The sequence below is a fragment of the Cyanistes caeruleus genome, chromosome 7 (assembly GCF_971803275.1).
Source record: "Cyanistes caeruleus chromosome 7, bCyaCae1.hap1.1, whole genome shotgun sequence".
NCBI lineage: Eukaryota > Metazoa > Chordata > Aves > Passeriformes > Paridae > Cyanistes > Cyanistes caeruleus.
This window is the reverse complement of record NC_141707.1, coordinates 12,360,372-12,504,550: the sequence shown is the minus strand read 5'-3', so window position 1 is coordinate 12,504,550 and position 144,179 is coordinate 12,360,372. Positions and strand designations below refer to the sequence as shown.

At 39.2% G+C, this 144,179-nt stretch overlaps 1 protein-coding gene and 2 long non-coding RNA genes across 4 annotated transcripts; 1 reads left to right on the top strand and 2 right to left on the bottom strand.

The window, feature by feature from the left end:
• Positions 1 to 14,985: 14,985 nt before the first annotated feature.
• Positions 14,986 to 22,756, bottom strand: LOC147652194 (maestro heat-like repeat-containing protein family member 7). 2 transcript variants are annotated; one of them, XM_086898258.1, is made up of 15 exons: positions 20,043 to 22,756; positions 19,757 to 19,821; positions 19,503 to 19,652; positions 19,019 to 19,167; positions 18,642 to 18,789; positions 18,229 to 18,416; positions 18,009 to 18,146; positions 17,627 to 17,741; positions 17,317 to 17,454; positions 16,886 to 17,062; positions 16,600 to 16,755; positions 16,340 to 16,441; positions 15,940 to 16,042; positions 15,625 to 15,681; positions 14,986 to 15,348 (listed from the first exon to the last, which is right to left on the bottom strand). In XM_086898258.1, exons 1-15 carry the CDS (start codon positions 20,158 to 20,160, stop codon positions 15,245 to 15,247), a joined length of 1,908 nt encoding a protein of 635 aa, XP_086754384.1. In that variant the 5' UTR covers positions 20,161 to 22,756; the 3' UTR covers positions 14,986 to 15,244. The 2 variants fall into 2 exon arrangements, with proteins under 2 accessions (XP_086754384.1, XP_086754385.1); XM_086898259.1 differs by lacking the exons at positions 15,625 to 15,681; positions 15,940 to 16,042.
• Positions 22,757 to 44,248: 21,492 nt separating this feature from the next.
• LOC111931943 (uncharacterized) lies at positions 44,249 to 101,083 on the bottom strand. The gene is made up of 6 exons (XR_015289398.1): positions 100,891 to 101,083; positions 100,296 to 100,357; positions 94,321 to 94,457; positions 78,251 to 78,424; positions 47,709 to 47,822; positions 44,249 to 46,084 (listed from the first exon to the last, which is right to left on the bottom strand). It is a non-coding gene; the product is annotated as an uncharacterized LOC111931943 (long non-coding RNA).
• On the top strand, positions 100,937 to 134,561 carry LOC147652193 (uncharacterized). The gene is made up of 2 exons (XR_015289397.1): positions 100,937 to 101,042; positions 130,946 to 134,561. It is a non-coding gene; the product is annotated as an uncharacterized LOC147652193 (long non-coding RNA).
• Positions 134,562 to 144,179: the final 9,618 nt, after the last annotated feature.

Here is a 144,179-nt window from a genome sequence, read left to right as displayed (position 1 = left end):
TTGTCTAGGCTTTCTTTGGTTTTCATTGATTAGGTGGGTGCAGAAGCAGAACTTCTTTGTCACATCACTGGAAGCTGTCTGGATGGCTGCAAAGTGTATCATAAATCAATTCTGCTCAGAGGACGGCTTGCAACAAAGTCAATAGCAGAGCAGGAAAGCACACATGCTATCAGAAGAGCCAGAGAGAAAGAAGGAAGGAAAAAGCCTGGTACTCACTTAAAAAAAAAATAAAAATAACTGAGCTGCAGCCAGCTTTTGTCAAACACATGCTACAAGGCCACATTGCTTGTTTGCTTCCACATCCTTTGATTTTTGATGCCCTGCCAGTTAACACACCATCATGATGAAGATTCAGACTAAAGCAAGGATCTCCTGTGAGCAGCTGAAAAGCAGAGGGTGTTAGTTCACCCTTCAAATATAAATTTCTAATTTCACCCTAGTGCAGACTACCCAAAGCCTTGGAGGGTTTGTAACTACATCTTCTACTTTTGTGAAATATTTGTTTCTCAATTCTACTGGAGCCCTCTTTTTTCACTGAATATTTATGTATTGATATGCCATAATTATTCCTGCAATATTAGTTTATGTATTAAAGCTGGAATAAATTTTATTTATGCAAAACTTACTTGGGTGATACCACTATGCATCCTATTATTGTTTCTGGTCCTCCCACCTGTCACACCTGTTATTCTTCTACCCAGAGTGTCCTGATCCTGCTAAACCATCCTGTCACCCTTTACATATGATATATATTATGATGGGGAGGAAGAAAAGAAAAATTTTCACAAATTCTTGAGGTTCTGTTAAAGTCATTGTCAACAATCATTTGTCCGTATTAAAGCAAGTAATATTAAACAGTGTGATGTCAGAGTTCAGATAAAGTCTTAATTTAAACACCAATAATTATCTTCCAGATAGAGTCCTGAAATCATTAGTGTAATTTGCCAGAGTGTGTGAAACCAGTTACGGAAGTTCTCTGGGTTTAACACAGATTTAAATTTTCTTATAGTTTGTTTTCATGATGAATATCAATACTCTGAGTCTCCCAGTTTCAAGTTGCTTATTTTTTGATTTTGTTTTCTAATAGTAAGGTTGGTTTTCAAAGGAAGCTTAGTGCTTTTTTGCTGGTCTCTTTGTTCAAAAGTTTAAAGATTTTAAGCAATTCCTTTGAGAGTCATTAGTCTTAACTTAAGACAAATACGAAAGTTAATTAAAAGTTTTGTTCATTGACAGATAAAATAAAACTTACAGTTATTCACTCTGGAAGATAATGAGCAAGATTAGCTACCAGCTAATAAGTAAAGACTGTGACAAAAACATAATTTAACTTTTCATCACTGCGGTCAGAAATTGTACATTTCTGGGTTTGTTTTGATCTTTGTCTTTGCTTATTAGCTGTTATCTCTCCATAGTCATTTCCACACCTCCCTACTTGATTACCAAGTCCAAATAAACTTCTGAGAGCAGCTAAAAAACAACAGGAGTTCATATCACTAATGATGCTTTTCTTTAGAAGCAAAAATGGAGATGAGGCCTGTGAAGGTGTAACCTTCCCCTCCTGCTGCAGTCAAAGAAAGAGAATTTGCTTTTCATTTTCTGCAGAGTTTTTCCCATCTCCCAAAATAGCCTGAAGGGAATTTAATTTTTTTGCCTAACAAGCAGTGCACTTTGCAGATTGATTTTCTTTTTTTATTTATTTTTATTATTATTATTGTTTCTGATTTTTTTTTTTCTTTTTTTGGCCTGGCAGTTCTACCATTTTTGCCTTTAAGAATTAACCCTGGAATTTGATGACTGCTCCAAAGATGTTCTAACCAACAGGTTGTACAAAACAATCTCTCTCAGCACTTTGAGTTCTAGGACAAACAAGGAAGGGAGAGACAGAAACTGCTGCTTTTTTTTCTGTGTAACTGCAGTATTGCCTTCCTGAGAGCAGGAGTTCAGTTTCTTATTAGAATAGACCCTGGGAAACCAGGGAGAATCTTTGCTTTCCCCTGCACTCCACACCTCAGCAGCAGATTCTGCCATCCACTCTGTCTCAGTTGAGCAGTATCCAGCAGAGTCCATTCTTTTCCAAACACTTTTCTTCCTCATCTTATTGCTAATGTGTGATGAAGGCAGCATGAATTTTGAATGCAGCAATTGCCACTCAATAGATAGGTTTAAATGATCTAAATGCCACTTAAATCCACAGAGGGAAACTTTTTTTTCATACTGGTGGAAAAAAAAAAACATTGAAATTAAGTGGAAATGCTTTTTATAGAATTTTGTCTCTTGAACTGCTGTTGTGGTTTGACTCTCACTATTTCTCTTACTACAACTTGAGATAAAATCCCTTAAAGCTAAAGGTGTCTTTTTTAATTGTTTCAGCTAAAAATGCGTGTCCCACACACCATCCTGTGCCTGATGCTGACCAATGAAGAGAGTCACACAGAAATACACAGACATCTAGTATGGACCAAAAAGTTCCCGGACTTTGTTTTAAATATGTAGCTCAAACCATAGCCTGGAGTATCAAGAGATTTGCTAAGCTACAGAAATGAGTTACTTTCTACAAATCCATAATTCTTTCTGAACTTATGTTGACTTAAGATACATCATCTAAGAGCTAGTTTTCCTCATCAATCTGTTTCTGAATGCACGTTATGATGTGCAGGGTGTTTTGAATGGTGCCTTTGAACAGAATGACAGGTTTTGCGAGTGTTGAGGAGTCACTGTACATTTATCACATCCCATGAAGGGTCAGGATAACTTATTGAGCCTCATGACTACTGCTACACAGTGAGGAATCTTGCAGAGGTTTACCAAAAAATGTATAATGTGGTTGTCATTTCATACAGAAAAAAAACAACAACTTTTCTAAACCCTTTGCTTGCATAGTGAGGGTCCTGGAAGAAGGAAACTCCTTGAGCTCATGAGAGAGACAAACCCTCTGCTGTACTTCTGCGAGGTGACTGAGGTGCACTGGAGACAGCCAGGCTTCAGCCACTCTGATTTGCTTTAATGCACAGGGAAGGTGCACCCCAACCAATTACCAACCCAAATGTGTACTCAGGACAGTCTCTTTCCTGCACAGTGATTCACAACACAACCCATAATGTTCATATTTAGAGACAGTAATGTTTTAGTGGGGGGTAAAAACACCTTCTATCATAACAGGCAACAGAGAGGAGCTTCAATCCAATTAGAGAAAATGGACCACAGTGAGTCAACATTCAATAGCTCATGATTTAGAAAAGTATTCACCTTGAAACAGTCAATATGTGCATTACACATGGATATTTAACCAAATACCTCACCCATAGTTTAATTAACTGTGCAAACAATTAGCAGTGTTCTAGTGCAAAGACTGAAAATTCTCTGCACAGCTAAAGCGAAATTCTCCAGAAGTGAACTCTGATATAGCTGGTTTCACAGACTGTGAAGAGAATCCTAGCAGATATCCAGGGAATCCTGCTTTTATGACACCAGCTTATTGATCTGTGAAAATTTTCCAGAGGAATGGAAGCATAACAAGCTGTAATAACAACCAATGCTCAGTGGCTGGTGAAGCACAGATCCTTCAGTTGCATGCTGACCAACAATTACAGAATTGTAATCCCACTCATTTCCTGGAAGGCAAATGTAGTCCAAATTAAAGATATGAGTCTTCTGTGCATCACACTAGGTAACAGCTCTGCAGCCATCTCTGCAAGAAGTGAAACATCTCTTTCACTGTTCTCTGAAAATTACAATATCGATTTTTATTTTCTAATTAACTTTAGGAGGTGAGTAGCTGTATTTTGTTACCTTTCCAGTCCCTGCCCCTGACTTCCCAAGCAGAGAAGAGGGCTGTGCAAGGTGAAGGCTTCCCAAGACCTGGTGGATCCGCAGGGAGAGAGCACAGTGCTCTTTTGGGGCTCCTCTTGCTGGAGCACCACAGCTTTGCCTTTTCCCCACACCATCCACCTGCACACGGTGCTGTCCCCTGGGCTGGAGGGCAGGGAGCTGATCTTCCTCCAGGAGCTATCCAGGGATGATCCCAGACAACTCTCTGGAGAGCTCATGCATATTTGAGACTACTGTCACCAATAAACACTGTTCTGAAAACATTTTTAATGACTGGGTCTACAATGATGTGACACACTCATGAACAAAACACTGGAAAAATGCCATGGGGCCGCAGACTTACTCAGAAAACGCTGGGGGAAAGAGAGAAAGCACAGAAATATTGATCAGATGGCAAAATTTTTGTGCTTTTGTTCTATTATGAAATGCTCTGAGTGCAGCAAGTTTCCAGTCAGATCAGCAGATCTTAAGCAAACATGGAAATATTATCTTGCACCAGCAGTTTTAAATTATTATTTTCATTTGAGTTTTCTTAATTATTTTCCTGGGAAGGTACATACAGTAAGTATAAGCCTGCTGTCCTTCAGCTTTAGTGAACTTTGTGGTCCATAGTCCACTTAGTCTTCAGAATCTGTGTGCCAGAGGTTAAAAGCTCTGATCCCACACCCTTTTGAAAAATTGATTTGGTAAAGCTTGTCACTTTTAGGGATGGACTCGCTGCCACAAGTGTAAGGATGCCTTCTGATTTCATTACATCTGTTCCTATTTAAATCTGTGGTCAGACTGGATGAGCAGAATTCAAGCTGTGAAATGCCAGGGGGAGTTGGGAGTTGGGAAGAGCATCCAAGTGGACAGTGATGGTTCTCCTATGAGATAAATGCTGCATACCAGGGGGTTCAAATACTGCTGGTGAAGACCACAGGAAGGGAAAAATTAAAAAGTGTAAATAAAAATAATCTCAGTCATTGTAAAACCCAGGTATTTATTTTCATAGCATCTGATCTATAGGAAAAGCAATAGACTCTTTACCAAGATGCAACAGCAAGCCTGGCTTAGCCTTCTTAACCTTTCCCAATTGGTTTATGAAAGAAAGAAGCATCTGTCTGTCTCCTGTGGACCTGTGGAGGAGGCACATCAAGTGCTGATATAGATACAGTGCAGGGCAAGAACAGAAGAAGGAGGAGGTTTCCAAAGTCAGCCACTGGGACATGCAGTACCCTCTTTTCTCTGCCTGACCATGAATAAATCTTTTTAAAAAGAATAGCACTTCCTCCTGGAAATCACAAGATGCAGAAATAAATTTCTAATTCCCCAGAAATATACTTATGAACCTGCTCGGAAGCACCTGTAATAGATAAGTTACAAGGTCCTAAAAAATGGCCTTTAAGTTCATCTTAGCAAAGCATGTAAAGAGGGGTGCTGAGCCAGGGGCACCCTGAGCCACTGGGGACCAGTGCTGTCCTAACACCACTGCTGAATTCCCCTCTCCTGCCTTTCACTTCTGAAAACAAAAGGGTGGCATTTCGTCATTGCTTCTTGCAATAAAGTGAAGATGGTCAACATCTGAGAAAAAAATGGAAGCAATGAGCTACTTAGTGCCATGAAAAGAAGAGATAAGGGGCTTTTCTTCCTCTAAGAATGTTAAGATCTCCTTTCAGAAGCAAAATAGGAAAACCCCAGAGATACTGCACACCGTGCTGTGAGTTTGACCTTGGTACTGTGGCTGGGGACAGTTATACAACCTGAATGGCCCAAATTACTCCTTCCCAAGTGGGAGTGGTTCTGAAACTGCTGGTAAACTGAACCTCATTTTGTGGCTGTATTTTAGGATTGTTATTTACACACAAACCAATTTATCTTTGAAAAGAAGTCTCTCCCACTAAAACTCTGAAGTATACGGACTAATTATTTACATCCTTTTTATGACCAGAAAAAGATCCATTTATTTAATGTTACAGTTCATTAATTGACTTTCATTTCTTCATAACAGCCAATTGAATTTTTTGGTGACTGTTTCATCTGGTTTTACTTATGGTGATCAGTAAAATGATACACACTCTGAAAAAGTAATGGATGCACTGCCCTTGAAGGTACATCAGTACAAAAGGTACTCTGTGACTCTGTGTTGGGAGACATTCAATCTTAAAACTATTACAAAAATATTAACACTTCATGACACTTCTCAAATAATTTCTTTCAGTTCCTGTAACTGATTGACAATGTTGCAAAATAAAATGCACAGAAAATAATGGTTAGGAGATATAAATTAGTTTATAAATTTATTAATCAAATAGCATTGTTGGGATGCACAGGCTTCATGCCTGTCTAAGACTGTCACTTTGTTGGGAAGAGCTGCCATTCCCTCCGTGCCCGCTTATTGCTCGGGCACAGTCCGTGTCTCTGAAAACTGCACTCTGCTATTCAGACTGAGAGAGATTCTAAGTAACTGGGGAAAGAATTTAACAAACATAAGACTTTGCTGACCTCTCTGCTGCCAAATGGGATCCTCCCACTGCTGTTGCATCAGTGGCACAAATTAAGAGGGTCTGTGCACTTCTTGGATAGTCCTCTGAACGCTGACGGTGCAGAGCTGCTCTTATGTAGGGTGCTGCATCACAGGAATTTGTTACAGATTCTCATAGAAGTCTGGGGATCCTGAATTTTGAAAGAAAGTGCTAAGGACATAGGAGAGGTCACAGACGTTGAGATCCAGCCTAAAGCATAGTTTAGGAAGGTGGTTTTCTCTGCCAGGTTAAATCACCTGAGCAGATTCCCCTATACACTTGCTTGTAATGATGTGCCTCAGCACAAGAGAACCATAAATGCACAACCTTGAGATGTCTCTTTTGTTTACCAGTTTTCTTGCTTTCTTTGCACAGACTTTTCAGGCTACTATAAATCAAGTAGATTAGCTGGTCTCCTTATGGGAGTCCTATCTTTAAAATAAATAAAACTTGTTTCCCTTTTTCCATTTCCAAAGGTACAGAAAAACGTTGAAACCATTATTACCAACAGCAATCACACATTGAGGGTGTTCTCAAAGGTGAGGTGGGCTCTTATCAAGCCACCTTTCTTTCTGAGGATTATTTTAGGGGTTGCTCAGAATGGATTCCTGGTGTCACAGAGGAAGGACCTGAAGCTGTTTCCTAGGGACCATCGCTGCAGGATTAACAGGATTCTGCAGGCAAGAATGGGAGCACACCACATGCATTACCGACAGTGCTCGAGCAAGAGAGAAAGGAGAGAAAAGGAAGACAGCTGGGGGAGAGGGAAGACTGGATTCAATGTACTTAACAGTTTCATATGGAAAAAAACTCCATTTACTGAGTTTGAGGAGTAGAAAGTTCAAATTCAGAGTTTGATAGCCATTACTACTTTTTAGCTTGGGTGCCTTGAGTATTACTTGGTGCTGGTGTTATTTGCTGTGATGTCTCAGAGGGTGATGAGGATAAGAGCTCAGCACATCTCAAGAAAAACAGTTTTTTCTGGCCACCTGCTCAACCACCAACTGTTCACACTTTTTTTTTTCCACTTTTTTAAGCAAATGTGCCAACGGATATCAAAACATATTTATCAGAACAGTAAAATAATAAACTATAACAAGGTGTCAGATTAAATAGGAAATGTAGTGGAAAGATATATTAAAAGGGTTTGAAAAACACTCCTCTTGCTTCTGTCCTTGAAAGGTAAGTTAATCCCTCCAGTATTATTTTCTAGTTCAGCAGCTCCCTGCAGCTTCCTGGGTTTTATAGCCATAGAAACCCAAAGCAAAGGCTCCCTCCTCCTGCCACCTTGAGACTTTTGCTCCTGGTCCTCCTCTTTCCTCTGCAGCTTTAATTTCCTCACATCCCCCAACACCTTTCCATGCTGGGCAGCAGAAGAACTGCTCCCTTCCCTCCACAGCAACCACACAGAGCAGGCCTTTCCCTTCTGCTGCCACCCCATCTCAGAAGTCAGCTTAAAGGGCACAAACTGGAACCAACAGACCTAAAAGCACATCCGTTCTGCCACTCTGTACTAAAGGGAGACAGCTTCATTTGTGCACACCTACAGACTGGAGATACCTAAAATGGAATTTTCTGTGCTATAGAAAGAATTTCTTTCCTGCTATTTTCACCATGTAAACTCAAAATGAAAATCAGAAAATGCAGCTTCTAACCTGACAGAAATTCCAGTTTTTACCTACTTAAAATAATTCAGAATATGCTACAGCATATTTTCTGCGTGGAATAAATCAGCACATTGGGTATTTGAAATACACATTGATTTTTTAATTAAAATATACATGATTTCAAAGGAAGACTCAAGCATCCTGTTTTAAAAATGCCTTTCCTTTTGTTTTAATCAATTTCTCTTACAGCTTTCCTTATAAGAGTGCCAATAATTGAAATTCAGCTCAGGAAAGAAACAAAACAGAACGCTTTCAACAAGCAACAATTCCAGTTGTTTATTATGTTAAAAGCAAAAAAACCATAATAAACTCTGCATCTAATACTCATGAGGAAATAGCTAAATTTATATGGTAGATTTAGATATTCAAAATCAGTGTGTAGCTGTTTTCTCAGAATTCCTAAAAATTAGTCCTCCTTTAACAGGACAGCTGGAATCATTAGGTCTGTTCCTTCTCTTTTCTCTCTTCCCCCCACTATTTTTAGCAATTTGTTTTATTTTCAAGGTGAAAGACTTCCTTTTATTCAAGGCATCTTTCTCTACTGAGGACTCCCAGGATTAAATTAAGAAACTGCATGTTTAATGTAGTGCCATAGAGTGTAACATTCCTATCTTGATATCTTCTCAAAGACTCATGGGGTAGGAAAAATGGTCTTACAAATTTTCAGCAGGGAAATGTAATTTCTTGTACAGGCTTCAAAGAATATCTACATGTGACAGAATCTTGTAAACTTCTTAGATTTCTGAGTGCTAGAGGAGGGTCCCCTGTGCTGCATTCCCTGGCAAAGACCACCAGCAATCCCCAAACTGTCTCATGCTGGGGCAGTGGAAACCTTTAGGTGATGGTACAGTCTGAAGCTCAGCAATTTTCCAGTTCTAAGTATAGAAAACCGAGCCTGAGGCTGTACTCCACCTGACACCAGTCCAGTGATGGCTTCAATTATTTCTTTTTGGAGATGTGCTAGCAGAGAATCTCCAGGTGTGTTAAAAACTCCCCTCTCTGGGTGAAAGTGCAATCTGTGTCTGCACCACTCAGCTAAAACATTCCAGGGCTATGGAAACAAACACATTCCTCTTGGGATCATATAGGGCATGGTCAGCAATAGCACCAACATCCCTGGTTTAAAAATGGAGCCTGGGAGGAGTTGCTGAGTATCATTCATTCATTCTTCCTTCTGGTGATGGTTTTCCCTCATGCTGATGTAAATCAAAATGCCCTTGCAGTCGTATGTCATTATCACCGCTGCTTCCTCCAGCCTAGCAAGTTGGTCACACGGATGTTTCCTAATCTGCTGTGGAGTTTAGAGTTTACTGTAATCAAGTCAAAGTAAATTTGGTTAACAAAGATCTGTTTATTAAATTCCTAAGTCAATCTGTCTGATTTTGAGCCTGGCAGCTAAAGAGCTGAATGAGAGGACAAAATACAATATCCAGAGGAGGTAAAAAAAATGTCAGGCAGTTAAAGATGAAGGACCTTAAACTCTGCATTTAGCAAAGGGGTAGATACCTGTGTCAGAGGTGGATGCTGCCACGTCTGCCAAAATTATTCTTTCCTTTCTTCAGGAAATTATGGATGTTTGCAAGCAAATAATTGCAAACATTAATTACTTACATCCTCACAGCACATTTCTGATGATACAAGTATGGTTTCTTGAGTGTATTATCAAGGTGAATCATTGTACGCAATAGAGAAGGAGGCCAAAAAGAAGGAAAGAAAAAAGGTGTTCTGAAACATCTCAGATCCCAGCAGAAGCCAAATGTCTGTAATCCCTGAATTCCCTCTCAATGACAACCATGGTGATTTGTTTGAAGAGAGGTGGCAAAACACTACACTGAACTTGGGAAGAATTCCGTGCAGTAACTACAGTAACAGTCCAGCTGCTGCTTTTACAAGAAAAATGGTCTAATTATTTATAATTGTGCAAATTCTATCATGGTCCTTTTCTTTCTGGCATTCATCCACCCCGCTATCCGTCATATAAAGCTGCTCAGAATTAAAATCCGTATCCCTTCAGCACCTCAGCAAAGTGTCACTGGCCAGGGCTCTTGTTCTGATGGATGACACCAGTGACAGCTGCCAGAAAACACACTTAAATTGCTCACAGATACCTTGAAGGTAGTATGCAGCAATACATATTACCTAAAAAGAACCAAATATATCTTTCTGCTCATCGCTTTTGTACTTGTACGTTCTATTCTTTAATACCAACCCTTAAATCCAATTTCTCTGGAGTTAGTTATTCAGACATCACTGGTATGATTAATAAAAACAGAAGTGGAATTGACAATGGCTAGATTAAAATGCCGAGCCCAACCATCAGAAGCTCGGAATTGGAGGAGATGTATTGACAGAAGTGTGCCAAGGGTTTGGGAACTGTTGCTTTTAATGCCATTATTTCAGTATCATACATGTACAGGCAGAACATTCACCTCCTAAACCTTACTACTGAAACAAGCCTACAACTTTATAATTTTATTTTATTTTATTTTATTTTATTTTATTTTATTTTATTTTATTTATTTTATTTCATTTCATTTCATTTCATTTCACTTCATTTCATTTTTTTCTAAACTGTGAGCTGATTGTGGATGGGTCATTTTCTCTTTTCTTCTATTGTTTTTGGCTAGCCAACTGTATGTACTTCATTTATAGTGAGGCAGATTTTTCCTGATTTTTAAAGCAGGCACAGCCTGCAGAGAGCTTAAATTGATCTGTGAGACTTTCCAGACGTGACCCATCAGTGGACTTTGGAAATACAGCTTCCAGTCTCCTGGGAATTTGTATTTTTCATTTAGCTTTGGTCAAAATGAGACCAACTCCTTTATTTTTTTATTACATTCAGCTAATTTTGAATTTAATTAATCTGATCAGATTCTTTTAATATAGAACCTATTCTGTCAAAACATTTCTAATCAGCTTTAATGGAAATGACAAAATCTGTTTTTCTCAAAATTTATGGTTATCATCAACAACCTTCAGCTCTGTACAAGCTTTATAGTCCTGACAGACCCAAAATCCATGGGAGAAAACAGAGGAAACAGTAGAAACACAGGAGAGAAGTCAGTGAGATCAACCTGCAGGTCAGCTGAAGAGGCCCCAGATGAGCACAGGTCTCCCAGCCCCTGGTCTGGGGCCAGAGCTGTCTCTAATAAGCAGTGTAGACATCCCCTTTATTAATATCAACAATATTTACCTACTTAAAGCTGTGACCACAGTTAAAGAGTCACACTGAGGCTCCCTTGAAAATCCAGGTTGTTATTTTATAATTAGCATAGCATATAGACACACTGGACAAGGCAGTCTCAGCAACAGATTTAATTCAGCAGCTAAGCCTTGGCAGGCAGGGTACATCTTAAACACTCTAAAGCTGTTGATTTAGTTCCTGTTAGCTTTAGCATGGAAGAAGCTGACCACAAGTTTGTTTCACAGTATGGCTGAACCCCCAGGTTCTTCTCATTCTTGGAGATAAATACATTTGCTATTTTTAGTTTTCCTTTTTAATATATTTTTTTAATCAATATGTAAGTAAACCATAAGTAATGTATCCAGTCAGTACAACATAAGGATCATATGATAAACTATTATATCTCCTAAGGTCTCTAACAAAAATAAGGAGGTACAAAATTTAAACAACCACAGAGCAATCAGGATATGCAGTGACACAAAAATAATACCATTAAAATAAAATTAATTTGGACTGGATATGCCTGACATGAACATGCCATACTAGAAGACAAAAAACTCTGCTCTCCTCTTCCTTTTTTATCATTACAGTGGCTGGCTCACACTTTGGGAAAGACCCAAGACTATTTCACCTTTCTGTCTTTTAGAATTAGAGGAGAGGGTTTTGGCGGCAAATTAATATCCATCAGTGATTTTTTGAAAAGTTTATTAAGAGATTAAATATTATGAAATGATGGGAGAGCAATTTTGAAGTAAAAATAACTCAGATTGGTTTGATAGCAAAGCAGTAAAGTATTTGTTTAAATGGTAAAGAAATAACTGTTGGTTTGAAACGTGGACTCAGTCTGTTTGCAACATTTATGTATTATATCACCTATTCATAAAATACTTATCAAAATATGCATGAAATGTTTTGGAAGAAGCTTCCTTTTTATTAATTTTATAGCTTGACTTCCATTGTTTGAAGATGAAATTGTGTTCTTTGAGGATAGCTTAGTTTAACTTTTATTTCCTTTCTAGACAAGAACTCAGCTTAACATTTGTTTTTATTTCCTTTCCATCCAATATTCATACACATAGAGAATGTTTCTCAATGGAAACATGGAGCACTGGCATTTACACCAGTGTGAGCTCAGGGGTGTTAAAGCAGCAAAGACAAAGCTGCCTAAGCAAGTTCCAGGTGAGCAAACAGAATAATTTATTGTAATATACTTAATTATTTTCCTTAAATTACATGGTAGGCTAAAAAAGCTTCTTTATTCTTCTAATAGATTTGTTGATGATTGAACACTACTAAAAATGGCTAGGTTTAAATTTGGATTCTACTCAAATAAGTGAGATATTAAAAAACCCAGATAAGAAAGGCTGCAGCATTTTATGTTTGATGAACTCGTCAGCTATGTAATAGGATGAGGCAGCATAAAAAAAGAAAAAAAAAAAAAGTTACAGAAAGTACGTTTTCATGTTTAAAATAGTGGAAAAACAAGGACCAATATGTATGTCCTAAACACCTGCAACACCTAAACACCTACCACTGGCTGTTTCCTTTATTTGTTTGTGGACTATTTTGAAGTTCCCTTGTAAAACAATCTGTTCAGTTCTCATTTTACATTATGGCAGACTAGAATAAACTTGTGACCCATCTTGGTATGGGTATTGCTGATACAGATTTTCAATTTCTGTTTTTTATGCTCACTTAGAATTGTATTGACAAAGTAAAGGTTTCTGGCCAAGTATCGATTGGATTTGGAGGCATGAGAGATGACTATTAAAAACAGTGAAATTTTTTTTTGTCAGAAGTGCCTCAAAAGCTTTAAAGTTAAATTTACATTCAAAGTAAACATGAACTGGAAGTATGAAATTAATCATCAAATAAATCAACTTTAGGTAATATATTAAACTTTATAAACTACTAATCAAAAGATCAAGGTGAAATCTTGGCCTCTTTTTTCCCCCAGTGACAAAGTTCACTGAGGTCTGTGGAGGATTTCTGTCTTACATGCAGATGAAACTAAAACTCCTCTCCAAAGCTCTGTTGGAAAGACAATTAAATGCACTAGACAGTGATCTAATAGCATATTTGACACGTAAGAACCTGCTTAAAGAAATGTTTATATTCCTGGATATGACGTAAGAAAACTAAGCTCCCTGCCTATGGAATTTGATTATAGAAGCCTGAAATATAGTTTAAGAAGCTGGAAGAGAAGCAATCTTTGTTTTTTCTTTATTAATGCTATTTCTATTTGTAGATTAAAATCAAGTGCTCTGTCTCTGAAGCCCAGAGCTGGGTCATGCTCTGCTAGACATTGCTGCGTGGAGATACCTGCAGTAGTTCTGGAAGTGGATATGATCAGGCTGGCTGGTGCTGATGCAATGCTGCCTCTAGCCTTCCTACCTAATCCAAGAAAAAATAGAGTATTTAACCTGGGATGTACACAGCTTCTGGCACCACAGCACTTGGTCTGCTTGGTGACAGAGGGATTTCCTGAAGAAAGTTCTATTTCTGTTGGTGAGCTTTCCATAGTAAGGGCTTCTAAGATGAGATTTAGTTATCTTTGTAAAGGTGACACAGAAACAGACAGAAAGATTCCAGTATCGATGTGGAGTGCCCCTGCCCCAGGAAACGGGGATTCTACCTAGACAGGCAGCATGGGGCAAGGGGTGAGACTTAAAGAAGATTCTGCCCCTCCACCCTGCAGGGCTTGCCCCTGCAAGCCCGGGAAAAGACACTCTACCCCATTTTGTCAGATAATGAATGGCCCCAAAATGTTCTTTTCCCGTCCCCTCATTGGTTTAAATTGTACTGCAGTGTCCCCGCCTTTGTTATTCCCATTGGTCGTTCTCCTTGACCCACCCCTTTGCAGTCCCCTGCTTCTCTCGCTATTGGATCCCGACCCTAAACTCCACCCCCACCCTGGCCTATAAAGCCCATGACTCTACCCCCCCTCCTTGTCTCGGTCTCTGACTCAATAAAGGATCCTGGGTTTTGCTAAACCAAGACCCCTGCTGTTGTCATCCTTTCCTGTTGGTCGTCAGTGGCTGCCTGAGGTCTGAGACTCCAGGGCCCGGGGGAGTTGTGGTGCCCCTCACTGCGGTGGAACCTAACATATCTAGGCCTGCCCCTTCTCCTAAATGCAGATTGTGGATTCCCAAGCTTTTACTAATCAAGGTGTTTACCAAGAGACTTCACAGCGTTCCTGGCCAGTTTATGACTTACTGCAGATCATCTGAAAGCAACTTCAAAGGTACAGAAGGTAAATTAAAGGTCTGCTTAGAAATCTCAGACAGGAGCCTTAGGGAAACAACAATCTGCTCTAACACTTTGCGAACGCCGTTTACATAATTCTTGAAATCCATATACATTGTGTGTGTGATGTATATATAACAAACCAGCAACATGCAAAGGACCATTACCCGGGATTGCAGACCACTTAACCACCAGACCTAGCCTTGAGCTCTCTATTAGTTTCAGTCAACAAACACAAATCCCAACCCTGGGGAACTACCTCCTGCAATACAGAGGGCTGATGGAATGGGCTGGAATGGAATCCCTCAGGGCTGGGATCAGAGCATACTCAGGTTGGCTCTTCTAAAAGCCAGGGTCCTTGTCCCCTGCAGCGTGCTCAGAATGCCCTTGAACTGCACGATACTGTGCTGCTGCACCTGCAGGACAGGGACCTTTGCAGCCTCAGCTCGTTCCTCTGTGTCCGTGCACAAAACACAGCGCGGAAGAGAACGGCAGCGGGGCCCTGCGTGTCCCAGGGCTCAGGTTTTGTGCTACTTCAGCTCCACAGAGACGTGGGTAAAGTGAAGAAATCAAACTGTTTAATAGGGGAAGGCAAAGCGAAGGGGTGAGCTGGGAGGGAAAAAAGGGGATGGGCAGGGCCCAAGGGCTGGAGGGAGGGAGCTGCCAACAGGGAGAGAGATGCAGGAGGTCCTGGAGCTTCCAACAGGTTCAGCTAGGACCAGCATCAGCTGGAGCTGGAGCTGGAGCTGGTCCCCTCTGCTCTGCAGGTGGTCCCATCTTCAGTGGGATCTGGAGGTCGCTGAGGGACACCGGTTCTATTGATCCAGCAGACGAAGTTGAGCAGATCTTCTGTCAAAGGTCTGCTGGACAACCTGGCTCATTAAGGAGGGGCTCTCATCTTCCCGGAGGGCTTGAAGGGCTGGGAGAGAGAGGAACAGAGCCACGGTCAGAGGCCGGGTTGTGGGAGTCCAAGGAAAGCCTCCTGGCCAGCTCTTGCCATGGCAGGAGGGAGCGGGAGCCAAGGGCATCGGCCGCAAGGTGCTGGCCACGGCTCCGCCGTGTCCCTGCGAGCTGTCCGTGCACCGCCCTCGGGCCCTCGGCCGCACGGGGAGCCGAGCCCCCCGCAGCCCGGGCAGGGATTGGAGCTCCGTGCCCGGCATCTGCAGCTGCCACGCGGCTGCCCTCCCTCACTCACCCTCGCTGAGCACCTGGAGCTCCTCCTTCTGCCCCATCATGAGCACCCCGGCGACCCCTGCCAACACAGAGCGTGTCGCGGCACCGGGCGGCACGGCTGCCCCGCACGGGCGCTGCCAGCCCTCGGCCACGCGGCCTCGTCCCCCGGCCGGGCTCAGCCCGGTACCCGCCGCATCCCGGCGCCCGAGGGCTCGGCTGCGGGAGGGCGGCGGCAGCCCCGAGGGCAGGCGGGGCCGCAGCGGCCCGGGCCCGGCTCCCGCCGCCGGGGCAGCGGGCGGGCAGAGGGGCAGGGAGGGACGGCGGGCCCGAGGCTCACCGATGAACCTGACGGCCGCCTCTCGCAGGCACCTCTGCGGGCTCTGCAGGCACGGCAGGGCCCAGCGCACGTGTTCGGCCGCTCGGCTCTCGTCCTCCAGCAGCTGCGGAGAGCGCCAGCAGGGAAGGCTCGGCGCGGGCTCTGCCCCTCGGCCGGGCCCTCCCCGCGTCCAGCACCGGCCTGCCCGGCCCGCACAGCCCCGAGGCCGGGCCGGGACTCCGTGGGCACCCGGCTCGGCGCCGGAGGAGCCCGGGGTCCAGGGAAGGGAGCGGTGTGTGGGGCGCAGGCCGGCGCCCCTGGCTGTAGCGCCGAGCAGGGGGCCGGCTGCCACCCCAGACACTGAGCACCGGGGACAGGGGGCTTCTCCAGGCCGTGGCTGGGGCTTCCAGGCCATCCTTACCAGGCACTCGGCGAACTTCATCCGCTGCTCCTTCGTCAGCAGCTCCTCGAGATCGCTCCTCCTCAGGAACCGTGCCGCACAAAGCAGTGTTTGGCGAGATGCCTGGAGAGCAGCAGAGAGCCGCAGGTGGCACCAGGGCCCGGGACCCGCGTCCCTGTGCCAAGGCCAGGGGGAGGCTGGAGGCCGCGAGGTGCCAGGGCTGGAGGCAGCCGAGCCCCCTGCCAGGGATGCAGCAGCAGCAGCGTCACACAAAAGCTCACCTTCGCCACGCGCCAGTTCTCGTCATGCCAGCGCAAGAAGAGAGGGAGCAGGCTCTGGCTGACGATTCTCGTGAGAGGCTTTTTCCCCTCTTCCATGACCTGCTCCATCACCTTGCCAAAGAGCTGAATGGCAAGCAGCTGCACGTGGCTGTTGTCCTGGAGGAAAGGAGAAGACCTCAGCAGCAGCAGCTACTCCGGGCCTGCCGGGCCAAAGGCCCAGAACTGCGCACAGCACAAAGTTTGTGGACAGCGTCCAGTGCCCGTGGCTGGGGGCACGGAGCCTTACGTTCTCAAAGTGTGGCAGGAGTGGCTCAGACAGCTTTTGGGCGGCGGCACTGGGTATCTTGAGGTCTTTCTCTTGGAGCATATGCAGGAGCACCGAGAGGGTCATCGCGACCATGTCTCCGTCGGGGTCAGCCAGCTGCTCCACCAGGTGTTGGTACAGGCCGCGTATTCCTGCGCTCTGTGTGCAAGACAAGGCTGTGCTGTGAAGCCGCGAACCGCTGCAGCACCAAGAGCGCCCCGGCCCTGCAGCTCCACCCAGCTGCTGCGGGGCCCAGAGGCCAAAGGCCTGTCCGAGGTAGTCGGGCAGCTGAAGCGGGAGGCAGGAGAGCTGGGAGCAGCTGCCTCAGCTCCTGAAGCCCAGCCAAGCCCGAGGGGCTGCGTTCCACAGCCCCACGCTGCCAGCGCGGCTTCAGCCACTGCCCCCTGTCTCACCATCGAGGGCTCCTTGCTGAGCACCACGAGGCCTCTGAGCTCCAGGCGCAGCCTGTCCCTGCACTCGCTTGGCAGGTGCCTGGACATGACCATCATGGCGCTTTCACCGTGTTTGCTCAAGTCCAGACACTCCAGGACCTGAAAGGCACAGGGCAGTGACAGGGGACGTGGCCGGCAGGAGCCCGGAAGCGCACAGGGCCGGGCACAGGCAGCAGCACCGAGCGTGGGCACCGTCCCAGGCGGCTGCAGCTGCGAGAGGCCAGAGAGCTGGGAGGCAGCTCGGCGAGGCAGCGCTGGCCCTCAGGCTCACCTCCACAAAGAATGCCAGGGCAGGCAGATCCCAGCGTGGCTTCCTCCCAATGAGCAGGCTGAGCAGGTGCAAGGCAATGCGGGAACACAAGGGGGTCAAGCCACGGCGCATCTCCCTGGCAGGGGGAAAAAGGCAGCAAGGCCATGAGCCGGGTGGACAAACCTTTCCCAGGACTGAGTCACAGAGGAACGATCTTTTCCCAGCACCCCGTGAGGGGACACGGGCCCTTTGGGAGGCGGCTGCTCTTGGGCACCCTCATCTCCCAGCCTTTTCCAGTCTGCTTGGCCGTCCCTCGGTGACAAGGCTCTCTTGCCCACAACCACGGGGACTGTGCAGGCACAGGGCACAAATGCTGGCAGTGGCGGGGAGAAGGGGGACTCACCTGGCCAGCAGACCCGCTGCATAGTGCTGGGTGTCGGCACAGAGCAGCGTGTCCCAGACCCGCTTGCGCTCCAGAGCCACCAGCTCCTTCTGCCCGCGCAGTTGGCAGAGCAGAGCCTTCATGGTCTGCACTGCAAACCTGTGTGCCGAGCAAAGGCCAGGTCACGCTGGGAGCCCTGGCCCTGGCCACAAGGGCATGGGAGGGACAGGACAACTGAGACCTGCTGGGGTTGGTGGGAAGGCGGTGTTCCTCCTGGCACACTCTCCAGAAGTTCTCAACGTCCTCTGGTATCTGCTGTGTGGTGCTGAAAATTTGGAAGAGCAGAGCCACGAAGAGATGAGCGGAATGAAGGATGATTGCCTCGTGCCACTCGGACTCATGAGCAATCACCCACAGCACCACAGTTGCCTGCAAAAGACAAAGCGCCCTGAGGCAGCGCTCACTGCCGAGGTGTCCCTGTGCAGGGAGCGAGGGGAGAGGCAGGGGGAGCGCCCGGCCTGCTGCCCCTGAGCCTGCCCCCAGCCCAGCTTTGAGCCCAGTGCCTGAGGCAGGGAGCTGCAGGGCAGGGAGAGCATGGGGAGCTGCTGGAAGGGTGTCCTGGAGGGCGAGCAAAGGCCAGCTCCAGAAACTCACAGCCAGCGAAAAGACGGCCTTGTTGTCCACAACGGAGAAGAGCATGCAGTGTAGTGGCCTGCTCTCCATCACAGAGAGCAGTTCTGGAAGCACCTTCTCCGCTGCGGGTTCTGATGAGCCGATGGCTCTCCACATCAGTGCGGCAGCTCTGTGGGACAAGAGCTGTGCATCAGTACCGTGCCCTGTGCAGTACTGTGACAGAGTCCTGGTGCCCTGAGGACCAGGCAGGGAGCGTGGCAGCAGGCTGAGGAAACAGAGGGGCCCGAGGGGCCCGGAGCTCTCTGCGTGTCCAGCAGCGCCCGCTGGACAGGCTGTACAGGGCGATGGGGCGTGCAGGCCGGTGAGCCCCGAGCTCACGAGGCACTTGTGTCCCGTACCCGTCGCACGATGGGGCACAGCGCAGGAGGCTCATCACTACATGGGCAGGGTGTTCTTCAGCCAGCGTCAGAATCTCTCTTTGCAGCCTGGCATCCACAGAGACACAGGACACGAGTCTCTGGTGAATGTCCCTCACCATGGCTGGCACCTGGAGGAGACATGGGCAAGATTTGGAGTGCTGGAAGCAACTTTCCCAGCTTCCCCCGAGAAGGGCTTGCCTTCCCGCTGCACTGCGCTGCCTTCAAAGTCTGAGGGAGGCCCAGTGGATGTGGCTTGAGGGGCCACACGATCCTGGGAGGCCTTCAGCCCTGGCCCCAGGCTGGGTACCTGCTGCGGAGAAGAAACACCCTTCTCCTGGAGAAAATCCACACCTGGTGGAGACCACATCTTGTCTTGCAGATGCTGTGTGTGTGGGGGGGTGTTTGTGGTGGCCATACCCTCAGTCAGGGCCATGTCGGCCTTCAGCCTGCTCTCAGCCATTACCTGGGCAGGGTTGGCTGCGCGCTCAGCGGACGCTGTGCTGGCATCAGGCTTTGCCTGTAGCTTGGTCAGCCTGGAGTCGGGCTGGGCTGAGCCCTTGGTCGGAGCGGCGCTGCTCTTCCTACGCCGAATGCGCAGGAACCCCCGCAACACCTGCAGCAGAAGGAAGGGCGGGAAGAGAGGGACGCTGCATGCAACGCTGCAAGCGCAGAGCTCGGCCGAGCAGGCCCGGCCCGGGTGGGGATGGCCGCAGGTACCTGCAGTGCTCTGCGGAAGCGGCCACGGGTGGGTTCCTGCTCCTGTGTCCGGCCCTTCCCTGCATCTGGCAAAGAGCAAGCGCAGCCAGAGCTGAGGGGCTGCGGGAGAGGCCGGAGAACACAGCCCAGCCCTGCGCTCCGCGGGCAGGGACAGCCCCCGGACACCCAGGGGACAGAGCACGGCCGGCCCCTGTTCAGTCCTGTCTGTGGGCATCTCCTCAGGGGCTGGGCTATGGGGCCAAGCTGGCTGCAGGCCCCAGCCCTGCGGCCCAACCCTGCCACTCACCATCCTGCAGCGGCTGCAGCTGCTCCGGCTCTTCAGGCTGCTGTGCTGGGGCTGCTGCTGGGCCGTTCTTCTTCTTGCCCCGAAGCACCTTGAACAGGCTGAACCCTCTGCCCGCCATCCTGCTGTCTGGCCTCGAGGGCACCTTCCAGACAGATGCCTCGGGCAAGTCAAGCAGTGCCGCAGTCGTGCCTTCAAGGCACCTGCGACACAGAAGCCTCAGGAGAGCTGCAGGACAGCAAGTCCTGCACTCTGGTCCCGAGGGCTCCTGCCACAATGACAGGACGCTCCTCGTGAACGACTGAGGCCACCAAGTGCCACGGCCTGGCTACGAGGGCACCGGCCGCAGGGATGGGAGATGCCTCGGAAAGCTCCGAGGCACCAAGGCCCGCGTTCTGGCCGCAAGGCCAGCCACAGGAGTAACGCCTCGGAAAGGCTCCGGGTCAGCAACGAACGAGCTGGCTGTGCGAGGGCTCCGCACAGCTCCGCTCTCTCCCGTCCTGTCCCGTCGCGAGCTCCGAGCGCTCTGGCGTGGCCGCGTCGCCGCCAGCAGCTGTGTGAGCGCGTGTCACAAAGGGTTGCTTGGACACCCCGTCCCACTGCGTTCCACGGTGACCGTGCTGCCCCGTGTCACCAAGGGCCCTTGGAAACGCTGCCACGTGCCCTGGGGCTGCCCCCACCCCACCCAAAGTGCCCCGGGTTGGAAGGAATCCACTGCCCCAAGTGTATTAGACAACCCGGGACACACCAAGAGCGCCCGAGTGCTCAGGGAAGGACTCTGCACGGTGCCTGGCCCACACGGCCCTGCTCGGGGCTGGCCCTGGAGCAGAGCCTTTTTACAACCCTGCAAGCTCCTTTGCTTTTAGGCACACCCAAAGCTCACTGTTAGGCCATGATGGCCTCTGGTTCTGCCCTCTTCCTGTGTCTGTGTAGGAACGGAGCATTGCTGTGCTTGGAGGAAGCTCTTTGTGAAAATTTCCAACCCTGCAAGCTCCTTTGCCCTCCGTCAGTGGTCGCCATGGAATCCCTCACGACTGGGATCAGAGCATACTCAGCTTGGCTCTTCTAAAAGCCAGGGTCCTTGTCCCCTGCAGCGTGCTCAGAATGCCCTTGAACTGCACGATACTGTGCTGCTGCACCTGCAGGACAGGGACCTTTGCAGCCTCAGCTCGTTCCTCTGTGTCCGTGCACAAAACACAGCGCGGAAGAGAACGGCAGTGGGGCCCTGTGTCCCAGGGCTCAGGTTTTGTGCTACTTCAGCTCCACAGAGACGTGGGTAAAGTGAAGAAATCAAACTGTTTAATAGGGGAAGGCAAAGCGAAGGGGTGAGCTGGGAGGGAAAAAAGGGGATGGGCAGGGCCCAAGGGCTGGAGGGAGGGAGCTGCCAACAGGGAGAGAGATGCAGGAGGTCCTGGAGCTTCCAACAGGTTCAGCTAGGACCAGCATCAGCTGGAGCTGGAGCTGGAGCTGGAGCTGGTCCCCTCTGCTCTGCAGGTGGTCCCATCTTCAGTGGGATCTGGAGGTCGCTGAGGGACACCGGTTCTACTGATCCAGCAGACGAAGTTGAGCAGATCTTCTGTCAAAGGTCTGCTAGATAAAGTTATTATAAACAGGCAAAAAGGAAAATGAGGCTGGTGACTTTTAAAAATGGTGAGCCTGTTTATTAAAGACCTAGAGCAACTGGGGATGAGAGCTCAGGATAAGTCAGAGTGACAGTAACTGTGTGCTACACAGGGTGCTTCTTTGGACACAAGTTCTGCAGAAGCGCCCAGGTGCTGGGCACGTGGGGGTTTTAAGGTCTCTTAAAGCTGCTGGACTGGTGTGCTTTCAGTCCTCTCCCTGATTAGTCTTTTTGCTGTGTGCTGGTGATGTATTGTGATACATTCCTGAGCAATGATTCTGGAATTCTCTGATCTTGCTGGCTCGTTCTCCAGTCACAGTCCAAAGTGCTGTCATCACGAGGTAAACTTCTAGCAGGTTCCTCCTGTTGGTTTATTAAATTCTCACCATCCCCCTCTAGTGGTTACCTACAATCATGTAACTACATTGAATTTAAGAATTTATTGCATCATGACTTATTAAATTAATTATGTATAACAACTCATTGTAGTAATTAACACTGTATAACAGCTCATCATATCAATTAACAATTCATAACCCCACCTATGAAAGTCAACTTTTTATTGCCAAACTCTTCTGTCGTGTCACTGTTTTGTGATGCTTTTTTGAAACACTATTATGCTCACACACTGCAACTATGTAGGAATGATTTGGTTAAAGGAAAATAACTTTCTGAAGCTTCTTTAGCCTTAAAGGTGTTCTGATTTCTAGTTCATCTGAAGAAATATGTTGACTCAATAACATTTTTCAACCTTTTCCTCCTGAATACATTAAAATTTATTTTAAAAATTAAAAAACATATACATATTTTGCTGAATAACTTTTTGTATTATATTGACTTAGTTTCAGTATAATATTGGGAATTTTAATAATTTAAATTCCAAGTTATATGAAACCATCAGTGAAATTTGGTAATATGAAGAAATTATAAGGCACTGATGTTTATTTTTCTTCTGCTACTGAAGCAATTTACTGAGTATGCAAAGAGCACCAAACTATTGAGTTATCACTTGGTATTTTTAATGGCAAGAAAGTGCACAAATGAAGAACTTACTCTGGAATGGTTTCTTTGCACCAAGGAACTCTACAAATCTCAATGGCCTTGAGGACCATAAGAATTCAGCACAAGACCAGCATCACAAACACAACATTTTTACTCCTGGCTATTCCTCCTCTCCAACAGAACTGGAAGATAAGGTATAACACCATAACAACATATTTCCACAATGTGATTGTCAAAAACCAGGTATTTTCAGGGGGCTCACAGGTTTCAGTCTTCCTCCTGGTAGAGTCTGATCCTTGAGCTCCCAGTTGTTATTGGAGAACTTCTATCTTGAGTTCTTTGCTGCACTTGTTTGCAAACAAATCACAAACTTAATCTTTTGTTTTAACACACATTTAAACACATTTTAAACAGTTAAGCTTTCTTAATTTTTACAGAAAATGGGCTGCCTCAGTCTAATTGCTTTAGTCTGTTTGTGGAATTATTTGCAATTCTAATTCTAGCATTGCTTGCAGCTTGGGGAAGGTGTGCATTGATAAACTGTTTTGATCCCTGTGTGAAACAGAAGTTAATCCTCTGGAGGGTAATGGAGTGAGAATTTTTCCTAAAAATCTTATAAATGGACATATAAAATTTCATCTTTACATAGTATAACCCCCTGAGCAGTTCTCTGTTGAAATATTAACTTCTTTACAACATGAAAGAGATTATACCCGTGTCCTTACTCTTCCTGATTTTGTGAGGTTCCTGCCAGCACCTGTAAAGTCAGTCAGAGTGGGTACATGGAATGGTGTTCCTATTCTGTGTACAGGCTCTTAGTGGAGCTGGGCCTTCATGAAAGGAGCCCTTTGAGGAATTTAATCATGTTTAATTTGGCTTAATAAACTTCTACAAAAGTTTTTTGCAGCAGTACCCTTATGGAGATATCTTGGTGACTTCTCTGCTCATTTTGACTCCAAGGCAAATGAACTTCAATGACTTTACTGAGCAAACAAATTCTGCAATTTTTTTCAAAGCATAAGTCTTACCACTTTGACTTCACATTGTGTTATGAGTTGAAAGAGTGCACAGAAACAGTGTGCAAGTGATATCACCTCCTGAGATGTTTAACAAACTGCATGGTCAGCAGCTCTAAGATCCCACTTTGTGCATAATTAACATTAGTAGAGGTTAATTACAGCTACCCATACAGCAATCAAGCAGAGGGTAAAACTATCTGAGCAGTTTAATTATTAAAAAAATTATGTTCTATAGTCAGTGTGATAATCTCCGTGCAATAGAGTTTATACCTTTTTAGGAACACATTCTGAAATTTGACCTATATTGCAAGATTTATGTGCAGGGAATTTTATAAAATTGGATGTAAAGGATGTTGTAAAATCAGGTAGATAGGCTGCAAATATTCATAACCACTGATAGGAACACAAGCAGCTGCACAAATAATGCAAGGAAGAACAGGTCAATGATGAACCTTTATAATCTGAAAAGAAAATTTATCTAAATTTGGTTGTGATGATGCAGGGGTTTTCACTTCACAGTTACTGATCTCCAAAGTGCAGTTGCAGTGCTTTATCTGTTAACCCCCTTCACCCCACATTCTTCAGCCCAAGCTAGAAGACTTTCACTATCTTATTGTTTTTTTCCTGTCACAAAACTTGGCTCTAAACTTTCCAATGAATGGAAAAAAATAGATAGTGCTGTGTTCCTTTTTAAATGCTTTTGAAACCCTTTATACATGGAGCAGGTAAATGTTGCTCTGGTAAGCTATTAGAGTATCTTCAAAATGAATTTAATGATCTCTCTTCACAGAGAATGAAAAAAAAAACAAGTATGAGAAAAAGGAGAGGAAGGAATCTGTCTTGCTTACCAGCCTTGAAAGCTGGTAAGACTAGATTGGCTTCTTAGTGCATATAATTTTTAAATGGTTTTAATTGTCACCTGAAATTTCCAGTCAGTCTGTAAAATTACCTGGTTCATCTAAAAGCAGGCATGCAAGGTGCTCCCAGGGATTTATCACCAAATGAAGTAATTCTGTATTGCTATTGAAAGACTTCTTACACTAAAAAGGTGAAATTATTACAGCCCCTCCAATTTGCCGTTGTACCTGTCTTGTCACTAACCTCAAACCCTGCATTTTGAGAATGTTACTGGATACAGAAAAAATGAGCTTGAAATTCTCTGAGAAAAAGGAGATAACCTTTCAGATGTGCTCAGTCAGAGAACCAACTCTAACATTTGGATGTATCTTGTGAATTTTGGCTTCTGAAGTAATTGAACCAGAGAACAAAAAACTTCAGAAATAGCTTTGCAAAATACTGGAATACTGGAAATTCTCTGCAGCATACTGATGGAAACACAAAATATGAATATTCAATCCATGTTTACATAGGTTTAATTAAACAGAACATAAATTACACATTTAACAGCAGCATATGATGGCTCCATGGCTGCTGGAGGGTGTGTGCAGTGCCCTTGTATTGACCACATGTGGTAAAACTTGGCAGAAATGGCCACACTGGGGAAGGCTGTTAAAGAAGTGACTCACAGAATTCCTAAGGAAATACTATTTATTGATTTGTCTCTGTCCAATAGATTACTTCTTTGAAGACATGAAATTTTTTCTAAGAATTCAGAATTTACTTTCCTGACAGTGGGATTTACTACAAAATAATCAGCATGCTTCTGCTTTTTTTTGTGTTTTAAAAGTGATGGTTAATGGCATACTTAGGTAATACTGCCTCCCTCATCTGGCCTGATTTCTAAACTTTGTGAACATATTTATAAAAAAAAGAATTTAGCTTTTTTCTTCCCCTTATAAAGGCCAGTAGCTGCCTTGAATATGTGTAAGCAGGTTAGATGTAGGTATTGCCAAGAGAGCCAGTGAATGCTGCTGGCTCCAGCTTTATGGGTGCTTGTTGCTCATGGAAAAAGGTCTGCATTTATCCTTCCATACATAGAATTAAAAGACATTTCACAGGAAGAATGAGTTAGGCTGACATCCAGATAACAGGGAAGTCAGCTTATGGTAGAAGAACCTAAACTTGTGTGATGCAGAGATCTTCCTGTTGGTTGAATAAAACATAACTTTGCACAGGGAAATAATTGGTATGTATGCTACCAAAATCATAAAAAAACCAAAAACAAAACAAAAACAAGAAACAAAAAAAACTAAAGCTAATCTAAATTACTGAAATGAAATATTTTTGTTCAAGTCTCAGAGATAAAGTATTTTTATTCTGCAGGATAGGTGGGAGAATGTTTAACAATTATCATTGAAAGGAAGCACAGACTATTTTTTTCCTCCATAAGAGCAAAAAATGGAACAGTAGAACATTATGGAATCTCATTTTTTCCATGATGGGAAACAAAATGGGGTTTTGTTCTCCAACCAACATCTTTTATTTTTCCTGCATTCTTCTAATCCATTGGAGCTTGCTTGCGCAAAAGAGCAGATTTATTGTACAGAATTTGGAATTTAAGATGTAATTAACTGACAAAATTACCACACTGCATAGGGCACAGAAGCAACTTACAAAACTGTTAAAATTGCTAAGAAAATTCCTAGCATAAACAAAGCATACTTGTAAGTTCCTTTTTGTGCCATCAAGATAATGGAGGGATGTGATTTACAATGTATCATTCATTATTTTGGTTTCTATATTTTACTTATTATTTGTATCTGTTACATTCAAATAACAGGTCTGCTTCCCTGTCTTACTGCTTGTTATGTTCTTTCCTTAGAAAATACTAAAAAACCTTATTTCAAAGGATAACTTTCCACTGTGAGTAATGTTTCTTGCTGCCACTTTCCAATTTAATTATCACTCGCTAATAAAAAAAGTAAACCAGTAAAAAGTCAAACAACAAAACAGTAAAAACCCACACTCCAGAGAAAGCTTTCACAGAAAAAGACTAGAGAAGTAAAAGAGCTCCATAACATTTGCTGGAACCTTTAATGTTGATTCTGGCTAAGTGGAAGGAATCTGGATAACAAGGTAAACTGAGGCAACCTGAAATCTTAAAGTAAATTAAGGAATCTGGGGTTAGAAGGCTACAAATAATTTCTAATAAAAATCAAGAAGGAACTGCAGCACTGATTATTTTTGCAAGGAAATGCAGAACTGTGTGTATTTTCAAAATAAAGAAAAAGTGTGTCAAATTGTCTTCAAACACACTTTAGCTGTGACTTTACACTGTCTTGCCTGAGGTTTTCCAGCGTGGAAAAGAACACATTGTGGGTTTAGGCTTGGATAGCTCCAGCCCTTTCACAATGGGTCTTAAAGGCACTGTTGGCTTAGATACCTGCTTGGCTTAGGGCCCTAATGAGTTAATTAAGCAATTCATAGTGGCTGCACTTCAGAAAAGGACAAAAGCAGGTATTAAACCTTAGCTCATTTTTAGATGCTCTGAAGAAATTAAGGTCAAATGCAGTGGTTAAAATCTTCAGTGAAGAGCCACGGGGAATGCAAGGTCAATGAGTTCCCTGGATGTGCTCACGTTTCCTTGAGGGTCACCCCAGGGCCTGGAGAGGCAGCTCCTGCCAAGGCCCTGCAGCTCCAGCTGGGGATGAGCTGGCAGGACAGCCCAAAACCATTTGCTCAGGTAAATAACGGTGCCCAGGGAAGCCAGCATTTAGATGGGAAGAGGCAGAGCATGGAGCATGACACTCCCCAGAGCACTGGGGGCACGTTCACCAGGGCAGATTTATAATGAGACAGATGGACACGTGATACACAGGACATGGCATGGATTCATGCTCAACTCTCATCAATTCATAGCTTACCTAATTTTTGGGTAAGCAAATAGCCATCGCTTAATTTTAGCATCTCTAGCGACTGATATTTATTTATTTCCCTCTTCCACCTCCCCATCCATGCCCCTTTTACTGTTTTCTAGTATGTATTTTTTATAATACTGTATTTTAAGAAAGTAGTTCTCTCTTACCAAACACACACACAGAAGGCAAACCCTATGGGCAAAGTGGTAATAAAATTAAAATGAATCTAAATAGAACTTAATTCTCTGAAATCAGTTTTGCTCCACTGCATTTAGCAGTCTGAAATAAAAGAAACCATGGTTTATAATTAAAAAGGAGATCTAATGGAAATTGAAAAACAACCTCAATTTCCACCAAAAGGGAGGAAAACCAGTTTCAGATATGAAAATTTGTCTTTCATTTGTATCATTAAATAGAAAACATTTAATAGGATGTTTTGTGGAATGATCAAAGTTATTTAGGACATAAATAATGCATAAAAGTCATGCATGATGTGCTATGAAGAATACGATAACCTGCTTATCAGTATGTAGCTGTCTAAATGAGCAATATTGTCAAACATTCTGATGGACCATGACATTCAGAAGTGAACCTACACAACTAAAAACTAATGGAATTTTATAAGAAGGAGTTTTTGGGGACAAAAGGCATTTCTAGGATTACAGAATGCACCCAGGATGCAAAGCTGGAGGTCAGGAAACACCACAGATGACATATGGGAACTGACAGGAAAGTGAAATGGTTATGAACTGTTTGGGATTCCTTAACAATACATTCTACTTGTGTTTCAGGGACTCTGCTGCAAAGCTTTTCATTCTTCTGTCTCCTAAAAGCCCCAGCAGCTGTACCATGGTGCTTGCTCTGAATAGGTGTATTAGATACAGCTAACAAATCTCTGAGCAATGGGATGGAGAGAAGCAGGGAGGCAGCAGAGAGAGATGAGATTTCAGGAAAGGGGAAAGCTATATTGAAAAAAAAATTGTCAAACAAATTGCATCAGTGTTTTCACCAGGGCTGCAGAAACCCGTGGATTTTCTCCTGGCACAGTGACAAGATGCCATCCAGAGGGAGCAGAGCAGCTCAGTGCTCAGAGAACAAATCCTGTCAGAAGGACTGAAACGGTTCATTACAGTTTAAACTATGCTAAACTTTCTTTTCCCATCATACTGATAATGTTTGCTGCTTCACCTGTCTTAGACAAACTGGTAAGATTCCCTCCCTACTGGAAAACTCGTATGAAACATCCCATTACTGCAGACTGGATACCGTAACACTGCCCAAATTCTGTGAACTATCATAACGACCATGATCTCGGACCCTTAAATGGATTCTAAGTAGCTCAGTAAAAATCTTAATTTTTTTCCTGTGTGCATTTTTTATTGTTTTTGTACACCCATTTTGTGTTTTCCTGGTTCTTTCCTGTTCAAAAATTTGTTAAAAAAAAAAAAAAAAGACCAAAACCCAAAACAAGCTAAACAAAACAATAAACTAGTACTTTATGCTTCTTGAAAACAATATTGACCTTTGTTTGGTATTTTATCCAGAACATCATTCCTTTATGAAGTCATGACAGATGAAGAGCTATTAATTTCCAGATGGGATGCAGGACACCTTTTGCAGATGGAGCCTGACTCTGTAGCAGAAAAAGCCAGAAGTTTTAGATAAACTGATATATTCCAGTGACAGGGTTTAAAAGCCAGCTCTTAGGTTTTTTACTTCTTTTCATTGACAGCCATAGTGGTCTAAGCCCATTACTGACTTGGCTATGATATTTGATAGCTTTCATTCCAAAAGAGTTCCAAAGAAACAAAAATTCTCTGCATTTAGCAACACAAAATGAAAATACTAATTTCAAATTTCAGAGCTGCTTCTCCCCCTACCCCTCCCAAATTTGCTATATGCCCTCCAGAGTAGGAGTCAAGTGACTTATGAACGTCTAATATTTGCAAATTACGCTTTTAGGAACCAGCAAAATAAATCTTACAGCAAAAATTATGAAACAGCAAGATTGTATAGCTTATTTCTGTGCCTCTTCACAGCCCCACAGGAGGTCACTGAGATCACACCCCACAGCTTCAGAATCATCTCCCTTCATTTGCATTTTATCTCATTTTCTTTCCTCTGTCTTGGTACTTATCATAATTACCTTGAAATGATTTTTGACAGCTACTGTGAATACAAGGAGTATGGGCAATACAGTGGCTTTTACAGGCCCAAAATCTCAGAGGCTGCCACCATGAAAAATACTGTACCAAGTAAGAGAGAGGAAACCCTCCAGTTTGCAGCAGAGAACCTCAAGCTAGGTGTTTTATCTTTCAGCAATTTTTCTTGGCTTTACCCCTGGCTTTCTGGATGTGCTCATTTGTCACCCTCATTATTTATAGCCATGCAGTTTGATGCACAGTACAGAATTACAGTTCAGATTTGCCTGCTAGAAAAAGTTAAAGCCTGTGGTCCATGATATCTTCCTGAGGAAACAGCAGAATTAAATCAGTGAAAAGTGATGCAATGCTTTTAATAACATTTAATTGGTAATTGGATGTTCTAGGAGTAAACAACTGTTAAATAATATTGATGAAAGGTCTGTCAAAAGAACACATTGTCTGATAAGCATCTATGTGGGCAAATATTTCAACTGCTCCAGTCTAGTCAGACACGCTGTGTCTGAGTAATTCCTGAACCTGGTCTTTTAAATTGAGCTGGGCTCGTTTCCAGACAAGAGCAAATCTATCCTCTGGGTTGCACAGCTAAAGACCTCAGTGCAGAGCTGTGATCGCTGTTCCTTATGTAATTTCCCATTCTTTCAAATCCTGACGTTTTATGTTACAACACTGTTTTTGTTGCTGTTGCTTTAATCCCCCAGACATGGCTATATTTAGAAAGCAGTAGAATAACTAAACTACTGTACAGGGCTTTGCTTTGTTGTTACAGATTAGGATTTCAGTTCTCCAAAGCTTCATATGTGGGATACGTCTTTGCAGAATTTCAGAGTTACTCTTCAAATGTTTCTAGGACTTAGTCACAGATAAACTTTAGCTGAAATGTTCTTAGTCTGCTGGAAAAATTAATTCACTATGATCTGTGCCTTTAATGGAGAAGAAAAAGAGTGAACACTTTTCATAGATTTTTATGATGATCCCATATGTATGTGCAGTGTCCTTTTATATGAAGAGTTTGCACTCATGTTTACAGTGATAGCATCTTTGAAGTACTAAGACCAAAACTTTCTATCTCTCCTTCAAGGTTACTAATCACTAATAAACAGAACTCTCCAACCTCACTTGTTAATGGTTTTATGCAGGGAAGGTCAAATACAATTTTTGGTCACCTAATGGTATGTGAAAGCTAAAGGAGCTGCCTTTACATTTTTCACTGTTGCAGAAACTGCTTTGAAAATCTGATATTGTAAGACATGAACCAGTGAGAATGTGATAATACCCATGTGGGTTTTTTTTCACCTAATCCAAAATATTATTTGAGTAAACACAGATATATATATAACATTTAAAAATACTTCTGGTAGCACTTTTTGGTGTTTTTTAGTACAAAAGAAGCATTAACATACTCTATAGGCAGTAATTTCAGTACGTGTTTTTCTTGATAAAATTACTAAAACTAGCAAGTACAAAAATCTGGACTAAATATGTTAGTATGCTTAAGGATATGTACCCTTCAAAAGTTTTGCAGGATCCCAGTGGTTAGGGTGTCTCCACTAGAAGTGACTCAGATTTTTAATGATCTGTACGTCTTGGACTTACAGGAAGAATTAATGTACTACCCAAAGATGCATGCAATTTTAATATTTCCTTTATCACAGAGATGTAACTCTTTGCATTGTATTAACATGCCAGTAAGAGAGCATCCAGCTGGGATGCAAAATAATCTTTTCTTCTCTTTATTTCTAAAATTGGAATTAATCCCTGTATTAGATACTGACAGAATTTATTTTGGGGATTAAATTTGCTCAAAGCCTTTGTTCATAGGAAATGCAGCTTGTGATACAGAGATGACACTAAGCATTATCATAAGCTAATAAAAAGACAGAGATAATAAGGACCAAATCAGTAGAAACAAATTTCAAAGGTAAAATTCCCTCTGCCTGCAAATTTTCTTTTTCTCTCCCCTTTTCCCTTGTACCCTTCCTGCTCTACTTTTGGATTCAAACTCATTTCTTCACCACGTTATTTTAAGGAGTCGATGAAAACCTGATAACCCCCCTTTCCTAAGGAGGCAGAAGACCTAATTGCTTTTCATTCACTATCTTGGCTGATGGGTGAGAAACCAAAACCCAATTCATCCAGTAATTGCTGCGTTCATGAAAAACAGCATCAAAGCCTCGATGCATTTTACTGTTGTGTCTTGGGAAGGCTCATGTCTCATTCTTATGCTGATATGGCTCATAATACAGTCCTCTGACTCTTCTATTTGCTCTTGCAATTACAAGGGTTCTTATTCCATTGTGCATATTCCTCTGAACTAAGATTAGCTTAACTGAACTTCCTTTGAAAACCTGGCTACCCATCAAATGCATCAGGCCTAATGCATTCTGCAGCCACGCAAAATCAATGAACAGCACAATTTTCTGCTTCCTGCAATGATCAATAGGATTCACATAATAGGTGGAAAATTTTTAATCATGACAGCCCAGCATCTAGCTGGCATAAATCTTCCCTGCATTATAACCTCTCCATTTCCCACTAGTGCAAATTTGCAGGTATTGAATAATATTTATGTAGCAGATACATTATGAAAAGCAATACAATTAGAACTTCACACTTCAGTGATGATAGGTTGAGATCCCAGAGGCCTATTTCCTAGACAATGTACTGGCTTCCATGTTCCAAATGCAAAATCCTTTTTTACTCCTGAAATTATGATTTTTGCTGAAGCTATACTTCCCTGGATCAAGTCTGACACGGCTCACAAAAATGTTGGTTCAGGTTCACCATCGCTAAGTACATTTGAATAAGAAAATAATCTGCCACCAAAGAAGCAGTTCCTGTCTCTGACATAGCTTGCTTTTCCTCCTCTGTCCTGGCTCAACTCATGGAGCTGCAAAAATCTCATCCTCTGAAAAGTCACCGGGGAAGAGGAAAATCAACTGGTACTGTCCTCACTGACAGTGTGACCTGAGGCACATGTGATTTTTGCAGGCTACAGTCAGCTACCACAGGTACAGAAATAGAGGGAAAGGAGTTGACTCTCCTCTGCATTATTTTTTTTTAATCGGTCTACAAATAGATACAGAACTACAATGTTCTAGTTAAATTGTCTTTGAGTCATGTGCATATTTACTGTTTTCTCAGGAAAAGTACAAAGGAAACTTTCTCTGTCAAAAGAAGACTTAGGTGCTGAGAAAAAGTTTCTTAACTTTAAATGTCAGGACCACCCCTATGTTAGCATATGCCAGTGCCTTTTTCTGCTCTTTGTGTCTCCATATCTCAGGCTTTGCTCTTAACTGAAAATCAGGAGTATTTGTGGCACAAATGCTTAAAAGGGCAAAACAGCAGCTGAACTCTTCTGCAAGTCACCCTGAGGCATAACCCACCCTTCTGCCTGGTTCTGCACCTTGTGGGTCCTGCTGTCAGAGAGCTAGCAAATTACCTGGTACAGACTATAGTTAGATAAATCTTTACAGTCATGTTCTAGGAATGGATTTAATTTTCATCATCTGCCATTATGTTGTAATCACAGCCCTATACATTTTCTTTGTCCTTGCCAGAGTGTTATAAGAATATCTTTATGACTCCTTATGCACAGTGAATCAGAATAATGATTCCTTTTGATCTTAGCACAGAGCAAGTTTCACTGGGTACAAACAGAAATGCCAGCCAAATGTGAACTGCTCAAAACTTACACTGGTAAATAATATTCCAAGTCAAAACACTGCTCATTTGCATGACATTTGCTTCTATCATAAAAATGAGAAGTTGGCAGGGGACAGCACAGTTTTAGACTATTCTTATAAATCACAATTTATATTATCTATAAATATAAATTTATATCTTAAGAAGAATCATAAAAATACAACTGAGAAAAGCAAAGGGTCTGTGATAAGCACTACACTATCACAGTATCACAGCTGGAAATGGGGACATATTTGCAGAGGTTTAGGAGCAAAGATTGTCTCCTTCTCCCTAATTTTTGCAAGATTTTTCTGAAGGACAAAGTATTAACTTGCAACTTAGAGTGAAGACACATGAATATAATTACTTAATATAGATAGGGGATTATAGAGTGAGTAGGCCAAATATCTACAGATAGCAAAAGGCTTTTTTAATATTAATGTGGGGAACAAAGAGGCAGAAACTCAGTGAATGTTTGTTGATGCACTCTGCTGTTACTTCTAAATTGTCAGTTGCAATTTGTAATGAAAAATGAAAAGCCTCAGACCCTCTTTAATCAGAACATTGAATTAAAACCATACAACCTCAAAGTGTCTCCTGTAAGTGAATTCACTTCTTGGCCAACAGTCTGTATTTGCAACTGGTAATTTTCTCTTCAACATTGCTCTCTGTTGGGATATAGCATGGGAAACAGAACCTGACTGAGCCACATCTCTGAACTAGGCACAGATGAAGGCTACACAGCCACAGGAATCCACAACCAATTAAATATGCAGTTTAAAGCCAATATAACAGAGGAATGTTGGATTCCTGCACACTGTACTGACTGCTTGCCGGTAGATACCATTTATATTGTAGTGTGTATAAATATATATGGTATTTAGTCCCTCTTCCATTCTCTGCTTTTCTCCAAAAGCTCTTTTCTGCAAGTCAGGCTAACTTTTAGCATGAAAAATGAAATATCCACAGTACTAACCAGAAGAAACACATCTGGCTGCCAATGCAAAGATTCTCGTGACCTCTCCCTGCAGACATTTAGACTAGTGTAGCAGTCAGGCATTTTCTGCTGTCATTAAACGACTGACTCTGCTTGATCTTAAACTTGGCAAATTAATGACTCTAGACAGGCCCCAGATGATAAAATCTACACATCTGTTGACAGCAGCAAGAATTTTCTATAATACTAACTAATAAGTTACACAAGAAATGGGAAAGTTTAGCAGCATTTAAGTTAAAAGTGTTAAGCTCTGCCTGTTGTTAGTTTTTCTATGTAGATATAGCTCCAAGTACTAATATTACTTAGAAATGTCCTTTGTAACAATGTCCAGTTTCAACTTCACATCCCATTACTACTTAGCTGACTAAATTATTCATTTATGCATGAACATACACAAATACACAGACTAATTCTTACTAGGGCTACAAACATACTAAAAACAATGTACGTTTGTCTTCTTCCTGTTTAATTTGCTGTGTAAGCTTTGCAAGGCACTAATATCCTCTTAACAGCAAGAAAAAAAAATTACAGTGTTATTTAAAAAAAAAACAAAACAAGATTAATATGTTGAAATACATTGCTAACATCATTTCTCCACTCCACGCTCCAAATAATCAAAATATTTCACCCTCTTTTATGTTGCACATTAATTGAGGTTCCATCAGAGCTGGAGAGTCACAGTCTAGACAATATAAAACACCACCCAGAAATGACAGTGCCTGCTGGAAAGGCTTGATGTTCTGGTAGTACTTTTTGTCATTATAACTAATTATGTAGGACCAAATAAGCCTGCGATATTAGCTCAGCACTCAGGGGTTCCTAGAAATGGATGCTCCCTGTGATGCTGTGGATATTAGAAAATGCAGTTTCACAGTTTTGTTGTCAGCAGGGTCAGGTGGTCTATTAAATACTGTCAAGGAGGAGGAAGGACAGGAAAAGAAGAGCAAGTTTGGGTGATACAGCTTGGCTCTCACTGGCACTTTCTACTGCTCTTTCAGTTTTACTATAGTTTACTCCTAGGTAATGATACATGAACAGAAAGAAATTTCAGTGTACAGCCAGCTAGCACAGTGAGATGTTTACAGCCAGTTTCAATATACTGGGGACAGGGGAAGTTCTTTCAGGGAGGAGAAAATTTCCTGTGAATACTATTTTACATTAACTTAAAAAAACCAAAACAGTAGTTTAAAAAAAAGAAATATCTTTGGGGAAAAAATTAAAATGAGCCCTTTTCTATTTATATTTTTCAGATTTCTATGAATCTTTGAATTCAAATTAAATTGTTCTCTAGGAATTCTATTTTTTTTTTTTTTATAAAAACCATGTTGTTTTCCCAGAAACCTTATTTTCTTTATTGAAAATGTTTTTTGAAGGAAAACTCATTCTTGTCAGTAACACAAAAACATATGAGACTATGCTGAGTACTGAGAAATATATAATGGCTTTCTCTTTCTTATATGTTTTGCCTTTGACAGAAGTTCAGCAGCACTTTCAGTAGTTTCCAGGAAAGTAATGGGTTTCTGTGCTATTGGTACAGCCAGAAGTGCTATGTTGTTACCGGTGATACTTTCCATGAAATGTTAAAAACTACGCTCACTCTTATTAAGCGTGAGCTTCACTAATAATCTGGAAGAATATATATTCTCCTGATGACATATCTAAGGTAGCAGCAATTGTACTGAGTGTTAAATCCCCACATTTCCTTGATTAAAGGTGTTGCCAGCTTCCCAGTTTCATTTTCCTGTAGATGGAACGGGGCTTTCACTGGCTTCATGAACTCTGGAAAAGCAAGAAGCTATGGAAACAAGTCCACAGCTACATCTGGGTTCCATTTAGTGCAAAACACAAAGATATTTGCATCTGTAAACCACATCATTGTGCTGTACAAGTTACCAGCAGTAAAGACCCTGGTACTTCATTTTTCATGGCCACTTGTGGGGAGGAAGAGATGGTTGCTGTCAAAAGTGAGAAATCATCTAAATCTGCAATGAGCTCTGCAGACACAGGTAGGCTCTGTACAACCAGTGGTTCACACTGGTTCAGGGTATTTTGAATCAAGCAGGCAAACCAATCTGCTCCAAGTGTAAGAATGTGTGTACCACACTTCTGACAAGACTAAGGCAATATGTCTTCATTCCTCTGTTAACTACAGATTAGTGACAGACTTACCATTAGTTCAATTCCAGTTTGGTTTTGTCCCTCTGGAGCTTACATCCACACACTGTTCTCTTTTGTACATCTGAAATTGTGTTCTCCTTGCTGAGCACACCCTTTGCCTGGCACCTGCCTTGGCTCCACAAGCCACTCACCAGTGTTTCCAGGAATTCATGGTGAGGCTGAAAGGAGCCCTGTTCATGTGCCTCGCCTGACCGCTGGAATAAACAAGCCAAGGTTCAGCCTGCCAAGCACAGCCAGGAGATGATTGTTCTGCTCTGGCATTTTACATTTTCATACACTAGGAAAGCATCTATAAATAGCCTTTGAGAAACATAAACGTTTTAGCATAATGGGATTCATGTTTAATATGGGCAATGACTTCCCTTCCCTTAGGATCGCAATTAAAATGTTTAGACAAAATTAAACTGCTTCTTGGGAAGATACAATGATGCGGAGCACAATATTTAAACAAGCTCCCAGTGCCCTACAGAAAATGGCTCTTTGCAATCAAGCTCCAAAAGAGAAGACAACATAGCTGTTTATTATTGCTCCATATGCTGATGAAATACAAGTACTTGAGCACCAGTATCACAGAAGGTTATAGAAAAGAGGGATTTCTAGAGAAAATGATGTTATTTGTTTCTGAAAAACAAATTGGTAGTTGTCTGAGGCAAGTTTGGGATATGCTTTCATTATTAACTAGCATCATGTGATTAGTCAACTCCAGCTTTGGCAAGACAGATTTTCATGCACAGAGCAGTTTGATAGAAATTGCTGTCTGCCTATTATTTGAACAAAAAAACCCAGTTTTTAATCACAGTATTTTCTATCCTTGTAAGATCCTTGGCTCTGGCTGTAAAGCTCTTGCACAGAGCTCAGGCAGGGAGAAAAGATAATTGTACAATGCTTTTATGAAGCCCCGGTTAAGCCAGGAGCTAATCAGGGATTGTTTAGCCCTTGGCACAAACTGGGATAATCTCTGTGCAGCTCTCACCTGTGCCCTTTTCCAATCCTTGACAGTAGTTTGTTAGAGCATATCCAAACGTAGGTAATATTTTGGGAAAACAGCTTGGAGTTTTTTCCTCTTTGTTATCCCTGCATTTAGGAAGGTTAGGAAAGGATGTTAACCACATGGGTTTCTTCAGAACCCTTTTATCCCAGGAGATGCTGGTGACTAGGAAGAAGCACAAAGCCTCCGATTCCACCAGATATTCAAAACAAAATTGATCTATGTTGGACCATCTTAAAAGGTTCACAGCTTCCAAGCCTTATCTGGAAGTATATGCAACATAGTCACAAAAGATACCCACTACTCAACTTTTACTATTTAATTAGTTTAAGGCTTGCAATTCTGGTCACTCTACACTTTTGCTTTAGTGCTAGAATAATTAAATTTTTTATATTTCACTAAAATTATTAGGCCTAAGTGGGTGACAATACATAAATTGCTGAGAACATAATCATGCTAAGGATTTAGATTTGTCTATACTACTGCCAAGACCTAATGAGGAGAGGAAACACACAGCAAATGGAAACATTTCTGGTTTACCAGAGCGTTTTAATCTAAGCCCCACACTGAAAATCTGTAGTCTTTGTATTGCAGATGAAGGATTTCAGGACCTGTTGATTTCTTCTTAGTGTTGCCATGCTGTCAAAATCTATACTGCCCTGGAGATATATACTAAACACCCAACTGAAATCTGTAATTCTATAGTGCTTTTCTGTTTCCACTTCCTTTCCTAATTTTGATTTCACTAATTTCATGCTGTGTGTGCAACCTGTCATCATGTATCTGTGGTTTCTGTCATTACATATCCTTCTTTAATTAATGCGTATGGCCATGGTGAGATACATTCCCAATGCCAACTTCTGACTGACTGCCACGTGCCTTGACCTTGTTGACCTCAGCTACATTTCCTTCCCAGCTTTTAGGTGCCAGAACGCTCACAAGACGCTGGAGCCTTGGAAGCACGGTGCCATGTGTTCACAATTTTAGCTATCTTGGTTGCACCAGAGCTGGAAAGCGGTATTTCCCTCTTGCGCGCGTCAGCTGTCGGATCCTCGCAGAGCTCTGGTGAAGCCGTGCTGAGTGCAAGGCTGGTGCAGCTTGAACCCCGAGATTAAACACAGCCTCGCTGTGCTGCTGCTCGCAGAGCTCCATCGATCCCCCAGCCCCCTCTCCGCCCGCCCTGCGGTGCAATCAGCATCAATAAGATCAGTGCAAACAGAGCCTCTGTCAAGCTGGGCTGCCTCCCCTCTGCTAGGGATATTCTGCTTGTTAGAGCTCGTCGTGAGGCTTCACTTCTGATTTCTGCTGGCACCCTGCCCTCCTGGCCAGAGGGGAGCCCCTGCCCTGCCATCTAGGAAGGGCTCAGCGCTCCCCAAGTGCTCGGTCTGGCACATCAAACCTCCTCATGGCCCAGCACTAAATCCTCAGCAGGGCAGGGTTTTGAACCGGGATATTATGGACACACTTTTATCTTACTTTGTTTTAGCTTTACCTAAATTTCTGGTTTGAACTGGCCTTTAAAATATTTGTTAGAATATAGCACAACTTAACTGTTACTAAAAAACTGCCCCAAACCTCCAGCAAGATCTAACTACTTAAGCTCTATGGCTTTTAAGTGACTCAAGAAATCTGTTCTTCCTAGTACATAAAAATGAAAATTTCATAGAATCCATGTAGGTAAAAGGCAAGAAAAAATTACTAAAACTAACATGACAAGAAATGGCTAACTAAAAGTACTGAAGAATCATTAAAAATTAAAACCTCAATTTTGAAATGAGGAAATATCTGTATAATACATTCACTTTCTGTAATATTTTAGGCTTTGTCCAAGTACACAATGAATCTGTCTTCCTCAATATTTTCCTGAAAAATCTTTAAAAACTTCTTAATCCAGACAAGGATTTTTAAAATTCTGATTGCATTTTCCATGAATAAATGCAAATCAAAATACAACAATTAATTTCGAGGCTAAAAACTATTAAAATGACACAAGTGCTTTTGCTTCCAATCAAAGTGTTTAAAATATTACACAGTTTCAATTATTCTTCAGTCTTCATTAAAAGAAAAGAAGGAATTCTTCATGCATAACAGCCACAGCCTAAATTGTGGATCCTACACCTATTATGTTAAAAATAAGGAGGGCTTCAGAAAGGACTATTGCTAAAATAAGAAATACTACAAAGTTCTTACAGAAAATACTGGACTAATTTTTGAACGAGTCATGACAATCTGCTGAAGACCTAAAACACATTTTGTTTTCATAACAGCACCTAGATACCATCCTGATACTTAAACAGTCAAGGCACATATTTGGATGAAGAACAGTCACGGTTGCATAGGGTATATTAGTGTATTCTGAGAAAGTAAAAATTTCTTTTTCTTCAGTCTTATGTTCTTCAAGAGTGAGTCTCCTTCCAATAGCTTGATTTCAACAGAAAAGGAACTTTCTCTGGCTTGTTGGGTTTCCCCAGCCCCCAGAAGGAAAGTAAGTCTACCTCTTTTTGAGTCATTAAATCATAGTTTGAACTTTTTCTAATGGCCGTGCCACAGCTGAAAACTGATTAGGTTATTTACCTCTTGCAAAAAATTAGACCAAAATCATTTCAGCCCTTAAAAACTGATGTGCTAATCTACATCCCATAACCATATTATCTATTGTCCTGAACATATATAGGGAACCTAAAAACTGTCTTCAGATGGTCAGCAGAAATATCTCCTATTGGAGAGGAATAAATTAATGCAGATGGTGAACTCTGTGCCCTTGCTTCAGCAAAAAGCAGCAGCGATGGAACCAATCTACTCCTGTAGCCATGAATCATTTCAAAATTCAAACTGCTTTTGCTAGGTAAGAGCAAAGAAACAACTCTGATGCTAGGGAAAGGTCTGAGCTGAGAATCAGGAGTTTCTTCTGCTTCCTCCACACTTGTCCAGAGTCAAACTGACACAAGGTACAGTCTGAACCTGTCCCAGCCTCCAGATGCAGAGGGAATGAAATAAAACCACATAAGATGTAACATGGGTCATAAATACAGTCCTCTCATAAAATTTTAACAAGTGCAGAATAATACCACTAGAGGAGACTGAAGACAAAAAATTAAGCTATGTATAGAAGGGTTGACAACAGACTACAGGGAAAAAAAATGTCAGAGGTGTTAAAAATCAGACAGGAAAACCCTTCCAATATGCAAATGTTATGAAATTTAATTATTATTTCTTAAAGGCAGAATTGATTTCATTTTATTGTTAAAGCATTACTTGTGCTGTTTACTCAATACATAAACATTGGTCTGCTTGCACTGGCATAGAAATCTTAAACATAAAAGCTTTGATCTCTCAGTGATTGAACTTAATATTACATCTACTCAACTGTAAAGGCAGCCTGCCCAGAGCTTTTTTAGTTGTTTTCAGTCAGAGAATATTTTGGGCCAAAATGAGTAATGCATATTTAGAAGACTGGAATTTTAGTTCACAAAAAAAATGCTTAAAACTACAAAACATAGTAAGTGTAATTTTCAGGCAAGTGGTGACAGTGTGCTTTCTTCACATTCTTCAGAGAGAAATTTCTTTGTTTAGATCAGCCAGAATTTATTATTTGGGCATTGCTCTGAATACTGCATTTCCCCATCACACCTGAAGCTGATAACCTGACTGGCCCTCTGTTTCAGCTGATGAACTTCAAGCAGTGCTTCGCTTCTTAAGGTTTTATCTAGCTCAAATTAAAACTGGGAAGATTAATATACTTTACAGAGGAGCAGGGGAACGTAGGTGGGAAAGCCATCACGGAAATATGCAGGAAGAATATTCTTGCTTATTTTATTGTTTCCTGAGGGTTGCTACTCTCCTCCCTTCCACTCCATCAGTACATAAATTATGCTTGTGCTTCCTTACACCCATTGAATACCGAATCTCCCACCACTTTCCTTCTTATGAAGATCATGAGTTAGAGGAGCAATAATAGCCACATTCTAGGGCTACAATAGCAACATTTAGAGGTATTTGTCTTTTCCGTTTTCTGACAGATCCATTACCACTTCATTAGCCTTTAGTGGGTAGAGACATTCAGTAAACAAATGAATGTAACTCCATTTAAGAGCTAGTGAGCTAAATACAGCTCTCCTGCTCAGCCTGCTAATTACATGGAGTGTTGTGAGTGCACACAGAATCAGAGCCATCCTTTTGCTGTGATTTTAGAACATCTCATCTTAAAATTCCTGAAAGCCAAGGCACAAAATTAGCTTTCTTTGTCAGTGTCTGTGGCTACAAAGATGTGAAACGGAAAGCTAATCCAGCAGCATTTGTGCTACTCCATCTTGCTTCAGTCTAGAAAATATAGAGAATATGTATTCTAAATTCAAAAGTTCATTATCTTCCTCTTCCACTCTATTCCCTTGTTAAGGTGACAGACTGCTCCAAGTACAAAAGCACAGTAGTTGAAAGGCCAACCTCTTCTAATTTAAGCTTAAAAACATTTTAAAAATACATATAGGAGGAGTGGCACATGAAAGCCCAGTCTTGATATGTGTGATACAAGTTATTCTGGAATGAAATAGCCCAGTATAAAATCCATCATACCCATCAACAGGATACAGCATTATTTGTCCTTCTCCACATCCTTTTGTCTACCCTACATTCAGGTTCCTGTACAGAAACCGGGGAGCCAGTCATGTTCTAATACTTGGACAGTAACCTTTTAAGGATAATTACATTAAATTAAGTTCATCTACACAATGGGGCTTTACTTGGGCTAGAATGGGGGTAAAAATGACCTTTACCTTTTCCACCTAGTGCACAAGTCAGGAGAAGCACAATTTCCATAGCAGAAATCCAATGCCAAGCCCATATTGCTAATAACCATATACCTTTCTTTTTTTCTTTTTTTTTTGAGTGTTTTGCTTACCAGTACAAAGTTTCTGTGCCACACTGGGGCAATAAGCAGGCTGCTTCTCCAAGTTTTAACAAGGAGACAGGCTCACAGACTGTTATCCCCTAAGTCATTGAGAGTAAGGTAGTTACTATCCAGAGCTAATCTGACTCAAAATTCATTAAATGAAAAGAAATTGTGAGCACTTTTTAAACACAACTGTTTTTACTTGGGGTGAAGTTGGAGGCAAAAAATGATGATTCAACATGAGGAACCTAAGCTTTTTACTCATTTCAGAAGACTGAATAATGTTGTTGGTGCAGACGCTGGCCACAGTTTGACAAAGTATGATGTAAATGTCAGAGATACACATTTTGGGAAGATATGTTATTGCAGGGTCCTGTTGTAAAGATGCTTTTAAGAAGCTGTTGTCTCTTTTCCTAATTGATCACAGGAAGTGCATCTCCTGGAGAAGCAGTGAGAGCTGGGATCAATGACAGGCTAGTTTAATGCAGCTCTTAACAACAACCTGCAGAGATTAGGAGGCTGTCAGAAAGATAACACCGGAGATTTATAGATTGTTTTCTGAAGCCATTCTCTGCTCTCATGGGTGCTCTGTTATGTTTCTCTATGCTTGGATATGTAATATGTACTCCCCATATAGATCCAAGCTGTAGTTCTCATTTATGGAGAAAATAGCCTTGCACCTTTATGTGCTGCTCGACTCCCAATGCCCTGGCAGAGCAGGAAGTGTCTGGAAGCCAAGCCAGTTAAGTAGTTAGAATGGCTCAGGGAAATCTGAGTTATAGCTGCAGTTTCTTCTGTCACTTGAGTAGGGCATAATGGGCCTAATTCAGCTCCTGTAACACCACTAAATCAATGAAGCAGCATTATCAACAAATGAGCCCCCTGTGTGCTGAGTCGGGGCTCAGGTGCTGCGGTGTTTGGGTTTGAAGGTCCAGCTGCTGAAAGGCACTGAAGTCCTCAGGGAGGGCTCCACTCCTTCAGGGCAAGGAGAGTGTCTCTTTTCTCACATCCATAGCTTGGGAAGAAGTAAGACTTAAGTATGCCAAGCAGAAGGGGAAATAAAAGATGCTTGGCTAACACAAGAGGGGAGCAGCACTATTAATTTTCATGGAGTTAGGCTGCCCTGAATCAGCTGAGGATCTGGTCCCCTTCCCTCTGTGTGAATAAGCCAATGCCAGCATTGCACTGAGCTTTCCCAGCCCCTTTGACTTCTATATAGCAGACTTTCAGAGACATTTATATGTTTATGGGATTTGCCTATTGTAGCTTTAAAGACACTGCATTTTTTACCTATTATGAGTGAGACAGGACTATTCATTGTAATTATTCCTGAAGATCATTTCACTTGTCAGTAGCTGGAAGAGTGCAAAGTAAAAATGAATTACCTGAACCTCACTCTTTGAACAAAGGGCACTATGGTCCAGGCAGAGGAGAAATTCTGGATGTGCAGAGAAAGGTTACTCCCACATCAGGATATAAATCATAGAGATAAAACCAGTTAACCACTCCTTTATGGAATATTAGGAAGACTTTCCTATGACTTTTGGTTTGTTTTATTATTGTAAATCAGGAGTAGAGAGACCTTAAAGACAGAGCTATAATGTATTGGGCAGTCTCAGCTCACATATTAATCTACACTTTTCCAACTCCTCAGAGGACCTGCCATCATTTTCATAAATAGATGACAAGGACAAAGATGGACAAAGCTAATTAATTTTGTTTCTCATGAGCTCAGTGCAGTGTACAAGGTGATGACTTAAAATGAAACCTCAGGAGCTAAAGATACATAGCAGCTAAAGTAGGCTGATGTGATTTCTTAAAAACCTGAGGACCTGCTACCAACTTCTACATGATATGTGGATTCTGTTTCGATTAGAGAGTAAAGGAAAAGGGAAAAGATACTTAAGCAATATTTTTCTATTTTTTATTTAAATCAGAAGTATTGAGTTGAATTAAAACACATTTTTAGTGAAACTAGCACTGAAAAGCAACTAGAGGAAGATAGTGAGTCACTAACACTCATAACTTACAGTAAATAAGGAGTCTCATTATGTGGAATAAATGACTAAAAGACAGTTGTTTCCTCATACTGACAGATTAGTTTTCAGGCTTGCACCTTACAAAGGTGGCATTTTGATCTGTGAAATGAACAGCACTACCAAGCACTGAAAGATCTAAATCCATGAAGCTAGCTATAGCTTAAAATACAAGTTGTGTGTATCGTAATGTACTTGAAAGAAAATGTAATGGTTCCTGGGAAGATGAAGGTTGTCACCCCAGCATCCCCACTTTCTCCTCCTTCCCCCCACTCCATGGGCTGAGCTGTTGCCATGGGATAAGGAATATCCCTTTGGTCAGCTGTCCCAGCTATTTGTGTATCCCCACACAGCTCCTTGTGCAGCACCAGCCTCCTCAGTGGCCAGAGGGGGTGAAAAGCAGAAGAGCCTTTGACTCTGCAAACCTTGCACAGCAATAACCAAAGCCGTGTTACTGACTCTGTTTCCAGCACTGATCCAAATCACAGCCTCATAGCAGCTACTGTAGAGAAAAGGAGCTCAGACCAAAACCAGTCATGGTGCATGACCACACCAAGATGTCCAAACACACAAATGTCTAACAGATGTTGAATACAAGTCCTACACAGCTTGGGCACTAACTGAGAACAACTAGGAGATCAGATGCTACAATAATAAATATAAAACTAATAGTACCAATGCATTAGATAACATCAAACATTGGACAGATGTCCACTTCTTTCAGTCTGGTAAGAGGATGGAAGAGAATATGGAACATAGGCAATTAAAAAAAAAAAAAAAACAAACACCCAATCCTCCGACCAAAGAAAACCAGCAAAACAAAAAACCAAAGCCAAACAAAAAACCACAATCATATAATAACTAAGCCTGTTTCCTGGGCATAAACAGTTGGATTTAAAAAGATGAGAATAGTCAGTTTAGCTGAATATAGACCATTAAGTCTTTGATAAAACCCATGTGGCAGACAGATCTGAAACAGGTGTTTTTTTCCCTCAGCCTTAGTTATATATTGAAAGCAAAGATTAGGCAAGACTTCTCTATAGCAGCTGGAGAAATGCAGTGAAGAAAGTCTATATCTGCACTATATTCATATGAATTTTGTGTGAAAGAATTCTCCAAGGATAGATAAAAAAAGGAATTGTGATTGTGAGAGCATCTGCCCAGGAAGAGACCCTTCAGAACTGAATTAAAGCAGCAAGAAATACTGTGTTGGAAATTTAAGTGGGAATTTCAATATTAAATACAGTTTTAGTTTAAGACTAAGAATATTATGAATGTTACAGACAATGGAGAGTGCATGAGATCAAATCATCCACAAGTTCAAAAACTACTTTTTATAGTGAATTCAAATTAACAACAATATTGAGGGGTTGTTAAAGCTCATTGTATGCAATAAAAGAAATATATGGACCTGCATAAATTGAAGGAGTTCATGTAAATTCCGCATGACTTACAGAAGTATAAAGACAAAGAAAGACGCACTTCTAATGCATTAGTTTATTGGAATCCCTTCCCCAGTGAATGCCATCAACCAGAAGCTTGATCACCCCCATTGAGCCGGTTTCACCTGGCCTGTGGTATCTGTCAGCAATGACTCTCTCACTTACCCAGTGTTTATAAGCCAGTGTAAAACTACTTCTGTCCTGGAGACATCAGCAAGGCCCCTCCTAAGGCTTGTCCTCCTCCCACCAAAGCTGGCTGCAGAATCAGGCCTATATTCCATCAAAACATGAAAACAGAAAGCCATTGTTGTTTTGCTTTAAGTTTGTGTGACTCAACTGGGCTGTCTACAATAAGAAGTGCTTATAACAGGCAGCTAAGATGCCATTGCAGAACAAGAAATATGTTTGGCCATTTGATGGCAGTGTTAAATTGTGCATTGCAATGTCTTTGTTAGGTTCAGGTTTTGCTCTTAGGGCCATACCCATCTCCTGCATCTCTCCTTCTAGGGCTTGGAATTCACAGCTCAAACCTCCTTTTTTGATATATAGATGTCATGAAAAAAAACCCCAAAAACCTAAAGGCAAAAAACCTGTGAAGATTAGGCACAGTATGGATTAATTTACCTGTAAGAATGTGTTGGAAGTATTGCTACTTAATATTTGAAGATATCTTGGTGTTTTGGATGACTTGAAGTCCCTACTACAACATTCTGGATCAGTCTATCAAATAAAAAACCAACACTTAAGTAATTTGTAGTCAGAGAAGTCCATATAAGAAATCCCCTCAATATCAAAGGAAGCTTTTTTCTTCACATCTCCAACATTACACATATCAACCTGTAGGGATAACTCCAGTAAGACAAGGAATATTTGCATTTCCCTCTTGTACAGCTCCAAGATACCAACAACCAGGACTCAGGACCAATTGCTGTCTTTGAACGCATCATGTCACATAAATTATCATTCATTCACTTCTAGCCAGTCTCTAACTACATTTACAGCTCAGCACAATATTCAGATGAGGGAATTATTAAGTTGCATGTTCTAATTTTTATTTGGTTGATTTCTGCATGTTTATAACAGGCAGCATTTTTTCAGATTTATTAAGTGCACAGAATTACTAGATTAAGTGATGCAGGGAGAGGTTTGCATACGGCCTGCAACATCTAAGAGGGAAGTTATCACATTCACTTGGCTCTCACTCTGCATCAGGACTCCCAGCCTTTCCCCAGCATGCAGGTGAATGCACAAGCACGTGAAGCAGCAGGGACAAGTTTTATCCCATGCTTTTCTTTGGTCATAATTGATCCAAGCAACCAAAATTACTCTACAAACATCCTGAAGGTTAGAGGGTACTCACTTTGTGAAACTTTCCCCAACATTCTCACTTGTCTGTAACTAAGTGGCATTAAATCCATTGGTTCTTATCTAGGGAAAGCCAGGAATAGTAAAAACAGGCCTCTCTCACTTGTCAGTCTGGACAATGAATGCAATAAACAAGAGCCTAACCATGAAAAGGTATCTCTGAAGGACACAATTTTGAATTGACAAATTCTATCTGTGGTGAGTTGACCTTGGCTGGCTGCCAGACCTCCCCTCCAGCTGATCTCTCACTCCTGCCTCCCTAGGAACAACAGGATTAACAAAAGCCCGTGAGAATAAATAGCGACAGGGAAATTAGCTATTAGTTACCATCAGGGCTAAACACACTCAATTTAAAGAAAATTAGTTCCACTTATTAACAATTAAAATAGAGCTAGATAGGAAAAAAATGAAACAGAAGATATGAAACATTCCTGTCTTTCCAAGCTCAGTCCCACTCCCTCATTTCCATCTTGTTTCCCTCCCCAAGTGGTGCAATGGTGTTGGGATGAGGGGAAGAACCCAGCAGTACCTCTCTGCAGCTCCTTGCTCCTCAGGATTTTCTCCTGTGAAGGTTTGGCTTCTCCTGATGGGATGTGGCTCCCTCAGGAAGCAGCTGCCTGCTGTGTTACAGGGACCCCACAGCCTGGGGGGAAGGAAAAGAAAGTGAGGAAACCTGTACTACAGCTTCTTCTCAAGCCTTTGTGATCACACTGCTTTTTCAAATTATTATTACTATTATTTTACTTTTTTCAGCTTCCCCTCTAGAGCTAGAGCTCAAGGCTTTTTGCCCCTCTTTAAATACACCCCAGCACCCCCTCACAACCTGATTTCTGCCCCAAACACCACAACAGATGCAGCTCAGTAGCACAGGCACCAACCTGAGCTGGGGCTCCAAAAAACTTGCTATGTGCCCAGGAAGCTCTGAAGTAACCCAGGCCAGTGCTAGCAGTGAGTGCACTCACCTGGTGATAATTGCAGCCCTCATGAAAGGACAGCCACAACTCACAGGTGATGTGATTTTTCAGTTTAAACTCTCTTGAAGGGAGGAAAAGATCTGAAAGGTCCTAGTTCAGCTCTCCCTGGTTGCACAGTGCTAATTTGTTAGTGAGGAGAAGATGGCTTTCAAACTCAGTGTCCTTAATACCTTGTACTTATTGCCTCAAGCAACAAGTCATTGCCTGCTACCATGAAACATGGGTAGGAGGAATAAAACAATCAGTTTTCTCATTTTGAGTTTTTGCTGAAATAAACCTCTGAATCCATCATGTTTCTGAATATTTGCTGCTTCCTACTGTCCACCTTAAGTGACCTAGAAAATCCAGCTGGTGGGACCTTTCTAGTTGATAAGCTGCCTTCAGTTTTAGAGCTTCCTTTTTTTCTGGAGCATCAAATATAACCAGATAGGACACTGACCTCAAGCAGTTGTGATGAACATGGGAAGACACTGCAATCATATTAGCAGCTCCTAAATTATTCAGAGCTTTTTCTGGTAAAACGGTGCTGCAGGACAATGAAAGCAAAGAAAAATTCCCAGCAGATTAGATTTTTTTCCCTGTTGCTGTCTGTAATTATTTCTATCGGATAAGTTATTTGCTATGCAAGCTTACCTTCAAAAGCATGTTTGTTTAAAAGAGAAAGAGGAAGAAATCTTTTGTAGGGCCTGCACATGATTAAATGGCTTTAACAAAGCATAATGAATAATAATGACAAAGACCTGTCAATTGGAATTTTAAGCATTTTGGCTCTTGAATTGGAAGAGCCAATGGTATCAAGATGACTACATGTAGAAAATAAGTGGGTATTTTCCAGTGCTGCCTATCAGTGAATATTACAGATGAGCTGTTACTAGTTTGCATATTTCTGCAAATAGCATTTCTTCTGTAATTTTAATGTAATCACAGCACAGGGAAAAACAGTGTGGAGCTACTGTCCTTATCAATGTATTCTGATATCTGCGAGCAGGGCTCTGGGAGCTTGCACAACCCAAGAGAATGACTGGGGGTTTTTTTTGTGGTTTCTTTTTTTAAGAGGGACCTTGGTCAAAAGTAGCCAGACAAAAGTACAGGTGAGTCCCAGCATTACTACAGGAAGGGTGACTCAAGGAGGGGTTATTTGGGTGATGGATGGTGATTTTTGTCACATTCTGTCCTCAAAGCTCTATTCAGGAAGGCAAATATTTCCATAAAAGTGTACAGAATGAAACACGTTTTAATTTCCCCTTTGTATTATTATCAGTTATGTGGTAACCAGGATTTGATATAAGGTGTGCATTAAGATAATCACTTCTTTAAACTACTCAATGGCAAACACTGGTTTCTGGAAAACGTCTTTTTGCATGGAAACTTTGTTTCCTTCCAGAAATGAATCTGGGGACAACTGATTTTTTTCATCTCTATTTTATTTTTCTATATGCAGTTGCCTAAGGTAATACAGCCCTCCTAAATATGTGGTTTAATTTTTCCTCATTTCACTGGCACAGATAGGGCAATATAGGTGAAATGAATTTGAGAAGGAGTTTCCCAAGTTGTGCTTATACCTTTCATCACTATCAGCTTCAAAATGAAACAAAATATGAACTTATTCAAATATTTAGCTATTCTACTGTAGCAGACAGGAGCTGAGGAAAGGACAATAAATGTCATAAAACCTTAGTTTTCCATCCAGATTTCCTTGACAAGTATCCTTTTCTATCGTACAGCCTCTGTTAGGAAGGCCCATGGAGAGGAATGGCCAGGCATCCATCACTTTATCACTCTGATGACATTCGTTAACAATGTCACCTTTCCTTTAAACCCAGAGTTTGCTCTAAGAAATCTATTTTTTGACAATATACCATGTGGCCAAGGCAATTTTTAACATCTATTACTCCTGTGTATTGTGTTTGAAATTGATAGTGCTGAATGTGTTACATTTCTACTATCAGATACTCATTGTGGGAGATAGAAATGCTGTGAAGGCCACTAACATCTCATTGAAGAAAAAGAACAGGAATCTGATGGCTTTCCATTGAGGGACAGCTGCTCAAAGGAAGGTTAAGTAAGCACGATATGTTGGATACTGCTTTTTCCCCCCTGGAGAAATGTGTACCAAAGCACTTCAGAGCTCTCCATCAGATCAGTGTTCTGGTGTCAGCGCTGTAAACAATTTCAATAGGATTCTGGCTGGGAGAAGTGGGGAGAGAACAGAAAAGAAAAGGAGGAAAACAAAAGGCGGGGATCTTTCAGAGAAAGTGACAATTATTTTTTTTTTTTTGTTCAGAATAATGAACACGCATGCATGTTCCTTTTGAATACAAATATTTAGTTCTGTATAGACAGCTTTCACTAATAACAAAGAGCAGTGAAGCAACTGAATACATGCCAAGATTCTGCCCTGTATTTTAATAAATTGGAGCAAATTCCCTGAATTCAAGCAATAATCCTGTGCTGACTTAGTTTATCTTCTGGTGTGGAAAATCGGCCCTACTTCAGCATGTACATCAGTTGTGGCAGGAGCCAAATCAATCAGACAGTCAAGGTGGATCTACTTAGATCTCCATCTAGAAGTGAGCTGCCCAGAGCAGTCTTAAGTCATTGACTCAATAGCCTGGTGGGTGTTATTAACAAAGTCCTCTCTTTGTAATCAGGGGACACTTGGCTGCCTGAGGTCACAGTGTCCCCCTGTGACTCCCTCATCTCCTGCCTCAGCCCAAAGCCTGTGGCAGGACCCCCCACTGCTGAACTGCTCTACACAGAAATAGCCAACTCCTTCCAGTCATTCCCTTTTCACAGGGAAAACCTGCAGACTGAGAACCAGCCAACTGGGAATATCCTTCACATAGCCTGATTAATGTTTCTACAACCTTCTTAGGAGAGAAGTACTATTTTATTAAATTCTCACTCTACTAATACCAGAAGATTTTTTAAGTTAAGCACTGGTCTATGCAGCTGAGTATATTTATTGCATACAAGAAGAAAATTTTCTTCTTTTCCAAATGTATTTTTTTAGCTTCTTAGGCTTTTTTTAATGGAAAAACTTTTTAAGACAGAACAAGGGAGAGAAAAAACACTAAACCCCCTGAAATTCCACCTTAAATGCCAGTTTAACTCCATATTCTACCTTTGGGTTTGAGGTGCCTCAGTATATAATGAGGTACCACAATGTTATATGTCATACAAACCTATGATACAGGAAAATTAAAAATAGTACTCAATATTTGATTTTCATTTTCTCTTATCAACAGCTTTGTTCTAAGGTAAAAGTAAATGCCTTCTGAAATCTGGCTACTTAATTCTGTCTTCCATTTTTGTTTCTAAGATACAAATAAAGCAGCTGAAATAGATCTGAAATACACACTGAGAATGAGTGGCGATGAGCATCCTGTGGTACAAAGTGAAATCTTGTTTCTTGTGAGTTGATAGGGTGTCACAGACTTCCCCTGGATCACAGAGTGCAATGGATTTTTCCTTAAGACAGCCCTGACAGCTTCATGTAACTGAACTAATTCCAAGTGATGTTGATTTAATTCATTGAGATGAGAGTCTGATAACTGCCTTCAGTCTCGTGTAGAAAACAACGTGCACTCCTGCTGCTCTACACAAATGTTAACAACAACATGCTGGAACACAAGCTCAACAAATCATTTAAGCATTTACTTTAGCCTGCCCCACTGCAGCAAAACACTTAAGCACATGCCTAAAGGTATAGACATGCTCAAGTGCCTTTCTGATTAATGATGAACTGGAGCCCAAGTGTCTAATTTCAAGGCTAACATTGTGTCTTATTGCTAGATTGGAAGAATTACTCATTCCAGTACTATCCAGGGAGATTAAGATCGCTTTCTGCTTCCTTTTCTCCATGGATGCTGCTGGTACAGTGGATGAGCTGAGCCCATGGGCTGGAGGAGCTCTGAAATATTGACACACAATCAGACTTGCCAGTGAGTGATGTCCTGAGTAACTCAACAGGCAACCAGGATGGTCCCCCCCAACATGAAATTTTGCAAACTTTTGCTTCATCGTTTGAATGAATGAATCCTAAAAATCAGCTTTCAGTAAGTGGTGGAGGGGAAAGTGCTTTAAAATCCTGTCAAAAGGTCACCTATGTGCAGGAATGGCATATGTTCATTTTAAAAAGAGAGAAATACAGAAAGAAACATGACAATCAGACCTGAGCTGAGGAAAAACCCAACCAAACAACCCACCCAGAAAAAACTAAACCAACCAAACAAAAAAAAAAACAAAACCCAACCAAAATGACAAGGGAATAAAACAAAGGATAAGAGCTTTGTCTTTACTGTGAAACCTCATTTCACTCACCAGACAGTGAAAACAAGGTCAGTGTCTCAGTTTAAAGAATGCAACCCCCCCATTGCCAAGGTACCAGAGACAATGTCAGACTTAATTGACAGATTACTGTCTAATCAATGATTTCTCTGATTAGTGACCCACTGACAATACGACCAAATCAATGTGTTTATTCCAGGCATTAGTTCTGATGCTCTAAAAGAGTGAAAACCAGGTAAAAATTACAACATTAAGCAACTTGGATCCCCTGCATACTAATTACACCTGTCATTCAACTTGCTTATTTACAGGGTTTGAAAGGTTTAGTTGACAACAGAAGGGCTAATAAACAGAATCCAAGTCATGTTTAATTATATCAGTTTTATTTTCTTAATTAATCAGTCCACTGCTCTGCACTCTAATATCATAATGTTGTCTTTTTTTATAACAGGCTACAAAAGATTTCTTTATTTCTCTTTACTTATTTTTTGGCCCATATCTATTGTGGCATTCTTTTTGTTGAATTCACGCTCATAGACATGAGGCCAGTGTATTAAATCTTCGAAAACTGCTGTTTAGGTGGAGAACAAAAACACCCTGAAAGCTGAATGGAATAACAAAAGGACAAGAGAGTCTGTACTCTAATTAATTTTAGATGAAAAGGGAAAATTAGAAAAGACAATTAGGGATTTAAAACCTGGAGTTATCTGGGCAGGAACTGTGTAACTGTGCTGTTGATGATAAAAGTCCATATACCAGTGCTTGATTACAACCAGAGATTATATTAAAAAAAAAAAAGTAAATTATGACTTAATCTATGCCAAGAGTAGATAGATATGCAATATCCTCCTGATAGCTAAGATGAATGTGGAAGGGGGAAACTGAATAATACTGATTTCAATTTTAATTCACATTTCAAATGCAAACTGTTTTAATTATGTCTAATTGAAATGATTTATTGCCTTAAGTAGCATGGAAAAGGACATGAACAGAAATTCAACTTCTTAATCTTTGTGCCGCACGTTGTTCCTGTTCTCCATTTGTTTATTGTGTTGAATGAGAAATGGGAGACATGTCTGTGTCATGCCTTTGCATATTCAGCTTTTTGAGCTGAGTTGAATCATGATGCAAAGAGAGGATATAGTTTCCATAGTGGAGACCCATTGATGTGAAAAGGTGAACCATCTAAAGATGCACTGACAGCGCTCTTTAAAATAAACACAGCTTAAATTCCCAAGCTCAAAGCAGGTGTGTGAGCTGAAAATACCTCAAAAAAAACTCAGAAGATATTCTGTAAAAAAAGTTTCCTTTTTTAACTGACAAAACTTTGTGTTGGAGTGGGTTATTTATTTTTGTGGCTGTAGGAAGTGCTGTTGCCATCACCCAAGGATTCTTCTTGCACTTCATAATTTCACCCTCGAAGATGGGACCTATGGATCCACCATTGCAGAGCAGTGAGCTGGCCACAAACCTTCCCTGATTACCAGTGTCTTCTCCTTTCTCTGGGCAAACAAAACTGCACTTTTCTGACAGCCTCAATGGGCAGATAGAGTGGGATATCCTGGGTAAGGCAGCCTCTGAGTCAGTGGCTGGGGCTGACTGAGATGATGGCTATAGCAGGAAGACAAGCAAGCAAAATCCCTGTTTCCCCTTCCCCTGGAGGAGTCTTTGTGCCATCGTGCAGTTGCAGGGATTTTGGGGAATGCAGAAGTTCTTTCAGAGTACTCAGTATTCTGAAGTCACAGAAGGAACCTCTGGAGGTCAGCTGGACCAACCATCAGCCCAAAGTTGGGCCCCGTTAGATTGCTGTGGTGAGGGGCAAACAATCACTTTAGTGATCACTGTATCAGCCTCTGGCTGTCCATCGCAGCAGCATCGAGACTTTGTGTCTAAGTCAGGGGGTGATGCAGCTCCAAAAGAGCATTCCCAGTTCTCCAAAAGCAAGCATATCTGCCCCACTGCCCTCCCCATAACATCCCCTCCCCTGGCTGGCTTGAGGGAAGGTGACAGCCAGGCCTCCAGGGCTCGGAGGGAATTTTTCTGGTCTTCAAAGAGGAAAGCTGGATAAATATATTGAATATTGAACTTTATTCTATTTGCCTCTGTGCAGTATATCTGCCTATAAAGCAAAAAAACATGGATTATTTCTGTAAGAATATCCATTTACTTTAGTATAGATGAATTTGCTGATTGAAATGTGCTTCAGGAGAGGCACTAAAAAGATATTGAAACTCCATTGAATATATAACTTTTCTGTGCATTTTTAATTTTCCATAAGAGGGATAATTCCTTGTCCAGCTGGCTCCAAAAAAAGCTAAAGAGGAATTATTTTCTGGTACAATCTGTAAGACTTTTTTTAAAGGAATGGAGGTGAAAAAGCAGTTGAGGTAGTTTTGTACATGGTACACAAGTGACCTGAGGGAAAGCAGCCTGCCAGGAACCTCTCACGAGGACTAACTATCCATATAAATTCCCATGTTTGAGTTGATGCTTGCAGACAAGCAAAGGCTGATGTCAAAGTTCTGAAGGCCAAATTAAGACAAAGTTTTTCTAGGTTTCCTTGAAGAGCAAAGCGTTTTGGACTATCTTTCAGTTCCTGTAACTCAAGTCTCCTTGACAGCCCATTATTTGTTCAGTCATTACGTTCTCTTGATTTTTTCTGACAAAGTTATCAAACACCCCACTGGGATCCCAGCCAAAAAAGCATTCACCTTTATACAAAGGGCTAAATCCTGAATGCACAGCTGGAGTAAATGCACTGTTTGCTCAGAAAATAGAGCTAAATGGAGATTTCTGCTGCACCTTGTAACTGCTGGTGCAAATCCAAGCCATAGGAAATACAGGATATTGGGAGAATAAAATATACAGCTCAGCAGTGCGGGTTTCCCCCCACACTAACACTCCAGTACAAATAGCCACAGTAGAGCTTAGATTCATTATACAGAGGTGTGCTTTTATTTTCCTTTTATTGGCTCTCTATTGTCTATTCCTCCATCCATAAGGAAGGTAGTATTTCGTTTTTATCTTGTTCACAGCTGCAATGGGAACAATTAATCCTTGTTCAACAGTGGATGCAGTATAGTCACTCACAGCACCTTTTTTTTCTTTTAATGCTTACTACTCATTGGTTTTGATATGCTTATTGCTTTTTATTTTATTGTAATTCTTGCTCAACTTTTCACAGTTTAATGATCTGGGATCTTTTTTTTCCCCACGTGTCCAGAGTGCTGAATTCCCAGCATATCCCTTCATTCTGTGCTATATTCAGATCTGATGTATCAAAACAGATATCACCACTGTGCATCCTCTTATCATTTTCTGAAGAATTCAGAGTGACTCCTGGAGACAAATGTGGTGACCTTTGCTATCCATCCCACAGCTAGAAGTAATGATTGTAAGTGCCTTGCCATTCCACTGGTGTCAACAATGGGTGCACAAACACATTAAGTACTACCCCTCTTATTAAGGGTTAAGCAGAACATTTCCTTATTTGCTGCAGCATACTTGTACTTAATCTTGCAGTCCAGTCATTGCACAGCTGGTCTATAACTGGTTTCTTTGTCTATATGCATATATCATTGCATAAATATGTTTGTACACACATACAAACACACATCTCATAGATCATGACATGGTGAGTCCCTTGAGAGGCAACTGATGAGAGTGAAGGAGGTGAGAGAAGAAAGAAAATTAATTTATTTAATTTTACTGGACCATTTGGATCCTCATTTTACAAGGTCCCATAATAACATGAGAGCATTCCCTATTACTCACACTAAAGTGATAGTTTTAGTCAGTGCAACTTCCAAGATTTCCACCACTGACTGATACAGAACTCTAAACCTGTTGCTTCCCTTTTCACAGGGTAAAATTCCTCTGCTGTGCATTTTAAGAAATATGATTCACCTTGTAACAGGCAACGATCTGTCACCTGTGGGTTCAGGTACCTGCTTATCTCAACTGCTAGTGATTTTCTCCAAGTACAGGAGTGCAGGCAGATAAGGAGGAGTGTCAGCCTACTGCAAATACACCATCATCTTCTGCTGAGACAGACAAACTAGGAACACGTGCTCTTTTAACCTGAAGCCAGCAGAACATTGGCCATTAGGAAGATGGGCTTTTAAATTGAAAGACGGCTGTTGGTTACTGATTACTTTGTGAACAAGTTTTTAATGGACTCTAATTTCCTGTAACTAATTCATTCTTTGGGATCTGGAAGTAATTTTGGAACAATGTAACAGGTGATGCTAATAATTATTTCTCTCTATAAAATCTAAATCTCTAAATCAAGATATATATTTTTCTCTTTTTGTCTTTCCTGTCACTTAATCCCTAAAGCACTTTACAAAATAAGGTAGCACAGTTACAGAAATAAAATAGCAGGAGATAGAGATAAATTGAAATGCAAAATAAATAATTGATGGCATGTATATTTTTCTTCCTGTGCATTGGAATAGGCTGCCCAGGGAAGTGGTGGAGTGAGTCACCATCCCTGAAGGTATTTAAAAGATGTGTAGATGTGGCCTTTAGTGGTGGACTTGGCAGTGCTGGGTAAACACTTGGACTCAATGATCTTACAATGATCTTACAAGTCTCTTCCAACCCAAATAAATTCTCTGATTCTGTGTTCCAAGGTGCTGTCAAATATTGCACCTTTGTCAATGAAGCTGCTTTGTCCATGGTTGGATTTGAGACAGAGAAGGTATGGTCCAGCTCAGAGCACAAGTGTTTGCTGGTATTTGGACAGCTTCTTTGCTTCTTTGCACTTCAGGTGGGGTTCTCCATTCAGTAAGGAGCAGCAGAAGTGAGATGTGGGTGTTGTAGCTAAAGCAAAATCCAGCTCACAGGGCTTTGTACAGGCAGCACACACAGCAGCCAGGAAGGCCACCCCTCTTTACCTGCATTGCTTTAAAGAGGCATGTGTCAAACAGTGCAGCTCAATATACAAAACTTTTCCTGTACCTACAACTCGGTGTTTGTATCTGATGCACAAACCTTTCCTTGCATCCAATAAATTCCTGCTCCTTTGCAGCTGTTCATTGGCTGAACCCCGGTGGGAATCTGTGCAGAGGTGAAATGATATGTTCAGGCAGGTGCAAGGTTCTGGCTGCTGCTGGAAAATCTCACCTTGAATCAAACTAAGCCATTTCTCAAGGCCCTTTCTTTGCCTTTTCACCAGTGAAGAGTTTCAGCCAAGAGTTTATTAGCAAAGTAAGAACAAACCACCAAAAGCAGGAGTGCAAAAAAAAACCCCATTGCCTGTTTATGATTCCTTTTTCCAGGTCCCCCTTTCTGGCACTCCCTTGTATTTATGTGCTGGGCAGCAAAATGCTCTGCTCTTCTTGGTGTAAAATCAGCTATTTCATGTTTTCTAGGCCAATTCATATATCTTTATTGATTATAAGTGTGACTTTAACAGTGACACTATTTGCAGAAATCAAGGTGGAACATGTGGAAATAGTAACAATCTTTTTAAGTAAAGTAATTCCAAAGAAAAAGGTACATGCTGTTCCATTTATTGAAAATTTATTTTTAATGCAGCTCATTGGTATTTATTTGAACTAGAATGATGTGGCAAAAAAATCTAGAAAAATATGAAATATTATAACTATTATAGTCCTTATTAATATTTCATATTTTAATGTGTAGCTACAGTCACAAATAAAGATATTATTCTCTCATTCTGCTCTCACAGCTTGTATTATTTTTATGAAAACTAGCTTCTCATTATATTTGCTGGTTTTAATCAGTAATGTGATTTCCTTCTCTGTGCCTGGCAGTTTGTGAAAAATGAGGCATTTCCTGACCAACTCTCAGTTATAATGTTTTAGATGCAAAAGCCTTTACCTTAATTTCATAGAGAATGATCACTTAAACTTATTCCCATAAACAATCTGGCAAAATTATGTCTTTTTTGATCTTGGATGTGTATTGTCCCAATAAAAAAGGGTCGGATTTGTGCAGTTCAAAGCAGAAGCAAAGAGAAAATTATTTTTTTAAGGATTTTGAGAGGTTTTAATGAAAGGTAAAATGTTTGTTTTGTTTAGTTTTGGTCTTTTTCATGTTTTTTTGGTTTTTATTTCCAAAATTATTTTCCCTTTCCTACACTACTTTCAAAATCATAAAAATTTGAAGCCAGCTAAAAGAACTTAACCCTGTGAAGGAGAGGAACCTCCACAAAGGACATTTGTGAACAGTGACACCAGAAGGAGGATGTGTGTGAGTGGCACACAATCTTAACTGATATGGAAGCAAATATTTCTGTTTGCAGAAACCACAAATGAAAGAAATCAGATGTACCTTGGATAACAGTGAAGGAGGGCCAGAGGTTATAAACAGCTCAGACACCACTGCCACCTTCACAAATAACATGATATGTTCAGATAACAACATTTTCTGCAAGGCAGTACTTTTAATAGCTATTCCATAGTAATTTAAGATTATCATATTACTGCTTGGAATACAAACAGGTAAAATAATCACTCTGAAGATTAAACAAGTGGAAGACTGTGCAAGTTCAAGTTACTTTTTCCTCTTCACTGGATATTACTAGTCCTATTATGTTTGTTTCTGGCAGATGCAAAGTAGCTCACTTGAAAAAACACTGTCTTTCCAAGAGAGCTCTGAATATACCAAGTACTCTTGAAAATCTAGGCTTAATTGCAAATTTTATGCATTCAGAAATTTAGTGGTGACCAGCTCCAAGAGAGTACCTTCTGCCAGTAATGAAGAGAATAATACAGATCGGATTTATAAGTGGGAAGTAGCGTGCATATGCAACTTTCCCAAAGTAAAGGATCAGTATTTGCCAGCTGCTTTGTTTCAGATGTTAGATATTTCCTAGGGACAGCATAAAAACCTGGTAATAGATGATCACTTTAGTGACTACTGGGAAATGAAAGCGTTTTATGGCAACTGCTCTAGCTGCTGCAATACACTTTAATCTCCGACCTGAAATACAGCTGCTACTTCAGAGCAAACAAAAGAGGCTTACAGAGGACCAAGGATCAAATTTCTTGCTGTTCTGCATCTTGTATCATCATTTACCATTGTGAAAAGAGGAATAAATCATCTGCTTTTCAGACCTGATTGTACTGTGTACCCACTTTACAAAAGGATGAAGGATGACACAGGTAGGAAGACAATGGGGAATATGCCCACAGGGATTTATGCCTGCACTGTTAGGCAGTTTGGGTTCTGAGCTCTCATGTTTTTCCCTTTGGATAGAATGTTATTTAGAGAAGACACTATATGCACATGTTAGAGAAAGCAATACATTATTGAACAAATCTGTGTTGCCACGTGCTGATAGTTGTTTGCAAAAATATGCCATATACTGAGAAACTAAATAATTCAGGATGGCTATCCTGTTCCCATATACACATATCATAAACAAAACAGGAAAAGTCTGTTTGCTGCCCTTGTCAGTAAAAATCAGCAAATGTGATTTTCAGTGATGGATGGAGGCAATGTGGCAGAAAACTAAGAGTTATGAACGCTGAAGTAACAAAGTTTTGCAATGTATATTATATGACAGTCAGTGGATTAATAGATAAGTAATACTACTGACACTACTGGAATCTTATCCTAGATTCTTCAAAAGTGCTATATGTGAAAGTATACCTTAAGTGTAAAACTTATATCTTAAGTGTAAAATCTCTATTAGGTATACCATTTTGGGTTTTTATAACAAATGACAGAATATTCAAACTCCCAATATTTCCTATATGTTAGCTGCTAGAAACCCAGACTACCATTTCAGATGTGGCAAATTTAAATTGTTAAATGTCATCCTTGCACTGGTACAAACACAAAATATGACACAAAACTAACAAAGATAAAATATGAGAGACATGTAAGTGTCAAACCAGGTTTGTGCAGTCTATTGGTAATCTGGTTTGAGATGTAGATTTCAAGACACCAGCATTTAAATCTGTTCTACATCTCAGGGGCTTGTTGTGGTTCACTATATTTATGTTTCAATACATTCACTGCCTTTGTACTCCAAGGGAAATTCTAGTTCCTGTGAGAGGAGCCAGATATCCAAAATCCTGCTCAGAGATTCATAAACTCCTACTGACCATGCCGTGTGTCCAGGTACTGCAAAGAGCTCCTGCACAGAATCGTCTTTAAATGTCAGTGGCATTGCAGGGGCAGCTCATGGGCATTGCTTTTTCTCATGTCCACCTGAAAGTTTAATACAGTCATTCCTAGCCTTAAAATTTCCAAGCTAATGGCAGAACTGGTTGACCCTCTAGAAATGAAAATTCTTGGCTAGAGAAGATGTTTTCATTGTCAGATGAAGAGGTGATGTTTCCAGTACTTCTAAGGGAAGAGTAGTAGCAGAACTGGCAAAATCCATAACACCAAGAGATGTGTGTTGATGCTATTGCATCATGTTTTTCTGGAAGCTGTATTTTGGGTATGGAGAATTTGAAGGCTTTTAAATGAACATAAATATTGCTAAATATGTTAAAGAATGAAAAGTGTGCTTGCAATAAAAGATGAGCTTACATAATTTAATAAATGATAAAATGTGAGTCAGTCCCTGATTTAAAAAAAAACATAAAAAATTCTTCATAAAATTTTCTCTTCAATTAGATTTAAAAAATACTTCATTCTTTCTCCCTACAAATTAAGGCAATGTAGACCTTTGAGAGGGCTGGTACAGCTTCCCTCCCCACAGCCTGTATTTCCATGCTGTACTGCAGTGGGGATTTCTAAACAGAATGGGAAGCAAACTTCAAGGGAAGATGCAAATGTGATTAATGTTGTCATTCTCAAGACACTGAAGAAGCATTCAAACTGTAGTTTGCTTAAATGAGACTATTTGGTCAGAATGTTTGAACTACATCACCTCTTTATCAGGCTCAGTGGCTAGAATATTCATGGTGAATATCTCCTTAATCATTTGCTTCAAGGTAACAAGTATTCCACTTGGCAGTGCAAAACAGAAATAAAATAATCACTGAAACAGGTGATTTTGAGGTCACCATTGTCAAACTGAAAAACGTCTGACATATTTGTTGGGTAACAGGAACGAGGGAAAGAGGGTACAGATCTCTTGCAAGGCAGAAAAGATAATGAATAGTGAAGGGTTGTGATGATTGTCACTCAAATAGTTTTCAGTAATGAGATTCAGCTTGTGTGTTCCTAGCAACAGATGCTCTCAAAGCCCCTGTCAGGAATGACCTTTAAGCACAGTATTTGTTGCAAAGAACCACAGTATTAACTGCCTCTTCATACAGTCAGATATCCCACATAATGCTTATGTTCTGCAGAACAATGAGATTTCAGGTTCTATTTCTTCAAATCTTTCCCTCTTGTTACCCCCTCTGAGGACTGTAAGAAAATAAACAGGCTGGAGCATGAGAAAAGGTTTGCTGTTATGGTGGAATACAAGCACTAATATTTGTTTGTCCCATTATCTGGAAAAAAGGCTGTGCAAAACATGGGCAGCTCTGTAGCTGATTGAAAGATTTTTTGCCATTAGCATCATTCAGCCACTTAAGCAGGAGTGAAAAGGGTTCATCTTTAACCCTTCAAGCTGAAAACTCTCCTGCTGCAACAATGGGTGAAAAATATAATAAATATGTGAGAAAACTTATTTTTCTCTGCCAGACAACCTACTAGAAATTCAAGATCATTAACACAGCAACAAAGAAAAGCATTTTCATCTCATCCTTTCCCTACCCACCCACTGTCTTCCTTCTTAAAGAGAATAAGGTGTTAGAACATAAGAGGTCACATCAAATTCAAACCTGGTCCTGAGTTTCTTCCCCCCAAAAATATTAATTCAGGATAGAATGGGGCCCCAATATTCTTAATTTTCTGATTTGATATAATTTCATATATATCTGACTTGATATTTTTGAACATAGCTATAGCATAGTATAAACTATATAATTTTCTTCCCTTTTTTAATCTAAGAAAACTTCCCCATAAAATACAACCAAATTTTAGAATTCTTTCCACCCTCTTTTCAGTGCTTGTTCCCCTTCCTTCATGTACCTTGAAGAGTACCAGGAACTCCTGTGGATTTGTCTGGAATTAACTGCATGTATCATATCACAGACACAATTTCTGCAGTGGGTAAAGCCCTCTAGCTGGGAATACTGTAATTTTTAACTGCATTTGTTTATCCTGAGGAGTCACTGCCACGTGTGCAGTCGTACTCTATTTCCAGAGCTAGTATTCCATAAATGACACAACTCTAACTGGACAGATGTGTTGTGTATCAAACTCAGAACAGTAGCACTGTTAGGGAAACAATGAAAGGACAGATAACTGGGTGAAAAGAAAACTTCCCAACACCCATTTTATTGTCTCCACCTTCTTTTTTCTGGGTGGGGGGCAAAAGGAAAAACGGAACAAGTTTTGATTTATTAGTTTGGGTTCTCGTATAGGGGCTGTAGAAGTAACAGCAATATTTATTAATGTTTGCAAAGAGTGTAATTTAATATTGATTCTTCTTTCTCAACTGGCATGTGAAGACTGTGAAAATGTAAGAAATGTTTATAATATTTATTACCTCAACATCCACCTTCTTTTGGTGTATATAACCTACTGAATTAATTCTTTCTTTGGTTGATCATTAGAATTTATGTTCATGCTGTGAAACTTACATATTCTCATTTTATCAGCAGCAACTCAGATTAATATTACAAAACTTCAGATACTCTGTGCAAAGATCCGTGTTTGACAAATTAATCAAGAAAAGAGTTTCATATTAATGGTGTTCTGTATTTTGAACAGATGTTAGCTAAACTTTTTTCTTTTTTTAATCTTTTCCCCTCTGGTTTTTGCTCTGAAGCCTTGAACCTATGGTAGAGCCCTTCTTTGCACCAGGAAGGGCCTCCTGGATTTATATTCTTGAGTTTCCCCTTTACATATCATTAATCAGCTTATTGCTTTCTCTGAACTTTTGGGTGTTAATAAAATGAAGGGAGTTTTGTAGCTATGGGAACAGTGGAAGAAATAGAAAATACATTTAACAGAAGCAATCCAGGTACTCAAGCAGTTTTGTTAATCACAGAGCCTGTTACAGAATTATGGTCATGACAGTGAGGATAACTAACCAGAATGTGATTTATCATAGACAGCACTGGATTTTCCCTCAATGATAATTTTAAAAATTGTTTTTCATAGAAGTCTTTACCTGAAAGAAAGAAAGAAAGAAAGAAAACATAATTTGGGGCAGTTCTTTGTCCTGTGTGATAGGAGATCACCACAACTGTTTTACATTATCTGCCTTCTCTACATTATGAATCACCATAATGCTTGAATATTTTATTTTCCTTATGGTCTGGGAATTGACAGGATGTGCACATTTGCCCTTGGGTTTGTTATTTCATCCTCTTGCCTACCATTTGCATGTATATTTTCATTTCATTGGCTCCCATCAGTTCCTTGCACAGGAAACCAGTTTGTTTGAAGGAATGCAAAATGGTGGCCTGGCCAATTGCAAAGTGAAGTGTGTCGTGATACCGATTTAATAATGCATGACTGAATCCCCACAAGCCATAACTCATTGCTAGTACTATTTATTTCTTTATCATGTGTCAGTTCCCTTTCCTGTCAGGATATCAAATGGCTGCAAAGTGCAGCGTGCTGTTTTCCTTATCTTTGAGCTAAATGTTCCATTATATCACATTTTAGGCTTTTAGGATTGCACAATGAAGCACACATAAAATCTAAAGTGATCCTGAGTGGTGTATCCACGGTGGAATATGCTACAGAGTGATACAGCGCTGGGACTAAGTGTTGCACCGTGCTTGGTGGGAAGAGACACAACTTAAATCATTCAGTCATTAGAATAGCAGATACCCTGCTCTTGGTTTACTATAGGATTTCAGGGAGATTTATATCTGTTCATAGACAGCTAGAGTTCAAGGAACTTAATTGGGCCAAGATAGAGTCTGCAACTCTGGGATTCACCATGGGAAAATGTTTTCTGGCTTGAGCCAGCATGTATTCTTGCTCTAAAAGCTTTGGTCTTAGCCTTCAAATTTTTACAGCATGAGAAGGTTAATCTCTTACAGTATTCCTCCTTAAATGGGAGATGCCACACTGAAGATGTGGCATATTTTAGTCTTATTGTTCTTTTCGATTTCAGCATCAGATCTGAAACTCTAAATTTTTTAATCAGAATGGCCCATGTAGCATTAGTACTGCTATAAAAAAAACCTACTTTTCTTCTTTAGTGGAGCAAGTGGAGTAAGAAATGGATGCACTAAGATGCCTCCCAGAAAGATGTATTTGAGCTGCCAGCTTCGTATCCTATTTTTTGATATTTTTCTGTTCCACTAACAATGGCATATCTGCTATATCATTATTCTTAAAATAAACAATCTAATAATAAGTGTTCCTCCACAGTATGCCACCAAACAGATGCTCAATAGAACAGCAGCAAATCAGATTAAAAAAAACAAACAGAAAGCCCAAAAGGTCACATCACTTTTGGATATTTTAGGTGTCAAAATTCAACTGAGCATAAATATTAAAACTTAAATGTGTCAGTTGTTAAAAAAACTTCCAGAACCTGCAAAAATATCTGAGTCACTTAAACGTTTCTGTCTGACTGTCCTATGAACTTGTAAAAGTAGACTGAAGATTATTATTACATTTAAATTGAATTTCATCTAAGGTATACAGATCCATTATGACAAAAAAAAGATACTCTAACAGTGATTAGAAATGAAATCTCACTTTAAAAGTGAATTTTAAAGTATATAGTTCTTTACAAATCCCAAAGCTACAACTGTGCAGCATACAGGTACCTGCAGGCACTGCAGCAAACGTGGGGCTCCAGCTCCAGTTTGGGTCCTCACTGTAATTTCCTATGCAACATTTACCTCTCCTGCCCTCTCCCCTCTGTACCCACAAATCTGCTTTTGCCTTATGATCTGCCCTAAACCAGCACCTCCTTTCTCTTGTGGCTGTGCTGACCTCTCAGAAGGATTAATTAGTTAAGGAGCAGCTGCAGAGCAGAGCAGGGCACTGATCTCACTGCCTCAGGTAGGATCGCCCCCTTGGATGTTGCCTTTATGATCTAGTTAATAAAATATTTAAACGCCTCATTTTTATGCCCAGAGGGAGCACGGCTGTAACCACAGGCATAAAGTGTTACTTGGACAGCACAAAGCAGAGACAGATGAGTGGGTCCACATGCAGGCAGTCTTTCCCAGATGTGCTCCAGGGGCAGACAGGTAGCCATGCCTCAGACTGAGCAGCTGGTCAGTGTTGAAGGTATAAACAACCCAAGGATCTGCCCCCCCAAACAAGACCAGTGCTTCTGGGGACGTTGCATTGAGTTCTTGATTCTGTTTTTTTCACACACAGAAAAATACCCTGTTTCACCCTCTTAGTCCTAACATATTGAAATCACAGTAGAATTAGTCTTCATTCACCCTTTTAGATTTTTATATTTGTTTGGAAGTATGACCTCTTAGTCTCAAATCAGCAGAGGCTTGCAGTATCCTGATGAAGTGAACCTCAGAAAGCACAAAGCACGAGGCAGTTGGGATGTCACACTTGCTAGGTTTGCACTTGGAAAAAACATAGTCACAGGTTTCTGGAGAGGGGGAAAATACAAATGACAGCAGACCCCCTCAAGACACCAAGCTCATTTTCATCTTCTGTCCATTTGGAAGATTACACAGGCACAGGATCACAAGGTAAACCCAGTGATCAGAGGCAGGAGCAGCTGGAGCTCCCTGCTGCACTGACTGGGAATTTGCTGCAGCCTCTGCTCTGAGATGTGCAGGGTGGGGAGCTCAGAGCACCGAAATTGTCGTTTTAATGTACGCAGACATAATCGCACACCTTTTACACGAGTACCATTTGAGCTAACCCATTAGCCTTGCCTAAATTAGCCTGGCTGTTTATAAGATATTAAATGCACTACAAAGCCTAACATGTTTGTTATGCTCCATAATCAGAGCACCTGTTTAAAAGCCCAGTGCAGCTGTACTTCCAGCAGATTACAGGCCATTAGGCAAGTTAGCAGCACCTTATTTTTATAGCCCAATCTCTCTTCCTCTTTCACATTTGAATTTTAGAACCATAAAAATGAGATTCTTCCCCCTCTGCACACTTTCCCCAAGTCCTTCAGTGATTGAGATGAGGAGAGTAATATTAATATTTATACAATGCTCAGCTCTAACTTTCTGTTGCTATGGTAAAATATTGTCATAAAATATTTCATTAACTTTTAATCCTATTTAACACCGTTTTCCCCTCCAGAGACTATACTGAAACTGGATACTCGTGGGACACAATTTTGATGAGAGATAGAGTCATAGAATCACAGAATCATATAATTGTTTAGGTTGGAAAAGACCTTTACGGTCATCAAGTCCAACCATTAACCCAGCACTGCCAAACCCACCTCTAAACCGTGTCCCCAAGTGCCACATTTACACATTTATCCCCAGGGATGGTGGAGTCTGAGGCCCTGGGCAGCCTGTTTCAAGGCTTCACCATCCTTTCACTGAAGAAATTTTTCCTGATATCCAACCTAAACCTCCCCTGGCACAACTTGAGGTCACTTTCTCTCACCTATCACTTGTTATTTGGGAAAATTGACGACCCCCCTAGCCTGCTTTCAGGGAGCTGTAGAGAGCAGTAAGGTCTCCCCTGAGCCTCTTCTACTCCAGGCTAAACACCCCCAGCTCCCTCTGCCCCTCCTCATCAGCCCTGTGCTCCAGACCCTTCACCAGCTTTCTTTCCCTTCTTTAGACATCTTCTTCAGTATCTCAAAGCCTTTCTTGAGGTGATGGGCCCAAAATTGAACACAGAGATTCTAAAATTGTGTTTTGAATCCTTGGACTGGATGGAGTTTCCAAAACGTGTGTTCACAGTGTCATTCTAGCATGCATCAAGCATTTCATCAGCTAATTCAAGGATCACAGGAGAGATCTGCACTCTCCTGTGGAGGCAGCAGGAGGGAAAGGGTGGTATCCTCATGTCTCTGAGGTGCCTCACTGTGCTGATTCTCAAGGACCAGGCCCTCACTCCAGCTGGTTATTCTTCTCAAGAGCTTTAGAAAGAGAGCATTTCATATAGAGAGTTACTATAGCCTTCCTTGAATCCCATTTAGTACTTTGCTTATACATAAACAAGAGTTTATATCAAATAAAATAATTTAAGACAGTTAAAAATGGTGATAGAGCTATTTATTGCCAGTTCAATATGGCACATGAGAGGACAGAAAAGACACAGTCTAACTGACATGGAGTAACACTGTGATGCACACGTTGCCATGTCACTGAAACAGCTTCTCCAGCCCCAGAGGTTGCTTTTAAAAAGATTAATATAAATTACAGCAATAGTGGAAGGTTAAGTTCCTTTTGTTACCCGAGTTGCAATCCATTTGTAGAACTGACGTAAGTAATTTTAATGTCCTGCCATGGAGCACCTCTTTGTGCAGGAAAATACAATTAGCCACAGAACACCACGGTCCAAGTTGCAAATAATGTCCCTCTAAGCAGTGTGCAGGCCCAGTCAGGGCTGTTTGTGTGATCCCCCTCAGGCACAGGAGTCAGGATGCGGCAGGTTAAGTACCTTGGTTTTCCCCAGTGTGTAGCTGGGCTCTTGCAAAAACTTTCTAGGTAAATGCCCACAGCTGCAGACAGAAACCAACTCTATAGTGCATCAGAAATAAACACCTTTAAGACAGTGATTCTTTTTCAAAGAATATGTCTACACTTTATTTCTCCCTGAAAGTCTGAAGAACCAACCAAATCAAACACCAGTGTGATCATCTAGGCTATTTTGATCAGGAGTTATGCATTATTATTTCCCAGCAACTGAGCTCAAAGACTATATCCAGATCGCCAGAAGACTCTTCCTTTGGGAAATCTGGCCATCTGGGTCAAGGTTTATGACTAATTATGTCATCACTAACATTTTTAGTTTGTTTCAATGTGTTTCATTCTGTTTTTGAAAGAAAAACACCCAAACTAGAGTCAATGTTTTGTTTTCTTTAGATGCCTGCAAGTGTTACAGTGGTATCTTGAGGCCTTTCTCAGGTCTAATTATTCCTGCACATGCACTGCAGTGTTCATCTTTGAAGCCAGGCATCTAGACAAGCAAAAAATGGTATCAGAAATCTCACTTTAGGTAACAGACCACGTGTATTTGAAAGCACAAAGACCAGTCCCTCTTTGGTATGTGCCAGGATGACAACTGAATAGACCTCCCTGTTTTAATTCAGTGATTATCTGCATGAACACAGATGTCTATTGATCTGTTGATACATGTCTATCCACTACAGTAAGTTTCAGTCCTTGCTGCTGGAATCAGGTGCATTATCCTTTTCATGCTAGTGATAGAGGTTTAATTTTGGGTTTGATGGAAAAGAGTAGTTATGAGAGTCATAAATTCTTTAACCTTGTGGCAACCTACCCTGAAAACTAAGGAGGGAGTATAGTTTTAATTCCTTCTTTAATTTGTTTTCAGGAAGATACATGTAAACAAACCCCTTAATTAGCTCTGCTGCTTATTTTTGATATTTGCAGCAATCTTTCTGAGTGTTATGCAAATTTCTGCTGAGACAGTCTACAAATAATCCAATTACAATACATTATCTATTTATTATGTCAGAATTTCGATTTATTATGTTTTGCTTGGCAACTGCTTTTTACCATGTAAATAGAAACAAAACCAGACAAACCCAAACTCAATCACCAGGGGTTTTTTAGACAACAGAAAGATCATTAAGTGATAGTCAAAGATAGTTATAATATAAATGCACAACACAGCTACAATATTCATTAAGATAATTATTTTTCTATGTAAGAGTGAAAACAACATCACTGATTTTTTTTCCTGTTTCATGGAAGGCATGGAAAAGCCTGGTGTTAATGAGGAAAATTAGTTTTCCCTGTCCCTTTTCCATTTGATGATTTTGGTGGCTGTGTGCTATCTTTCCTGGGTCAGGGTGTGGAAGGAGGGATGGAAGGAGCAAACAAGACCTTGCATGGTGCAGGATGGCTTTGGATGTTATATGACTTCATTTTTGCTCTTACTTTATAAGACTTACTAGCACATATCACTGAATGCAGTGTACCAGGGCTGACCTTAAATCCCCCCTCAGAAAGAACACGGTATTCTTTTCCTCACTCATCACTGTCATACAATGAATTTCACTGCAATTTATCCATTCAGACAAGAAATCTCTGAGAAATGGCCCATTTAGCATTTCCTGGAACACATCTAGTGGATGTATTTTACCTGGATATGCCCTGGGTCCATTCACTGCTCTGGAGAGAGGCTGCCTGGCTCTGGAAAAGGAGGGGTCCGAGGAGGGGCTGGCCCAGCCCTGCCCATGGGAGCATCATCACAGCTCGTAGTACCACAATGGTTTGGGAGCTGAAGTGTGAGTTCACCTTCTGTGGAGCTGTTCCACCAAACAGGGGGTCTAGTTCTTGAAAGGTTTTGTGGGTTTGTTGTCCTTAGCAATGCTGTTGCTTACATAAAGCTTGCCATTATCATTCTGATCTCATGTTTCATATCTTATACACCATGAAACTAGCAATTATAAGAGCTCAGTTTATCATTCTTTTCCTGATGGTTTTGTTGCTCATTAAAAGGCTATCTCAGTGCTCCTCTGCCAGCCCTCTGAACCCATGTCAGGATGAAGCATGTGTAAACCATGTAATTTTATGGAAAACGGCAATAAACCGCAGTGCCAGCTTTCAGCCAGATCCCCCAGCATGGGCAGTGCACACGGCATTCCCTGGACCCTGTTCCACAGCACCCATCACCTGGCCTGAGCTCATATTCCTTTCATTTTTGGTGTCCTCTTTAGAGGTTAGGTCATCACAAAGTTTACTGGTGAGCCTTTCCCGACTGGAAAGGTCAGCCTGGCATTACATTATGTGGCCATCATTAAAATTCCTGTGTGGAGTCAAGTCACAAGAAATGTAAGTCGGAAAGTGAAATCTTGACAAGCTTAATGGTCATCTGAAGCTACAGTGATTTATTAGTTTGTCCCCTGAAATAAATGTTTTAAGTTGATTGTGCTCTTCAATATCAGACCAAGAGACATAATCTGTCTCAAATTTACTGGAGTGGCAGCCAGAGCAGGACCTCTCTGAGCCCCTGCATACGTGCTGTCTCCCGAGTGCTGCTGGAGAAGAGCTTTGGGACAATGTTTCCTGGGCTCAGGAATGCCACACAACACCTGCTCTGCATGGGCTGAGCTGGGGCCAGGGCATGGATTTCTGCTGAGGTAGTCAGGCTCAGGAAATACTAAGGAGCTTTGACAGACAGAAAAAGGAGAGGAAAAGGAGGGGTATTTTTTGCCAGTAAAGGAAAAAGAAAAAAAAAACAAACAAAAAACCCACAATTTTTTTTTAATTGTCAATCTATCAAATTCCAGAGTTATCTGAAAATGGATTTTAATTTGGTGTTATTTGATTTTGAATTATTTTATTTTAGCCTGCAGAAGGACTGCAGGGACTATTCCATATTGTGATCATGATTTGCAGTTTGGGATCACATAAGTAAGTGATATTTCTGTTCTTTGATTGGATGAGTACCTAATTAAAAGTTTTCAGGGAATACTCGTGAACACTTCATGTGTTTTGCATATTCATTAGAGTATTTGCCACTCTATATTTGCCACTCTATATTTGCATGCATATTCATTAAGTTATCTTTACCTACAAATTGTTCAGAAATAATTGATTCTTGACTATTCACTTAAAGATAAAATTCATTAAATGGGATATAGATACACTTGTTCACCAGATATTTGCATACAGCTTTCAAAATAGATTCAGAAATGTACTGGAAAAGCCACTGACACGTGTATATTTCACATTTAAGTCCCAGTTGATGGGCTGATTTCAATGTGCCCTTTGCAGCATTGCTAAGCTTTCTAGTAAACTCACTTTCAGAGTTGTTTCCTAAAATTCAGCCTTCACTGAAGGCTGATTCTGTTTTTATTTCATTAATTTTCATGTAACACATTAAATAATTATTATTCCTTGTGTTCTTTGACTTTTTTGTGGGTTTTTGCTGTGCTTTTACTTGGTAATTTCTTTGTTTAGTCTGTTTTGGTGAAGCCAATGCTGTGGTTATTTCACTGTTTGTTTTTTTATTGAAACACTTTTTTTTGAAACTCTTTTTTGTAACGTTGGAGAACAGGAATTCACCATGGCATTTCCATATCCTTGTTTTGCCTCTTTTGCACCTTAAAAGGTGTATCAAACACCTTTGATTTTTTTTTTTCCTGGCTACATCATTAATTCATGTCTGCATATATTATTCCTTTCTGTTTTTCAATATCACATCTTGGATTTTCATCTTTCAGTTTCTTTCCTCTTATGGTTTGTTTGCATTCTTTGATGTTCTTCCTTTAATTTTTTTCTGAAAATTTTAATCTTGGGTACTCTGTTGTGCAGTTTCTACCTTCACAGTGTTTAAAATTTTTAATTTAGCACCACCTGTGAATTGTATTGGTGCACTGAGAGGTTTATGTTTGTTATATAATGCTGTTATGAGAGGTTTGTACTTTAGGTGAGCAGTGGATTTAAGTTTTTGCTTGAAACTGTATTTCAGAGGAGTCACCGTAGCTGGACTCTGGCAGCTGCAATATAACACCCTGCCCTGACTGCAAAAATTCTAGTGCTGAACCCAGCTAGGAGTTTCAGCATGGGAGTTTACTCTTTTGCATGGATGTAAAGAATGGGATGAGTCACTTATCCCAGGTACATGAAGGAATACAGATTTCAGTGGGAAGCCTCTGAGGCTGGCAATTGCACCTGAACTGGTTGTTGCTCCCTTCAGCTGATCTCATCAAGTCTCTCAGAGGTTCCTGTTTTTGTCACAGGAACTGAAATGCTGAAGGAAAAGAAAGAGTCTTAATAAAGATTTGGGACCACTCCTGAAATCAGATCTACAAACCTAGTTATTCCAGGTTTGTGGTTATAGTGGTCACATTGTCTTTTCAGGATAATGATTTTATGGCTGCTACTCAGAAATTGGTAACACTTGCAGGAGAGTTTATTGTCATGTGCATGATGTCCTCCCCTCTGGCAGAGGGATACTGCAACAGCAGTGCAAAGAAAATGATCTCTAAACACCAATGTCCAATGGCTCAATGATAGTTGGATTCCTCTCTGATTGATAATGGTGAAAGGAACTTTTATTATCTTATGGAGTTTGGGTCCTGAAAATGAATGAAAAAGTAGAAATGTGGAATTTGGAAATCTGTTTTTTTGCTTGATGAAGTCTGTTTTGCATTTATTTGTTGGGGAGAAGTGTTAAAGATTGGCAATTAAAGATTTTGTTGTACAATACAGTGTTAGTCATGAGTAACTCAAAAGATGAATGTCAGATAGCAGTTTTCAGGATATTTTAGTATTATTTTATCAGTCAGTCTACTTTGTTTAAAAAATCCTAAAAAAAGCTGTTCTGACAGCGAAAACAGAATGGTGAAGATTAGGACGGTTTAAGGCTTCAACTTAAAAAAGCAAAACCAGTGGAAACATGGCTCAACATACTGCTCTCTATGTAAACAGAGAAATAAAGCAGCACAAATTGTTCCTTATTAAAAACTCTCACCATTGTGTTTAAACAAATTCCATTTGATACCGTATAGTTGAGAAAGTATTTTTGAGACTGCCAGACTTGAAGATATGAGCAAAGTCATACTGACAGTGATTTGAAATTTCTACTCTGGCATTTCGAATTTGATTAAAGGTTTGAGCTTTTAAAGCTAAAGTGCATGCTTTATATAACACAGTAGGGACCCTATTGTCAATTGGTCTGAGGAACTGTGAATCGACAGCTATCATGAAAATAGCACAAATCCACCAGCAAGATCTCCTGGAAGACTATAGGGTGTTATTATAGCACCTAGTGGAGTATAAAATGTTATTTATTCTGCAGGCATTTTTCCTACAGCCGTCACTCCTTTTGTAACAAAGGCTCTGTCTGAAAGAAGAGCACACAGTTTCTCTAGGGCATGTAAGTCCCGGTTAAAGAAAGTTCCTCAGTATTTCTCTGCAAGAGCAGAGACATTCGTATTGTCATCATACCTCAGTAGCTGGCACATGGTATTTTTTGATACATGTGATACCAAGTGCTGGTACAGGAATACAGCTCTCATGAGGGGACTGCTGTTACAGTTTTGGGTATCATTTGCTCTTTTGGTATTGATGAGGGGACACAGGTTTCAGAAAAGGAGGCATTAGGGAAGGGGAAAAAAAGGTGTCTAAATGCCTCACACATCCACATGGTCTGGTAAGACAGACTGAAGGCTGGAAAGCATAATCCAGTTCTTGAGGGGTGAAACAGAGAGCAGTGTCATAAAGCAGTGTTTTCTCAGTCTGTTATTTGGCAAATACAAGAAAGCAGAAAATGGGTGAGAATTTGACCAAATTTCTGTCTATTCAAACGAGGCCAAAGCAAGCACCCTGACACTTGGCAAGCAGAGGCTCACTCTTCTTGGGTGCAACGAGTGGGCACTCGGGTACCTCCCCTTTGGTGGCACCCCTGTCTCCATTTCCTTGTCTTTTGAAGAAAGTTGATGACTGAAGTTAACATGACAAGCACATCTCACACCCAGCAAACTAAATGATTCACAAAGTAATCCTTTTGTGGGTTTTCTTTGTCTCTGCTTTCTAGTTCTCTTCAGCAGTCTAAATAATTAGGAAATATTTCCTGCTTTGTCAGTTCAGATTTATTTGTTCTCTGCTAGTATCCCCCACATGGCTGGAATACAAATCATTCACTCAAAAAAATGAGAAGTAGTGAAGAAGAAGGTGATTAATGACCTAACATTCTGTTTTACCGGATAGAACAAGAGGGGTTTCTCTCAGTTTGCCTCCAGATAACATTTTGCATTCATTTTGCAAACACAGTTAGAACTCAATTGTATCAAAAGTGAAAATTCATAAACCTACAGCAGTTTGTGAAATGTGAATGATTGCATACAGCCAGAAAACTCTTGAAAAGATAAACTAATTCTGTGATGAACAATGCATTTCATACTCAATTAATTATACAGTACATTTTGTTTCAAAATATTAAATGCCTAGAACAGTCTTCTGCCTGAAAGCGTCTGGGCTTTGTAATGAGACAAAAGTCTTGGGTTCAATCAGCTGTCTGTGTGAGAGTTTAGAATGACTTATGTCTGAATTAGAGAGGTTTAGGGCAGTGATTTCCTGGCAGGAAATTAATAATGAGCTAAATTAGAACATGCCTAGAGATGATTTAAACAACTTCGCTAGCATTGTCTGTGACAGGCTGTCAGGTTTTCCCCCAGTTCTAGTAAATAATCGAAATCATTAAAAAGTTGGGAGTGTACTGTGACTCTTCTTGCAAAACCAGACTCATTCATAACAATTCTCAGTTTTATTCTCAAATTTTTACGGAAAAGCAAAAGAAAAAAAATTCCAAAAGGAAGTAGACTGTCATATTTGAACACAAGATGGGAGATCTGGAGAGTGTGTTTCTGCAATGCACAGGTTGTTGTGGTGGAGTATGGCCAAACACAGGCCTGCAGTTTTTATTGAGACAGCTTTTAGTGTTGCTTTGTAGTTTGTCCAATAAGTCCAAACATCAGAGCAGATCCAAGTCCTGTCCACACTGCAAAGGATGAGAGGATTGAACCAGAGGGAATTAGCCAATGTCTCTGCCTCTGTCAAAAATAGTATTGTGCTCAATCACCTTTTACTCCCTTTAAATCAGTGCACACCAAAGAGAATTTAAAAAGAAGCAGGGCTGGGGAGAGGTCTTCAAGGGTCAACATCCAGGTGTTTCAGCTTGGAGGCAGTGAGAGTTTTCCCTAAGCAAATTGTCAGGAAGTTCTGTGTGCCTGGTCAGATTCTGTCATGCCAAGATAAATTATTTCTGACCTTTTTCTTATTTCAAGGTAAAACAAAACCAAAATCATTTATCTTACTGTCCAGTTCTTAAAAGTTAATATCAATTCTACAACTTCGGGGAATGAATCAAAGAGGGCATGAGTAGTTAAATGATGACCAGTGACATTAATCTGCCTGCTGTGTGCTGAGAGATCCTGTTCAATAAAAATGACAAAACAATACAACCTCTTATTATTCAAGTGGCTCCTAAATTACAGGGCTAATGATATGATGGACTTTTCTGAATAAAACAAACAAACCTAAAAACAGACCAGAGAACAAACCAACCAACCAAATAACAATTAAACAATTGACAACCACTCAAACAGAATAAAAAAAAAAAAATGCATCCCAAATTTAAACTGAAAACCAAAGCTCTCACTATGAGTAATTTCACCATGGAGGAAGAAAGAAAAGGCAGATTATTCACATGAAATTGAACACGGAACAAGAGCTGTCTAGCTCTTTCTTGGAAGTTCCTAAGACACTAAAATATCTTATTGTCTGCTCCCAAAGAGAGGACTTGAGAGAACTTTTAACTGGAAGAATTTCACATAACATTTGGTCCTAAGAAGTATTGCAGCATTCTTTTATCCTGCTATGTCCTTGCAGGTGGTGGAGTAGAAATAACTCCTGGAGGAAAACCAGAATTGTGGCAGGAGCATGCCCAAAGGAGAAAGTCTCCTTACAGCCTCTGCTTGGCAGTTTGTGATCACAACCCAGTTACTTTAGACTTAAATTTAAAGCCCCACTTCTGCTTACTTTTTTGTATGTGAATGGATCCCTTAGGACCTTAAAGGAAAAACTTTTGCATCCCTAGGGAATACACAGAATAATGTAACACTAGTCACTTCACTCCAAAAAGAAAGATTGAATAAATATATCAGCACTAATACCTTGCAAAAAAAAGTAGTTTTGCTTTCAGGGTGTCTGGTAAAACATTTTTCATTGAAATACCCTAACAAGCATAATTCCATTAACTTCAGCAGGGCTTGATCAAAATAGATCATTACCAGCGTGGATTTTCCAGTCTTGTTCAGAGCAGCTTAGACTGTAGGAGCTAATTTTCCAAGCACCAGCATCTTTCAAAGGATAAGGAAGACAAATATTTATTTGCGGGAAGTTCCAGGAAGGAGACAGAACACATTTCAGTGTTGCTACTCCTTTCATTATGGTCCTGCCTTCTGTTTAATTCAGTGGTATAATAAATGTATAGTTCTGTAGAAATCTGTAGTTCTGGAGAGCTACATAGATACATACATAGATAAAAGTAAGGGATGTGTAACCATTAAAATTCTCCTGTTTTGAAACTGGGGTAGAAATTGTCATGGAGAACTGGTGATAGAACCAAAGTCTTGGAGTGTTTACTTTGCTTCATTTACTGCTCTACAGCTATATGTTAATGGGCTTGTGGAACTTAGCAAATTATTTACAGACACTGTACATGTAGATTATGTGAGGTGGCTTAAAATATGACTGACTAAGTCTGTCAGATGTATAGAAATACAAATAAAATTAAGTAAATGCTACTTGTTTGTTTTCTGTCTTCTTATGTTAATGCAGAGTTAATTTGATACTCTTTCTCAAAAAACATTTGCTTTATCTTAGGAGATAATTAAAAGTATATCTACTCAGTTTTCTTTTTCTTTGCGGGAGAAAACAACAATTAGAATCTTCTACAAAATGCTTCTAATCAGGAAATTGCACAGCAGTTTTTGTGGAGATTCCAACAACAATTATAAGATCCAAAGCTCCAATTGCTGTTGTGTTCCTGCCTTTTTTTAAAGCATAAAGAGACTGCACACACATTGGAACAAAGGAATGCAGAGTGAGAGATTTTTCTGTGTAAGGTGGATCCAGCCATTTGGATATTATCTTTGTTTGTAGGCTGTGTCCCCTGGTGCTGAAAACAAACCATTGCTCAGCTGTGGGTTTTCAAAAACACACCAGACTTGGTGGGTTCATCAAGACAAGGTTTCAGATATCATAGGTCTAAGAGGAAATGAGATGTGACAATAGAAATTGCACAGTCCTCCAGGAATTGCACATTACAATTTACAACAGTCCCAGTTCCAAGTTCATTTGATACAGGTTTAGAAGTCATGCTAGAAACCAATTAACTCACCAGATTCTTAGGAAAAAAAATGTGCTATAACAAAAAAATTTTAAGGATTTCCAAGGAACAAAGGAATAACAGAGGAAGAGTTCAGGAATCTAAAAAAATATGGTTTAATAACATAAAACTTGAAAGAAATATGCTGGGTTCTTTCAGAGTCTTGTTTGCAGGTAGGTTTGACTCATCTCCTTAGCTCAGTCTTTGTGTTTTGACCCAAGTGAAATTTGGCAGAGCATGATATTTTTCCAAATAAAATTTCTATCCAATTCTTGGCTCTCTGCTAAATAACTTTTTTTCTGAATGTTGTCTAGTTGCTTTATCTTGATAAAAGGCTTTATGTTGCCTGTTTGCTTACAACAGTTGTTCAGTGCTAGTTAGTGCATATTAAGATGTTCTCTGTACCATGCTATTTCTAAGAGCCATACGTTATTCATCCGGTCCTGGAATTGCAATAATGACTGGTTTTTAAATTAAAAAAAAACTCAAACAACCCCCCTACCACACACACACAACCAGGAATCTCTTCTGCTTGCTCTTATACAGCTTAATTATACAGGCAAAGTAAAGAAGGCAGTAAGTGTTGAAACTCTAAATAATATTTAGATCATTACAGAAATCTTCAAATTACTAACACTGAACAGGATAAATATTAATTCAAATTAGAACAAACATTTGGGTTGGGGGAAGGATTTTTGTTCCCATATTGACTAGGTGTGTATTTTCACTTCAAGGGGTTTAATCACTGTGACCTTGTTGTCAGTGAGCTGTGAATTTAAGAGGCTGTTGTCTGATGTGGAGTGTGAGCACTAACCTGGGGTGTGTGCACTCAGGGCATCTCAGTGATCACTCGGACACCAGTCATGGGCTCATCCTGCACTTGCCATTTGCAGCTGCTTCTGTTCTCTTTCCTGAGTACTGGAATCTCTTCTAGTTAGGGCAGTCACCACATTTGTTAGAAGACTGGTTTTCAATTACCTTCCAAACACTGCCATAGATTGAGAACATGGATTAGCTAGACAAATGATTCAAAGCTAATTAGTTAAAAATAGATTCTCTTTTCCCAAATACTATTTTAGTCCCCTTCAGCTATTTAGCACTTTATAATGAGCAGAATTACAACATTGGGCCACCTTTTAAGTGCATTTTCTCCTTAAAAATCAATAAAGACCTTTTAAAAAAATTCAATAGTCAACACCCATGACTTATACAAGTGACTAATTCAATACAATCAACATATCAAGTGATTTAATTCTACAAGTGAACACAAATTGTCGCTGTTTACCAGAGCACTTCTATTAAAAGTTCATCCATGAAAATTACAGACTGTCATTATAATTTTTATTTTTGCTTATGTAAACCTCTTGGAGAATGATTTCAGCCTCTACTAGAACAGGCCCTCTTGGAATACAAATTACTCTTGAAAACAAAATAAATCACTCCCAAAGTAAATCTTAAGCAGAACCATAAATTTCAGTTGATACAGCAGCATGGTTACAAGACCATCAGCTGTGTAACAAGATACACAACTGGTTTGCAATCCAAGCAATGCTATATAAAGTTAGCGAGCAATGATCCATTAAATGAGCCCTCCTCTACGTGATTTCAAGCCTGGGTTAGGAGCAGTGCTGTGACCCACACTTGATTCAATTACTCAGACATTAAGAAAACAATAAAATTAAAACAGAAAATAACATTGGTGTTATGGGGAATAAGAGGAAGAATACCTCAGAGAAGCTTTTCTTAGACTTAATTTCAGATTTTTGGGGGTGGTTTGGGGTAGTTTAGACCAGCTGTGTTGTGTGAGTGTCATCAGTGGTAGACAGAGGGGATTCCAGAAGCCATGAGCAAGCAATGCTGATGTCCTGATCCCCTCAGGGTCACAGTCTCATTTTTGTAAGGGCCTGCTGTGGAGTCAATATTTAATTCTGAGCATTGACATCAGATGGTAGTGTGCTTGGGAGAGGGAGGGCTGACATTTTTAATAGCTTGGCATAAGCAAATATTGTGGTTCCTCTTTCCTGTAAAACTGTGGGGACAGAAATTACTGCTTCTGAAGTTTCAGTGAGTGCACTGCTGTACCTTTCATTGAAAGATTGTTTTCCCCCTGCCAAGAAAAAGGTTCTGAAATCTGCAAGGTAACTAAGCTTTATGTAGAGTTTGATTTTCCTTACTTAGGTTTATTAAATGCAATGCATCACTGTGTCCTATTATCTTACATACAGAACATCTGATTATTATTGGAATAACTCAAGGTTTTCTTTATCCTCTGTTAATGCATGAGTTAGAGTTGATGACCTTTAAGATTCTGTTAATAAAGTTACAACATACTATGCTGAAATAAAAGGAAAATCAAAGTTTCTATGTAATTTAAGGAAGGGTTGTTTTTTTTTTTTTGGTGAAAGTTTTGCACAGATCACACACCTTTCCAAGAAATATTGCTTTAACGTATCCAGGAAAGACAATATTTTTTTTTCCTCTTTATCATATTTAGTTTTCTTCTAGAAAATGTCTGAAGAATACCCCAGGATGGCAATCAGGTTACAGTTTTTAAATTGTCATGAAGATGGATTAGATTTGTTGTACCATTCACTATTCTCATTACAATTATCATCACAAGAATGAATTCATAATATGTCATTTCCTATTCATTACAGACATTGTCACTGTAGAATGTGAAATGAGCACTGAAATGCCTCATGCATTCTGCACAACATGACAGTACTGTAAATCAGACTGCTTTGACCTTTCCAGTGCTCAGTTATTTCTTGCACTGGTCAGTCCTGTTCTGTTTCCTTGCAATTAATTGGTTGTGCTGTTGGGTGCCCTTGGCCTCCTTCTGAGCTACTGAGCTTACAGCAGGTGAAGGTGAAATTAGGATGTTGGGTTGGGAGACCAAGTGCTAAAGTATTTATCAAGTTATGGAGTGCCAGGCTCGAAAGGATTGAGAGTCAGAAGAAACTTGCCAGGAATAACTTTGGAATATGGCAAATTCCATGTTGCAATATATAATAACTGAATAAATGCTAAACATTCTCTACTGTTTAGCCAAAATCTTCAAAAGCAATAAGAAATTTGGTGGTTTGCCCTAAAGGGGAGGTTTTCAGGAATTTATTGGTTCATCCTTTCTAAAATTCTCAGTTAGCACATCTAAACTTAAGCATCTTACCTTTTCTACACCCTTGTCATCTATATTAAATCTTGGTTCTGTTGTAGCTATTCCAATATTTTTTATTTCAAAAGATGAAAATAAAGTATCAAAAGTATAAAAACAGAGAAGAAAGGTATTTTTCTTATTGGTGATGCTTGACATATTGAAGGTTGAAGCTAGTGAGCAATGAAAGAGGCTAAAAGAAAATATATAGTTGAATGAAATACATGTTGGTGAGCATATTGGTAGATTTTGGCCCTGGAGAGAAGCTCTTTCAGCAGAACATTTCTCATTCACTTAATCTGGATTTAGAAAAATATCAGTAGATTTGTGCAATCATAGCATGCACCAAAAGCCTTTGAGGTGAATATGTAGAAATAGGAATGGTTAAGGGAATTGGAAAATAATTCAAAAGAATTTCATTAAACATAGTCTTATGGATGAAAATATATTGGAAAATCAGGCAAATTAATTGAAAATTTTGATTTTGATATTAAAATCCTACCAAATATAAACCATATACCATAAACCAGGTCTCTTTGCTCAGTTTAAAACCTTCCCTCTGCTTGACTTGGTCCTAGAAGTATAAAAGTTGTTTTAGAAGGACAGTAGTTACATCTGTACAATACCAAATGGATCCACTTTTAGAACACATTTTCTGAAGACCTCTGCGGTTATTTTATTTTTTTAAACAAGAAACTCCTTTTGAATTCATGAAGCGTAGATGTGACTTGTGTTACTGTACTGACATGTATAATGCTTGCTCATCCAACATCTATTATTGGGTGCAAAACTTGAAAGTACTGAAGGAAATTAGAGCCTGTGAGCAGCAAAAGATGAAATTTCTGTGTTACTGAATCTTCTCTCACTTTTTGTTTCAACTGTGTTAAAAACATTTGAAAGAAAGAGCAAAATGTCTCCAGATCAACTTATCTAATATCAGAATATGAAAATGTCTCTTTTTTTTTTTTTTTGATAGCTTTGAAATGAGTCTCAGCAAAGGAAATTTCAGATGCTTTCTGTCATTTTCAGGAACTATGCTGATTTTTTTTTATATTTTTCCATTTTCACAATTAATTCATAATGCTGCAGGGTTTATGATGCTTCTGAAATTTTCTCTATACCTTCAGCACAGAAATATTTTGCTCCTGCCTAATTTGACTTAGGATTTTTTTTTTTTACTTTCCTCTTTGTTCTTCACGAATCCAGGACAACTTGCTGGAATTCATCCTGGCTGCAGGAAACATATGGAAATATAAAGTGCCAAGTTTCCATTTGCATTTCTAAAAACATTTTTCTGGCCATCATATTCTTTTCCTTTGAAGAAATATTTTTTTCTTTTTCACTTGAAATTGCTTTTTATGTATTAATACATTAAAACTCTCACACTCAGGTTCACTCTGGCCAAGTCCTATCTGCCAAAGGAATGAATTCAAAGGGAAGATTTTAAGAGTATCCTGGCTCCTTTATAGGGAAAGTTTAATGTGTTTGAAGCAAGGAAGCTCTTAAAGCTATGCAGTGTTCAAGCACTTAATATACTTGAATATGATGTGAATTAAATCAACCTTTTTGCATATTTAGATCACATTTATTGCAGCAAGTTTGTAGCACCTAGAAAGCTGGTCCTAATCTGAACAATAGAAAAAAGTATTTAGCTTCTAGTTTCCCTCCTCCTCTTGGTGATTTCAAAAAAACCTCTGTTTGTGTTGTACTTTCTCCTCCCTCTGTTTTGCTGAATTCTGGCCTTTTATTATTTTTCAGAACCTGACTTTGAGAGGGATGTCTATAGAAATAAAGAATAAAAACGCCAAAGCAAATAAGAAACAAACCCAACTTGTTTGGAATTCCCATTTTGTATGAGTATGGAAACAACAAGGTTTGGTCTAGATGATGTTGCTTTAGATTAAACTATTGATTCTTGGTAATTAATTTTGTCCAGCTGTGCAAAACTCGTTGAATTATGTGTTAGTGTTTACAATTGCCCTGACTGTGGGATGGTCTTGTTTTTCAAAGTTAGGGAGCAATAATTCTCTTCAGATGCATTTCCTCTTACTGACTGTTCATTTTGTAATAGAAAGTGAGAAACTGATACAAAATATCTCCTGGGTGTACATCTCTTAATTTCTCTGCATGTAGGGCCTTGATCTTGCAAATGGTTATGGGCCACATTTTCCACTATTTTTTTATTTTTATTTTTTACTTTCTGTCTAGAGAAGACATCTTGGAGGTTCAGTTCTGCTGGGAAGAGGAATGAAGAAGGAGCTTAGGCTGAAAACTGCAGAAGCTGTCATATCTGGATGCTTTTTCTCATCTTGTCAATATTCTCAGTAGTTTTGTCACATCATCACCAGAACTTCCTTTGAAGATGATTTAGTCAAATCCCCTGGAGTCACACTCTGGACACCCAAAGTCACTGTGTCCTATCCAAGTGTGTAGTGGAGGTCCTTCTCGAGGCCAATCACTTGTTTATGATGCACTTGATTATAATTAGTTTTTTACTGTGTCATTTAACAATTTATAGATGTATTTTACAGCTCAGGATATTCTATGATTCTACTTTCTTTTATGTATTATTCCACTGTTATGGGCATGCGTGGCCTGATAATGAATTATTCTAAAGACATTAATTTCTCACTGACATGTCGTTGTTTTCTGTCTTTCCTTCAGAACAAAGCTGATGTGCTGTAAATCATTCTCAGTTTGCATATTTCATGCATCCTTAATTACAGCTATTTGGAGACCAGTATCTCTCTTGCAGGAATCAAAAGAACCAAAAAACCAAACCAAACCAATACCCCAAACAAAACAATAACAACAACAAACAACAAAAAAACTTTCACTTTACACCACTCACATAGTTTTGTTGCAGCCATCTAATTTGTAAATGTTGGTTGTAAATAATCCAATTAGATGTTTTTCACTTGAAATGATGCACTAAGTTCATTGCACAGAAATTGCACACATGGGCTCACTCACTCCATTGATTAAATTGCTGTTCTTAAGGCCTAATCAGCCCTTCAGTTTTTTTTGGATGCAGAATATAAATCAATCCTATGGGAGTAATGAGTCTCGGAGATAAAAATGCCTTACAGATGAGCAGTTCAGTTCAGGATATTTCTGAGATCAAAATAAATGCATCCTGGATTTGATCAAAGTGAGACCTTGCCTTTCCCTTCCTAGAATTATATATATATAGCCTCCATTGCATAATAGTTACCATGGCAAATTCAAATGGTTTCTTTGGTTCTTGCAGGCCTGAAGTACAGGACAACTCAAAGAAAGAACATAAAATGCCTTTTACTCAAGGTGGTTGTCCCTGGATCTCCAAGAGTCCAGTTCAGTGGTTAGTCTTGGGAGCATGGCTATGGTGTTAGCTACCAAGGGGGATGGTGCATTATTCTGGCCTATATCCTACAGTCTGTGCAAACATCTTATGTTGGTGTCCCAGTGGAAATACTGTCCTATTTACTCTGCTTATCACTATGTGCTTAAAGCATTATCCTAAACCAAGTTGGTACTCTTTGTAATCCAATTGGCCCCGATCTTCTGGAGCCTTGAAAGGCAGGAGTATATATTGACACTTCATATTATTCTGTGTCCCTGTATTAAAAGTCAAAGGGAGGGATCTTTCACTTTTTGTTGAGCAATGAGATTAGCATCTTGTCCCCAGTTCCAAAGTCACAGTTCAGCAGAAGAAATTCTTTATTCTTCTCCTACCAGGGTTAGCCTTCTGTTACAGTTTTATGAGAAGGATAACTCAAGATCTCGAGCAGTAATGAATTTTCAAGGCTGTGAATTCAAATGTGGTCAATAAGAAAAGCAACTGAAAAGATTGAGCACTCCTTCAAGAAACTTGTGCCTCAATCAGATGAAGTGAGATTGCTGATGAATGGGACAAGCTATTAATTCTAGGTAAATAATAGGGTCACAATGACTGTGTCAGGCACACAAGTGTTGTTCAGCTCTAAGTGTATGTTACCTACCTGGAAATCTCCTGACCTACATCTTGTTAAAGTCTGAAAAAGGATTTGGAAGAATACACTTCATTATAGGAAAGATTGACAAAATAGACAGATTTCATAGAATGACAAGTAAAACAAGGACAGAAAAAAAACCCAGATTGGTTTCAGAGAAGGCCATGGAAGCATCAGATTTCTAGATGAGAAATGCAGATGAATATGAAACATATAAAACATCCCCAAGGAAGAAGCTTCATCTTAATAGCAACATTAGGGAGACTACCCTACATGGTTCTGTGTATGACAAGGGGCTGCTCATCTGTGCAGAACGTGTAGACAGAGAGGTGATGAAGCTGAAGGAGACTTTTTAAGCAAGGAGTCAGGATATTCAGAAATGAAAGGCTCTAAAACATGGGTCGTCAGAATAATTTTCTGTGAGTTTTAGTGCACCTTCTCCATTCTTCAGGGCTTTCCATGAATGGCAGTACCACTGAGAGTGCTGCATTCTCATCACAAGCCACTCTGAAAGGGCAGAGGATCAAACTGAGGAGGTGACAAGTCACTGCCCTTACTCTGGAAGGGAATTCGTTTCCAAAGTGGCAGACTTAGCATACACAAAGATGCAGCCAGTTTTCTTTTTCCTACCTAAACAATATTTCCTTCTTCAATGCTAACATATTTCTACCATTCAAAGAATAAAGAGATACCTAACTGTGAAAAACAAATCACAGCTGCTGTCAGGGACTTCTCCCTCAGCTGCCATCATATCAAATACATTCAGGATTCCAATGCATGACTCGGCACAAGGCTTTGATGTGCATCGAGCTGCACTGGAGCAGAAAGGCCTTGTGCTGGAGAGGAGAGCCAGGGCTTTGCTTCACACCCATACTCTGTGGCATGCCACTGAGAAACGATGGCCTCAGAACATACAGTGTACACCTACAGCTTATATTTGTACTATTTTAAGTGATAATTCAGCTTTTAATGCCAGATTAACATTTAAATATCCCTGCTGGAGCTGCTATTAAAGTGTGAAAAAGAAACTCAAAACAGAAGAAACATTCAGTAAACTGGAATGTTTAAAATAGCAAAGACTTGAAAACATCATAAAGAACAGCTTTGTCCATGTTCTCAGTAACATTTGTTGCAACAAAATGCATTATTTTCAGTGCCTCACTTGAAGATCATCTCCTTTGGTTTCCTCACACATATCGAAAATCAGGATTTTCTTTGCCTTCTCTGGGTTTTTCTCTCCCACTCCTATTGTCCTCTCAGCACAGGCTTAGGCACAGAAGAGTGCATTTTCAAGACTGTCTAGTCTGAGGCAAGTATTTTTTCTTCATGCCTCCTTTTCTCTCACCCTTTGTTGCAGAGAACCACAACTTTTCAAGCAAGTAATACAAAAATTACAGCCAAGAATACACTTCTATGACCTGAGATTATCCAGGGTCTTGCGGTGAGTGTGCACCAACACACAAATTGAACCTGCAAACTGTGTGAAGGAGACATTTGGAAAACCAGGCTAAGTATCCAGCATATCCTTTTATTTTATTTATAACTTAGAAGCCTTCAGCTGAGCTGGGTGAATTATGTAAACAAGCTGATTTTACTTCTGCTGGTTAATTTTCCTCAGTGTTTCAGGTCAGTAAGCAATTTGAGGTTTGCTTTTTTAAATTTTACAGCATTAATATTTTTAATTCAGTTATTGTTTCCTGAGGTCTGACAAGTATATCATAGGGTCTTAGCATAATGAATCTGCACTGTTCTTTTTCTCAGCTAAATTGTTGTATTACAGAAAGTTGGTAATAAAATAATTTATCAATTCTTCTTGTCCAGTCATAAAATCAGTGCAGCCCAGATGTTAATTAAAATATTCAGTACTTATCAAGGTTTTCCTTGCATTATTTAGAAATATTTTGCTAAGCTAAATTTAAATTTTAAAAAATATTAAAAAGTAGCCAAGTTAATCACTTATGGTTTTGTGTGTTATTCCTAGAATATTGCTGACACGACTATCTTTGGGATGAAATTATTCCTGCAGCCTGGCTCCATCAGCTCAGGACATGCCCAGCAGGTGAGGCAGGTTTTCCCACTGCCTCCTGTCCAGGACAGCAGAGATGCTGCTTCTGCCTGTGTCATGCCATGTAGGGAGGTGTGTAACATGAAATAGAACAGCAGGATATATCAGCAACAGCAATTTTTCCAGGGAGAGCCCCTTCCTTCAAGATCATGTTCTGTGTATGTGATGAATGACTGTGTACAAGCAAACTGCATTTACTCAAAGCTGAGAGGAAGTAAAGTAGATACTGAGGAACACTTTATTTTTTTTCTCCCTGTTTTGCAAGACACTACATTTCCTTAACTTGGCTTTGCAATTAGGAAAGTGGAAATTGAGAATTTTTGTCTCTGTCAGCTGGAATATTTCAAAATTTTGAGGAAAGCTCATTTAATGCATCTTCCTGAGTTCAGGGTTGCCTGTTCAGAAAAGCATTTCTCCTCAGAGAATCCCTACTGCTGTTCAGCAGTGTCACTGCTAAATGGCAGCAGGCTGTGCACTGGCCTGTGAACACTGAGCAGGGCAGCCTGTTTGTCACTGGGAATAGACCTCCACACTCCACAATGGGGTAAAAAAGTCCCAGTAAACATGGAATGAGCACATTTACTTTTGTGGTGTAGCAAAACTCTGCTCGTGTCCTTAAGGTGTGCCTGCACTAAAAAGCCTTTTTCAAAAAGAAGTGAGGGCAGAGGCTTCATTTAAAGGGAGGTATATAGAGAGATATTTCCATGTGAACATGAACCTATGCCCGAGTTAAATATCAAATAGATACATTTTGAGCTTGCTGAGCACTCCAGGAAGAAGATAAATGATGATGATGTTCTTGAGGTTACAGGATTAAATTGTGGGCACACATGCGTTGAGACAGACATTCCCAATGCTGTATCACAGTCAGCTTTGCGACAGTGTGTGGGACAACCTGAGAGTGGGAAAATACTTCATTGAGTATTGGATATTTACATTTCCTTAACTTCTCACCTCAGGCTGCAAGACAAACACTCACACCTTGGTGCACAAACTGCTGCCATTCCTCAGGTATACCCTGGATGTCTGGGTGGATGATTATCTACAGAAAAACTGTATGTCTTGGGGTTTTCTATCTTATTGTGTCTTATCTGGGTAAATCGATCACAAAAGCTGCCTCAGAGCTGGATGTTCAGCAACAGAGGGATTGTGATATCAGTGTGACCCAGCAGACCAACAGCAACTGGAAGCAGCCAGGGGAAACACCTGCAAGGTGAAGGCCCCAATGAATCTTTGTCCCCTCACAAATTACTTCTTGTGTCATGGTCAAAAAAAAAATATGAGAATTTTGTAAGAACAATGAATGCTGAGCCAGCTAACACCAAATGGAAGTGTGCTTTTAACAGGTGGCACTCAAAAAACTCTGTCCAGAAAGGAAATGACCCCAGTGCTCTGAATGGCCTGAAATACTCTGTTCAAATGGTAATTTCCTGGTGCTGGTGGATAAATGTATTCCTTTTCAGCAAAAGGTGTCTGGGATAAAAGCAGATCTGGGACCTGGCCTGTGGCAGCCTTCTTGCCAAATGCTCTTGGTATTTTCCCCAACTTCAAAAACTGTGTTTGGTAGAAGATTCCTAAAGCTCAGCTAAGAACTGTCTTGGGAGTGCTGTAACACTGAATCCAGACTGGCAGAGCAGCAAGGATACATTAATGATTAAAATCAGATCTTAATTTGAACCTGAGGAAGTAAGTTCTTGAACTTTATCAGAAATCTTTTCCTCCTTCCTACCTGAGCCATTTTGGGATAGCCTATTACCTAAAAGCTGCCTCAGTTTGGATTGCTGCCTCCCTTGGGACTTCTCAGGCTGCAGCAGGGAGGTGGAGAGCTGGTCTGCTACCTGTTCTAATGCATATGAAGATTTATGAAATGGTAGAAGAAATAAAAGCATAGGGTTCCCTGATTCGTAGTGAAGAATCTATTTCTGCCAATTATACAATCTCCTACTGAACATGAATGCTTTACTTTCAAGAGTTTATCTGAGAAATAAAAAAGTTCTGTGGCAAAAGTCGTAAGTTTCTACTCATAGTGTGTGGGTTTTCCTATAATTTACCCTTAATAAATATATTAAATCAGATTGATGCTGATTTATTTTATTTCATTGAGCTGTTCACTTGACAGCTCATTAAACTCAGAATATTTTAAGAACTTTAGAGCATTTTAGAAATTCTCTAGTTTCAAAATAAGTGATTTTTTAAGAATCACTGTTCAGAATTGAGGCTTTCAGATTATGCTTTACAAGACTTTTGATCAGCACTTTCTTATCAAGTGTCAATCTTTTAGGAGTTTTCAAGGAACAACATATGTCTAAATGCCAGAGAGAATTAAACCCACTAGGCTTCAAGAACCTTCTTTATTAGTTGTTACCTACCTATCAGTGAACTGCTGTAGAAATGGAGGCCATGATTGTGTTAATCTGCTATCAAATGGTGTAATTTATTTTTGTCATAGTTGTCTGTGTAAAAAGCTATGTAGTAAACCCAAATAGTCAGTTTGGGCAGATTTTTTACAGCTTTGTTTAATCTCTTTATCATGGCCTATTGATGCATCTTAAAACGAACTGCAGCAAATAGAAGACCAAAGGAAATGCTAAATTAGAATATTTTAATAACTAAAATTTTAAAACTATTGAATTAAACATGGCAACATTTTTTCCTTAGCTGAATTAATGTTCATTCATGCAGAAAATTTTGAATGTAACATTATTTAAGCAATTTAAAAGTGAATTAGGGATTCAGCCATTGTATCAGGTATCTGACTTCAGGCTAACATTTTAATCTCAATCATTGTTACAGTGTTTGTCATTCAAAAGCTCTGAGAGATAACAATGAAGGTTAATTCATGCAGAACAGAGACTCAGTTCCTTGTGGATAAGTATGGTTGGCTATCAGAGAACTGCAAAATATGCTAATGGAATTATTGTTTACTTTAGCACATTAGGCAAGTTACACTTGTTTGGGTAATTGTTTTTAGGTTTTGTATTTTGGATTTATTTTTTGTTTTATGTTGTTTTCATAGCTGCTCCACTGACCATAGAAGGACTGAATTTTTTTTCTCTGTTGTAAGCAAACCCACAGATTTTATTAGAACCTTTTGGAAATATTTTACAACAGCAGATTGACAAACTCTTCTAGGGAGATTTGGTTTAAAGAACAAATAGCTGTCCTTCTTTGGCATTTTCCAGTTTGCTAAGTTATTGGCCTTTTCTGACACTTTTTCATCAGCAGACCTGATTCATCTCCACATTAAACATGTGTAATTTCTTCACCAAAGCTTAAATTTTAACTAGGAACAGTGAACTCGTAATCAGGTTTGTTAGATAATGTTCAGACATACTGAACCACACTAAGAAATCCTCTTAATGGGACTCTGACCTGGTCAAAAATACCTTGCTGCTTGGAACAGGCGAACAAAAGTGGTCCATGATCAGAGTCTTCCCAATACCTGGACTATGTAAGGAGTCTGTGATTAGGATATGTGTATAAAATGGAACAATAGAATATGCAGTATATAACTACATCCCTTCAGCCACAGAGTGTGTTGCAACAGGTTGGAAGCAGAGTGCAAGAAACTGCTTCTGCCACAGTGAGTGCTTTTCTTAACTCCTGCCACTGAGGTCAGGTGCTGTTTGTAACACAGAGGTTAATTGCACAATGGAAACATTAATTCTATTGCTGCGGACACTTTAAAGTCAGGCAGTGTAGTTATTTTTTTGTATACTGGCAATATTTCATAGTAGTTGTTAACTTCTCCCAGGTTTACACTTATTTTAAAACCTGTTCTAAATAAAACACTGGGGGTTTTTTGGCTGTAGCAAGGAAATAGTGTTGGTATAAACCATACACTTAAATATCACCAGAAAAAGGATTATCTTTTCCTTTCCCTTGCCTAATTTAGACATGAAATATTCCTTCCCTTATGCAAACATTGGTAAGCTTGTTTCTCTACTGCTCTTCTGTAACTCTCAACAAAAACTGGCTTTCTTAAGAATGAAATGTAATGACTGTAATTCTGCTTACTCTAATTAGATGACCATGTTAGGAAGCCAATTAGTCATTCCCTTTAGTCTAACTGCAGGCAAATTTTATTGTATAATTGCATACTAATGCACAGCTAGTTATTTTCACCTTGTTTGGTTCACATGTTTGAACTTCCACATCCTGATTATAAAAAGTCCAGGTTTAGTGATCAGGACCTTTTTCTTCAAGAGGGAGAAAGAGCAAGGATTGTGTATTAATCCACAATATGGGAAACAAGCTGGATAGATATCAATGAAATCAGGAGATGCTGATGTTGCTTAGCAGAAAAACTACGTACAGCATTATGAACTTCTTCAGCCCATCTAATGAAGTTAGCCTGTATTAAGGTGTGCAGTAATCATAAAAAAAAAACGCCACCAAACCCAACATTTAATTGTGAAAGGGTTATAAATATGCCAAAAACCTTGCTTTATTTTTTTTTAGTAATGAAAGGTTTATTAGAAACCAGCTGAATTTCAGTGTGTGGGGAATTTGATCAGAAGCTACAGGGATGATTGATTGGTATCAGTAATTACATGGTCTGACTAAACACTTTCAGATTACTGATGTTATTGTTTCTTGCATCCAAGTGATTTTATTCTAATTTCTGTGAACAAAGAAGGGAGCAAAATCAAATAATAAAGAAACAAAACCTCAAAACCTTCCCACAAAGGCTCAAGGTTTAATTTTTTTATTTTTTTTTTAATGTTTGGCTACAGATACAGAACACCTTTAATTACTGATTGCTCATAGTACATAGAACTGGCAAGAAGAAAGGTCATTGAAGTTTTCCTACTCTCTCTTGAGTGCTTCTCTATAATAGTCCTAACTTACAGCAGGGAATGTGAGTGGTTGTTCTTAATATTTACAGTTCTGATCTTACTCAAAATGAGTTCTGTCTGCTTTTTACATAGCTGGAAGTACATTTACAAATGAAGATGCTGTGTTCTCTGTTTTCAGCACTGGAGAGGCCAGGAAATCCATTCCAGGGGGCAAGAGGATGAGCTGCAGCTTTGTGATGGTAAAATCTTTTCCTTCTCTCACATTGTATTGTGTAAGAATACAAGAAGGGAATGTACAACCACTAAAAACATAATAAGCTGTGTCTTTCAATGAGAAAGGCAGTATCAAATCATATTCAGAAAACAGGAAATCTTCTGGTCCAAAGCTGCAGGACTGGTAACACACCTGGCAGTTACTGGCAGCTCCAGTATAAATATAAATATTTTAGAGGCACCTGATCATGTGGTTAGACAATGAAAGCAATAACAGTGATGCATGTTTGGAACAGTTACTTAAAACATAAAATATATCTAATATAGAAACTGAATGGAATGTTTTCATTTGTTGACCTAGGGAGTCCAGTAAATTAATAACTTGCATGGGAGTTGGAATCAGCATATAGACATATAATATGAATACAATATGCAAATAGCCAAGTCTGGCCATTGAACTTAAATGTAATTTGATAAGTCAAAATTGACTCAGAAAGTACTTAATTAACAGAAAAAACCCCTTGGAATTAAAAAAGATTTAAAATTAACTGGTTCAGGGTGAAAAAGGAGGGAAGGAGGGAAGGAGGGAAGGAGGGAAGGAAGGAGGGAAGGAATTAGATTTACTGAATGTCTGGAGAAGAGAGTGTCAGCCTGCCAACATTGTCCTATCAATTTCATACCATAAATTACATTTTCTTAGATGAACTAGTGGGGAATGCAAATACTTTCATGCCCTGTAGTGTCTTAAAACATGTTGTATATTAAGTACTCAGGGCTGGCATTGAATTGTATTCTTTTTGAAGCTCTCCATCTCTACTCTGCTGAATAATATTTATTGCTATCATAGGCCTTTAGAGGCTAAGATGTATTTCATAACAAAATTATTACTTGCTCTTGGATTTTGGATGAAGGTTTTATTTGTTTAAAAAAAAAATAGATGAGTATCTGCTACAGATTTTCTGGGGTTATCTAGAAAGGCTTACTTTCCTATCAATTTGAATCTTAAGCATCTACCATGAATTTAAACTGGTTCTTAAAGAAGATTAAATTCATTTTTATTGCAAATATGGCTTTTTTCCAGCACCTTTGGGAGAAGAAAGGCAGATGAAAAAGAGAACATGATGTGAGCACTGAAAAGATGAGAGGCACACAAAAAAATGTGAACTGCTGAATTTACTGTCTAGCTATAATGAGGTATTGCTTAACAATTAAGTTAAATTATGCAGCTGTTTCCTAGCATATTGTGCTAGTGCATCTGAGAAATTACAATTTTCTGATTGAAGAACGTTATGTGGAGGAAACTGTAGCATTCCCCATTCCTGCAACAATTCATTTCATGATTAAAAAAGGAAGCCAGTATTTTTGCAGCTGTCAGGAATAGGCAATAAAGGATGACAATCCAAGGGGGCCTGTTAGTCACTGACACAATAAAATAATCCCAAACAAAAGCTGCAGAAGGAAATAAGCTGGGAAGGGTGGCAGTGACTCGCAGACACAGCTCCTGGGTTTCTGTGGTGAAGTGGCTGCAGAGCACAGACTGGCAGAAACAGGTTTGAATGTTTCAAAGAGAAGTGATGATACTTCAAAGACAAGTGCTCAAAAATTTCAGGGAACTCTTAACTCAATGCTTTAAAGCAAAAATTGCATATCCATTAGGGGTATGCATCAGTTTTAAAAAACAGTAAATAAAAAGCAAAAAAACAAACAACAATTCAAACTTCACTAATCAGTAAATCTTAATTATCTTTACATGTTAAAAATAAATTTCCTTGAATGAGGATTAAATGAAAGTTGAAGATTTGTAAAACAAAAATAATATTGAAAACATAAACCCAATGAAGTACACTAGTGTTCCAAATTTTGCATTTGGAATGTGCTCATGGGAAAAATACCTATATTATATGGAGGAGAAATTAAGTATGTTCATTGGAGCAGGTAGCTTAGATTTTATTACTTCATTTTTGAGCAGGTTGAATTCTTGAGACTATTTAAAATTCCAGACTAAAAAAATTATCTATGGATAAATCTGTATTACCCATTGTTTAAACTTATTTATGCAAAAAAAAAAATCACAAACCCAAAAACTGTAGAAGAAAACACATAATAGCTTTTGAGTAAAAATGAAAGCTTTTCAGTTAACATTCATACTTCAGATCATCCTTTTATTCTGATCATCTGTTTTGCATGATTCTTTTGTTTTAGTCAGCATTTCCTTTTAAAAAGGTTGAATTGGGGGAAAATATAATTTTATTTCACATTTTATGCGTCTAAATATCATAAAATGAGGTTGTGCCATGCTTCATGACCATGAATATTTAAACATTTTCTATAAATACAGTTACTTATTTTTGTTTTAATCTTGTGATAAAGCACTGCCTGGAAATGATAATGAAGAAGCCTAAGAAAACACCATTTGGAGTAATTCTTGCTTTTGTTTTTACCAGTTGTTCCACAAAGGCAAAGCAGATTTGGCCTTTTAATTTCTTTGAGTGACCTAATTTTCTAAGCTTCTACTATACTTGCTTTTTATGTTGCTTATTATACTTGAGGAAAAAAAAAAATATGATCAAGTGAATTTCAAAAGTTTTTTTTTCAATCTTTTCCATTATTTATCTATTTTGTGTTTATGAGGGTGAGACTGATGGCACCATTCTGAGGCAATGCCTGAACAAGATACCTTACCTCATGGGAACTTTTATCCGATTGAGAAAAAATCCTTGGTCTGCTCTGAAATATTTGATGTCCTTCCCCTGTGGAGGACCACTGTGAACGACTGACTCCTCTTCAGTGGTTTTCTGTTGTCCCTTTCTCCCTGCAAGCTAAGGAACAACAACCTGGTAGGTAGTGGATCAGAGATTTAGCTTGAGCACCCCAACTATGACACAGTGTAAAGCATTCCTTTTGGATGTGTCTGTTTCCTTGGTACATCTTTGAGCTGTCATTGCTTTTATGCACTTTTTCATGAGCCCACCAGCCAGCTTTGTTCTTTTGTTCATGCCCACTTGTGCCTGCTGCAGAGATGGAAGAGGCTTGGGCTTTGCAAGAGCATGCACTTGGAAAAGAGGGAAGAGCTGAGGGGGAGTACACTAAAATAAAGCCAGGTATTGCTGCTCTTAGGCGTTGCATGTGGAATTAAATCAGAATGGAAAAAATCAGCTATTGCTACAGGAGCAAACCAGGGAAACATTAAATTAGTCTGTAATTCTGAAGTACTTTTTCTTGTCAAAATTCCCCTTTCTCTTTTCTACTAAACAGCTAGTTTATCTGGAAATCTGGAGCTAGTTTGGTGAGGATATCCTAAGTATGGAAATGCCAAAGTGGACAAGGAAACAACACCATCCTTGCTGTCATAGCTCTCACGCTTCCAGTGACAGTATGGACTTTGTGTTACATGTGTGTTTCAGAGCAGGCTTTAGACCCTTGGCTGTATATTAAACTCTCACAGCTGTCACTGCTTGTCTGCTATGAAAATGCCTTTTGCCTGTGAGGCTGTCACCTCTGTGAAGCCAGGTTCTTCCAAACGATGGAACTCTGGATGGAGTTGAACAGAATGGAGCTGAATAGAAAAAGAATGGAGTTGAATAGAACGAATAATTACGTGAGATGCACTTTCCTATAGGAAGTGATGAGAACAAGTGTTACCACTGCATTGAACCATACAACAACCATAGAGATGTCACTCATGGTGTCTCTTGTATAAATGTACCTTTTTATTTAGACACCTGAATAGACAGAAATGTCTATAGAATGTTCATAACCAGGTTCTAAACGTAATGCAGCATGTGTGTTGATATTATAAAAAGCATAGGTAAAGGAAACTCTATGTGATAAGTTCAATTCTGAGTCTTATAAATATTGCAATATTTTACTAATTACTTGTGTTGTGGCCATATAATAGCCACATAGAATTTATGCTTCTCAAAATGTGAGGTTACCACAAAAGTTGTCACAGACTCTTAACTAATGTCATAAATATTCCATTGTAATCTATAAAATAAGAAATTTTTCACTGCCTCTCCCCTGAAGGTATATTATTGCATTTTCAGAGTTATAGCACAGTGATAAATTAGAGCTTAATGTTGTTGTGCCACTAAGCTAGCCAAGACTTTTTATAAACAATTGTCTAAATGTTAAAAATACAGAAAACTGGAGTGATATTGATGTCTTTCTTTCTTGCATTACCTTGGTTGTTTCTCTTTTTTCCAACAGACCAATAAAAGTTTTTATACTTATTACCATTTTTCAGCATAGATCATCTGAGTTTTTCAAGCAGTGCTTGTGAAAATTACCTGTGCCTTAGGCTCAGTTTTATAGTGAGCACAATATTCTAGGGAAACTCACAAACCTGCTCTTTGACACAAAGTGGCATAGAAGTGATGTTGTGCCATAAACTAGGAGACATAGCCCCAGAAACATGTTTCATTTTAGAACTGAAGTAGGCAAAGCATCAACCTGAGAAACACTGATATCAATAACCAGAATAAGAGTGAACATTAGCAAGCAAACTGTAGCAGAAAGGGATGTGAAGACACTTCAGACTTCTAATACTTACCTATATGTATAAAAGTAGACCAAATTCAGCTTTTGTTTTTTTGGGTTTTTTTTTTATGGACTAATTAATTTTATTAGAGAGTAAGTAAATTCAGCTGAAAATCCTAGAGAATCTAATGACTTCCAGAGATTCAGAATGAATTCAGCAATAAAAGCTAATTAGAAGGGAAATGGATGCCTAAAGTATCCCTAGTGTGCATAAAAAAAGAGTATAAAGACCATTAATTGAAATTAAAATTTAACAGTAGCCTAATGCTGCATGACATAAAATTCCATCTGTTGTGCAGAGCCACTAAACAAAGATACATGGGGAATAGTGCGTGGAGTCTCAGCTCTGCAGCCAGTCAATGAATGTATTTTAATGTCAGATCACACAGTGAGAAGTCTGATGTTCAGAGGAGTCAGTTTAGGGCGTGATAATTTCTGTAGCTACTGAATCAGAGAGGAAAAAACTTAAAAATTATGTTGCATTAGTGAGACATTCTATTTTTTATTTATATGAAGTAGGTGGGCGTTCTTCCTGCTTTTTTTTTACTCTTACAAGTGCAGAACAGGTACTCATGCATTTTAGTACATACAGGCTGTAAAATCTTTGTCCAAATCATTTCTTAGAGGTGCTCTGTGATGCAGGCACAGAAGCAGGAACAAAATCCGTGTCCTTCCTCACAGCACCTCATCTGGAATGTCACGGAAGTTTCTGCAGAGCATGTAGGGAAGTAAATGGGAGCTTTGAATAGCTTCTCCTGGAATGTCTGATTTCTTTTGCTGTCCACAAAATGTCTGGGATTGTCTTTTTTGTTGTTTGTTTTTTTTAAGACTGATTAACAGTGATTGCTGTAACAACTTTCAGTGCACACATCTCTGGCATGAATTCCCCTGAAACAGTTTTCAAAACATGGACTGACCTATTGATGAAAGGTGGTTACATTGTACTTGCATTTCCATATTAGATGAACACACCTATAATAATTCCAAAAATTCCATGACTAGATACATGCAGCAACCTAAAAGAGTCTTGTTTTTTAAATGACATATAAATTAGTTTATTTCTAGAGGATTTATAATTGCTGTGAATTTTCCATGATTTTACTTTCAGGCTTATGTGTTGGACTGGAAAAGCAGCTTTTCTGAAAGTGAGTCTAACAAAGCGATTGTATGATTCTTAGCACAACATGACTATGGACTGTGATTGTTATGTGAATATTGTGCATGCTGAATAGGCCATAATGTCAAATTAAATGCTATTTGAGATTCATACGGTACTTTTTCTGAATGCCTACATGTGCATGAGTAATTCAGCACTTTCATTCTGGGACATCTCTCAATGCAGAGCTAACAGCTACCGCAGAACACACACAGTGAAAGAAAATAAGAGGTTGCATGGAGAGTCTCCATCATGTTGTCTGGATTGAAGGGGAAAAAAGTCTTTTATACAAAAAAGTTATCTAAGCAGAGATCAAAACAAGAGTTGTCTGCAACATGAAATTCTTTGAGTTAGCAGGAATGGGAAGAACTACAACCAAAAAAAAATTAATATTCAGCAGTTTTAGGGGTATTTAGCTGAAAGTAGTTAAACATTGGATGAAGTAGCAGCAAAATAAAAGGGGATGACCTCTTTTTTGGTCTGAGACCAAAGTCCGCTACTGTTTTGGACAGTCCTTCTAATCATTTAGAATACACAAAATATAAGTGTAAGCAGGTTGCTAATGAGGATATTTCTAACTTGGATTTGCAAATATACCCAGAAGAAGAGCAAGAAGTTTTTCACACAGAGTAGAAAAATACTATTATAGATTTAAATGTGCATATTTCTTGAGGGAGCCAGCAGTTAATGCAACAGTAATGATAAAAAATGATATTAAAATGCAAAGAAACAGGTGTATCAAGTTTTTGCCGGGTTGGCAGTCACTCTCTTTGCCAGACAAAACCAGGTAATTCAACTGCAGGATATTCTGTGAGTTACAGAAGAGAACACCTGGAAGATGGGGCACCCAAGGCAGGAGGTGGGATAAAATTGCCTGCCTTGCATCTCCCTGCTCCTTCCCTCGCAGGCCACTCTGTGTATTTGGCTCTTGCTGGCCCATCAGCCTGTTCCTTTCCTCTCATTGCTCTTGCCCTGTGTATTTGTGAGCTGCAAAGTACTGCCATGGCTTTAAAGTTCGTGTGTTAATGAGAAATGGTGCATCTCTTAAGTCACTCTACACACATCTTTCGCTAAGCATCCCTGTAAGAACAATTCTCTTCATGGGCAGCTATTTCAAATATTTCCTAAAGTTCTTGTCATTGCAGCACTTAGACTTGGCATTTGCTAGAATATTTATCTAATTTTTGCTCTTTTGATATCAATATTTGATTCAAAGTACCTGTCACAGTGTTTGTCCTATTCCCAAAATGTTAATTTGGGATGAATGAGATAAATGGCTGGCTATGTATTTGCAGCAGCAAAGTTAGGTATTCACACAACCTTTCCTGACTTTTCAAATTGTGTTTAGGTAGTTCAATTCATCTATATGAAGCCTGTGAGACTGTGCTAAACCAACTGTCTTTAAGTCTTCTCCCAGTAGTAATCTCCATCTGTAATTAATTGTAAGGTGCATGTATAAATAATATTGCCCATTAGTGAGATATCTGACAGCTTCCATATGCAAATGTCCTCTCTTTCAGCCTAGGTGTAATCATTATGTACATAGTATTTATAAACATATGGCAAATCATTTTATAGAATTCGTTTCAGTATTGCAGGATACTAGGGAAAAATATTGTAAAAGCCATCTGCATGCAAGATAATGAGGGGTGTGACAGGCAGGCTGCTAACTATGAAAATCCTCATATCTGCTGCATTGTTATTGAACTTGTCCTTTCTTATCATGCAATGACAAAATATGAAATTGTTACCCTTTACTAGAGCTTCAGCTCTTGAACCCTGGATATCATCAACATAAAATGGACACGCAGGTAAAGCTGATAAAGTCCCTTTTCTCATTTACTTTGCTTTTTAAAATGTACTGATAGATTTAGGTACTTAAAAAAATTAAAGAAAAATGAGATATTGCTTCAAAATTTGACAGCAAGGTAGTTAACAGCAGTCTGTCACATCTCTCCACAAGATTAATTTGCATGATGGAAGTATTTTCTGTGTCATTATCCAGAAGGAGAACTGCAAAATGAATACCAGTTTCCATGTTTTTCCCCACAAATATCTTGTATTGAGACATAGAAAACTTAATTGTCAAACTGCAAATAATCCCTAAGAATGAACATAAGTAGCAGAGTATTTCGTCTCAAAAAAGTTGTAAACATGAACTGCACGTGCTTCTTGAGATATTGTGAAATTGGTGTCTATTGCAATACCAACACAAAAATCTTGTTTATCAAATAATTTTATCTTTAAAATGTTTATTGAATACTTTTAGATACCTGTTCAATTTAAATGTCACACACAGAATAATGCTTCCAGTTTTGACCTCATGAGTCAAACATACAATTTTCAAATCAAGTTTTTTTGCCTTTTTTATATACTTTGTCCTGGTGATAGAGCACTATTATCTGTGGCTGTAAAATGAAAATAATGAGATATTTTACCAAAAAACCTCAAATATCCAAAGCACCAGGGAGAGTTCGTTAGCATTTTTTCCCCACAGAAGAGGTAGTCTTTATGAAAAGGCAATCAGCTAGGCTGTTCAGAAGATTTATTCCAAATGAAATCTCCTTTTCTAAGTTTATTTTCTCCAGCTAAATCTACGGCTAAATTTGGTATACTCCTAAAGAGATTTAGATTTTATGCCCATGTTTTAAGGCAATTGAGAGACCCATGGTTAATATTTTTTAATGTTCTTTCCTGAAGCAATTGTGTTTGACTGTTCTTCCAGGAATCAATTTTCAGGGATACACAGTCAACTCACTTTTATTGCAACCCATTTCAGCCATTAAGAAGCATAATTTCAGCTACCATGGAAATGCTGATTAAATCTCCCGGTTTTATTTTGACATTTCAGCCGCGCCTTGACAACTAATTGCTAGTTTGGTTAGGCGTCAAAGGGGCATTGAATCTTTGGAGTAAAAAACAGAGCAAGACTGCATATCTGAAAATGATGGATCACACTCACCCACATTTGGGTTTTGCTACATCAACATTCACGCTTTCTTCATCCTCTGAGCATGGTGGTGGCTAGTGACCAGTGAGAGAAACACTCAGATTAGATGGCAAGTGTTAACTTAAATTTAAGAGCAGCTTCTGTCAAAGTGAGGTTTGGGCTGAGGGGCTGCTTATTGTTATGGAGAGGGGTTGGGAGAGGGAACCTCCCGCCCTCTGTGGGCGCCTTGGAAAATGGTCCCAGTAGTGCCCAGTGTGGAATTGCCCAGCACTGCTAGGTCAGATGAGTGCAAGGTTTTAAAAGTGCAAATATTACAGGTGGGGTGAGAGTTCCCAGTTTGGCCTATGCTGTGGCCCTCAGGGCCTGTGCTGGGTCTATGCGGTGAGGGGACGGTGCTGAGGGGCTGCTGGGCCCCTGAGGGGAGTCAACACTGGGGCTGCCCTGGCCACATCCAGCCCGTTCCAGATGGTTCCAGCTGGATCTGGCTGTTTCCAGCCTGTTGCAGCTGCCCCCAGAGCACAGTGGAGCCCTCAGCCATGGGCATGGTGCCCCAGGTGCACCTGCTGGAGTCCCACCCCTCAGGCTGCGAGGGGAGCAGGATGAGCACCTGGGAGCACTTGGAGGGATAAGTAGGGGTGTGGCAGCAGGGATTCCTCTTGGTGAAGGGGAGCCCATGTCAGAAACAGCTTTATCCCAGGGAGCTGGGCCCTGGGGGAAGGAGTCAGTGCAGAACCCTGATGAGAAAGGAGCTGCAAACAGGTACTGCTGTGTGCTGGGCCTTGCCCCAGTGCCCCTGTGCTGCTTGGGCAGGGAGAGCAGCTGGGAATGAGGGGTGGAGTAGACCTTGGGGTGAGAAAGGGATTCTAAGCTTTGTGTTCCTTACTACCCAGCTCTATCTTAATTTTAAAAAAATAAATAAATAAATTAGTGGGTTTGCTCAATGGAATGTCTTTGCCTTGGCTCTGCCATTCCCTTGGCAGGAAAAATGCAACCTGGGCATCCCTTACGGAGGGAGCTGACATTCCCACCTGAGTGCAACAAATGCTGGTTTAAGAATTGTTTTGTTTTCTTTCATTTCTCATAAGTTTTGAAGTAAATTTTCTTTTTTTCTTGAAGAAGGGAAAAAAGCCCAAGTCTGTATATTTTTTCTCCAGGTACTGTCATGAAACTCTTTTAAACTGCAGAAGTATTATTCCTGTCACCTGAGGGGTCTTGGGTTTTCTTTTATACATTTATCTTGTAACTACATGAATACAGGGTGTTAAACTAGATTGGTATTAGTTTCTCTGTTGTGATAGTAGAACATCTTTAAAATTATTCAGAAAAGGTTTTGACTTGACTTTATCTTTCACTTTGCCTGCTGAGAGTGTGTTAGTCAATTTAAGAAAACTGAGAAAAATGCAGCTCTATCAAATATTTCATGTTCCTCTAAATTTTTATCACTTTTGGACCAGACTATAATTGTGATAATATAATTCTGATATGTCTAACCTATTGCTTCATTGTTACTAGAGTAAGGGGTGAGGAAGTTGGAAGTTTGTTTGTTCATTTAGGTTTTTTTTAAAATTTGTTTTAAGCAAATCAGAAGTTTGATTGTTTGCTTGATGCCAGGCATTTGAATGAATCTGTAGTTAAATTGCAGGTTATATTTTGTTTGCTTCAGGTGGTCTGGGTCACTTTCTAAGATGTCTCTGTCAATCAGCACTGGAGTGCCATGGGTCTAAACATACTTGGGGTTGCATCCAACTATTTATTTTCCTATTTATTTATTTATTAAGTTAGTAAAATATTTTGCTAGGTTCTGTCCCACAGTCAGTGTTGAAGTCAAAACAGATGTGTATCTTGAAAATATGGCTATACTGATAGATGAAATTTTCTGTCATTCCTCAATTTATTCCTGATTGCTACTGCAAGTGTTTGACTTCATAGTCAATTCTGGCACCACTTTGTATCTACTTTTTATTGCAGCATTTGTACAAGCTAAGAAAATGCTTTGCATTTTTGTGATCTGCCCTACTGTTCTTACCAAATAGTGAATAATCTCTAGTTAAACCTTACTTCCATCAGAGATTGTAGAATCATTAAGATTGGAAAACCTGCAAGGGGGAGTCCAACTGTTAACCTCAAAGTCTAAGTGAGATGTAAATGTTGTGTTTCTTGTCCAAGGCTCTGTAAAATTAGTGAGAAATATGAATAACTAATGTAAAAAAAAAGAGCTCTGGTCATAATTTAATTTTTCAAAGCAAATTGTAAATAGTTTATGTATTTAACACAACAATATAGGCATTTTAAAGCATGGAGATGTTACTGATGTGATTTATTTCTTTCTACTTCAGGATTTTTGACAAGCCCTATTGCAGGAGTCTCACTTCTACATACATGGGATAAAAGGGGTTTTCTCTTAGCTGAACACAGCAAACACAAATAAGTAAATGCAAACATTTTGATGGCCTTAGAAATTATCTGATGGAGAGGGCTGCTAACTTAAATCTCCTTCAGCCACATTTTGAACCTTCCTGGCATGATGCAGTCTTGTTATTTGTATCATTAAATAATCTTGAGTACTGTGTGCTATGCTCTTGTATTAACACCCACTCATTTTTGAAATGGAACCTGCATATTACAGTAAAGTTGAAAGGCATATAGTCTGTTCTGAAACATGCAAAAATAATACCCTTTAGTGCTGAGAAGAATTAAGCACATATATCAAGAGGAGAATATGTCCTAAAGTCTAATCTGTCTAGCTGTTTTCTCTACAATAAATTGCATTTTATCTGAATCAGTGTTGTTATTTTTGCCAGTAGGTATTCTGAAACTTGGTACTATGAAAATTCAGGGCAACAGGAATTAAAGCTCTTTTTCAGAGTGAAATTTTGAATTTCTAGAAGCCTCACAGATTTCTAAACAATACCATGTGGTAAAACTGTTCCTTGAGCCAATACATTTATGGATTAACTAAGTACTGCTTGCTGTGTTTACACATACAAGCTCCCTTCAGATATTTAATTTACAAAATATTACAGGCTAGCAAATATTATATGAAGATTTGGTGCTTGGAATTTTTTACTTGAGTTGTAGATATATTTTCATTTTCTTGTCCCATTTGCTGTATGAGGCCTTTGACCACTTTGGGTGGCAATTTCTCTTCTCAAAATATCCTCAGTATGTTTACATCAAGGAATAGAATTTAGACAATGAAGATTAGATTCAAAGCACTAACATAGCTATTCTGTGGTTTTGGTGTATTGTTTTTTATCAGACAGTAGTAGTAAATATAGATAATACTGCTGCAGCGCCACTGACCATATGTGCACAACAATTCTTTGCTGTATATTTCTGGCTTATAAATACCACTCCAAACTTCCTTTGATGTTAACTCTCAATGTTTGTTTCTGTTTGATTTCACTTGTCACTTACCACATTTACCTCTGACACGATTTCTGCTCTGGGATGAACTTCCCACAAGGCAGTGAAATCCCTTTTCTAGATGGCATATATACTATATAAAAGACCCAGGTATCTGGATTTTAAATGTTTCCTAATGTTCTGCATCTTTCTGGCTTTTTCATTAAATACTTGTTATAGTCCTAGGAAGCAAACACTTTTCTTGAAATATAATGGCATACCTCTACCATCTATTCCCATATTTACCATCTTCCACCATCTATATGATCTCTGCAGGGTTTCAGCCCTGCATCAGAATATCTGATTTGTAATTTGTCCTCTGAATTAGGTAGTATGATGGCTGTAAAAAACTTGGGTAGTATATTGGTTTATATAAAATAGACCCAAGGCATCTCCTTGTTGGTTTGAAAACCCCTGAATTCAATCACACTCATGCATACCCCTCCGAAAAATACCAGACTCCCAAACAGAAAACACAAAACATGTGTTCTTTGTAAAGCAAAGGTGGAGGAACTCCTTTCTGACCCAGCCTCATCCTTTTTGTCAGTTTGCAGTAACTGTAGTGTTTTAGCCAAGTCTTTCCTTTGTCTCTACTAATTTCTGAAAAGTGTTCTCTTAGAGGAGTATTAATCCCTTCTTCTCACTGCACTCCAAAGGCATGTGCCTGCCTAATTCAAAAGGATGCATGTTAATCACTGTAGCTGGGGATAAAACAGTAGCTAATGATGAGAATGAGCAATGTTGGGTTATTGCTTGGAATAAGTTGTTAGATATGATTTTTCAGTATTTTCCTGAAGGTAGAAAACCTGACTGCCAGCCCAAATTGGAGAAGCTAGCATATTTGTCCCCTAATACCAAATAATAGTTAGAAGCTTAAGTTAGCTCTATTCCTCCTGTGTGCTTCTACCACAGTTAAGGAAATCTGTAGAAAATTCAGAGAAGTGATTTCTCCTCATGCTTTCATTGCCCTTACTCTCTAGCTCTTGGTCTGTGTATGAATGTGTACATGCCAGGTTTTTAACAGATACAATACTGGAAGGGACTTTCAGAAGTACTTCAGTAGCCTCTATTATACCTTTATTCCTAACAGTCGTTTCTCTCACCTGTTAAAAATACCAGGTTAGAGTTGATGCCCATGTCACCTGTGTTGGAAGGGAGAGTGAAGGGCTGGAATAGAGGCTAATTTTCTGGGGAAGAAATTGAATCTTTACTATTGAAACTACACATTTTACTTATCTAGCACACTATGGACACAGATGTATTCATCACTTCTGTCTGACAAAAAACCTTTTCATATTTATGGACTATCATCACATTTACCATATTCTATTCTTTCAGCTAAACAGTTCCAAATACTTCTGTCTTTTGTCATACGTAATGAACCCTGTCTCTTTCAGTGCCCTGTTTCCCTCTCTCCAGTTAGTCTATATTTCTTGGAAATCAAAGTGAGGAGCTGCATGGCATGCTCCAGCTGAAGCTTTATTGGCCCTGCCTAGAGGGAAAAGATTGCCTGATGCATCTTGACTCTCATTTCCCACTGTCTGAGGGGGGTATTTGGCTTTTACTCAACAGTGTAACATTGTTGACTCATGTTCATCACTGATGAATAACAAACCTCCTATCTTTTGCTGTAAAACTGCTAACTGCTTGATCAACGTCCTACATTTGCATAGCTAATTATTCATGCTTAGGTACAGAACCTTGCCTTTGTCCCCACTGAATAAACATCCTTTGTTTTTCTGCTGCTTTCCTACTTGCCAAGTTAATTTGAATTCCTAGCTTGTCCTCTAGCTTATTTGTAGTCCCTACAAGGTTTGTTATCTGCAGATTTAGAAACTCATTGAGATTTCACAAATCTGTCCTGAAGACAAAGGTCTTAATATTTGGTACTCATTCAAATCTTGAAATGCTGTGTAATCAGGAAATGCACTTAATCCTTAAACAATGTCTTTCTTATTGTGAAATTTTAAGTTGCCTATTCCCAAGTGATGTGAACATTAGGGGACGATGTTAGTTTAAGAAGATGAAAGAAGAATGCCTGCTCTGTTTCATAATTTACATTAAAAGATATGTCTGTGAAATAATTAGTAGCTTGGATTAGTTTCTTGAAACAGCAAGAAATTTTGAACAGATTTTTAAGAAAATTAGAGGTCATATCTTAGGCAGGCAGGTGAAAAATCTGTTAATTAATTTGGAAAAAAAATGCATTTGATTATTTCAGTTTAAATGCAATTTTAAGATGCTTCTGTAATTCAAAAAGTTGCAGGTTGGCTTACTATCACTGTACGATGCATCTGTGCTACTAAGGGCAAAGACAAACCTTTGGGGATACTTTTCAAAAAGTTTCTGTTGGGGGTTTGGGGGTATTTTTGGGTTTTTCCTTGTTTGTTTGGGTTTTTTTTAATTTTTTGGTTGGTTGGTTTGGAGGTTTTTTTGTTGGTTTTAGCTTTTTATTTTTGGACACAGTCAGCGTATATTTAAGGAACAACCTCAGTCAGAATTTGAGCTGAATATTGAAATGTTTTCAGAGTTCAGGCCAGGATACAACTGAAAACCATGGAAAGGATTCCTGTCCCTGCAGCTTTAGACAACTCCACCCTGTTCCTGCAAAGCTTTAGTTTTCTGTGTGTTGAATTTTAACACTCGGCAGAGGTACCTGTGCCACAGGAAAAGGCTAATGCAGGGTATCCTCAGCACTGAAGCTGTTAAAGATCAGCTGTGCTATTAGCCAGAGAAATCTACTTTTCATGCACAAATTTATTTTTTTCTAAGTGTCTCTAAGGTCACCATGGGGACAGTCTGCAGTGCTCCTGAGATGAGAGTTAGAAGATAGTGCACTGAGCAATCCTCCCAGCACTCCTATGAGAAACTGATAGGGATGGGCTCATCGTAAGATTTAATAAAGTTCAAAGTAATTGTCACTGGCAATAATGTTTTTTATTTGTTCTCAGATCCTGTGAACAAGGCCATGAACTAGACTGTGAATTGCAGGAATTTTCTGTCTTTGTAAATTGTTCCATGGTATTTTTGTTTTGAAAAATGTGTGTGTGCTGAGGGGACAGAAATTGTATTCCAAATTATGTATTCTGCCCCATTCTAGATTCTCAAGTGACAGTGCCTTCTCTTTTAGGTTTAGGAAAAGCTTTTGAAAAGCTTAATTACAGTTGATAGAGCCAAAGTGTGTCTCCACACCATCATTCAGAATGACTGTTCTTGAGGAACACTGTGAGGAAAGGACTCTTGTTTATTCATCTGACTATTGCTACACTTACAGACTACATCTGTTACAAAATTTTCATGGTTCCTTGCTTCGCTGCACTAACTAAACAGTCCTGGAGTACACAGAAAATGCATCAAAGTGACTCAACACACCCCAGTTCCAAAGCACATGTTGTGTTACCTTTAAGGCAGAGTATGAACAATACTAGGAGGAAGGTCAGACTTGCCTAGGGAGATTTGTAACCTGCATTGAAAAACTTTGAAAAAAAATTCCCTTCTGTTTTCAATCATGTGATGAAGACCAGTACTAAAAATTGGTTTTATACATGTTGCGGGGTGATTTTCAATGTTGTGGCGTGTCAGTATGCACTATAGGGTTGTAATGGAGGAATAAGGAAGGGGGTTCATTTCAACCACTGAAATGTGAGACAGAAAAATAATCACAGAACTTGCATGAAAAAGGCATTCTGTACCTTATGTATACACTGCCAATCCACCAAAAACATAAACAGAACAATTGGTTTTATTAGTTTCTGAGTAAAAGTTTAAATTACTGTAGCAGAAGGAAGTCCTTGCACCTGTAAGTGTGTGGTAGTGAATGTGTGTAATTAAAGAACTCAGGTTATTCTGATGTTTGATGATTTACACTGTTCCACAACTGACTGCTTGTCACAATTTAATTCCTGCAGGGAAAAGTCATATACATAGAAGAAAAAAACCCCAAACTTGTCATGAATGCTGCTGCACCTTCTTTTCCTCATTTTGTGTACACCTCATGTTACTTATATTTTTGTAGAAGGGTTCTTCAAGGGATTGTCACTTAGAATGGTATAATGGCTTTCAGCATCTATGAATAGAAGAGTTATAATTGTACCTGTTGCAAATTGTTAGTAGTATCATTAACTGCAGTGAGAGAGTCTTGTAGGACTTAAAACTGTGATGGTGCACAGATAAATAATTATGAATAATAGGACTCTCTCTTCAGCTTTATTAACAGCAAGGGTTAAAGGTAAGTTATCAGTCTCTTAATAGTTCTGGATAAAACCAGACTGGGTGTCTTGGAGGATGCTTAGCAGGGCTGGGAGGTGGTTTAGGGCTCTTCTAAGGAGGCCAGAGAGCAGCAATACTGTTAAGGCCCTTTCTGTATCTTTAGTATTTTAATTACTTCTGTTGTGTAAGGAGGCGGGAATTGTGAACTGCAAATGCCTTTTCAAAAGAGGTGGGGGGGAGGATCAAGATAAAAATTAATGGAAAGCATTAAAAGCAGACATGAAGGATGATTGGCTTTGCATGAAAAAAGGGAAATGCAGATGATGTGTGGTGATGTTTATAATTTACCAGGAATGATTAATCAGTAATGGAGTTTTTAGGTTTGGGCTCAGTATCAGAAAGCAGGAGAAGATAAGCAGTATGAATCACGCTTAGATCAAGAATGAAGTTCTTTATACTAATTGAAAAAAATACATATTTTCACTTCAATGTGTCTGGCTCTTTATAAGTAGATGGAAGAAACTTTCTTTTAGATGTATTTATGTTCTGTAATCTGGAGCAGCCTGCTTCAAAATGGAAGAGCTTTTTACTGCTTGGCACCTTTCTGAAATTCAGTTACCTTAATAAGATAATCATGGCTTCAGTTGTGAATGACTGTTGGTCACCCAAGCCATTAGCTATGGTAAAACACCTGACAATTCAGCTTGACAAACTTAATGAGAATTCCAAGGCTGCTTAATTTATCAGCCTTTAACATTAGAATTGCAAAGCTTCAGGTTATGAATATTGTGTGCTGAATCTTTTGACAATACATAATGGTCTTCATCATTGTGAAACCTGTGAATAGAATAATCTGATCAGTTCATTAAGACCAGAAAGGTCTGAACAAAATAATAATGCCACTGTTTACACTCCAAGAAATGAAGACCAAATTAATTTCTGGTGTAATTCCATGAACTTTAATACAGCAGTTCCATGAATACTTTTAACCTAAGAAAAAGAAGTCTTTCCTTGTGAGGAAAGACTCCACCCTGACAGTCCTTTTTTTGTATAGTTACCCTCTTGACTGAGATGTATATTAGTGGAGATTCACAGAGACTGAGTTGTGTGTGTTATTTTGTGTAGAAGGTGGATTTTGAATCACTTAAGTACTAACTGGGTACATATGTGGCTCATCTTCTCTGAGATGGAGTGATCATTTTCTCAATGTGACTTTACCTTGGTCGTTTTTGATATGTATTCTAGGATGATATACATGATAAATCTGTACTGAGTGTAAAGATATAGTGTGAATCCAGAGAACATGACTATATCTGTTTGATAATTATCACCCTGCTGCTGGAAGTGAAATGGAGAGATGCACTAAAGTGAGATATTTGGGAAAATCTGCCCTGACCTAGAGAACATACACAGCTGTGCAAGGCTGCTCAGAACAGCTAAATTATGTTTCTGCTCTCTGTTACTCAACATATCTCTCTCAAAGACTGTAGAGAAGGTAAACTACTACTAAGTTTCCTTCAGTCCACATACTTCTGTCACTTCAGGCTTGATTTCCTACCCTGAGACACAGCTGTGATTTGAGATGCAGGGGCTGGCAGAGACCTACTTGAGGAATATTAATTGCTTTATGAAGCTTTATTTGTAAACCTAACCCACCACTTAGATCTTCTGCCAAACTGTGGGGCCACTTGCTAATAATAACAAAATTCTGGGTTTTTTGGACACCTTGTAGCGCTCGCCCTACAAATGATACAACTGATTAGCTGACTAAGCACTTTGTCATATCCTAGGGAAGTTAGTACCATCTTGATTAATGTTACTGGAGTAAATATCCAGGACTAAATGAAACATGAGTGATGATTAGATAATCTTGATTTGAAGATATTAAGCCCATTAGTGCAGTGTATGTGTTGTCCACTTTTGTGAGATGTAGGATTTTCTGTATCTTGTCTAAAGGGATGCAGAATCATAAATGCTCTGTTTAGCTTTGAAATATAGTGGGATTTATTAATATTCTTTAAAGAAATATAGCTCTTTTCTTTAAGGCTGCTTCAAAGAAGAGTTTTAGAAAGGCACTTTTCCATCCACTGTGTTGAAATTATATTTCTCTACAAACAGAGGTCACTGGAGCTCTGCCAATTTCTCTGTGTAGAGAAAGAAAGTACTGAAGCCTGGTGGCCCTTGATGGAGGGAGTCTCCTTTTGGCACTCTTGCTGGTTGCAGCAAAAGTCCTGGACTGTTCACATCCACACCCATTCAGTTAAAATTGACTTTATGATTAAAGATCTGGGGCCATGGCCATAACACCTTTCTCTCCTCTGGTAATCAGAAATACAATTTTGCAAAAGATTTGGAAACCTTTCATTTTGGAGGAATGACTGATTTTCTGTCTGTTCATGTCTTCATCAATAAGCAACTTCACCAAATCACTAAATGTCCAGCTTAACTGAGTACAACTAAATCACTAAACTTTTCCCATAAACTAATATAAAACCTCTCCTATTTCCCAGTGTTGAAATAGAACACAGATAGACTGCACTTGGTTTATTAATGTAGAATAAACAACATAATTTTATGAAAAATATACAACAATTGTATTTATGATTATATTGCTGCCTTATGTCGTTCCTAACTTCTCCAGAAATAACTGACTTGAGCACTTCTTTTTTATCCTTAAAGAAACAAAATTGCAGCAACTTCTCATTAAAATAGTACTTCCAGAAATCTTCAGACTTAAGGTTAGGAAAGGGTTGTTTTCACAGCATTTACAATTAAGTTTTATTGTTCCTAGTACTTGTTACAGATTGTGGGTAATCAAAACATGCTAGATCAACTATTACTATGTTTAAGGATTTCTTCCCTTTGCCAAGTTTTCTATAAAGCATTTGTTGAAGTGAGATATAAGCAACAGATGTATCAAAATGGGACTTTCCTGAATATCCCTGCCGTAAGACATTTTTCATCAACTCACTGCTGACACTGGTAATCCTAATTATTTTTAAATTATTTCATGTTTGCTTATGCATGAAATGTATGAAACATATCTTAGTCTACTTTCTCCATGCACAGGGTTTTTTACTTGTTCCACTTGTTCATGAGATATTATGGAACTATGTCAAACTTAGAGCCAGACTGTTTGGAGCTAGTTATTGGCTCACAAGTTTTGCTTTCATGAGACAGGGAAATTGTGGTTTTTTTGGTTTTTAAATCATCATACTTAATCACAATGACAGGTATAATTTGGACTACTACCCAGTAAATCTGAAAATCTAGAGTTTTTAAGCATTTTTTAATGGACTAAGTACTTTGAATAGTTAGGCTTTTAAGAAGTCTGATTACTGTGTTATAATGCACTTTCATGATTAATTCCAGCGTCAAAGTTCCCTATTTTCTTAGCACATCCAGCAAATGCTTGTCACCACCTTTTTTCTCCATGTTTTATCCAATCAGTTTCTAAAAAGGCCAGTGATGATTTTTCCATTCTCTTCAGTTTTTATAAAATAAAGAAGCCATGATTTTATTTTTATTCTTCTTTTACTTTAAAATAAATAAATATTCAAGTAAGAAATACATTTTATTAAGAGTTCAACCAATCCCCAAAGAGAGACAGGTGTTGATAAAAGATGCTACTGGCATATGGATGTTAATATCCTCATTCTTTTTCTACAGTCATAAGAGAGACAGAAGTTCTGGATACTTGAATTACAGTCTAAATATACCTTCTCACTCCAGGTAAAAACAGCGAGATGTCTCACCTCAACTTATAGCTTGACCTTGTGAATAAACACATTTTGTTTTTTAAAGTATCTTTGAGGAGAGTTATTAGAGATCTACAAAGAAAAAGAAAATGCCTGATATTGAGAACCTGCTTTGATTCTGGTATGATGAGCATTAAGTAGCACAGTAATTAATTTTGTTCTCATATGCTTTTGAATGCATTAATTTTAGGCAAAAATAAAATGTTCAGCTAAACTGACTAAAATAGTTTTCTCAGTGTAGATGACTAAAGACTTCTTCCTATTCCTCTTTCCTCACTTTACTCTGGTGTGAAGATCTCAGTTGGGTTCTCCCAGTCCTGTTAGAGTGTGTGCTCATTCAAAGGTTTCATTCTTGACAGATAGAAATTAAAATGTCAGTCTCTGCAGTCCTTTTCCTCTTCCTCCCACAAAAATGACAGAGACAGAACGCTAACCATAATCCAGATGAAATATGTAAGGGATTTTTTAGTGAAACAAAGAGGGGGGGAAAAAACTTAGAAGATGAGATTTCTGTAGACATATGTAGATTTTTTTAGACCACTTTTTCTTTTTCCTCTGAGAAACAGTGCTGTAGTAGGCGTTGCCCAAGATGGTATGACCACCACCCATGACCAAAATGTAAATATTAAAACAAAGAAGCTGACATGTTTCTTTGTTGCACAAAGATGAAAATGAAGACAAAACCTGTTACCTGAAGTTGAATCCTTTGCATGAGACATACTATAACCACAATCAAATCATGTATCAAAAGCCAGGGGTTTAATCTTTTCTGTTCTGTATAAATTACTTTTTTCCTATTTCATTAGCAGTTTCATTAAAAGCTGCATGTTTTTTCCACTGCTTCAACAGTCTAATAGTGTACGAACACTTTCATTTCTAATGAATTAAATTTAAAAAAAATTCAGAAAAATTCCAGCCTGTTTTTCCCTACTATGCAGTGTCTACTTCTTTTCAGCCAAGATTATCTCCCTAGAAAATGTATTTTAGGCATACTGGTGTGTTAAAGGTTGCTTTTTAAACACACCATATGAGGTTTTGCCAGTGCAATATGCTAAACAAATGCATATTTAATTTATATAGTACCCAGAACAGATTATGATAAAATGTTTCATATCAGATGTGATAAAAATGTCACCTATTGCTCACTTGTAATATCTTTGTCATTGTAGACTACATATTTAGGTCAGATTAAATTGCCAGGAAAATAACGGCTTGAGTTGGACTCAATGATCTTTCTGGGTCCCTTCCAACTCAGACTATTCTGGGACTCAAATATCAGTAAGTACAGTGTTTGTTGTACACCAAATGAGACTTCTGTTCCTAACTAGAAAAGGTTTTCAATACAGGAAGAATTTGAAGTTATGATTATGCAAAAGGGGGGGGAAAAAAGAATAAATCATTCCATTTTGTTCTAATTGAAATTAACTCTTTGAGGTGCCACTGAGTGAGTCTTTAGCCGTTGGACACTGCTTATAAGTGTCTAACAATATGGGATTTTTTTCATGGCATCCTTTATGGACTTGTAGAATAATAGAGTTTGGAAGGGATATCTATAGGTTATCCAGGCCATTTTACACAACTTATCTGTTGGAGACTTAATCACAGATAATCTCTTCAACAACATGCTCCACTGTAAAAGAGACTCTACATAGCAGGAGAGAATGTCTTTATTCCTGAATTAGTCTGTCTCATATGTAGAATTTTCAAGATAGCTCTAAACACACAATCATATGTTACACTAGGGTGGGCAGTTAACTAATTATATAAACTATATGAGTTCTTGAGTTAATGCTCAGTTTCACCAGTGGAATCTCCAGGAGTCACAAAGGATAAATAAATTATAGGCGAATTTGGCCTCTGGGCTTCATGTTTTCAGCACAGATGAATGTATATTTTCCTTCAATGCAAGTATTGACCTCCTCTTTGTTTTGGTCAATACTTAGTTCTTGACTCCATTAATCTCAATAGATACCCAAACAAAGATCAATATTTATTGAAGTTGTGGGAATTATGTATACGTGGGGAGCAAATGGATTTCCACAAGTTTTAAGAGCTTAAATGTCTAAAAACACCCAACACTTCTCAGTGGAATACATAGTATCTTGAGCTTTGCCAATGACATTAGAGCACGTGGAATTTTTCCTATTCTTTTCTTTAAAAGCTACTGTATGCTTGGCCTCTTCGTGTTCTAAGACATCTACTAAGATTTATCACGGTGTCTTGGGAAGAGAGGATAAGAGGTCTTTGGTTGCATGCTTTGACACCTGAAATGAATGTGTTCCCAGCATAGTCATGATTTTTTTTCTTGTCTTCCTTGGCCTCCAACAGAAGCCCTTGTATCACACAGGAGCTAGAAGAACCCCCCCTTTCTTATAACCCTGCAGGGTACTTGGTGTGGGTGGTGTTTCTCTCCCAGGTTAATTAGAGCCCTTCTGAAAGATCTGCCTGCCTAAGAATGAATTTTGCCCACACATCTCAACCCTTTTTCTCTTCTAAAGATTGAATGCTCATTTCTGTTTTCTTGTGCTTTTGGTAGAAGTGGTGAGAAAGGGAATAAATGAACTGAAATAGTGTCTGCTAATAATGGCATGCATTTATCTCCATTATTTTCACGTGCATTAAATATGCATGAAATCAGATAAATATATTTTTAAAATGTGAATAATATTGGGAGTTGAATGTTACATTATGAAGTCCCCCTCAGGCTGAAGCCCTGGGGGTTTCCCAGGTTTGCAGCCCTTTTCACTTCAGTGTTTCTAAGAATCCTTTTTCATTAGAGGAAAATTACTTGCACTGTCTTCCAGAATTATTTTTAAGATAGTTCTTCAGATGCATATTGATATGTACTTTATGTTCATAGCTCTTTGACCTACCTACAGAGAGGTTGGGGAGAAACAAACAAAACCCAAAAAAACCCCAGCTCCCCACAAGAGAAAACAGCTGAGTCAGCTGCAGTCATCTGAAGAAACAGATAGTTAAAAAGCAATTACAGGGACCCATCACTTGCTTGAGTTGTGAGTAATAAATATTAAATGAGAGCTGAAAACAAACTGCTGGTGGAAAAATTCACTAAATAAATTTATTCATCAAAATATGAACAAATGCCTCAAAAATATTTTCTTCCCTTGTTAACAGGCTGAATTCATTGGTTAAATTATTGGTTTCTAAATAAATGTGTTGCTTAATGATCTGCAGAGCAATTAACCTGTCATTTTGTACACTAATTTACTAAATCCTTTCCAATCTCTCTTAAGTCCTTATTGTTAATTTGAAGAGATTAGACATTTATTTAAATACATTTAATGTTTCCTGGCAAAATGTTTAAAATAAATCTGCTACTAAACTTCATTGATACCAGAGAAATGAATCTGATACTATGATTGAAATTATTAAGATATAAGGGCCTTGCCCAATTGCTGAAATCTTACAAGCAGGAATTTCAGGGTCAGTCTCTAGTACTAACTTTCTTGGATTTATGGGATGCTGACATTGGTAGGATTCTTTGGACGTGGTCTAGTCCCCCTACTCTGAGCAGGTGTTGCCCAGAACTGTACCCAGATGGGTTTTGAATATCTCCAAGGATGGGGACCCCACCATTTCTGGGCAAGCTGTGCTATTGTTTGATCACACAGTCAAGAAATATTTTTGTTTTTAAAATTGGATTTGAAATTCTTCATTTTGTGCTCCTATTTCCTGTTGTGCTCTTATTTATGTACATTGAGATTACCCCAAACATTTTCTTCTCAAGGCTGATCAGTCCCACCTTTCTCAGCCTTTGCTCATTTGACAGATGTTGCGATCACTTCAGCATCTTTGCAGCCCTTTGCTGGGCTTGGTCTAGCATGTCCTTATCTCTCTCGTAGCTGGGAGCTGATAACTGGGCACAGTAGCCCCGGTGTGTCTCAGCACTACTGAGGCAGGAAAGGCTCACTTCCCCTGACCTACTGGCAGTACTCTCCAGAGTGCAGACCAGGATCCTGTTGGGCATCTTCTCAAGTTCTTAGATTCCAGAATTTTTAATAAAAATGAAGAATAATGGGAAAATAACTATATTTCACTGTGCTGCTTTTACTGTTTACATATAATTGTGTTTATTGATTCTGTATTTGATCACTTATGTATGAGTCTTTGCAACCACAAACAGCAGTGCAACTGTAACTGAAAATTAGGATTTTCCTTAGCTTTTGAGCTATAAACATTGGATAAATATAAAAGAACAGTTCTCTCACCCTGTAATGTACATTATCAAACAGGGAATAGTTCTTCTTGTAATGCTTTTCAGGCAGAACCACATTTCTCTAAAGTGGGTGGTATGCTTGCTTACTGTATCTCAGCTATTAGCTACTGCTTAAGTATTATATTTAAAAGAATTTTAATGGAGATAAAGAAGTTGATAGGAAGGTAAAAAATTACATAGCTTTACTTTATCTTTCATGTGATATTTGGGACTTTCAGAAACAGTGGTCATGCCTGTTTGAAAAATAACTCAGAAGACTCAATTTTAAATGACAGTCCAAATTAAAAGTAAGTCTTCTGATGTGATAAAGATCCCTATTCTTTAAATGGAGATATTACTTCTGAAAGCTGAATGATGGTTTTTCTGTGGTTGCTGTTTACCCAACTAACCAGCCAGGCTTTAGTATTGCTGCTTCTAAGCCTAGTGCAACACCATGAGGGCATTTAATTTCTGACTTAAGAGATGATGGTCCTGCTTTTGGAGCAAACCTCTGCATTACCCATGCTTACTACTCCCTTACTTACGAACTTACTAATGGCTACAGACCATTGAAAGAACCCAGGTTCCTTTCAGCTCAAACAGAATGGGAACATACACTCTAAGAGGATGCCCAATGCATTCTGGCTCCAAAAGAGATGGGACCAGAGCAGAGGTCATGCAGAGTTTTAGGAAACTGTTAAGGAAACTTCCCTATCTGAGCATCCAGGAGCCACTAGGTCTATGACAGGCATCTATCATGAGCACCTACAATAGGCAAAGATCCTTGTGACTTTTCTTGTGCAGTGGGTCATCAGTTCATGGCCTCTTGTCTCAGCTCCCACCCAGAGCTCAGCTGCAGCTCTCCCTACAGCTGCACCCCAAGCTGCCTGAACTGATGGATGAGGATGGAGTCCCTCCACAGATCAGACTGACACTGGGCAGAGAACAATTATCAGCAGTTTGTTGTTCATGGTTAGATAGTGAAAGATCTCAGTTTGGGTATCAGAACTCTCTGCTTTGCTCTAGATGCAGGTAAATTAACAGCATTACAAACTCCAAAGAACTAGTATATTAAATTACCCCTTCTTAATGCACTTCAGTTTTTATTCTCTTAAGGAGCTACCATATAATAGAGATATCCAAATAAAATACAGGAACTTTGCAGTCCCAACTGAATACATGTTAAGCATGTTACCTTTCTTTAGATGGCTGATTTTTGAATTGATCTGTTTAAATTCTCTTCAGACAGCAATTAGTCATAGACTGTCAACAAGTAAAAACAAGATTGTAATTATTAACTCAGAGATATGTTGCTGTTCATAATCAGATATAGATATGATACCCAATTTTATAATTTCATGAAAACGTTCAAGCAAATTACCGTCTCTTAATAACTCGATGGCAGTTTTATCTTTGATATTATCTCTGTCGCTAGTTAATATTGACATAATATCTTCTTGTAAAAATGGTTGTCTTTCTAATCAAATGTGGCACATGGTAGGGAAGGAATGTGTGCTAATGAAGAAGCAGAGCATACTGGAAAGTGTTTGAACAGCATAGCTTTCAAGTAGAAAAAAAATAACAACCCAACAAACCAAATCCACCCACTGGAGCCATTATTAGTCTGAAGATATTTGTGGACAAGCATCTGGCCACCTACATACCAGTTTTGGCATTTATTTCTGATGCTGAATAAGTACACTGTTACAACAGAATTTTTCCCCAATTTTACTGGAATGGCAGGTACTGAGTGTTCCCATATCGCTGTGGCTGCTAGGCAGATGGTGTGAATACAGCAAGAGAAAGTGGGATGAAAATCCCGCTCAGATGTGGGCTGGGATGCTGCTGAAGGCTAGCTCCAGATTGGGTGTTCTTGTTAAAGGACATCTGGGGTCTGTACAAAGGTTTCAGAATTCACCGTGAGTGTTTACATCTGAGCTCCAATAACCTGGCCCTTCAGGCAGCCTTGCAAACAAGCTAACTCTGCTTGTCCTCAGCTTCCAGAGCTGGGTGGGGCTGGATGTGTCCAGCACAGCTGTACTGGACAATGCACAGGCCTTTCATCATCATCAGACTGGTGGCAATGGCAAAGGATAGCAGTGGTGCTGTATCCAGCTGCTGATCATTGACATATCTCTTTAGCTCTCATTAGTGCTGTGCCAAAGCCATGATCCTCAGCGTTGAATGCATTGGTAAGAACAGAAATATGACCAAAAAAAATAGTCTTGGAAAAAGCCCGTTGAATTTAATTTACCAGCTTTATTATATCAGATAATGACTTAGATTTGTATGACCTGTGAGTGACTAAGAGAAGGTAATTACTATTCCTGCCAGGAAAAATAAAGTAAGTATTCAGCAATATTTTTCAGACCCTCACACTGAAAGACCCATTGTATGGCCACCACAAAAAATCTGAATAAATATTGTCCTACTCTGGTAAAAATGAAAGAGGGTAATATGCTGTAATACGTGGAAACAACACAGCATTGAGAGAAGGAAAGAAAGAGACAGCAGATGCTGTTTTCCAGCCTAAATCTCCTCTAATGCACTCCAGGGACCTCATTTAATCAAGCATCATTCTCACACTTCATCACGTATATTATTCAGAAATGATGAAGAATTCTGGGAATAAATTAGTCATTTATTTCAGGATAAATGGTTTTTAAAATTTATTGTTATTTAAGCTATTTTGAAAAATTTAGTTTTTCCTTTATTTTTCCCAGAGGCTCCGAGCTCAGTTTAATCAGAAACTTATTTTTGCAGGGTAGATCAGGATCCTGGCTCTCTTTGTAAAAGTAATTTTTTTGGGACATACCTTCTTCTGTTATTGCATTCTTTCTACCTCTGATTATCAGATTTTAAAGTGTTTCTTTCAGTGCACTGTGACTTAGGGGAATAGGTTTAGCAATCATATGATAAAAAAGGATTTATTTTTTTCCCTGGCTGTGTCCATTAAAGTGACTTAGTGTAAAAAGGATTCTCCATCAAAATCCCTTCCCTTTTTTCCTCATGTCTTGTTGGCTGCTGGTTTTCCCTGCCCTTTTCCATCATCTGCTGTTTACCTCTAGCACTTCTCTTGTCAATTTTATAATGATGGTGCAGCACAACCTGACAGTGTCCAGGTAAATATACTCAAAACTTTCTTGAAGAGCTTATACAAACTGATACTTCTCCAGGAAGGATTCTGTCATATTTAATCACCCAGAGTGGTGCCTTATCTCAATGTTGGGGGCACAACCCAGCTTCTATAAAATATCAGAATGGTTTTCATGGCTAGATCACGTATTTCTAAACAGCGGCTCTCTTGTTCAATTATTTTTTATAGAGGGATTTAAATTAGGTTAATATAATTTATAAACCCTCCATACTTGGTGCTGTCTGGGTGATAAATTGGACAGCCATATGATGGGCTGCATTTATCCTGCACAGGCTGTCTTCACTGCATGTTAATCTACCCCTGGGCACTTCAGGCCTTTGCCAGGAGTTGTACAGTCAGGGAGGAAAACATGTGTTCTAAGTGCTAAATGGAGTTAGATTTAGCTTGCAAATGTGAGGGGGAAAGTAATCTTATTACATACCATCCTTCTGTACATCTATGCATTTTGTACATTTGTGCATATATATTTTTTCTTTCAAATATCAATAATTTTCTGTTAAAAATTGTCTAGCTTTTACCAGAAATGAAGGAGCACTCTCACTATTTTTTAAAAAAAATATTTTTAGTAAAAAATTTTATTTTGAAAGGGAAGAAATAACTTTTATTGGTAAGAAAATGGTTTCTAAAAATCTATGAGTTTTCTGTTAGCATAAGAAAACACTCTTTTGCAAAATTAGAAAATATCTAGATAGCTTTCAATCAAGTCATGGAATCTTGATGGGAGTTGAGGTGATGTACTACAACTGAATTAGTCAAGCAACAGGCATTAAACCTGGGATCTTTCTGGATAATAGGCTGGATTGCAGCTTATTTTCTTCTGGGCTTTGTCATCCAAGCATGCAGATGACTGTTCAACTTTCAGTAGTGTGTCTGGGATATCCCATGGGTCCCTTCCAGGCTGTTAGCCCTGGGACAGTCCTGGAAGAATGGAAGATCAGGAACAGGAATTGAGCAATTATTTGCTGTAAGGTTTTTCCCAGCACCACTGGGATGAGATGTGGCTAAAGCAGGTGACTGACCCTGACAGCAAAGATTAGATGAAAAAAAAGAATTAATATTTTCAGTGTCAGGGTGATATGTGCATATGAAAAATAAACAAATTGTCCTGCCCCCATTACGTTCTTAGGATGCTTGTCCTCCATTTAACAAGTGGATGAATTAATGGGACAACAAGAACTTCAAGAGACACTACTGAAAAATAACAAAAATAATTAAAAAGGAAAATCCATTATGGTAATCCTTGCAGAACTGTAGAACTACTTGTTTTCAAATGCTCAACTATTGTATAAACCATGGTCTATTCCTAGAAGGCCCTAGAAGGGTCCAGTTCCATTTCATCTAAGTTTTTCTCTTTTTATCTTTTTATGTCTCTTTTCCCATCCTTTTATTTTCTGTCCTTTTTTAGGCAATAGGAAAATCTTAGTAAGTCAAACTTCAACCAAATACAGTGATTTTTGTTAGTTGTTTGCAAGATTGGATGAACAGGGACTTCAAAGCAGACTTCATGTGCCACAGTGCAATGAATCACTTTATGTTCCATTCTTTAAAAATAAAAATGAATCTTTTTTAATGGGTTTTCTCATTATTATTTCAGAACAGCAATCTCTGAAAAGCCCTCAGTGTGAGAAACCAATGGGGGACTGCACCAGAGAGATACAGGAAAGCTCAGTCTCACTTTGGAGTTACTCATGTGTGCTGGGCTCTGATTCATTGCAGTGAACTTCACGAGTAAGAGATTTGTGTAGGTGAAACCGTGTTTTAATGAACTAAGTGATCACATTAAAAGATCACATTTCAAATTTTCATTAAACCTACATTCTATAAGCAAAATGAGAAGGTATTTAACAATATGTGCTGTGATATTGTAAGAGTTCCTTCCAGCTGGAGGTCTAGGATTAGAAAATATTAACACCAATTTGTATAGGACAAGATGGGATATCTAATGCCTCTGTAGAACATATTTCTCCAGCAAGTATATAATGAAAAGCAAACTTTAGGAAGTCTAAAAGCCTTCTAGCTGCCAGATTTTCAGGCCTAGAGTCAAAGTGGAGAGGTGTGAGAAGGCTTTAAGAACATCTTTGTGCTTCCAGGTAGAAAGGGAAACAAATTTCTGGACTCCAGAGATTCAAATTTCACTTGCAAGCAATAAGCCAGCTACTTAGTCATAGTGCATGGCTCTAAAGAATTATTCTCCATTCCCCCTGGGAGACAGTGCCAATAGGAAGGGCAGTTCACATATCCTGCAGTAGGGAAAAAAAATGGCATGATGAGACAGCTACACCACCTACAGAACAGAGAAACATCAAACTGGGGGGCACCAGTCTGCCCCAAACACTCTGCACGTCCGTGTGCATTTTAACCATGTTTGTGATATGTACCTTTAGTGATATGAGCCCAAACCAAGCAAGTTGTTTCTCAGCACTGAGTATCAGATAGTATCCAGTAATACTCCTTTCAGATAAATATTCCTGTCAAAGTCAGTGGAAATGTTGTGTTAAAAGAGTATATTTCACAGAAATGCAGCTTTTCCTCTTGTATATGATTTTTTTCTCCATCTTCTTCTCAGCAAAGCACTTATCAGTTTTTTTTCTTATTTTTCTGTGGTTTGCAGCATTTTAATTATCAAAATACTTATATTTCCAAACATTTTCCTCTCTAAAAGTGACAAATCAATAAATTAAAAGCATAAATTCTAAATTTAATATAATGAGTGTTGCATTAAAGTGAAACTGGTATTAAATAATAACACTTAAGAAGTATTTAAAGCACCATTCTAGTGAATTATGTGATTTCATAAGAATAACACCTTGCTATTGTGTATGACAGCTATAAAAGAGATGAAAGTAAGGAAAAACTTGAACTTTCACACCTGAACAAAATTAAACCTAAGTCCTTCCTGTGTTAGAAGGAAAGTCAAACTGCATTTTGTTTTTACTGTGCTTTGCCTAATTTCCGCAAAATCCACAGAATGAGGCCAGTGCTTTGTTCTTGCCTATACAGATTTTAATCTTGTGAAATTATGGTTTGCAGTTGAGCTCAAGAGGGTAGGGCTGAAACACTAATTTGTCTTCCACTGAAAAACATAAGCCAGCATGAGCAGGATGGGATGTTATTTCCACCCTGCAGCTCTTCAAGCACAGAACAGTGGCTATAAGCTCATGCAGCCTTCCCTCACCACTGACTTGTTTTCTCCCCAGCCATATTATTCCCATATCATAACATAATGCTTAAGAATGACTTCATTCCTAATAAATGAGTGCTTCCTGGGAGGGTAATTCTCTCTCTGTCTGAGAACTAAGGCTATTCAGCTGTGGGATTCCTCAGGGAAGTGGCTTTGGGGATGAAGTGGGAGAATAAAGAACTGAGAACAGAATTTGTGAAGTCACAAATCTTCACTGGCATGAAGTAGTTGAGATCCACTGGCTTCAGGAGGTCACAAGGGACTGCAAACATTTTTCAGAAATGAGTGCCTTAGCCCTGACCTCAGCAAGATATAAATAGTGATTTATGGCTGAAAGTTTCCCTTTTCTAATATTTATTCCTGAGCCTTCTATTTGCACTTTTTTGAAGAGAAGGGAATGGGAGAGAAGAATTAAAACTGTCTGTTTAGCTAAGTCTGAGGTGAAAAGTTCACTTAATCTTTGGATATTCTGAGTTTCCCTAAGTTCAGAAGAAATAATTTTGAGAGTGAACCAATTTATTTTGTCATAGAAAGGAAAAAATGTTAGGTTGCTAAGGTTTTATACTCTACACCTCACCATACAAATACAATATAGTAACTACTGGACTGATGCAAATCAAGAGCTCTTTTTATTGTAAATACACCTTTGGCTTCCCTAAAGGCTTTTCAAGTTTCCCAGAAATATAAGACAAAAAATGTATTGCAACACAGAGGAAAGAAAATAAAGAGGTGAGGATGGTTAGTGTTGGGTAAATGTGAACTGAATGGTCAGTTTAACAAGTCACAGCTTAGGTTCTGTCTAGGAGAGTCAAAGACATATAACTCAAACACACTGACACATTCCAATGGTGATTGCAATGCTTACGTTTATTAGAATTTCTGCTTCCGATTTTCACTAGGATCAGGTCACTATTTTGCTTCATAAACTGAAAAGTATTTCAGGAAATTGAGGGTAAAGATAACACTACTGCTTCTGGTCAAGGCAGGGGGGAAAGTATGTTGTGGGTATGAGGGTATTATTCACTCAGCATTATTGCCAAAATCAAGGCTGAGGATTTCTGATCCAGAATTTGTCCACTAGAATTTATAATGGAGTATCGTATATGAGAGAAAACCATAACACATGAATCAGAAATTAAATCACACTGAGCCTGTCAAAATATTAGAATTTTATGCATTCTGATTTTCATCTTCAACTTTAATTTCTGAGAATCTTGTGACCAGCAGTAAAGATAAAATTAATGTTTGGTATTTGTGAGAAAATAAAAGAGGCATGTTCTCAAAGCAGCTCCCTTTCTGTGCAAAGATGCTCTTACTTGTCACTGCCCACTCAAACATACCCTCACCTACTATATTTAAAATTGTGTGAGGATTTTGTGGGTATCCAAAAGTACTTTTCTGCTGTTCCCAATGATGTGTCATGCTGAGTATAATTCTTAAATGTAAGAATTATTAGCATGGTGTGTACCTAATGCTCTTTCACTTAACAGATGGTTTATGAATATTTGGAACAACTTAGTATCCCTAAAATGATTCATACCTCAGCTATCTGAACACATGGCTACCTTTCATCACTTGTGCTGAGTCTAAGAGAAGGTTTAATAACCCAGTTTTGAAAAGATTTTCTGTTCTTTAAACATGCATGTCACCAGCATATTTTTAACAAGGAATGAAAAGATAAAGGCAAACTGAGATTCCAGTGACCAGTCTTTCTTTCTTTCTTTCTTTTAATAGAATTACTTCTAACCTTTGTATATATTGCTTGTCGTATCAATATCATTCATCTGATGAAGAATAACATCCTCTGATATGTCTATGAATCCTGTCAGAATTTCCAAAATGGGAATCCATCTGTGCCTAGAATTCCCGTGCTCCTCTTTTTATTTGCATGTTCAAAGTGAATTGCTTCCTGCTTTCTTCTTCTTGCTTTCCCACTAATCTTCTCACATTTTCTCACTTTTTTTTATTTTTTCCTGCTCTTCTGTCTCTTTCCTGTTCTCCCCCTCACCTGTTCTCCTGTCCACTTTAATGGTTCATTCATGCCCTTTCACTAAGAAAATTTGCTATTAACAGAGCCTAATAACCTAGGTTTTTTTTTCTCCTTTCCTCACATGTCATTTCCTGGATATCTCTAATAATATGGATATATTTAACAATCTAATTTTGGAAAGCTATTTTTCTCTATTATTTCTCTATTTCTCCTCCATTTTGACATTTCTCTATTTTTACATATTAAAGGCCTATCCTGGTATTAGTGCAAGAATAGCAGCCCAAAAGACACTAAAAGGAAAGTAATTTGGGCTTAGCTGTAGGTATGAAAAAAGAAAAACTGTTGAGATCTGTATGTATCTAATAGTGATTGCTGCAGATCTGTTATTACAGTGGGTTCTAATGTTTCTCTGGAGAGATCAATTATTTACTCTACTTACCTATGTTAATGGTGTGTCAATGTAATTTATGACATCCAAGCACCAAATTGCAGGAAAGTGTGGTAATGCACTGTAAGTTGTCTGAAATTGCCAAGTGATACCGGAGATGTTATCCACATCTCAATTGTAATCCCAGTTCCCTTCTGAGGCATGAATACTCCTGGGAAACTCCAGCTTCATCAGTCAGATGTTTCTGGCTATGATCAAGAGCAGTAAATTAGGTTTCTGCAGTTGCTGCTTTTGAAAGATAAAGGAGCAGATCCTTAGCTGGTGCAAAGTATTCCACATCCACCAATTTCTACAAACCTATAGAATATGTGTATGATATCCTCCTCCTCAAGGCAAATGATGACTGAGCAGTGAGGAACTGAAAATCTGAATTTAAACATGGGATGAAGGCTTAGATCTGGATGCAACCTCTATCTATCACACTTCTCTCTATCCAGTTTCACCCCTTCTTTGCATCTAGCACACTTTTTATTCCAAGATCATATAGATGATAAGCTTTTAGGAGATAATCTCATTATAGAATCTTGTTTGGCTATAAATTATTGTTTTTCTCAGATGAGTTGCTTATTGCTCTTGGTTTTAGCAGACTTTTCTTTGTACTTTTCCCTCTTGTGGAAACGTCATACATTGGATTTTGGCCAGTTTAGTGATAGTCAGCAATACTTGTAGTCGGTCGTTCCTCATCCTGCGCTATGCTTATAAAATCTGTCTGATTCTGAGTGAACACACATATATCTTTATAAAATGTTACAGTGAACTTAGCATTCCTTGGTGATCACAGTGCTGGGGGACCAAAATCAGTTTCAATAATAACCTTTTCTTTCAGTGTAAATATGTTCTTTTTAAGATTTATTCCTAGCAGTAATATTTACATATTTACACTTTTTGTAAATGTAGTGCTTAGGAACTTTTGTCAGGGAGAGAGATTTTTCTTGGCAGCTCTCCCAGACTTTGCCAAGAAAAAATTATTGCAATTATCCATGCAAGTTTTCACAACTTCTTAACATAACTTCTTTCTATTTAGTGCATCATATTAGAACAATTAATTCAAATTGATCACATAATTCTAATGATTTTGCAAGGAGCTTATTTGACATTTAAGTTCCAGGGTTTTCAAAATAAGGGAGAAAAAGAAGTAAAAAAAAGATACTTGACAGCCAAATTTGAGGAATTTTACCAAAATGTAAAGCCATAGACACTGGTCCTGTTCCCAGAAAACATTTTTTTCCCATTTAAAAATCAGACTTAGAATAATATTTCACTGAATACCCTTAACATTTAATTTAAAAAATAGTAGAATATCACAGAATTTAAGACAAGAGCATGGCTTTTTATATAAAAACTTTGTCTTAGTCCCATTTTTTTCCCCATTAGTTTATTAATGAACTTTACTGGTTTACATTTTAAGTGTTCTTAAGTTGTACAACAAAATTGTATTTCACTTGAATATGAAATCCCTCTGTATATTGATTCGATAATTTAAAATGTTCCTAATTTACTTTAGTGAAAAATACTAATACTGAAGTTTAAGTATTCAGCAGCTAGAAAACTCAATTGTTTGCGTTTTAGGCAAGATACCAGTGTGTTGCAAAATCATCAGCATGGAAAAAGACAGGTCCAGCAGCTTAAGTAATAAACAATGAGAGGCTCATTGACTCTGAAGAGGTTACAAAAATAATCTTTTCAGGAATAATATTGAACAGATTTTCTGCCACTTGATATCTCAACTCTATTACTATATTTATACTACATTAATAATTAGAACATTATAAAAAAACTGTTTATAGAGCCATGTTTATATACACAACACTGCCTTTTATCATCAGTTAAAATGTTTCTTACATTCCTTTAGTATTTCCATTTCAAACATCATAATGGATAAATTATAAACTATAGCTCAGTGTCTTCATAAACTTTCATAGCCAAAAAGACAGGAGAAAATTTGGCAACACAAAACAGCTGTCTCATAATTCACAGCTCTTATTATTCACCAATTCCCAGACAAATTTTAACTAATTAGTTTTGCCTGTTTGTTTATCCTTAGCACACATGCTTGACACCCCATTTAATTGCTGTGTTTGCCCATATCTCAACATGGTGCTCCGGGAGATTTTCTGTTCTGAAAGGACCTGCCTGCTTCATCTTCATCCCATTACAAACACAAGTGCTAGAAAAGATGCTAAAAGCCTGTGCATTGTGCCTGTCTCACCCTGTCAGCCTGCATATGTGTAATTCCCAAATGGGAGTTGCATTCCAGTTTCCAAGGATCTCATTTCTATTGTGTGCCATAAGATAGGTAGACAGTAATTAAAAATTTGTGACAAGGAAAACCACTGACGACATACAGAATCAAATCCATGCAGAATATAAGGTGACATGTCCAGATAAATGAAAAATGAAAAGGATCACAGATAATTTGACTGGGATGAAAGTAGCATAGAAAAGAAATAAGATTAGAAAAGATGTTGCATGAAAGGAGAATAAGTAACCATGGCATTCAAATGAAATATAAAAATATTTTATTCTTATCATATATCATATAAGCTATTGGTATCACAGTAAAGTACAGGGCCACCCTTTTATTTTCTGTCTGAAGAAGGGGATTCCAGCCTGTGGGTGTCAGCACAGGCCCTGGGGACAAGCCTGGGACTTGTCCAACTTGCTGTCACTGCGCTGTCACCAGCCTAGTGAACGTGGCATGGCTGGATCCAGGCACTGGCACACTCTGACCCATTTCTCACACATGTGGGCGCTTCTGCAGTGCATTCCCTCCAGCTGCTGTCCCTGGATGAGCACAGGTACAGCAGGACCAGATTCAGCCACCTCCTTTCTCTCCCCCTTCCTCAGAGGGAAAAACTGTATTTGCTTGAAATGGAGGGACAGTCCCTCGCTGTCATGTTTCATGGAGTACATAACAAGCCTGGATCTCTTGCCAAGAAAATGAAATGAACTTACTGTGTCTGGGTGACCTTCAGGACAATGAATAACTACTTCTTAAGCTTTACATGACATATACCTAGTATTGAAGAATAGTGGTTATTCCATAAAATAAAATTAAAGAAAAAAAATAAATTACTCTGCTGTAATCCTTTTCATTTTGCTCCAAATTTTGCTTAGCATTTGGATCATTAGAAACACGTGTGCCTATGTATTCCTCTGTCTTTCAATTTTGCCATTCATGTTTGTTGTAAAATTGGTGAAATTACAGATTCTAAAGCAGGATTTCTGTTTGTAGCAATTGAACTGAAATGGAATGTCCACAGTTCACTGCTATGCAGTAAACATTTATTTTACAGCATGATTTCCTGGAATGTATGTTGTGGTTTGTTTTAAATAATAATGTTATATCATCACTAGGACCTTGTGTTCCCAAGAAATTGCTACAATGTTCCTAATGGTAATACTAAAATTAGATTAATCAGGCCTGACAGTGAATTGCAGTACAGGGAATACTACATTAATTTCAACTATTCCTTTGCTTGTCTTTCTAACACAAAAAAGGAAAAAAAAAGCAAAGTACCCCTCCCAAAGGTTTCAAAGAGGGCTGGGGGGTGGCAGCAGAAAACAGGAGAACAATGAAATAATAAAAATTCAATACTAACAGAATCTGTCAACCTTAAAACAATTAAAAGATTCAGAGTTCGCACAGTCATTGTCTGCCATTTGTACATCTGGGAAGAGGGAAATCAATATTTATTTCTTGGAGAGTTCCACCCCAGCATGTGGTATTGATATTTTCAACAGGGTAGAAAGACTTTTCACAACAAACCTTTCACTTTTCCGCTATTAGAGGTTTGTGAATTGGCTTGAACATTACCTGGTAATACTGCTCTTGTTTAATGTTTTCTTTTGGGGAGTTTAATGTTATTTCTATTGGCATTACCAGTAGAACTTTTTGCACTGATATTGCTGTTTTAACACAAATGAATGCATAAATAAAGATGCTTGCATCACACAGGTGACAACCCATGAGAAAATTTGCAACCAAACGTGTTGCAGCAAAGTCACACTAGCCATGGGTGACAGGAGATGTTTTGTCCCCAGCAAAAGCCTGAAGCATTTGCAGGCTGCAGCAGTTTCTGGTGGGCCCTTTTTATAATTTTCTGATCTCATTGCTATCCTGAAAACCCCAGACACATCTGTGGAGGCATGGCCAGTCACGACTTCTGGTTGTTACTGAACCTTGACACAGCTGGGACCTCTCTACTGGCAGATTGTTTTCTCAGTTTCAGCTCTGAATGGGAGGAATTCATGTGAAAGTGAAATGTATCCTAAACTGGTACTACTGAAAAATACTATCTGTGTTTCTTTGACTCCTGTTTTCAATGTGTTGTATCACCTGATTGCTTTTATACAGCTTCTGCATTATCAGTCAGCTGAGTGCTGTGAGGGGGATAATATCTCACCCCTCAGGAGAGAGGGGAAATAAAAGGCTCTTTACTGTGTTTGCAGGAGAAAAAATAACCAACCTCTGTTAGAGCAGAGGGAATAGGAAAGGGTATGCTAGAATTAAAATCCTCCTTGTCATCACTAAACTCTTCTCTACTTTTCCAGAGTAAACTTATAAAAATCAGCAAGAACTTGCATGTGGTTTTCAGACAGGACCTCATGTCCTTTCTAGGAGGTCTGAGCCCTGCTAATTGGTCTGTGGCTCTTATCCTTCCCAAGATGGTTGTAAATTGGGCTATTGGAACCCACAGCACATTTCAGGATCTGGTAGCAAGGCAAATCTCCCTGTCCTCTTTCCACAGCTTCAAGCATTTTGGTTTTAGACACTATTGTTATATACTGGGTTTGTGCCTCCCAGTGTGCTGCAGGCACTCTTGAACATCCTCTGATTCGGGATGATTTTTTTCCATTGCTGTAGGCCTGCAGGATCAAGTATGAGTTATTTTTTTGAGTGTACTTTTTTTCCAGAGTGCTGGGACTGTTCTAGGTTGTACCAGCAAAATATTGCTATTTCAAGGTGCAGTCTGTATAGCACTTCTCGTCACCTTGGTCTGTGACAAGCAACACTTGGGTGAATTAATGGAATTTAAGCATGAAAGATATTCAAATAAGCCAGAAATACACACTCTCTTAGTCTCCTTGTGACACAAAGTTTGACCCACATTAGATTGTTTTCATTTCAGTGGGAGAAAGATTCACACAGAAGCAGACTTTTATTGTAAGTTTTCCAAAGCTGTCATTTTCTCTTCAGCACAAGTAATTTGGTGAATACTAGAATTAAAGAATTCTAACTTCCCCAAAATAGAATTATTATTGAAGAAATGATCTTCTTGGGGGAAAAATTCATTCCTCCTTCCTGGTCATATATTTAGGCTTATGGGGGTTTTTGGCTGAAAAATGCTTGTCCTAGGATATAATTCCATATGCATCTCAAGTGCAGGAACAACACTGTTAGAATTCAGAAAATGTGAGTAACGCTGAAACCAAGACTTTGCACACAGTGTTCAAGAAGTGACCTAGAGAAAGTGGTTAGATTTGTGTGAATTAAATCCTCAACATAATCACTTGAGCTTGACATCCATCTTAGTACCTGAAGTTCGATTTTCCTGTCAGAGAGACATAAAAATAAATCTCCTAATTGTTAGAGATGATATTGTTAACAATTTCACCCAAGAAAGGGTGATCACAGTATGAAAAAAAATCCCATCTGTCTGAAAAAATCATTGACATTTTGAAATTAGAATTAGGTGCCAGAAAGATGCTTCTGACCTAAATTAAACTAAAATAGTAAAAATGATGGAATGTTTTATCCTAGAACTAGAAGAGAAAGTAAAGTCACTTGAAAGAAAAATGTGGCATTGCCTTACAAGGCTAAGCATCCAGGCATCCATAGGTCATCCACGTGAAACTTATGGGAAAAACCCCAGCAGCCCTGGGATGTTATTTTCAGGTTAATAAACTATCACGTGTTTGTGGAGGTAATCTGTAGAAGTTTGATTTCAATATTTTATTTTATTTTTTTTAAACAAATGCCTTAATATCTCTGGAATCTGGCCCTCAAAACTTGAAAGGTGCAAAGTCACTATGAAAAATCTTGGCTGTTATCTTGTTGAAGTTTACATCAATCTTTCAAACCCAAATGCTGAATTCCTGTTGTCATTTGCCTTGCTAGAAATATTAGTTTAATTTCCTGATACCTTCTGTCTATTGATTATCTACAGAACTGATTATATGCACGCTCCATTCCCACCTCTGGGCTTCCCTGTAGGAATACCAGTTATGGGGGAGCGAGAAAAAACAGAAGTGGCTTTGTAGGAAATCCATCCATGTTTGACAATTTCCTTCACAGATCCCCAAAGAAAAATGCCTTAGGAAGTGCTCCCTCATTGTCTCTGATCAAAATGTGTCTGCTGGCAGCCGCTCTTCAAACGTTTTGCGCAAACAGGCGCAGGCTGATCACTGGTTTTGTGCTCTTCCTACGAGTGGGAGCCACAGGACACTGTCTGTTCTCTCATCAAAGGACACAAAGAATCGCCACCTGCAGTGCCTTCAGAGGCAAAACCAGCTGGAATGAAAGCACAACCCTATTTGCATTAATAGCTTCCCAACAATGACTGAAAGATGGGCTTTAGGGAAACAGGCAGTTCTTCCAGGTCCTCCTTACTAAAACTGGTGGAGGAGATCTTGCTGACATAACAACAGACACTCCAGTGCCTCCCAGTTTAATCCTCAGACTTCTGTTCTCAAGGACTTTGGCATTTCATCAGATTTTTATCCACATCATATAACAAGCACTTTTTTCCTACGCTGTTTCCACCCTACAACATGCTGGCTGTGCATTGGAAAGTGCTGGCCCAGCTCAGAAGTCTGATGGTTACGTGCCCCGTTCCCCTCTCAGCAAAGGAAAAGTGGCCTCTGCCCTAGCCCAAGCACTCAAAGAACCAGGCTGGATGGAGCTCCCTGACAATAAGTTCATGCCTTGATCTGATGACATTTTAAGACTGGCAACAAAACAACAGTTTGTCAGAATGAGTGTTCACCTCACAAAGCCTCCAGTTTGTGACCTGGCCGAAAAGGGATGGTAATTCATGAGTGTAACTCTAGCTGTTGCCCTTGTTGAAGTAACCAGGGTGATTGTTTGTGCTTGCAAGGTCAGAAGAGGATGAGCCCAGAGTTAATGGCAGTCAGGACCTATGGACTGACATCACCCTGGAAAGTTTGCAGGCCATCAGCATGACACACAGTGCTTTTATGCAGATCCTGGGCTCTGGAAGATGTGTGTGTGTAGGTCTGCTGTTAACCTCACAGAACTGCCCATTGCTGACAGGGTGTAGCAAGGTTGGCCGCTCTGCAAGGCACAGGGGGCCAGGAACCAAGTGTGACCCTGGCAGGTGGCAGCTGTGGCCTCTCCAGCGAGGAGCCAGGTGCGGTGGCAACCCTGGGTCAGGATCACAGACAGACTGGTGGGGCAGTGTCGCTTAAAAGCAGCTCCTAAGGGAAAACTGGGGCCAGATCTTGCTTCCAGCTCTCTTCACACTGACTTCCATCAGCAGACGAGCTGACCTTGGGCTCAGCAGCTCAGCAGCCCAGGCTGACCTGTGCCACACGTGGCTGCCCTGAGCTTCAGCCTGGTGCATCCAGCTGTGAGCAAGGCAACACCTGGCGAGAGGAGAACAGGGGAAACACACCCAAACTCCAGGTAACTTCATGCTAAATGGATGGCTTAAATGTGTGGGGCTTTTTTCCTCTCTCCACCGTTGTAGAAATGTAACTGATTGTCTGAAGTGCAATCAGTGCACACTTGACTTTTGAGAATGATACACATAAAAGTGTTATAGAAGGCAATTCACTGGAGTCAAGTGTGCTTGAATCACATTTTAGATAATTGGTTGGATTAAATAAAAACTGTCAGTAATTACAAAAGTATGGTTTGATTTCGATTCTGCTCTGCATTTTGTCCGTTTTTAAGCTTGATTCTTTTTGTACCTCACTGAAGTACTTTTCTTTAGCTTTTATCTTTGCTTCTTTGTTTTCCACTTAATACTCACTGTTTCCATTCAAGGAACATTTCTCTTCAGTTTTCAGTATGTTATTAACAAGTTCCTTCTGTCCTCATCTTGCTTTCCCTTGGAAGTCTTCTCTTGCCTATTACCTTTGTTTTTATTTATTCTTAAGGGTCTCAATTAGAAAATAGTTATCATAGCACTTATTTAAACCCAACTAAACCATGTGTTGAGTCCCTACCTGATTCAGCATGCTTAAACTTGTTAATTTACTTGAAGAATTGGGTTAACAATGACCCTCTTATGTTCTCCAAATTAACTACATTTCTGTTCACCATAAATGGTTTATTTTCAGCAGTGGAAAATTTCCAGGTGAAATTTAGACTAGGGGGAAAGAAAAATATGAATGATAGTACAGTTTACATCTAGCCCATTGCATGTTAGCAACTTGATGTCACAAAACTCTCTTGGTGAAGGTAAATGCAGAGGAAGCAAAAGCAAAAGGAAAAACAAAACCTATCTTCCTGATCACCAATGAATATACATGACATAGTGCTTGGATGCACATTTGTGGCATGTCCCAGCAGCATGATAAGATTCTGAATGAAGTCCCAGCAGAGGTGTCATCATTACCTGTTTGGACATCTTTCTGTTATATTTGTCTACCTCACATATTTAAAACCCTCTAGAGGGCCTCATTATCATTGTAAGATGCCACTCAATGTTCTTTCTAAAGCGTATTGGAAATGACCAAGGATCCATGTCATGATTTTATCTTATGACCAACTGTAGCTCAGGATCTTTATTCTTAATACTTTTGATATGAATAGCTAAATATTTATATGTACACTTCTGCATACATTTGCCTGGGGGATCTGTTACAGTTTATTTATACTCATGATCAGTGGCTCTGTTACTGAAATAATTTTGGTAGTACGAATTTTTTCCCAAGCTTTTCAGTAGCCTCAGGTATTGTATTCGCATCATTCTCACCCATATTATATGTTTGTCAAAGCAAGCTCAAGCAGAGAAAGCTAATGTTAAAAACACATGGAAATATTAAAAGACTTTAGGATAAATAGGAGTGCTCCTCATCCAGCAATCTTCTTTCTTGAGGGAATAAGGGTACACAACTTCCCTAATGGCTGGCTTTGGTTAGCAAATCACTTGATGCAGAGGAATTGGAAGGACTGGGTGTTACAATGAATGCTGTGGTGAGGAAGCAGAACTCGCACGTTTAAGTAAAATTTAGGGCCATCTCCTCAGTGGAAATTTAAACTAGATGAAGCTTTCCTCCTACATACTGGCTTAAGCATTTTGATTCAAAAAAACTATTGAGCTACACTTGGGGAGTTCCTGAGTATTTCTTGGTTTTAAATGGTATTTATCAGGATCATTCTGTCGTTTGACATTTAAGCAAATGGGAGCATAATACGCTTTCTGAAATATGTAAATTGGAAGCATCTATGAATGGGTACTGAATACTCAGTCACTGACTAGAATTTAGGCTGCAATTAACTAAACTAACATTTATTTATTTTAGGTGCATACCTTCTAATGGAATGCTTCACATATAAGTAATTAACATTATGTCACAGGGACAAATGCAAATATATGTAATTCATTTTTTGCCACACAGATTTTTCTAGTGAAAAAAAAATAGGGTTTTTCTCTGCCTGTCTCTATTAGAGTTTCCATTTTCTATACTCTGTTTACCGTTTGTTGCAAATTAAACCATGTCAAACTGACAAGCTACAGGTTTTTTCTAAAATTACTGGCTTGTTAGGGGTGAAAAAACTTCTTTTGGGAAAAAAAATGAATGTGCTTTTTCAGCAACAAGACTTAAATGAAAGCAATTCTCCATGCCGTTGGCACAAATGAATTTGGCTCAATTGAAAAGCAAATTAAACCTATGGTACGTACTTATTTTATTAAAGGCAAAATAAATATTTCTGCAAGTTATTGATGGTGTTTCCACATATTTGTGTTCATTTTTCTATTCAACAGATTACACAGAGTTCAGTGCCCCAAATGTGACCTGCCTTGAATCATTCATTCAAATCTCCTGGGTTAGGTATCAGCTTACAGTAAAGTGCACTGAAGCTTCTCTCGTTAACCTAAAATCCCAGGGAGAGAGAAGCCACTCCCCTTCAGTTCAAGACTTGTATTTTTGGATCTCCATGGCATGTTAATCCTGCATTTTCTGTGTATGCATCTGTGCATACACAAATCTATTTTTCCAGCATTTCAACTTGAAAATAAAAATACGCAGCTGCTAATGAGAGAGCCCATGCGAGCCGTGGGGAGAGAGAGGAGGAAACATTCATTGCCATTGCCTCATCATGCTCTAGGACTTGGTTCAGAATAATTGAATGGTTGTGCTGATAAGTCTCAAAGCACTTCCTGCCATGACAGTCTCACCTGAGATGGTGGTATGTGTCTGAGGTCTTCACCCAGCTGCCTGCCATCCCGCTGTTCTCTGTCTCTCCCCGGACACACAGGTGTGGTGCCCATGAGTTCACACCTGTGCATTCATGGCCAGCTCCATTCTGCTCCCCTGGGGCTGCTGCTTTCCACCGAGCTGCTGTTGCTGTTCCTGCACCTTGGTCTGTCGGTCATTGATGCATCCAGGAGCAGGCAACTCTCAGGTGCACATTCTGCTCACCGGGATGTGCTGCACAGTCCCTGCCTGTTCCAAACACCAATTGCCATCTGGTTTTGTGCTGAGGGCTTTGTTTTCATCACAGAGGCAAATCGGTGTCTGACCATCTGATTGCCCCAGCTGATTATTTTCATTCAGCATTTGTGCATTTCACACATTTGCAGTTGTGCTGACTGCTCCTTCCAGCTGCACAAGCACAACCAGCATCAACCTTTTCCTATGTAAAGTGCTTTGAGTGGGGACTGTTGGGCTGGAGGCCCCTTCTGTGATGTTATTGCCCCAATTCATTCTACTGAGAAAGATAATTGGATTCAGGTAGTTAAATCATTTTGTAGATGCTGCAAAATCTAATCTGTAACAATCACATTATCAAGTATACGGGAGTTGGTGTTAGGTCCTTTCTTCCTTAAACTAGGAAGGCCATTTTTCTAAAATCCTCTAGCGAATGGCTGTTCCATACTAGAACTTCTCAGTGTTAAAAAATGGTATTGATATCTCTAAAAAGTACTTTCTCTGAATTTTTATTCTCTCCTTTAAACCCTCATTGCAATCTAGATGGAAACCAATGTTGAAATGACAGAATTTCTCTGCCAGTCCAAATACAGTGATTTACCTAAGTGTAATTAGACTGAAGTTTGGTGCAAAGCTACATACACTATGTAGATAAGAAAAAGATGAATATTGATTATTCCTATGCAGTACTGAGAAAAAATAACTTATGGTTAAATCACATAATGTGATATATCATGTTTATTAAACTGTAGTGTTAAATCCTGGTTTATTGTTTTCCTATTAAAATGTCATTTATGGATACCTGAAAGAAAATACATAAAGCAATGAGTCAAATTAAGAAAGTTAAATAAAATTTTTGAATATTTTTCTGACAAGATTTATTTTTTTTTTTTAAGATTCAGAGGTAAGTAACAATCATTTGATACAAGAAGTTGGTGAAACTGCATTTTGCCATTTAGTCAGAATCTTTGATTAGCTCTATCCGGTGATTTCTAGATCTGGTCCAAATAAAGCAGCTTTTTACAGACAATATATGGAAACTCTGAGTGAGAGATGAAAAAAGGCATTTACAGATCCTGATATCTGATTTGCTGGGGTATTTAGACATGTGCATAAGCACTTGAACTACAGTGATCTGTGACAGGATTCATTTGCCTAAAGGATCTGGCTTAACTGGGAATGTACAATTTGGAAAAAGAATTCCATGAACATAGATAATGAAGTAAACTTTAAAAACTTGACAACAGCAGAGGAGAACTAGTGAAAAACTTTACTCACAAATGAATAGAGAATTTGTTTTTTTCTAAAATTATAAGAACACATTTGCTTGTGCCTCACCTCTACCTAATGCTTTGCGAGGTGCAGCATGGGGATTAAATCCAGACATGGATGAGTCTCTCAGATAATCACAGCTCACCCCCTCCACTCCTCTGACTCAGTGAGCTGCAGGAAGGAGTTGTTCCAACCTGACTTGTTTCCTTTGGGATCCATTCCAGATTTTGAACCCAATTGCTATGTTTGGCAAAGGACATGTGCTCTGTGTCATGCCATGGTTTCTGTGACATGAGCCAGCCTCAGGACCCATCTCATTTTAACTCTATTTTGATTTACTCAGCTGTGAAAAAGTAAGTATGTGCATATGTTTGGAGGTGCAGGCATGTGAGCAGATGATTCATCTTGCTCACTGTGAAAGCAGGTGTGAAAAATTTGAAGGAAAAGACTGCTTTCATACGAAACTCAATACTAATTTCATAGAAAATTACTGAAAAGCTGATTAATGAGGAAGATCACTTAATGCTTCCTAATTAGATTGATGGAATTTACCCAGTGTCCTTAATTCATTGTGCATTAAGTAGAAATGGCTAAGATTTTAATTTGAAGATTTTGTTTACTCCCAGACCTTAATTTCAGGGTTGTCATCCATGCAGCGTAATTTCCTTTTGTTTCTTTGCATTAACAGTTCAGTGTAAATAACTTGGCTGGTTAAAAGCAAAGTACAAGGAAGGCTCCAATATTATTATGGTAAAGATCTATGGGCAGAAATGTCATTAAGGAAGCAGGAAAAGAGGAAAACACCATCATATAAGGGTTGCAGTGTTGTTCCAAAAGCAAGGGTACGAGGATGATGGCACTGAAAAGTGACCAGTGTGATTTGATGATTATGTAATTGCTGGAACCAGATATTACAAGAAGTGAAAATAAAATCTGAAAGACCTGGAGGAAATGCTCCTGGATCTGAATCCTGATTTCCCCACTGTACAGCTGCATATGGCCTCTGCTCTAATTCCCATCCATCTACAACAAAAGATGAAATTACCACAATAGCTTTCTTTCCAGACTGATTAAATGGAGCAGGAAAATAGACAACAGAACTGGTAATACATTATAATTAGAAACTTGTTTCAATGTAATAATCTAAGGCATAATTTGTGGCATAAATCCTATTTCAGGAAAGTACTTAAGCATATATTGAAGTCTATCTTTATTGACAGAAGGCATTTAAACATATGCTTCAGTTGAAATGTGGGCTTAAAGTCAAATTAAATATAATATTGAAATATATATGCAAACTTACAATGATTTTTTTTTAGGAAGGTTTTCCCAAGTGAGGATAACTTTAAGGGCATTTTATTTTGTCTTGAATTAACATTGATTTCCTGCACAAGAAAGTTATCCAAGGTATTTTGTTTCCATCTTTCTGGGAAACCTTTTGGTTAGACCAAGTATTTTAACCCCTTGCTTTCAGTGTTACAGCATTTTACAATCCCTTAAAAAAAAAAAATGTCTGAAAATAAGAGAAAATAAACTTTGCAGAAGTTTCATATTAGTGTATTTCAGAGCAAGTAATTTACAGCTCTCTGTAAATTGGTAAATACTTTGGTTCTCTTTTTCTGTTTCTATTGCATCTGATTTCTACACATCTTCACTGTAATTGGTCATGAATTTTGACTATACATGTCAAACATGTTACATATGTCATACATGTTATACTGAAAATTTGTGATTCTAGACAGACATGAGATATATCAGTTATGGGAAAAAAGGTTTCACTATTACTTGTCCAAATGCCTTCCACTGAAAGGGTAGTAGGAAACCTAAGACAATGCCAAAGACTCTGAGAATGGCTAGCTTTTGGCCAAATCCGTGGGGGAAATACACTGTTTCTAGTCTCAGAGCACTGAACAAAAAGAAACCTTTGCATGGCACATGGCTGGTAGCAATTTCTGCTGATAAGTCCCTATCAATGAGCTGCAAGTGCAGGCCCTCTCCATGGCTCCTTATTCCCATGAGCAAGAGATGCTACAGTGCTCTCCTTACCCCTCCTTCTATCAGGCCTTTCTCCTGTAGCTCCATTTCCTGAAGTCTTCATTCCTATAAAAACATTTTAGAGGACAATTGCTTAAATGAATGAGGCACCTAGTAATCAAAAATGTGCCCCCAATCAAAGTTGTTTTTCTTTCAAGAGACTGATAATTTATTTTCTTTTCAAATCACATCACAGAACAAATCACATCAGGGGAAAAGTCATGAAGTATATTCTCTTAGGCCACTATAACTTACAATAATTTGTATATCATTCCCTGGAAGAAGTGATATTTCTGTGTCTTGACAAATTATTCTGTCTAATTCACTCATCTATCTCATAGATTCTCATAGATTCATCCACTCTGATTCCACTTCTCTGATTCTCCAAGTAAAAATGAGGAAAAACCTCTGAGGAGAAAAAGAAACTGAAATTAATAATCAATCTAGAATTAAATAAAATTAATATTATGAATATTGAGCACTTTAATTGCAGTAAATACTCTGCTTGTAAATGAAGACACTATTTACTGATCAGGAATGTGTGGAAATACTGCTTCTATATAGAAGAAACCATCATTTTGTAACTTTAAAGGTGCTTAAGATCTTATTTTCTTTCTTTACCATTTACACGTGCAAGAATACAATCTTTTTTTGCATGTCTGACATTATTATTTGAGAATCTCTTTTTCCTATTTTTTTTTTCTTGTTTTTTCCTCCTCTTTGTATTATTTTCGACTTGAACTTTGGGGAAAACTAACTAAAAAAGATAAGAAACTAAACTTCTACTGGTTCCTTTCCAAACAGTTGTAGAGGAGCATGGGAAAAGTATCCAAAATGTTACTTTGAAGTGTTTTTATTTTCAGTAATGTATTATCCAGTGGGTTTCAGAGGAAAAGAATGAAGTACTCCAGCATTTCCCCACTCATTTTAATTGAGCTCTTGATGACTTTTGTTCTACCTTTAGGAAAATACCTGTTCTCTCACCAAAAGCAGGGCAGTTATTGTACGTGTGCAAACCCTGCATGCCCACATACCTGTGTGTCTTCAAGGAATGCTTGGTTGTTCAAACTTTTTTTACAGCTTGTAGACTTCCCTCCTAAGCAGAAATACAGGTAAAAATCTGGGAGCACTAAACAAAACCTTATTTTTATTCATAAATAGTATTCATTTTGCTCTCTAAGAGCAAGCAGTGTGAAGGACATGTTCAGAGAACAAAACATTCCTGTTAGATACTGATCTAAAAGACCTAATAGAATATGTTTTGTTTCAGTTTTACAGTTATAAATAATTTACCTTGTTTTAATTATTCTCAGGAAATAATTTCAAAGTCTCTCCTATGAATGTAGCATACACAGGACTTTGTGTTTTTAAATATCAAACAGATTTAAAGTGATAGTTCAAAAGTCCTCTATTCAGCAGCAATCAGTGTAATGTGAACTAAATAGTTCAACTGTACTCCTGTGAACATAAAAGCAGAAGGTTTGTAAAGCTGCCTCACAGCAGCAGCTAAACATCAAAACAATATAGAAATTTTAAAATAATTATGAAAAGTGATTGGTTCTTTATCTGATACCAAAAATATTTCAAAGGGTTTTTTTAAAAAACATTTGCAGCCTTACAAGCTCGTGTGTCTGTGTGTATATAAGGTAAAGAACAGGAACACTGAAAATGCAACCAATATAAGTTTTATGGCTGTTAGAATTTAACTTTGCTAAATCGGAGCAAGTTCCACCATTGATTTCAATAGTACCTGGCTTAGGTACTATTGAATTTAAGATTTAAGTCTTTCATAAAATTCAGATTTTAATAACTTTAATTCCCTGATGGCTGCAGAGTTGCTAAGGAAGCAGCATTTGACTTTATGTTATGAGCTGCCTGAGGATCAGCCACTGAACCTGAGGGATTCTGAGTTGAGAATGTGGGAGCTGCCTTCCTGTGTACATTTGTCCTGTCTTGTGTTGCATCACTGACCTCATCTACAGTGAGCCCCACATTTCAGGAGCAAATGGGTTTTTTTGCCAGCTTACCAACAAAAAAAAAGAACTTTGCAAAATGCTGATTTTAATAATGAATGCCTTTAACCACTACTGAAATTTCACTTTCTCTTTGGGAGAAAGAGGCTTCCATGTCAAGTGCTCTAATCTGCTGTCTAGAGGTTGAAGGGTTCATCTTGTCCTTGCACTTATTTCTGTTGGACTTGCTCAAGTTTCTATAAATAATGTTGCATTCTGAATAAAAGGGGAAGAATTTGAGGTCCCCGTGGTAAGGAATCTTGCCTGACAAGTAGGTGGCAGATGAAAGTTCACATCATTGCTCTAATGGGAAAGAAATTGCTTATAGAGCCTGGAACAGCTCCAAGAGAAATGAGGTGGTCTGTGATTAGAGCAGTTCTCTGGAATGTGGAAGATGCAGATTAAGCTGTCAGTGTGAGGGGCTCGTTTCCTCCTCTGAGCCACAGCCACAGGATGTCTGATGTTCTGGGATGGTGATCAACCTCCTGCTCATGCCTCCTCATTTCAAAGTGGAAACCAAAGAGGGTTTTTTGCAATAACATTTTTTTTTAGTTATTATTTCCCTCCCATGTCTTATAATGATGCCACTGAGAACCTGCTCACTCCGTGCCTTTGTAATCCTTGGTCTGTGTGAAATACATGAGGTGAGGCCTATACTGGGATCAGATCAGCCATCTCAAACTGTATGAAAAACTTACTGCCAACTAGAGTGACATCACAACATTCATGCTCTGCCTGGGATGCTGCATGATTAGTTTTTTTTCTGGACTGTAATCAGACACCTCTGACATGATAATCAGTTCAAAATGTTGTGCTGTATTAGCGAAAACATACGGCAATCAGCCCAAATCAGAGAACGGGCAGACATCAAGAAAATGGAATTAATGAGGTGGTTCTGTGTTTCAGAAAGTATTATTATTAGAAGTCAAACCAGCAGGGAAGTGCACTGTGGAAAGAGAATGTTCCCAGGAGCTATCCAGAACTGTTCCCATCCTGTTTCTACTGATTCTTACCACTGTGGTTTCACCACTTCTCAGGGTTCATGTTAGGTTTAGTTTCTTAAACAATCATAATTGGCCCTAAGAGCCCAAGGTAGACTTTGTTTGATATCCAAATATGTCACTGGGCTATTTGGATTCAGAACAAAACAGAATCTGCAGTGTTTATTTTCTGTGTCATTTTTCTCACGTGGCTAAAGGCAGTGAATTGAAACACTTCCAAATGCATAACTAAAGTATGCACACATTCTTACTGTCAGCAAGTATGAAATTGTTATCTGAAACCAGAAGGTGGCTCTACAATCAAGCTGGGCAAGCTGAAACCATAGAGATGCAGTATTCAAAGTTTTTTCTTGATCCTTTCTTCCTCAGTGGAAACACCCCAGTTCCTGTAAACAATGTAAGTGGTTTTACAATACCTCTTCTTTTTAATTATTTCTCCCAAAGGCAAAGACTGACTTCCACAAAAGTCCTCTTTTTTGTTAGGATGGGGGACAAAGACAGCAAAACACTCTGATGGCTTTAACTGGCTTCTGCTGAAGTCAGTTGTTATCTCACTGCTGATTTCAGTGGGAACTGTTTAAATCTAAATATAAGGTGCCTGGAAGATCCTTCCCTTGGTTGCCTGTGGGTGGTGTGAATGGCAGGTTCCTACACACGTCAGTCTGTTGTGAGCTGATTTTATTTTTAATGTTTGCTGTAAAGCTATCAATGGCTGGTCTTTGACGTTACACAGGGGTGTTGCCCAGAAATGGTGCTGAAGATGACATGGCATAATTCATTTGTCTAGAATACCACACTTGGCTGCTGTTGTTTTAGTATTTTGTATTTATGAAGAATTTATATTACAGCATATACTTTGTATCTGTCTTTGCCCCTTTTATTAAGGTACCAGTAGCTGTAGCAGTGTTTGAAAACGAGGCATGGGGTAACTTCTTACATTCCTGACATAAAATTCTGAACAAAGCCCACATCTGGAAAAATAAACATTTTTTCCTAAACACCAATACTAATTGTCAAGAAATTCAGCAATGCCAATGAAGTAACTCCATTTTGAGTCTCAGGTTAAATTAAAACAAGGTCTACCCTATCTTTTCTTGGGATTTGATTTGAAATACTGTAAAAAAAATAAGAGGAGATTATAGGTGTTGTGTACTTCATGGGAATTTGAACATGTGGAAACCACTTGGTTATTGTGTGCATTCTCCTGTTGTGCTAATTGTTTCAATATTTCAAACTACCAGTTATGGTGAGTAATTTTGTTTCTGTAGAGGGCTGTACATGCAGGATCAAAAACCCTCAGCAATTGCTTGAGTTTACATTAATATAACAACAATCAACACTGAGCTGGTTTTGTCCATGGCCCATTTTGAGATATTAAGATGTGAGCCTAGTTAAACATTGTTGCTCTAGTTTTCTGCTGGTTGAAATCCATTTCAGTGTCACTTCTGTGCAGATATAATAGGCTAAAGTAATGCAGCAGTAAATGAGGTCAAGTCACTATTACACATGTGGAGTTTCAGACAAAAAGATAATGTTTGAATTTTCTTTTTTTTTTCTTTTCTTTTTTTTTTTTTTTTTTTTTTAGCTTGTGCTCAGTGTAATTAAATGGAATTTATCCTGACATGCTTGTCCTAAAGGACGGGTAGAACTTTCAGGATATCAAAATGCTTCCTCGTAATTTATTCATTTCATTACAAAACTGCAGCCCTCCAGGAGGTGTGACATAATATAACAGTGTTCCTGAGTACTAGATTTTCATTTGGCTCTTTGATTTATCTGACAGACACAGGGGCAAAACCCCCACACATAACTGGAAAAATCCCCACGGACTACGCACATGTGACTGCTAAAATGCACAGGTTATTTCTGCTAACAATGGCATGAACTCGTGTTGGAAATGTTCCCTTCTGATTTGGCTTTTTCTGGTGAAATGAGATGTTTTAGTATTTCATTTCTGAATTTTCTTCCTGTAATTGTGTTCTCCCCAAACAAACATATCTCAGATCTCAATATCAACTCCTTTCACAAAAGATGGGTGTGATAATTCTTCCGTGAAGCTGTGGATTGCTTTTGCTCTCACAAAAGTTGAGGAAACATAGATAGGCTCTACAGAAGTTATAATTTAATTCTCAAATAGATGGAGATTAATAGGTGCTTTCCACCCTGCAAAAATGACACTGAATTTAAGCTTCTGGTACTGTCAGGCCAGTGCGTTTAAAAACCCCTGAAGGTTAAACTTCCTTTCAGTCAGTTATGCTTAGACCATGAGATTTCTTCATTCTGCACTTCCTCAGGTGTCACTGAGAAGCTCATATTCACAGAACTAATCACTGTGTCAGTATTTTACTAGAGGAAAGCAGGAGCTGGATCACCTACTACCTTTTTTCCCCTAATATTTACGCAGAATAATAATGCTCTCATAGATAAAGAGTAATTGCTGTGGATCTCTGTCCATATCTTGGATGGTGCTGCAGTCAAACTGCACCCTGTAAGATTCTGCTCTTAAATTCTACTTAATATCACTGTATTTCATAATATAAAATCAAACTGTAGGGAGTAGATTGAAATATGTTCCTCCTTCTTCCTT

Bases quoted from the DNA above. Each gene is read 5' to 3' on its own strand.
- LOC147652194 (XM_086898258.1), bottom strand. From the start codon at position 20,160: ATGGCGGGCAGAGGGTTCAGCCTGTTCAAGGTGCTTCGGGGCAAGAAG. The intron at 19,822-20,042 runs GTGAGTGGCAGG...GCTCTTTGCCAG, and splicing joins GCTGCAGCCGCTGCAGGATG to ATGCAGGGAAGGGCCGGACA. The intron at 17,455-17,626 runs GTGAGCCTGAGG...TGTGCCTTTCAG, and splicing joins CCCTGGCATTCTTTGTGGAG to GTCCTGGAGTGTCTGGACTT.